At 44.0% G+C, this 140,315-nt stretch overlaps 7 protein-coding genes, 2 long non-coding RNA genes and 2 other non-coding genes across 27 annotated transcripts; 7 read left to right on the forward strand and 4 right to left on the reverse strand.

Moving 5' to 3' along the window:
* Positions 1-2,783: 2,783 nt before the first annotated feature.
* Positions 2,784-17,999, forward strand: abhd18 (abhydrolase domain containing 18). The gene is made up of 15 exons (XM_078953921.1): positions 2,784-3,439; positions 3,529-3,647; positions 5,997-6,105; positions 8,330-8,414; positions 8,495-8,595; positions 8,864-8,939; positions 9,416-9,500; positions 11,670-11,697; positions 12,048-12,186; positions 12,424-12,513; positions 12,784-12,948; positions 14,875-15,095; positions 15,532-15,650; positions 17,127-17,289; positions 17,832-17,999. The coding sequence occupies exons 2-15, from the start codon at positions 3,587-3,589 to the stop codon at positions 17,887-17,889; spliced, it is 1,500 nt and encodes a 499-aa protein (XP_078810047.1). The 5' UTR covers positions 2,784-3,439; positions 3,529-3,586; the 3' UTR covers positions 17,890-17,999.
* Positions 18,000-24,271: 6,272 nt separating this feature from the next.
* Positions 24,272-29,297, forward strand: LOC144994846 (uncharacterized). The gene is made up of 4 exons (XR_013658493.1): positions 24,272-24,425; positions 25,911-26,015; positions 27,851-27,900; positions 28,820-29,297. It is a non-coding gene; the product is annotated as an uncharacterized LOC144994846 (long non-coding RNA).
* On the reverse strand, positions 28,669-31,632 carry LOC111948083 (uncharacterized). 3 transcript variants are annotated; one of them, XR_013658495.1, is made up of 3 exons: positions 31,601-31,632; positions 29,631-30,443; positions 28,669-29,260 (listed from the first exon to the last, which is right to left on the reverse strand). It is a non-coding gene; the product is annotated as an uncharacterized LOC111948083 (long non-coding RNA). The 3 variants fall into 3 exon arrangements; XR_002874067.2 differs by lacking the exon at positions 31,601-31,632 and having other exon boundaries at positions 29,631-29,803; positions 30,257-31,202; XR_013658494.1 differs by lacking the exon at positions 31,601-31,632 and having other exon boundaries at positions 29,631-31,202.
* On the forward strand, positions 28,842-28,950 carry mir143 (microRNA mir-143). Its single transcript, NR_107225.1, has one exon. It is a non-coding gene; the product is annotated as a microRNA mir-143 (primary transcript).
* Positions 29,064-29,123, forward strand: mir145 (microRNA mir-145). Its single transcript, NR_107226.1, has one exon. It is a non-coding gene; the product is annotated as a microRNA mir-145 (primary transcript).
* Positions 31,633-32,994: 1,362 nt separating the features above from the next.
* enpp6 (ectonucleotide pyrophosphatase/phosphodiesterase 6) lies at positions 32,995-50,916 on the forward strand. Its single transcript, XM_004086505.5, has 8 exons — positions 32,995-33,277; positions 41,257-41,436; positions 41,569-41,680; positions 43,420-43,561; positions 43,644-43,823; positions 48,761-48,898; positions 49,093-49,213; positions 50,277-50,916. Exons 1-8 carry the CDS (start codon positions 33,040-33,042, stop codon positions 50,486-50,488), a joined length of 1,323 nt encoding a protein of 440 aa, XP_004086553.1. The 5' UTR covers positions 32,995-33,039; the 3' UTR covers positions 50,489-50,916.
* Positions 50,917-53,811: 2,895 nt separating this feature from the next.
* LOC101168773 (storkhead-box protein 2) lies at positions 53,812-70,196 on the reverse strand. 3 transcript variants are annotated; one of them, XM_078953923.1, is made up of 5 exons: positions 66,450-66,689; positions 65,880-65,985; positions 64,340-64,492; positions 59,397-61,602; positions 53,812-55,698 (listed from the first exon to the last, which is right to left on the reverse strand). In XM_078953923.1, the coding sequence occupies exons 1-5, from the start codon at positions 66,672-66,674 to the stop codon at positions 55,494-55,496; spliced, it is 2,895 nt and encodes a 964-aa protein (XP_078810049.1). In that variant the 5' UTR covers positions 66,675-66,689; the 3' UTR covers positions 53,812-55,493. The 3 variants fall into 3 exon arrangements, with proteins under 3 accessions (XP_078810049.1, XP_011471474.2, XP_023815323.1); XM_011473172.4 differs by lacking the exons at positions 65,880-65,985; positions 66,450-66,689 and adding an exon at positions 69,368-70,196; XM_023959555.2 differs by lacking the exon at positions 65,880-65,985 and having other exon boundaries at positions 66,450-66,580.
* A 3,260-nt stretch (positions 70,197-73,456) lies between these two features.
* LOC101155016 (serine protease inhibitor Kazal-type 1) lies at positions 73,457-82,101 on the reverse strand. The gene is made up of 4 exons (XM_004086506.5): positions 81,907-82,101; positions 76,317-76,411; positions 74,273-74,376; positions 73,457-73,570 (listed from the first exon to the last, which is right to left on the reverse strand). The coding sequence occupies exons 1-4, from the start codon at positions 81,953-81,955 to the stop codon at positions 73,519-73,521; spliced, it is 300 nt and encodes a 99-aa protein (XP_004086554.1). The 5' UTR covers positions 81,956-82,101; the 3' UTR covers positions 73,457-73,518.
* Positions 82,102-85,166: 3,065 nt separating this feature from the next.
* csnk1a1 (casein kinase 1, alpha 1) lies at positions 85,167-110,115 on the forward strand. 6 transcript variants are annotated; one of them, XR_013658496.1, is made up of 12 exons: positions 85,167-85,907; positions 86,034-86,140; positions 93,615-93,741; positions 93,822-93,920; positions 96,292-96,375; positions 104,717-104,856; positions 104,968-105,046; positions 105,264-105,338; positions 105,943-106,049; positions 106,473-106,585; positions 107,153-107,251; positions 109,551-110,115. XR_013658496.1 is itself a non-coding variant. In XM_011473174.4 (11 exons), exons 1-11 carry the CDS (start codon positions 85,785-85,787, stop codon positions 109,556-109,558), a joined length of 1,098 nt encoding a protein of 365 aa, XP_011471476.1. In that variant the 5' UTR covers positions 85,167-85,784; the 3' UTR covers positions 109,559-110,115. The 6 variants fall into 6 exon arrangements, 4 of the variants coding, with proteins under 4 accessions (XP_011471476.1, XP_004086555.1, XP_011471477.1 ...); XR_013658497.1 differs by lacking the exon at positions 96,292-96,375; XM_011473174.4 differs by lacking the exon at positions 107,153-107,251 and having other exon boundaries at positions 106,473-106,621.
* Positions 110,116-110,524: 409 nt separating this feature from the next.
* On the reverse strand, positions 110,525-131,685 carry ccdc142 (coiled-coil domain containing 142). 5 transcript variants are annotated; one of them, XM_078953924.1, is made up of 19 exons: positions 131,447-131,685; positions 129,067-129,132; positions 128,418-128,458; positions 127,101-127,179; positions 126,590-126,739; positions 125,987-126,231; positions 125,651-125,875; positions 121,672-122,759; positions 120,004-120,272; positions 119,827-119,913; positions 118,151-118,327; positions 117,686-117,852; positions 115,772-115,903; positions 115,312-115,426; positions 113,225-113,402; positions 112,741-112,851; positions 111,368-111,468; positions 111,134-111,299; positions 110,525-110,690 (listed from the first exon to the last, which is right to left on the reverse strand). In XM_078953924.1, the coding sequence occupies exons 6-19, from the start codon at positions 125,999-126,001 to the stop codon at positions 110,582-110,584; spliced, it is 2,940 nt and encodes a 979-aa protein (XP_078810050.1). In that variant the 5' UTR covers positions 126,002-126,231; positions 126,590-126,739; positions 127,101-127,179; positions 128,418-128,458; positions 129,067-129,132; positions 131,447-131,685; the 3' UTR covers positions 110,525-110,581. The 5 variants fall into 5 exon arrangements, with proteins under 5 accessions (XP_078810050.1, XP_078810053.1, XP_023815325.1 ...); XM_078953927.1 differs by lacking the exon at positions 126,590-126,739 and having other exon boundaries at positions 122,551-122,759; positions 131,447-131,684; XM_023959557.2 differs by lacking the exon at positions 126,590-126,739 and having other exon boundaries at positions 131,447-131,684.
* A 2,633-nt stretch (positions 131,686-134,318) lies between these two features.
* slbp (stem-loop histone mRNA binding protein) lies at positions 134,319-138,850 on the forward strand. 4 transcript variants are annotated; one of them, XM_011473179.4, is made up of 8 exons: positions 134,319-134,520; positions 136,111-136,224; positions 137,007-137,120; positions 137,191-137,256; positions 137,850-137,972; positions 138,057-138,206; positions 138,285-138,381; positions 138,456-138,850. In XM_011473179.4, exons 1-8 carry the CDS (start codon positions 134,456-134,458, stop codon positions 138,525-138,527), a joined length of 801 nt encoding a protein of 266 aa, XP_011471481.1. In that variant the 5' UTR covers positions 134,319-134,455; the 3' UTR covers positions 138,528-138,850. The 4 variants fall into 4 exon arrangements, with proteins under 4 accessions (XP_011471481.1, XP_004086556.1, XP_011471482.1 ...); XM_004086508.5 differs by having other exon boundaries at positions 134,320-134,520; positions 137,185-137,256; XM_011473180.4 differs by having other exon boundaries at positions 134,320-134,520; positions 136,114-136,224.
* Positions 138,851-140,315: the final 1,465 nt, after the last annotated feature.

Consider the following 140,315-nt stretch of genomic DNA (forward strand, 5'->3'; position numbering starts at 1 on the left):
CACAAACCTAAAGAATATCAACAAAAACAATAACACATTCAAAGGTCACAACTTAGTGCTTTAAATCATTATAGTCAGAGTGAGTCGTTTTTGGGTGGGGTGGTGTTTTCAGGGAGATGGTAAAGTTGTCATGGAAAGTTAGGGATCTTGGTTTGGGTTCAGAAAATTTGGATCCATCTTTTTTTTTTAATTCATAAGCATTTTATTGAACAGAAACTGTTGGTCTTATGTTTATGGAGAATTCCAATGTGTTTATGAGAAAAACTGCAGAAGATGAGAGACTTTAATGAGAAACAGTCACAGCATTCCAAGCAGAAACAGGATGTGACAGCACGATGGTTTTAACCTCAGAACAAAAGGTCAGAGCAGTTTAGAACTTCAGTGTCTTGTGGCCTTTGGCTGTATGTGGGACTGAGTGACCTCTTCATCCCAGCACTCCAAACAGGAAGTACAAGCTGGTTCCAAGAAGACCATTAATTATTTTTTCTATTTGTCAGATTAACCGTTCTTGCTCTACTACCTTTTTTAGCATGTTCTTCTTAATGTTATTTTTTTAACGTGTTTTCTGAAGTTCAAGCTATTCAAGTTATAAACTGACTATCAGCAGCCTCTGTAAAAGCATCTGGTGTCACGTCCAAACTTTGAAATGTCTGCTTGACAGATTCTCCTGAGCCCGCTGTCCTGTGGTCGGGGTGTGGAATTCCAACAAGCTCACTCCTGATTGGCGAGAGTGGTTGCCAGAGAAATGTTCACATGACCAATGCAGAACACAATTCTGACAAATGTTTAAGGGAAAATGGTGACTGAATTGGCTTCATTACGTTGGAGTCAGAGGTGAGTCGTTTTTCCTGGAGCACAGTCACACTCATTAAGTCCAGTTATCTTAAACTAAGTTAATTAACCTGAAACCAATATGCATTCAAGCGCTCATTTTTCAATGAAAAATCCATGCTCATAAATGTTTCAGGCTTTTCAGAACTCTCACATTCACTTGTAGCTACATCTATTTTTAGGACTGTTTTCAGGCTCTACGAGTAGCACATGAGACCTTTGAATGCCCATTAAAAGTTCAATCAGGTTGAACTTTGACTAGTCTGGGACTTGGATTTGGTAGTGATGTATAGATGAGGTCCACTTTTAATTTACAGAAGTACCAACAGTTTGGAAATTGGTCATAGAGGAAAAATTAATAATTGCGGTTTGCGCCCAGCGGGAATTCTATGAAAACCAAATCTTTCATATATCGGAATAGAGCTGTGAAAGAAAAAACCTGGAGCAGAATTCACCAGATTTGCTCCACTTAGATTTTTCACCATGGCTCTTCCAACTGTAGGTGGCAGACACGTGCTAAGAAAAAGAAGAATCTGCTCCCTGCTGTACAAGGGCTAAACGTGGGTTCAAGAACGTGCATCACATGCCCAGTTTAAATGCAGCATTACATTTATACGATTTTCTCAAATTAAGTAAATATTGTAACAACCCAGCTGGTACATCACTATAACTGAACTGCTAATAGAGCAGCTTCATTGGAGAGCTGAGCGTGCCCCATACACCGCACGACCCTGGACAGTCTCAGAGAGGAAGAAATAGGCAGAGAAGCAAAGTCTCCTTTTCAGCATCAACACCCATTTAATTGAACACACAAACAGCATGGACGTGATTTGTGTTCCCAGCCCACTCACTCATGGTTTTCACATCACAATTCCCCACTTCCCATGAGTCTTAGGGGCTGGAGGCAGGGCTAACCCCAGGTTGCTAAACTGCCCCCACGTGAGAGGGTTAAGCATCCCCCACAACCCTCACATAGCTGAGAACCAAACACAAACAGCAAAACACATGAACACCATGGCTGAAGACTCATGCTCACAATCCTGGGTTCCAACCACCACCTCCCAGCTAGCTGGGTTCGCACACCTGTTACTGACACCGTTTCATGCTAGTATGTGCCCAGCCAGCAGAGTCAAACACTGTCCCTGCAGCCGCGGCAACACCTCCATCAGGGTGCACGTCACCTTGGGGAAGTACACTCTCTCAAAACAAAGAGCTGCACATCAGCGGCGAAGGTCCCCAGGCGTTTGTCGTTTCTACTATAGACTGGAGAGACTCCAGCTGCTGTTGTCAGAGGGGTGGGGGTGAAGCCCCAGAGCAATCAAAACTTTTAGGGATCCGCTGGGGAGTTTGCCAGTCACTCCTGAGACAGCCAAAGCCTTGGTAGTTAAAAGGTTTTAATAAAATTGTCTAAAACCAGGAATGGTAAAAAAAAACAAAAAAAAAAAAAAAACGAAAAAAACAAGAATGACATAAAACACATGTAAAGCCGTCGCATCAGGAGTCTTCAGGAGAACGGTGGTGGTTATTGTCCAAATGACGGTATTGTCCAAGTGTCCACCTTGACGTTCGTCCCACACCCAAGTCCTTCACATGAGCAGGCCTGCACTCCAAGCCACCAGTACACATGCAATAAAAACAAGGCAAACCCACAAATAGTCTTAAAAGCACTAAAACAGTCATGCAAGAGAGATAAAAGTCAATCCATACAGACCCAATTAAAATCCACTGGTGACTGAGCTACAGGCTGTTCATAGAATCTCAGGGTGTAGCTGGCACACTTAACTTTAGGAAGGGTGAAGCCCGTTCACCCCTCTGCGTCTCCAAATGGCAGTGTGAGATCTTTCCGGGGCTGTGCTGCCTCCCTCCTCCTCCACGTGAGCGGTTTGCTGGTCCACGCCCTGATGAAGACCTGTGGTGGCTGTGGCCAGTGCTCTGCCGCCTCCCCGTCGTGAATTGCACACCTCCAGCTCCAAGCCCTCTCCTGCCTGCCCCTTGCAGGTTGCACCCAAGCGTCAAGGACCTCGCGTCTCTGGCTCCGACAGCAGGCCAAACTCAAACGCCACAGGCTCCAGGCGCTGGCTCCAACAGTCCTCTTGCTGCAGGCTGTGCCCAAGTGTCAGGAACCCCACACGCTGGCTCCAACAGTCCTCTTCCTGCCCTCACCGGCCACACACTGGTGCTCTATAAGAGAATAACAGCCTCCCTGCTCTGTGTGTGACCACGCCCTCCCACACAGGTGTCCTTCATCCACAATCAGCAAGTTGTGCAAGCCGACACAAACTACCTGCTGACACTGTCGCTCTAATGCTGCTGTCCGTGCAGACAGGTCTCGCAGCTCCGCAGAGGAGAGGCCCAGTAGTACCTGGAGTGTAGCGTCCTCCAACGCCAGGCCTGGGTGTGTAACAAGTCTCCTCGGGACTCCAGCCCTCATGGCCGGTCGCCAAGTTGACCTGAGCCAGGTGTGGTTCCAGTGGTGTTAAGGCAATGCGTCGCAAAAGTTCGACTGGGCTGCACACCGTCATCACAGACTGCTCTAGACTGCACTGGCGTGGAAACCCAACTCGCAGGGACAGGCTGCAGATGACGGAAGGTGCTCGTACCATCAGGGGTATGATTTCGCACTTGCTCCTCCCTTGTCCCGAGTCGGCTCCAGGCTGTGAATTTGTTCCTCCATCTCAGCCTTCTCTCGCTCCACAGCTTAGCTCTCCATGGCGCAGCAGTATTGGCTAAGGATCCCACTTCTGACACCAATCTAATGACCCAGCTGGTATATCACTATAGCCGAGTTGCTACTCAAGTGGCTTCATTGGGGAGCTGTAAGTGCCTCATACACCACACAATCCTGCACAGTCTCAGTGAGGAAGACATAGGCAGAGAAACAATGTCTCCTTATTAGCATCAATGCCTAGTTCTTTGGACTAACCACAAACAACCAAACAGCATGGTGGTCACTAATGTTCCCAGCCCTCTCACTCGTGGTTTTCACATCAAAATTCCCCACTTCCCATGAGTCTTAGGGGCTAACCTACAGGTCGCTAGTTTCAGTTTAGTTTTTTATTTCAAACACAAAACAAATGAAAAATCAACACAGTGGTTTAAAAGACATAAAACAATACAGTATGCTTGAAAAAGAGTGGGTTGAAGTGAAATCTTGTCTGCTCCCACCCCTTTTTACAAAACCTGATGATGTGCGTATTTCTAATTACCGATAGGTATAAAAAATTCACGGTACAATTCTGCATGGCAACTGTGCTAAAGTGACATTTTTTGTTTTAATTAATCATTTCTGGCCTTATACAGTTCTATTAGTGACTTCTTGTAGGTTTTTTTGAATACATGTAAAGTTTTGGTTTGTTTTAAACCCTCATCCAATCCATTCCATTAATCCACACCACAATTAGATAAATACATTTTCTTTTTTATTGTTCGAATGCACTGCTTTTTGAAATTCAGTTGTTTTCTTGGATTGTAACTCCCGTCTCTGTCTTTGAACATCTGCTGTAAGTTTATTGGAAGTAAGTTGTATCTGGCTTTGTACATGACGAGAGCTGTTTTCAGTATCACCAAATCCCATAGTTTCAATAAACGCGACAAGATATATAAACACTGTAGGTTTGTTTTATATGTAATTTCCCCAAACTTCTACACTGTACTGTACATATGGTAGTATTATGAATGAATATATTAGTAAACGTGCTTTGTTATTGAGAGTATGGCCCGTTTTTCCCAACACTGCTATGCTTTTAGCAATTTTAGCTCTGACCTGCTTTATTTGTGGTGTCCAGTTTATTTTGTCGTCCAGAATTACTCCAAGGAACTTGATTTCAGACACTCTTTCCAGAACATGGTTATCAATGGCAACTTTTATTTCTGAATCTGTAAGAATGTGGCGATTTCCGAAAATCATAAATTTAGTGTTGTTTACACTGAGTTTATTTTTGTCAAACCATTGTTGTAGTTTCCCTAATTCTGTATTTACTGTTTACAATTTCCCTGAGGCTCTCCCATTCAATATGTTTATTTCACTAAGAGAGCTGAAGTTTATTACTATGGACAGAGAATTTGCATTAGCTAATGGGCATATTCTACTATTGCAGAATCACAGAATTCTCTAAACGTTATTTCTTTTGTGGGTATGAAATTTGAACTTTGGTTTAGAAAGAAACTAGAATTTGTCCTGCTGGGACAGTTTCTCTTGTCTCCTTCCCGGGAAGAAGTCGGTCAAAGGGGACGCAGCCAGCGCGGTGACGTCACATAATGTTGACGCATGCGCAACTGACCTTTGTCAGCCACCGTGTGTTTCCTCAGGAGCGACTGTACCGTGGGGTCTGCGCGCGACAGAACCAGGACTAGGACCGCGGGAAGGTGGACAGAATCGGCTGTGGCTCTGAGGTAGCAAACCCGTTCTAGTTCTGGTTCTGTCCAACGGGCGTTTGAGCTGAAAGGCCGGTCAGGAGACCGCGTGTGGATAAAAAAAAAAGAAAAAAACTTATGTAATACTTTAGTGATTTCGGACAGGTAGAGAAGGAGGAGTCTGGGTCTATCATCGAAGACTTTGCTCCGATCAGAGGCAGAGTCAGGGTAATCATGTAAAGCAGAACCATCACGTTTCGCCGTAATGTCCCAAACTCACGACGATCCTCAGTGTGGTTTGTTCACGCTGACGCTCACAGTCACACAGCTTAGTGACATCACGATGTTTGATACACGTGCTCAAAGGGGAGGAGCCTAGAGTTCAGAGATCAGACCATGGAGGGTAGACTGATGGTCAGACTGTGAAGATCAGACGCCAAAGGTCAAATTTTTGAAACCCTCTTCAATGAAAAGTTTTTTTTTTTGTTTGATGTTCATGGTTCAGGCTTCCTCAGCGTGTGTTAATTTCTGATAATGCACACTTTGTTGGCCATTAACCCTTACCTACTAGACCGCTGGGACCCTTTGATCCAAAGACAGTTGGAGTGGAACTTTGAAGTTCAGATGGTGAAAAGTCAACTTAGACCCTGAAGGTTAGACTGTGAAGCTCAGGACCAGATGCTCAGACTCTGAACGTCAGGTCCTGAAGTTCAGGTCTTGCATGTGAGACTGGGAAGCTCAAATCCTAAAGCTCGTGTCCTGAAGGTCAGGATTGGTCCCGTTGGTGAAGCCCTTCGTCCCATTCTGTACAGATGCCAAGCTGTGGTCCATGGGGGTGAGCCGGCTAGATGTCTTTTACCGAAGACTGCTCCTCACAAAACTCTTCATCGGCGGATGGGGAAAACCAGAAGATCTGAAGAGGTGAGCAGAAACGAGCTCCTCATAGCACAGAGACATCGTCCTTCTATGAAAGGAATACAGCTGCTTCTGTTCTTTCTGTGCTTTGGTTCTGTTTGTTGGGTCGGTTAGGAGTTCGTGTCTGCTCTGCCTTTTTCTGCTCTATGTGAAATCAAATGCAGTTTAAGTGGCTCCTAACATCAAAGAACCAGTTTCAAAGCTCTGTGGTCTTCAGAACTTGTTCCTAAGTAACTGATTTTTTTCCCCTGTAGTCCATATTTTTGTCTAAAATATGATTATGACTTCATTTCTCTGGGTTTCAGGATCAAACCTCTACTTAACAAGTCTGTTTAGGATCAATACATTTTAGCCAATCACAGGCGTCTATTTAATCTCATCAACATAAAAACAAATTCTTTAAGAAAAAAAAAACGTATTTAAAAATAGAAGCATACTTAGGATCCATGTCGAGCTCAGCTGTGGCTTTTAAGCAGGTTTAGAACATGAAAGAGCTGCTGAAGACCATTCCATAAGTGGAATATGTGCTGCCACTGCAAATGCTCTGTCATCCCTAGATTTGAGTCTTCTTCTGGTGAAGTGGAAGATCTCAAACGTCCTGCTGGAGCAGATGGGTGCAGCAGATCAGATGTATACGCTGGAACCCGACCATTCAGAAATGTTTTAACAATGCAATCTGGAAGCCAGTGGAGAGCAGGGGCGACGTGGTCATGAGGTCTTCTGCCCGTTGGCATGTGACCAGCTGCATTCTGAGCGAGCTGTAGACGATGGAGAGGTGACCCAGACCATGATAAAGACCAGGCATGGCATAATAGATGAATGACTTTCAAATTCCTTTCCTGGGAGGTCAATCTTAACCTTTCTGAGCATTCTTAATTGAGTTAAAAAAAAAAAAAAAACTTCTGACCACAGAACTGATCTGCTGATCCAGTATAAGAGTTATCAATGATCATTTTGAGGTCTTTGGCATGGGGGAACTCTGTTCTTTATGAAAATACTTGGGTTGCAGTGAAAGCTAACTGCTCTGGGTTTGAGGACAGGCTAGCAGCTTGGGAAAGGTGGCTTTCCTTTAACAATAAAGATCCCACATAAAAGTGCTGTGTGCCTCCATCACAGGGTTCCCTATTAAACCTCCTCAAAATACTCTGGATAACATTTTGATCTTCAATCCCACCCGGAAGAAATCCATATCTAAATTGCTTAGCATGATCTCAGCCATAGAGTCTCCCTCGATGCTAACTGTAAAAACATATTGGGAGCAGGATCTTGATGAAACCATTAGTGAAACAGACTGGGAAAATATTGTAAGGAACATCAACTCATCCTCAATGTGTGCAAAACACTGTCTATTGCAGTTTAAGGTTGTGCATCGTGCTCACCTCTGTAAAGCCAGATTAGCCCAAATGTATCCACAAATTGATCCACTGTGTAACAGATGCAAATCAGCAGAGGCCACACTAATCCACACTTTTTGGTACTGCCCCAAAAATACAGTGCTTTTGGGGAAATATATGTGAGGCACTTAGCTGCATCTTGGGAGTCCAACTGACTTTGAACCCACTTGTATTTCTGTTTGGAATAAACAGTGGGGCTCCCACATTGCCTGCAGGTGGTCAGAGAATCATTACTTTTACAACTTTGCTTGCGAGACGCCTCATTCTGCTTAAGTGGAAAGATGCTGCCCCACCCACTTTATCACATTGGATTCGAGATGTGCTTTACCATCTTAAACTTGAAAAAATAAGATTTACTGGGAGACGGTCAGAGCTTAAATTTAAAAGGTATGGAGACCATTTCTCAACTTTTTTAGTCTACCATCTACGAGTGTGACAGAATGATGCCCCACTTTTTTTTCTCTCTCTCTTTTTATTTTCTTTTTTTCTACGTGTATTGATACATTTGCACGTTACTTGTTGTTTATTTTATATAAATATGCTATTTCATCTATACTGTGACTGATTTTATATATTCATGTTTCTCTCTACTTATAACATGTACCATTTCATTTTCTTATATTTTCTTTACTTAAATTGATATTGGTGTGTATGTCACTGACAGCATCAGGGGGTGGGGGACTGGGTTTTGAATTTGTTTGTATTGTGTTTTAAAACTGAAAACTTAATAAACATATAAAACACTAAATGTGCTGTGTGATCCGAACGTCTTCTCAGATACCCACATACATCCAGACGGCAGCCAAAGTCCATCTCATGTGTTTCTTGTTCTGCAGAATCTTTGAGTTCCGTAAGATCGTTGGAGACCGGGAGAAGTGCAAGGCTCTGGTTTCAGAAGATTATCCAGTTCACATCGACAAGGTCTCATTCATTTTCTCTACTTGTTGTTTTTTTTTGGCTCATTTGGGCTTTCCTCACGTTCTGATGTTCCTTGGTTCCAGACCGAAGAACAGGCTGACTGTCACATCCACGATGGCTTCTTCATCTCTCCTCTGGAGCACTTGGTGCCAGGAATCCTGCCCCCAGAGGCCATTAAAGCCAGGTACTGAATCTGATGGAGTCTCCGGTCTGTCTCCCCTGCAGATACTGGAGTTTTTCAAATGTTTTGAAGATTTTCTCAGATTAACTCTAGAGAAATATCAGGCAAATAAACGTTTCATTTTCAAACACAGAACATTAGCTGAAAGTTTTCATGGTGGAAACGTTCCTGAGCAACTTGAATCAGACAAGAAAATAAAACAGTCCTGTATCTCTGTGAACACCTTCAGGTTTTTAAACATATTCTATACACAGTATTTGTGTTCTTCCAGGTTCCAGTTTATCGTTCCTAAGGTGTGGAAAAAGAACCGACCTGTGTGCATCCAGCTAGCTGGAACTGGAGATCATGTGAGGCTTTTCTATAATTAGCTTTTTGTCCAACGAGACGAACATGAATGCTTCTTGACATAACCATGAGCCTGTTATGGGTTCACAAGACCCTAAGTGCAGAATTGTCCTAAAAAAGGTCCATGAATGCAGCATGACCTCTTAGGAAGATCATGAATGCAGCATGGTCCCACAAGGCGATTACAAAGTTGGGATCCAGATGCAGTGAATGTAGGTGCAGCGTTCTAGAAGGACGATGATACAGCATGGTCCAAAGGACTGACTGTGAGTTCAGCAGGCTTCCAGGCCGCAGTGTGGTCCCACTAGACAACTTTGAGTGTAATTTGGGTGGACAAGCGGACAGTAAGAGTTCATGTTTTGCTGGATGGTCCTACTTGACTACCACATGTTTAACAAAACAATAAAACATGGTGGTCATTGACAAGCTCATGTTTTCAGTAGACTAACCCTCATGTGTGTCTCTCCTGTGTGTTCAGTTCTTCTGGCGGAGGAGGACTCTGATGGCCCGGCCCATGATCAAAGAGGCGGGGATTGCTTCACTTCTTCTGGAGAATCCATATTATATCCTTTTGTGTCTTGCTGCTGTCTTTACTTCCTCATCTACTCTTGTCTCAGCTGGATGTGACTCATCTTTGTGTTGATTTCCTGTGTTGCTCAAATATTTGTGGTCCACCTTAGTGTGGCTCCTATATGTGTAACTTACCCATATGTGGCTCACCTATATGAGGTTCACCTGTATGTGGCTCTAGTGTATTTGTGAGTGATTTACTTCACTTGTGTGTCTATCATCTGTGTGTTATTTATGCGTGTCTGTCATCTGTGTGTGATTCACATGTGTCTATCATCGGTGTGTAATTTACCTGTATGTCAATCACTTATTTGTAACTCATCAGTGTGTGACTATGCTGTATGGGAACCTGAATGTACTGTAGTTCACTTATGTGCGCTAAAAAGAGCAGGAGGTCGCACGAGGCCTTTTTTGTCTGCAACTTTGTGTTAGACCAGATGCTGATCTGATCTTTCAGACCTGAATGAAGGTGTTGTTGGTTTTCTCTGATTACCGAGTCTGTCCTGTGATGGAGCCAGGGCGTTAAATACCCCACATCAGCGCTGACCTTGATGTAGCTGGGAAGATAAAGCATTGATGTCGGTGTTAAACTGTCGATAAAGTCAGTCTTTAGTCTTTGACTGCACCTCTAATGCTACATCCACACCAGGCTCGGAAACGCACGTTCAAACGACTGCTTCCAATGAAAAGCCTATTTAAGTGCGTGCACATGCGTGCTTCAGACTTCTGTGTTCGTGCGTCAACACAGACGTTTTTAAGTCCGTTTTCAGGTTCTAGGTACAAAATGCACCCCATTGACCAATCAGGGACTTTGATTTTGTTGTGACGTTTTCATTCATCTTCCGTTTTGTCCCTTTTGGGGTCACGGAGCTGCTGGAGCCTATCCCGGCCACTTGTGGGCGAAGGCAGGGGGCAGCCTGGACAGGGCGCCAGTCTGCCGCAGGTCCTTTGTTGTGACGTTTGGGTAGCATTCTTTTAAAAGCATGGAAGTTTTTGAAAAAAGTGATCATGAAGGATAAATTAATAATTGATTTTTGTGCCCGGCCGGAATTATAACACCAACTGTTTCGCATACCGGAATAGAGCTGTGAAAGTTAAAGCTTAGAGAAAGATTCACCAGATTTGCAGCGCTTTGACATTTCACACCAAACCTCTTCCAACTGTGAGTACATGTACTAGTATCGGGTAGCGACAGCCCAGTGTGAACACCATATGCTAAAAGCGTGTAGAAAAAAGACGTCCAGCATGTTTCTCGAACATGCCACACATGCTTAAGAGAGACACAGACCTTTAGGTGCTGGTGACCTCGCATAGGTGGTTCCCTCTAAGCCAGGGGTGGGCAATTCCAGGCCTCGAGGGCCGGTGTGTCTGCATGATTTCCAGATATTCTTGCCCTACTCATGGCTGATTACCTGGTTCAGGTGTGTCCAGCCAATAATCTTGCCCTACTCATGGCTGATTACCTGGTTCAGGTGTGTCCAGCCAATTAGAACATGCCAGAGCAGGGTATGCTGGAAAACATGCAGGAATGCGGCCCTCAGTGCCCACCTCTGCTCTAAGCCCTCCTAGTGACCTTGAATTCCTTAGTCACATCTTCTCCTTCCTGGTGTCTGTGTTCCAGAACACCTCAGAAAGCTGAGGGGTCAGGTATCCAGCGCTTCTCCTTGCAGGACATTTGGCCACCTCAGAGGTCAGTGCTGGTGTTGCTACATGTGAATGGACTTGTTCTTCTGTGCACGGTCTGAGGAAAGGTGCTAGTTTGAATCTTGGCTGAGTTTTTGCCTTCAGTTCAGTAAGCTGCATGTCAGGTGACTCTAGCTCACCCTTTGTTGAATTGTTCTTTTTGTTTGTGTGATGTTTAGCGGTACCTGTTCAGGTCACTCCTAAACGTGAACTACCTTCATCACAGAACTCGCAGTGGTCCAGAAAATGGTGAAGGAGGGCTGAAAGTGGCCTGGAACTGTTTTCAGACCTGGATCTGTCCTCAGACCAGGATGTTTTCTCAGACTTGGATGTATCCCCAGATCTGTCCTAAAATTGGATTTGTTTTCAGACTAGAATGTGTCTCAATAGCAGGGTATGCCCATAGACTCAGACCAGCATATTCCAGTAACATCTTTGTTTCGACTTTACTTGATAAGTGATCCTTGACCACACACCACATGGCTATCGAAAACCCAAGGACCAGCTGTAAGTAAATTCTTGTCTGACTTTTTGATCAATTTCAGATGAAGGAAAAAAAAACCTTCTGGTTTGTGCATGAACAAGAAGCATCTCAGCATGCTGCAGGTATAATGTGACATGTGGACCATGATCCACAATAATGACCCTCTCCCAGTAATTATAATCCAAGCAGAACTGCAGGGCTTCATCCTCTAACAGTCACTTAAAGTTAAGACTCACCCCCATGTGCGATGCTTGACTTTTTTCAGCCACCGTGCTTCATGATTTTGATGAAGCTGAGGGTCTATCCTTCAGGGGGTGGGGATTTTAGGTGCTCATCAAATCCACTTAGCAGCTGTTTTGTGTGGCCGTTTCAGACGATCCAGCCTGAAGAATGTGTCAGACCTGTTTGTGATGGGCGGGGCTCTCATCCTGGAGTCGACGGCACTCCTCCGCTGGCTGGAGAGAGAAGGATACTGGCCTCTGGGAATGACTGGCATCTCAATGGGGGGATATGTGAGTGTCAAGGGCAGATTCATTGGAAGTGGTTTCCCAGTGGTGGCCAATCAGACCTGTGGTCAGATCTCCAAACTCATCCTCATTGGGTTGGACTGGTCCTGACTCATTGCCATGTTTGACAAATATTCACAGCTGAAAGTCACACACCAACATCCTGTAGATCTACACAAAAATATATCAGAAGTCATAAGGGTTGTCCAGTATATCAAGTGGATGGAGTTCCTTTCCTTCTAGATGGCGTCTCTGGCGGTAACCAACTGGCCTAAACCAATCCCCCTGGTTCCATGTTTGTCCTGGTCCACTGCCTCCAGTGTGTTCACCACGGTAAATCTCTTTGTTCAGTGTGCATCACACGGTTCAGCTCATCTGCTCACCTCATCTTTGTGTCAGAATCAGCAACCTGCTTTAGAAAAACCACAATAAATTAAATATTTGGACACCACCTCTGACATTCGGTCATATTTATTTGAAACAAAGTAAATATTGCATGCCAAACTGAAAAGAAAAAAAGTTTGATACTTTCTTCACAACAAAGCCAAAGTTCTTTCTGTTTTTATCTTGGCAACATTTGCGACAGTGCATATCTGTGTGCAGGGAGTGCTGAGTAAAGCGGTGAACTGGTCTCAGCTGGAGAAGCAATACGCAGTCAACTCTGTGTACGAGAAGGAGATCATACAGCTGCTGGAGTACTGCGGGGTGCGTCTCATCCTGAAATGGATACACATGTTCTCATCCTCTGTTCGATGTGCCTTAAAAAAGGTGTATTTTCACATTTGTTCTTATGGGTTTTCAGGTATGGTTGTAGGTGTGTTCTTATGGTGTTGCAGGTGTTTTTTTTAATATGTTTTCAGGTGTGTTCTTATGGTGTTTCATGTGTTTTTTATGTTCTCAGGTGTGTTCTAATGGTGTTTCAGGTGTTTTTATGTTTTCAGGTGTGTTCTTATGGTGTTTCAGGTGTTTTTTTTATCTTTTCAGGTGTGTTCTTATGGTGTTTCAGGTGTAGTTTCTGGTGTGTTCTCATGGTGTTTCAGGTGTTGTTTCAGGTGGGTTCTTATGGTGTTTCAGGTGTAGTTTCAGGTGTGTTCTTATGGTGTTTCAGGTGTAGTTTCAGGTGTGTTCTTGTGGTTTTTCAGGTGTAGTTTCAGGTGTGTTCTTGTGGTGTTTCAAGTGTAGTTTCAGGTGTGTTCTTATGGTGTTTCAAGTGTAGTTCTTATGGTGTTTCAAGTGTAGTTCTTATGGTGTTTCAAGTGTAGTTTCAGGTGTGTTTTTATAGGTGTAGTTTCAGGTGTGTTTTTATAGGTGTAGTTTCCGGTGTGTTCTTATGGTGTTTTAGGTGCAATTTCAGGTGTGTTCTTATGGGTTTTCAGGTGTGTTCTTATGGTGTTTTAGGTGCAGTTTCAGGTGTGTTCTTATGGTGTTGCAGGTGCAGTTTCAGGTGTGTTCTTATGGTGTTTTAGGTGCAGTTTCAGGTGTGTTCTTATGGTGTTTTAGGTGCAGTTTCAGGTGTGTTCTTATGGTGTTTTCAGGTGTAGATTCAAGTTTGTTCTTATGGTATTTAAGGTGTAGTTTCAGGTGTGGTCTTATTGTGTTTTAGGTGTAGTTTCAGGTGTTTTTATGGTGTTTCAGGTGTGTTCTTATGGTGTTTAAGGTGTGTTCTTATGGTGTTTTTAGTTGTGTTATTATGGTGTTTCAAGTGTAGTTTCAGGTGTGTTTTTATAGGTGTAGTTTCAGGTGTTTTTATGGTGTTGCAGGTGCAGTTTCAGGTGTGTTCTTATGGGTTTTCAGGTGCAGTTTCAGGTGTGTTCTTATGGGTTTTCAGGTGTAGTTTCAGGTTTGTTCTTATGGTGTTTTCAGGTGTAGATTCAAGTTTGTTCTTATGGTATTTAAGGTGTAGTTTCAGGTGTGGTCTTATTGTGTTTCAGGTGTAGTTTCAGGTGTTTTTATGGTGTTTAAGGTGTGTTCTTATGGTGTTTAAGGTGTAGTTTCAGGTGTCTTCCTATGGTATTTCAGGTGTTTTTCAGGAGTAGTTTGAGGTGTGTTCTTATGGTATTTCAGGTGTTTTTTAGGGTTTCTTTGGTGTGTTCCAAGTGGTTTTCAGGTGAGGACTTTGGTGTATTTGGGTGTTTTCCAGCTATGTTTTTAGGTGTTTTTTTCAAGAATCTTCTCAAGTGGGATTGTTGATACAATGCGCATCTAAAGGTGTTCTCTAGTATCTTTTCAGTTAAATTCCTAGTATTGGCTCAATGTCTGTTCTCAAGTGAGTTTGCATGTGTTTTTATATGATGGCTTTTCAGTATTGTTTGCAGGTGGGTGTTTATTTTTCAGATGTGCTTTAGGTTGGTTATCGAGTGAGTTTTCGTGTGCTTTAGGTATGACTTATCTATATTGTAATGTATGTTTTAGTAATGTATTTTGGTATTAGTTGTGATCTCTTGTGCGTTTTTAGATGTTTTTAACAGTGTTATAATCTTAGCTATGTTGTCAGGTGTGTTTTTAGGGATATTTTCAGGCGTGTAATATGGTTTTGCTCTGATGTTTATCTTTTGTGTGTGCTTTGGGGATCATATTTAGCTATGTTTGGAGGTGTGATTTCAGATGTCTTCCCAGGTGTTTTTTGGGTGGCGATCATAGTTGTGTTCTTGGGTGAGTTGATATTACCTTTCTGTTTGTGTGTGTGACTTCCAGGCTGATTCCTTTAAAATGGGGCCCGAACCTTGGAGAAGATCAAGTTCTTTGGACCTTGACAACTTCCCTGAGGGCTTTAGTATGACTTCAGACCAGACCTTTATTGCTGGCAGGTCTCCTGGAGTTGATGGGGCCCATAATAGGCACCAGGCAGCAGACAGACGATACCATCTTGTGTCAGCTTTGGGCTACAGAGGAGCCAGCTCGGACCTGCCATCAAGGTAGGGCTTAAAGCTGATCCTTGGTGCCGTCCCACCTCTGCTTTGCACACCTAGAGCACATCTCAGCACTGTCTTCCATCTCTCATCCAATTCTTGAACAACTCCTGCATTCTTCTCTGCCACTCCACACTTCTTCATACAAATAGTACATTGGTGGTTCTCTTTCTGTGCATGAAATCATTTTGTTTGTAACTAATGTTCACTTCTGATCACAGTCTAGCTCGTGCTTTTTCTCATAACGTCATTTTGTGCTTCATCAGCTTTATTACTCTGTAGTTTCTTCAACAATGCACATCTGGACAAATTTGGGTCAGGATTCTGTCAATCACCTGGTTTGGGATTCAGCTTTCACACAGATGGACTACAGTTTTCAGCATAAACAGACTCAGATGTTTCATTTTCTGTGTGCATCTAAATGGATGTCAAATCTTTACAGTTCTCCCAGACGAGAAAAGACGGAGTCGACCCGGTTCTGTCGGCCGTCCCTACATGTGGAGTCCATCAGCTTTATGAAGGGCGTGATGGATGAGTGCACTCACATGGCCAACTTCTCTGGTAGGTGTGACTGATGCTACCTTCACAGTGGGCATGTAGGCGGTTTCATGAACATGCTTTTAACATACGGTGTTCACACTGGACAAGCATGGAGGGGCTTCTTTTTCTTTGTCTACTGGTGACTAGTACATGTACAGTTGGAAGAGGCTTGCTCCAAAATCTCATAGCTAGCAAATCTTGCCCCAGCCTTTTTCTTTCACAGCTCTATTCTGATACCTGAAAGCCTTGATGTCATAGAATTCCAGTCCAGATCCATGATCTAGAACAGGGGTCGGCAACCCATGGCTCCGGAGCCACATGTGGCTCTTTCATCCTTCTGTTGTGGTTCCCTGTGACTTTGGAAAATAATGAGTATTTTATAAAAATTAAAAATGTCCTTGAAGATCGACCGGTCAATCGCAATCGACGTAATGAGCACCCCTGATATAATATATACATGCATAATATATATAATGATGTCAAAAAGGGTTGTGGCTCCGGGTGCCTTTTTTCAATAGGGGCGGTCCCAAATGGCTCTTTGAGTAAAAAAGGTTGCCGACCCCTGGTCTAGAACAATGCGTCACAGGCAAAAGCCGAGTTCCTCATTGGTTGAGATGATGCAAATTCTTCATCAAAGTTCAGATATTTGAACTCTGTGTTAGAATTGATGCTGCACCGTTTTGCCACGCTGCTGCCAGACCGCTGACGCTCAGCAGATACGAGTCTTGTTCCAGGAGCTGATGCCTGTCGTTGACAGACACACACTGGAGCTCAGGCTGATCAGGCCTGACACGCCCCCTGTACCGGGGGTCACATCTAACTCCTGAACAAGTAGTGGTTGGATAATACCATACATATTTAAACATCACACAGGATTAAGTGAGAAATGAAGGATGGGGAGGGAGTTGACTCCGCCCACCTCAACAACATTTAACAAAATGGGCAATTAGGCAGGTCAAAGTTTGGAGTTTGGTTGGCTCCACCCACCTGTCAATCAAACAAAATGAACTCCTAAATGTATGCAAATTAAGCTCTACACACATTAAAATAGTTACACACACAAACACACACAGTTGTGATGAATAGAAAATAAATCGGCATATAAAAAGTTTTTGACATCCGGCTGTACTGAGGTTTCTGTTTTGTGTCAAATCTGTCCTGATTGGTCCAGTCTGCAATCACTCCTTAATGATCACTTGAGGAACTGCAACCGTTGCTACTTCCTGGTTGTCAAATTTAACAACAGAAAGTGGGGACTTGCAAATTCTTTGACCTTGGCGGCAGAACTCTCTGTCATGTTTCATCCATCATCTTCTCACTAACTGAGGCTCGCCTGGACCAGGTGCTTTGAAGTCCATTGCAGGACCAGGACTACCAACACTTTAGCTTTTGAAATAGAGAACTGAGCTGCAGAGTTGAACCAGAGTCTCAACAACTGCCTGGCTCGTGGTTTTGGTGGCAGCAGCTCTCCCTAAGCAGTCCTCTCTGTCATTGCAGTCCCTGTAGACACCAGCCTCATCATTGTGGTCCAGGCCAAAGAGGATGCCTACGTTCCTCGGGCCGGGGTCCTCAGTCTGCAGGAGATCTGGCCGGGCTGTGAAGTCAGATATCTGAGCGGAGGGCACATCAGTGCTTACCTGTTCAAGCAGAATGTCTTCAGGTAAACCTCACTAGCCAGCTCATGGAGCAGGTGACGATAATGACATCACCTTTTTCATACCACAAGCTTTGAGCTGCTTCTTTATTAATAAAGCTTGATTTGATTTGTTTAGATTCTCTGCGTTCCTCTGAAGTTAGAACTTTCCTATAAGCAGTTCTACCATAGAAGCCTTGATCAGGTTCTGATCTTTGGTGGACTGGTAGATCCTGCATAAAGCAGTCACCTTTCCAGATCAGTATTCTCAGAGACTGGCATAATCTTGGAGTTCCTCACCTATGTGGTCGCTCAGGTGACCCTTCACACGACGGGAACCAGTTCAGCCGCTAGAGGTCAGGTACTTATAAAGCACAGCACTGCACAAAATCCAAAGAACAGACAGCGATTCATGAGTTATTACAGTTATAATCCAGCTCAGTCCAGATCGTTGTCCGTACTGAGCCCGCACAGGCGATACCGTCAGGTCCAAACGTGCCCTGTGAGCCAACGTTCCTCATCGAGCTCCAGCCCATCTGACCTCACGGCTTCTCCTTCTGTTCTTCCAGGCAGGCCATCTACGACGCCTTCAACAGGTTCTGCCTGAAGTATCCGAGTCTGCAGTAGCCTTGAATCCAGGACTGGGGACTGGGGGGCACAATGAAAGGAATGGCTGACGATCCATGATCTGATGACGTTTTTAAACTATTTGTACTCTAATAAACCCACAAACGGACCACGTCGAGTCGTGTCTCTGTGTCTTGGGGGGCCGGGGGGCTTGAGGGCCAGATGAAAGTGAAACTCTGCTCTGAATATTGTTTTTACATTCTGTGGACTCTTTGCTCACAAACTGGGAGCAGCGCCCCCCAGTGGAGACGGTGGAATGACTCAGAAGCTTCAGCGATGCGGCTGAGGAGAAGCCTCTGTAGCTCCTGACGGCCTCAGCCGTCCGCTCAGGTGTGACGAACGGGGTCGTCAGAGCGGTCTGAGATCCTCTGGATCTGCAGCTCATCTCGGAGCGCCATGAGGCCGTCTACCTGACGGGAAGCAGGCGGAAGCAGGAGTCCTGCTTTCCATAAACAGAGTAACGTTCCTGTCGGCCTGCACTGTCTCCAAATCCTGACCCCCACACACACACACCTCTGCTTGTCCTCATGAGATCCTGACGGGAAGCAGGACGGCCAAACCAGCACTGTCTAGGTGGAAAAGAGAGGTGGAGGGCAGTGATGGAAGCCCCCCTCCCTACACACAAAATCGTCACTGGATCAATAACAGTACCAAGAACATGAAGCATAGCCTCTATGCTTCATGTTCTTGGTACTGTTATTGATCCAATGACAGGGTTAAGTCAGGAACTTTGTTGTTTTTGGGTGAAAAAGTGTTGGATCTTAAAACCAGTTTTACATCTTTAAAACGTCCCTTTTCTTCAGAATTATTTTAATTTGTTCAATTGTAACCATTTTTTCAGTTTATCCTTTTCTTCCCATTGAATTTTCATCATTATTCATGATCATTTTTGCAGAAATGTAGTGATTTTCTTAGGTCACAGCTGCTGGTTTTAAGAAGAAGAGATCCTGACTAAGTTCAGGCGTCTCCCACCTGAAAGCCTGCAGGATCCGTCAGATTCATCGTTTCATTTTTGTTGTCATGGAGGAAGGAAGTCAATTCAGGGCGTCTTAATGGAAGATGATATTTGACAAATTTCCTTTCAGTAGATCAGATGTTGATAGAGTAAAAATCTGATCTGTTTCACTTCTCATTTTGTGTTTCCATAATTAAGTCATATTTAAAGACGTTAAACGTAATTTGCTCCACATCTCTGATGTCATTTAGCACCTTATGGGCTGATCTTTAGTCAATTCTTTTCTTTTGTTGGTTTGAAAAAAATCTTCTGAAAGTCTTTTAAGAATTTTTTTTCTACAAAGGAAAGAAAAAGATCAATGCTATGAAATGTGAGAATGAAAAAATTCTCTTTTATAAAATACATACACATATACATTATTCCTTTTTTATCCATAACTTTATGAGTTTCATATTCTTGCTATCTGCATGAACGCCTTCACATCTTTACCACACCATCTGTTATGGAGGAAGAGAATGAAAACTCACCAGACCGATCAAATACTATGAGAAAGTGCAGATAATCCCAAAAGGATGTGATTCAGGGTTTAATAATCCTTCATCCGACATCTGTGATCTCTGAGAAATGTCGTATATAATAATTATAAAAATGTTTTATATTAAAATAGAACATGAACATGACTAATTCTAAGCAGAAACATTCAATTACAAAAAAAAAAAAAATAGGCCTATTTATTTCTACATTTTTTTTTTTTTTTTTTTTCAGATTAGTTCTAAATTTACAACCAAATACACAGGAGCTCCAGCATAGAGGAATGTGCAATAATGCTTTTTCCAGAATTGCACCCGTCTCATTTAAATATTTACATGTGAACAACTCCTAGATGAGCAGACTATTAGTACAGGTTTAAATGAATCTGTGGTGCACAGCGGTCCACGTTTGATAAGAATGCTGCAAGTTTGCTTCCCTCTTTGCTTGGCAACGTGTCAAAGTGTCCTTGGGCAAGGCACTGAACCCCACATTGCTCCCGGTCCGCTAGCACCTTGCATAACATTTCTGGCACCACCACTGGGTCAAAAGGACAGGAAAGGTATTTGTCTTTCATGCAGAGGAACAAGCAATCTAGCCACAGGGGTTGCAAGCCAGTTGCCTCTGTGCCGGTCCCAAGCCCGGATAAATAGAGAGGGTTGCGTCAGGAAGGGCATCCGGCGTAAAAATTGCCAAATAACCATGCGAATCATCCACAATAGTTTAGACATACCGGATCGGTCGAGGCCCGGGTTAACAACGACCGCCACCGATGCTGTTAACCTACAGGGTGTCGGTGGAAATTTGACTACTGTTGGTCGAAGAAAGAGCGAGGCAGAAGGGCACGTGGCCAGAGAGAGAAGGGAAAAGGCAGGAACATAGGTTTGAGAATAGGGACTCTTAACGTTGGCACAATGACAGGGAAAGGCAGAGAGCTGGCAGACATGATGGAGAGAAGGAAAGTAGATGTACTGTGTGTGCAGGAGACAAGGTGGAAGGGCAGCAAGGCACGTAGTATTGGAGGAGGATACAAACTTTTCTATCATGGTGTTGATAGGAAGAGAAACGGGGTAGGAGTGATTCTGAAGGGGGAGTTTGTAAACAGTGTTCTAGAGGTGAAAAGAGTCTCAGACAGGATGATGAGCCTAAAGTTAGAAATTGAAGGGGTGATGGTGAATGTAGTCAGTGGGTATGCGCCACAGGTTGGCTGTGAGTTAGAAGTGAAGGAGAGATTCTGGAGTGAGTTGGATGAGGTCATAGAGAGTTTTCCCAGAGGAGAGAGAGTTGTTATTGGAGCAGACTTTAATGGGCATGTTGGTGAGGGCAACAGAGGTGATGAGGAGGTGATGGGCAGGTTTGGTGTGAAGGAAAGGAATCTGGAGGGACAGATGGTGGTGGACTTTGCGAAGAGGATGGAAATGGCTGTAGTCAACACTTACTTCCAGAAGAGAGAGGAACATAGAGTGACATACAGAAGTGGAGGTAGGAGTACTCAGGTGGACTACATCCTATGTAGACGAGGTCATTTGAGAGAGGTTAATGACTGCAAAGTGGTGGTAGGAGAGAGTGTTGCCAGACAGCACCGCATGGTGGTGTGTAAGATGACTCTGGAGGTCAGGAAGAAGAAGAGAGGGAAAACAGAAAAGAAGACCAAGTGGTGGAAGCTACAGAATGAAGAAACTTGTGAGGAATTTAGGCAGAAGTTGAGGCAGGTCCTGGGTGGTCAGGATGAACTTCCAGATGACTGGGAAACTACAGCAGAGATTATCAGGGAAACAGGTAGGAAGGTGCTAGGTGTGTCATCTGGAAAGAGGAAAGACGGTAAAGAGACTTGGTGGTGGAATGAGGAAGTACAGGAATGCGTCCAGAGGAAGAGGTTGGCTAAAAGGAAGTGGGATGTAGAAAGGACTGAGGAAGGTAGACAGGAGTACAAGGAAGCGCAGCGTAGAGTGAAGAGAGAGGTGGCAAAGGCCAAACAGAAAGCTTACGATGAGCTTTATGACAGGTTAGACACAAAGGAAGGAGAGAAGGACTTGTACAGGCTAGCCAGACAGAGAGACAGAGATGGGAAGGACGTGCAACAGATAAGGGCGATTAAGGACAGAGATGGAAAGGTGCTAACAACCCAAGAGAGTGTACAGAAAAGATGGAAGGAGTATTTTGAGGAGCTGATGAACGAGGAAAATGACAGGGAAAGAAGGGAGGAAGATGTGGTTGTTGTGGAGCAGGAAGTAGCAGAGATTGGAAAGGATGAGGTTAGGAAGGCTCTGAAAAGGATGAAGAGCGGAAAGGCCGTTGGTCCTGATGACGTACCTGTGGAGGTATGGAAGTGCTTAGGAGAGACAGCAGTGGAATTTCTAACGAGTTTGTTCAATAGGATTTTAGAGAGTGAGAAGATGCCTGAGGAATGGAGGAGAAGCGTTCTGGTCCCGATCTTTAAGAACAAGGGTGACATGCAGAACTGCAGCAACTATAGAGGAATAAAGTTGATGAGCCACACAATGAAGCTGTGGGAAAGAGTAGTGGAAGCCAGGCTTAGGAAGAAGGTGGAGATTTGTGAGCAGCAGTATGGTTTCATGCCCCGTAAGAGCACCACTGATGCCATTTTTGCTTTGAGAATGTTGATGGAAAAGTACAGAGATGGTCAGAAGGAGCTGCATTGTGTGTTCGTAGATTTAGAGAAGGCGTATGACAGGGTGCCGAGGGAGGAGCTGTGGTACTGTATGAGGTCGTCTGGAGTGGCAGAGAAGTATGTCAGAGTAGTTCAGGACATGTATGAGAGAAGTATGACGGTGGTGAGATGTGCTGTAGGTCAGACAGAGGAGTTCAAGGTGGAGGTGGGACTACACCAAGGATCAGCTTTGAGTCCTTTTTTGTTTGCTATGCTGATGGACAGGCTGACAGACGAGGTAAGACAGGAATCTCCCTGGACAATGATGTTTGCGGATGACATTGTAATTTGCAGTGAGAGTAGAGAGCAGGTGGAGGAACAGCTAGAGAGGTGGAGGTTTGCTCTGGAAAGAAGAGGTATGAAGGTCAGTCGTAGTAAGACAGAATACATGTGTCTGAACGACAGGGATCAAGGTAGAAGCGTTAGGTTACAGGGGGCTGAGGTGAAGAAGGTGCAGGAGTTTAAGTACTTGGGGTCAACAGTTCAGTGTGATGGGGATTGTGGAAAAGAGGTGAAGAGGCGAGTGCAGGCAGGTTGGAGCGGTTGGAGGAAAGTGTCAGGAGTGTTGTGTGACAGAAGAGTGCCAGCAAGACTCAAAGGAAAGGTGTACAAGACAGTGGTGAGACCAGCTCTGCTCTATGGGTTAGAGACGGTAGCAGTGAGACAGAGACAAGAGGCTGAGATGGAGGTAGCGGAGATGAAGATGTTGAGGTTCTCCTTAGGAGTGACCAGGTTAGACAGGATAAGGAACGAGTACATCAGAGGGACGGCTCACGTTGCCTGTGTTAGCGACAAAGTCAGAGAAGCCAGACTGAGATGGTTTGGACATGTTCAGAGGAGGGATAGTGGATATATTGGTAGAAGGATGTTGGAGATGGAGCTGCCTGGCCGGAGGGCAAGAGGACGGCCAAAGAGGAGATATATGGATGTCTTAACAGAGGACATGAAGTTGGCTAACGTTAGGGTAGAAGATGTTCATGATAGAGTGAGGTGGAAAAGGATGATTCGCTGTGGCGACCCCTGATGGGAAAAGCCGAAAGAGAAAGAAGATGCAGAGGAACAAGCACTGATAGTTTGGGCGTAGCAGTTCATTTGAACAGCGATTCCATTTGTGGTTGATGATACAACTCATAGTGTTTCAAGGTTCTGTCTTAAGGATCCAATGTCCAAAGTGTTTCCCCACACTGTGCTGTAATTATGGATTGATCTTTTTTTGCTGACATCACATGTCTGTTGTCCGCTGTGATAGTTTTTAAAACGATCATCCTACCATGTCTCAATCCAAATGGTGTTTGACATTATCGACATATCTGATTTCCTTTCAATTCAATTCAATTTTATTTCTGTAGCCCAAAATCACAACAACAGTCGTGTCAATGGGCTTTGTACCGCTACTTGTAAAGTAAACATGACATCATAAGGATGAATACATTGAATTCAATGGGGAAATTCTAAACTGAACTAAACAGACTAAACTGAACGGGGCATCCCGGCCCAGACCCTCCTTTCTCAGTAAGGAAAAACTGCTAACACACCTCAGGGGTGTCCACATGAAGGAGGGACCCCCCCCCAGTAATGATTCTTTAATGGTATATGTCAATTCGATTAACAACTTGCCTCAGACATATTGATCTGGTAGGAAGATAAATCGATTGTCCATTTTTCATTTCATCTGGATTATTAGACCAAGTGTAGAAAATGTTCTGGCATTTGTGTTCTTTGAGACCGCTTTTGTTGTGAACCGGATCTAAACAGATAAAGTGGAATGGGGGGGGGGGGGGGGGTCATCTTTATTAACCTTCACAAGGTTGCTATCCTCCTTTGATTCAGGGCCACAGAAGCTGCAGCAGGAAGCTGTGGATTCTTCAGTGCAGAGCTGTCCCTGTCCTCGCTCAATCTACACCCCCCCCCCCCCCCACACACACACACACACAAAAAGAAAAGCCCAAATTTAGAAGAAAAATGAACAGTCAAACTTCGCTGAGACGCCATGGCCTCTTCATTTCTCACTCCGATCTTTCCACTCCCCCTTTGCCCCCCTTCATTCTACCCCCCCTCCACTAAAACTCTTCCGTTCCTGTTAAGTCCACTTCCCCTCTCCTCCTGTCTTTGCTCTGATTCTGTGTCTGCTGACATGCTTCCACGTCACTGTTTATCCTGCTCTTCTCCTTCATCTGTGGCCAATCAGTCAGGTCTGAAGGGGGGGGCTTCCTAGCAGCCAGGCCCACCCTGCAGCGACCATACAAGGTAAGAGTGGAGAGTCCAGCCGGTCTGCTTCATAAATCAGAGTCCTGCGTGGGGCGAAGCTTCACTGAGCATCTCCTCATCCTCCGCTGTAGATGGAGATCTTTCGGTGTGAAGCCGGCGCTGTTTCCGCAGAAGGTAGGTCTGCAGACTCCACACTCCTCAACACACAGGCTCTCCTCTTTTTGTCTGAGCACTTTCAGACAGCCTTCCCTCTTGTCTTGTTTGGTTTGCCCCTGTTTTCATGGACCTCCACTATTCCTGGTCCGACAATACATAGACGGGTTTTTTAATCAGTTTCTGACATAAAGAATAACTCTTAAAGCATCTGGATGACAGAATAATGGTGGTTCTGGATGGACTATGTAGACAAAAAGCTGTGGTCCTCTGGGCAGAATGGCAGATCCGTCCTGATGAAGCAGAAGTGACGAGCAGGATCCATTGAAGGGTGACGTTCATGGAGTCAGGGAGGTTCTGCTGCGTGAAGAGAGCCAGCTGATGGTTCTGTGAGAGCATGGAGGCAAAGGAAGTCTGTGTTTGTTGACAGAGCTGGATGTGCTGGAACTCTCTCAGCTGGACAGACTTTCACATAACCCTCGACAGCAGCAGTTCCCCCCAGAGACCCAGAGGGGCAGTTACCAGCCGGGTTCTCACGTTAAGGAGGGGTGGGGGGTGGGGGTGGGGGGAGTGAAGGGTTAAGGTCACAGGATGTGGAGGATGAAGAGGCAGAGGTTCTGTAAACCCAGAGTTCATAATGATGAAGGGCTCTGAGTGGTCAGAAGACTCCATGTGACACTGCTCTCCGTCTGTAATCAATCCAAAGCTCCTCCAGCAGGAAACTTCACGTGGAGCGGGAGAGCTTCTGCTGACGCTCTGCTGGTCTGTGTCTCCAGCTGTGGATCCACGGAAGCATTTAAGTCCAGATGAGAACTGTGCATGGAGCTTATTTCCTGTTAGATGTCGATCAGAAAACAGAAAATTTTGTTTTTTTAAACCCCAGTGAGTCAGTGGTCCTATGAGGGGTCTTTAGTGCTGGTCCTGCAGATCTAGGTCTGGCTAGTTTTCCAGACATTCACCTCTTATCTGCTGCTACCTGGATCAGGTGTTTGGACAATCAAAACCGTGAATCACCTGATCCAGCAGTGAGTGGGATGAAACAAGGGGTTTGGACCTTGAGGACCAGGGTTCACTGCCATTTTTCTATGACAGCATGGACTTTCTGAAGTGGAACTTGAGGAGTCTTTTTCAGGAGGTGAGAAATCTCTGTGCTCAGGAAGTGATCAGCTCCTCTGCGCGTTCAAAAATGTGAAAGAGCCTTCCACAGGGCTGGCTTTTAGAGCCATTCACGCTGATTCCAGATCTTCTTACAGAGGAACAGTGAAAGAGGAGCTTCACAGAAAATTGTCCTCATTTTCCTTTCCAGGTTTGAAGAGCATCTCTCTTCTGTGTCAGATGATGGCTGCAGGTGTGATTCTGCTCCTTGCCTCTTGTGTCTTCATTCACTGTTGGTTTTCTGGTTCAATCGCAGCGTTATGCTAAACCAAGAGCCAGCTGTCCTCACATGACTGTTGACTTCTTCATTTAACCGAAATGATTTTATTGTGTGTTTCCTCGTTTCTGCAGAGGGAGCTGTCCCGTGGAATGAAGATGATGGCCAGACGGAGAACGTTGCAGAGAGTTCCTGAGGACCTTTGGAGCCCAGAGGAAGCAGACTTCAGTCCATATTAGGTAATGTTTGTGTCCGACCGCTGTCACAGTCTGAACACAGACGATGGCCGAGAGCTCTGAGTTCATGCTCAGTGACGTGACGGCGTCCGCCTGGGCCATCGCTTCAGACTGCAGGATTTTGGAAACAGCAGTTCTCTAAACATCTGATTTGGTTTGCGGAAAATGTGTGAGGGCCAACCATTCAGTCTGCATTCTTTGAACTTTTACAATAACGTTAAATGCAAACGAATTATTTAATGGAAATTGCAATGGGATACTTCACATAAAACAGAAATACATCTAAATACATTTTCACTCAATGTAATGCGAATTTTGTATCTGAAGAATACAGTCAGTGTGGAGGAAAAAAACTTTTATCAATGTTAAATCTGTGTTCACATACATAGTATTCATTATTAAATGCTCACTGTAGACTTTTAGGAGCAAATGTGAACAGGTAAATAAAATTCTTGTGTTCAAATGAACACATACTTTTTTTAAATTTGTTCATTTTGTTTACAGTCGACATTTTAGAAATGAGCTAGAAAGTGTCACAGAGGGAACCTGTGACAGTGCTGCCACCGGTTTACAATAACCCTTGTGCTATCTTGTGGGGTCCAGATGACCCCACCCTTACTTTGACGTGTTCTCCCTACCATGACAAAGGTGGATAAAGGTGGAAAGATTTCATGTAATCCATGGACACCAGTGAAGATCACAAATCATTGAAGAAAAAAGGTTCAGAGCACTGTCTAGTGGGGTCATCTAATAGCACAAGATAGCAGAAGGGATAACCGAATTTGGCCAAACACAATCAAGAATTTGTAAAGACAGTTTTTAGAAAGCGCTGGGGGCGCGTATTGTGTATTTTATGATAGAAACCAGCGGGCTGGTAGAAATCTGAATGCAGCCCACATTTGGCCCTTTGGGGACCCAGTCCAGCTCAGCTTCAGACTCAGTCCATTTGGATTTTCCTGCTGAGTGATGCTGATGTCCGTGCTAGTATAAAGTCCTGTGGGTGCTAATCTGCAACTTTTGAAGTTTTGATGTTGTTTTGTTGATCAGCTGAGGCCAGCTTTGTCACAGCAGCAAACCAAAATCCCAAGTCTCATCGGCAACTTGTTCTCTGTTAAGTTTTTGTGCAGTTTTGGAACAAAGTGATCTATGGAACTAGTCTGAGGTTCTTCTCACGGTTTCACAATAAGCATATATACACACAGAGAGACCCACACACATTTGCACACACATACATTTGCATCAAATCTGCTTCTGCTTCCATGATCGCTCAGGTCTTGCTGCGTGTCACTGACAAACCCTCCATCTCTCTGAACTAAACCCAGACTTCGTCCTGACTATGATGGAGATGAAGGAGATGCGGCGCATTTATGGTATTGGAAGCGGTTTTGGGGGGGGGGGACATCCCTGAGCTGCAGCTTTTCATCCTAACCCTAACCAAAGAGCAGCTCCTGCTTCTTAATAAGGACTTGTTTGTGTGAAGCAGCAGGACAGGAGCTGAAGACCTCTTCTGCCCACCCCCACTCTCCCCTCTCCGCTGTGGCTTGAAAAGGGAATGAATGCAGAAAGCTGGAAGCAGCAAGGGCAGATGTGTGTGTGAGAGCGTATTAGGGGGGTGGGAGCCTATCAGTGGGAGCGATCGCAGACTGGAGGAGGGAATGTTTATCCAGCGCAGCCATCCTATTTTCCATGCTCTGAAAACACTAAAGTTGCCTTATAAGGATAAAACGGAACGCTGCAGCCCAGAAGACTCCTAGAATGAAAAAGTCAGAAAGTCTGCCCCCACCCGAGTCTTCTTTTTTATGTTCTCCCCTGACATGACTCCTCTGGTTTCTCCTCAGACACATTCTGTAACTCACAGGATGAATAAGTGCAACCCTCTACACTGCAGGTGAGACGTCGCCCCCTGCTGTTAGAACAAGGTCGCCTCTGCCCCTGCTTGACATAACTCATATCTCTACATTTTGTGCACATGTGCATGCCCAGGAGAAACTTACGACCGCACTGACACTCTGCTCATACATCCACCGCAGAAGGCGGGGCATGAGCATGACCGGAAGCTGATGCTATGAAGCTCAGCTGGGAGTTCAAAGCATATCCTGTTTATACTGATAATGTTTGTGCAGGCCTCCCTCCTCCCACACACAGTCACACATGCACAAAGGAGAACATGTGAATGTTGGGCCATATGAAAAGGCAATGTAGCATGAGGAGACGCTGTTCTAAACGTTCTCCCTGACAAAAGAACCCCTGCTGGAAAGAACACCTGCATGCGTGCTTAAATGAACACCTGCATACACACCTGCATGCATGCTTGAATGAACACCTGCATACATGCTTGAATGAACCCCTGCATGCATGCTTGAATCAACACCTGCATGCATGCTTGAATCAACACCTGCATGCATGCTTGAATCAACACCTGCATACACACCTGGCTGCACACCTGCATGCACGCTTAAATGAACACCTGCATGCACACCTGCACGCACACCTGAATCCACACCTGCATAAACACCTGGATGCACAAGCTCCTATCACCAGCATTATAACCTGCAAGCATACGTGTATGAACACCTGAAGGCACACCTTGTTAAAACCTGGATGCACACTTGCAGCATAAGCATATACATTAAACATCTGCATAAACACCTGCATCTGGTTGAATGCTTTAATAGACACATGCACACAAAATAAACATCTGCATGAACGGCTTTTATAGGTTCAGGAGCTCAAAACAGTCTGAACAAAGACTATTATGTAGCCTGCTTTGAGTGCAGATCCAGTCTGAAACTCTCTGATGTGTTCAGGTCCACCTACAAGGATGTCCTGTGGTTCTGGTCCATCTCTGCTGCCCATGGTGCAGTGCTGCATCTCTGGTCAGTTGATAGTCTGAGATGAAGCACTGTAGCTCGGGACGGAGGGCAGGAGTCTCAGTCTGAGCAAATCCAGAGCCCCTATCTGCCTTCAAGACCAGAGGGAGACTTCAGTCAAGATCTCTGTGAACCTGAACCTGGTGGCTGATCAAGGTCTTTTCTCCTCCTCTCTCCTGGGGTCCAGTTTTCCCAGGAATCCCTTGGGCTGTCAAAAAAGGGGATTCCTGGAAATACTGATCTTGGGGGTGGGGCTTATCCTAACCTCCATGTGGTTGTCAGGAAGCTGACAGCTGGAGAAGAAGATCCACACAGAAGTCAGGTGACCACCTCAAGAGGGAAGTTCCACTGGTTTGCTGCAGAGTAATTTCAAGATTTCTGAGAGGAAAATAAAAATAAAAGCTGATTTTAAAAACCGTGTCTGAAGTCTGAACTGAAAAAGTTAGAATGCAAGCTCTCAGGTGATTTATTTTCCCTGAAGTCTGATCAAGTTAGAACATTTCCTCATCAGTTCCTTTTTACCGATCATTAATCAGCCTTTAGGACTGCTGCTCATTCATCCTTTGACGCCTGAATTTATTTCCAGCTATGAAAACAAATTGCATATGCTTTTACTTTATGTAAATGCTACCTTAAGGTAAGGCTGGAGCGAAAGCGGTTTGATACATGTTTGCATCAGACATCGTTAAGGGGTTAACATTTATGGGTCTCTACATAGACCCTCCCAGCGGCTGAGGGCATGCTTCACCTCTCAGCTTCCCTGCCCTCTGGTCGGCCTCCTGCGGGTTTGCCTGTGCAGCTTCTGCTCTGCACAGCAGGGCATCTGTGGCTTTTGCTCCTACCCCCAAAGCATTCTTTCTTCAATGACTCTTTACAACCATTCAGTGGCAGTTCGCAAGGTGGGATCGAACACCTTGCAACCTTCGCAAAAACAAAACAAAAAAATACAAAAAAATTAAGAAAAACAGTCTGTGGATACATTTCAGCATTCCAAATATAATTATTACATAGTTTAGCAGTCTTAATGTCACACAACACTATAATTTATTTTCCTATATTTCTGTATTTTGCCCCATATCCTTTGTTTGTAAGCATATTTGAACATTTTGATATTATTTCATTGTCTTTGTTTTGGATCCAAGCTGTTCCTGATTTTTGGTCCGCACATGGTGAAAGGAAATCTTCTTCATGCTACTGGTAGCTTAAAGTTTCAGATTCCTTTTACTTCAGGGGTATTTTCTTTGATTATATATAACTTCTGAATATTGTCTGTCAGTAAAAAATTAAATGCCTTATACGTTGTTAGCATTTTCTGATATTGTATCAAATCCTGTAATTTTATTCATTTGAATAGTATAAAAAGTTGTTAAATACCCTGCTGTGTGTATGATCCTGGGGTTTTCTCTGGGGACTTCGGCTTCCTCCCACCAAAACATGCTTCATAGGTTCATTGTTTCCTCTAAATTGTCCATAGGTGTTAATATGAATGTTCATGATCAGTGTGTGATTTGTGGCCCTGCGACCCACGGGTGGCCGGGATAGGCTCCAGCAGCACTGTGACCTCGAAATTAAACAAACGGATTAGAAGATGAAAAATGAATGAGAATAACCTTAAACTGTAATATTTATGCCAGAAAACCTAATAAAAATAACATTTGATTAAAATATAGTAACTGAATGAAGAACTTTAGATCGCCCTGCCTCCCCCCTGGAAATGCTGACTGGCATTGAATTATCCCACAATTTTTGCGAGGGGGATTTGAAAACGAAAATGCAATTCCCTCTTTGCATTTTCGCTTTAATTATGTCACAGAATGTACGATGTAGAAGTAGAAAAAGAAAAAGCATGTAGGAGGGTTGATTTTTTATTTTACTTTTGAGTCATTTGATGCAGTTACATTGTTAGAATGAAAAAGCATTTCTGTTAATCCATTTTAATGTTCAAATTAGACATTTCTAAATGAAGTTTGCTACACATTTACCAGAAGACTTTTTGAAAATGAGATGTCAAAAACCATTTTCTTTAACATTTTAATTACCAGTAAGTGACAAAATGAGCGGTGTTGAAGTAGAGCGGCTGGGTAGCTCGGTTGGTAAGGTGGAATCCAGAGTTCAATTCCCGGAGGGGAATGAGCAATGGCACTGGGGGCAATTACCATATCAATGGCGAGCAATTAACATCACTCAGTGAGGGTTCTTAGGCAAGACCCTTAATGCTACTGCCTCCCGAGCGCGGTTTGGCTGCAGCTCACAGCTCCCACAGGGGATGGGTCAAATGCGGAGAAGAATTTCCCCATTGTGGGATGAATAAAGTATCAATTATTATTATTATTAGTATTAGAAAAGGGAAAAAGTCGTTGGCAGATTGCTTTTTCTTTTTAGTTTTGAGTCAACAAATGCAGCTTCATTTTGAAAATGAAAAATCGTTTCTGGTTTTGACTTTTATTTTTTAATTATGCTACAGAAATGCTTCCACAGAACTGTGGTTTGTCTCAAAGGATAAAAAGTGTAATTTTTGGTCCAAATCATTGGGTATTAGCACCATCTACTGGCCATAACTTTCAACTACACTACAGGATCAGCAAAGGAATTTGGTCACGACTTTTAAAGAGGGTCTGACTCCTAAAGTGTTGTGTTCTGATAACAGATCGAATGACGAAATGTTAATAATATTAAAAGAGAAATTCATCAGAAATAACATCAATTCCTGATTTATACCTGCTTGAGTTCTATGGGATAACAGCCGCTTTTAAAAAACATTAACTACCCACCATCATTGTGAGTTCTGTTAATGTGGAAATAAAACTGGGAACCTGACAGCTCCTGCAGACTGAACCACGATTAGCTTGAAATGGTCATCTTAGTCAGGAGCGTCTTCCCTCTGCAGCAGGCACTCTCACGTTTTGAGAAATCTGGTGGAGACTAAGCTTCTCTGCACAGAGTTTACTTTATGCAGCTGAGATTATCACCATTCGTTCAGTTTGTATCTGGTTTCATGTTTGGGATGTAAAACCAGCTGCAGCAGCTGCAGCATTTGGTAATACATTGTTGCATAAAACAGCAGTTTTTGATGCCAAATTCTTGCCTCACTTCACAGTTTTCACAGAAACCTGACTAAAGATTGTCTATTTTTTGGAGTGTGTCTTTAAGGGGGTGTGCACAAGCCTGTCTCACAGGAAAATTTTCTTCCTAAGAAACCCAGCCTGACCTCAGAACCAGGGACGGCCCAGAAAACTGACAGAAATCCAGCACATTTACAGAAAATCTTAACGTAATCCGTTATAAAAACACAAAAGTTTCAAAACAACTGAATTATTTTGGGTTCTCACAAGAACTGTAGCAGAAGAAATCTAACTGGAAATTAATTTCCAGCTGTGAAACACAAAGTCCATTGATATTCCGTTCCTCCTTGATGCATGCAGGGTCATGGGATTTGCTGATGACTATCGCAGCTGCTTTAGAGTGAAGGCGGGGTACACCCTGGACGGTCCTTTAATCCATCACAGGGGACACACCCACACATAAGCACACACACTCGTGGAAAACAAAGCCACAAATCAACCAATGAAGCAAACTGTTGGAAGGGCCTGGAGAAAATCAAACTACAGAAAGCACCCAGCTGGGATTCAGACCGCAAGTAACAGTGCTGACCACTACACCACCATGCTGCCTAATCAAAACGTCACACATAGAGCTGTTGACCTCTGATTGGATGTGTGGAAGTGTCCTTGGGCATGAGACTGAAGCCCACATTGCTCCTGATGGTCACAGGTTGGCACCAGTGTTTGTCAGTGAGCCGCCATCAGTCTATGCGTGTGTGTGAATGGAAATGTGACTGCAAAGCGCTTTGGGCCTTCTAAGATAGTAAAGCGCTGTAAAAGTACACGCCAATTACTATTTACTTGTTAGAAATGATCACAATTCAATCATGACTGGTTAGTAAGATGGATAAACGTATTTTAACAAAATAATCATTGATAATGTAATGTTAATAATGTAATTAGATTACTTTACTGTTGAAGTTTGTGTCCTAGGGTGTGTGGGTTTAAAACCCCCTTTTCTCTGGGCGTTCCCAACACATGGTACATCCCCGCACGCCCCGCCCCCAGACCTTATTTAGCAGCCCGCTGCATGGTGCAGCCTGAGAGGCAGACAGCATGTTGCGCACGCGCCCCTTGCAGCTCGTGCCCCTCGCGCTGCTCGTCGCCTTGCAGCGGTGTCTGGCTGCCCGTCCGCTGCTCGTGTTCTTGATCGACGGTTTTCGGTACGATTACCTGGATGACCTGCAGGCTCTGCCTGGCTTCCGCGCGCTCGTGGAGCGCGGGGTAAAGGTGGACTACATGACTCCAGACTTCCCGAGTCTGTCCTACCCGAACTACTACACCTTAATGACTGGTAAGCATCTTTATGTCTATTTATTTATTTGAAACAAACAAACATGACAGATAACATCTGGACACTTTTCAGTAAAATAAACCAATGCACACTTCTTCCATGTTCTAAACCGTTATTTAGGTTTTACTGTCTATTTCTTGTTACACAGGATCTGTCTGGATGGACATGATGTTTTTTTGGTTTGGTGAAGTGCTTCTCAATTATTTTTTGCAAGGCCCCCAAATGTTTCGCGCCCCTCCAGAACAGTATGGAAGTGATTCTGTTGCATAATTAAAAATAAGTCAAAACCAGAAACGCTTTTTCATTTCCAAAATGTAAAAGCATTTTTGACTCAAAATTAAAATGAAAAAGCAATCCTTCAAAATGCTTTTTCATTTTCTACTTCAACACTGCTTATTCTGTCACTTAATTAAAATGATAATGAAAATGGTATTTGACATTTCATTTTAAAAAAGTTCTCTGGTAAATGTATAGCAAAATTCATTTAGAAATGTTTAATTTGACAATTAAAATGGATTAATAGAAATGCTTTTTCATTTTCAAAATGTAACTGCAACAAATGACTCAAAATTAAAATGAAAAAATTAATAATTTTTGAAATCTGTGCAGCTATTGTTTTATCCTTGGCCAAACGGACCCGGAAGAAGCAAGGTTAGGATTGAGCTAATACGTTCCAACAATAATGTTAAGCTTTGAATGAATTTAAAACCCATCTGGTCAATGCTGCAATGTGAATATTGGCTACATGTAAATACCGGTATGTGGGAATAACATCAGCCTTTATTTTGTCTGGACACAACTGGAAACACAAATCCACATGATTGTTTACACGGTTTCTCAGGACTGTGTGGAACGGCATTCTGCATTCAAAAGCCGCCTCCGTTAGCTCACGGGCCGTCTGGAGACACAGTTCTCTCGGAAGACACGGTTCTCCTGAGTCGCTCACGCAGAGCAGGCGGACGGACTGCGGTCCAAAACTTCCTCTGGAATGCAAATTGTAGCAAAGCACCTTCGCCTGCCCACAAACACAAAGATACGAGTCCTGCTGCTCTGCTCAGAGACATGCTTCCCTCGAGTGGAGCGGCCGGACGGTCCTGTTCCTGCTCCAAAGCCGTCTATGCATGACGTAAAACCAGAGCAGTAATGACCCACAATCGGCATAAATTGTTTACGTGCACCACGATCGAAATCAACAATCGGCATAACCCACCTATCTCAATCCGGAAGGAAATTCTGATCCGAATGATTCTGATGGGGGCAGAGTATTCCAAACGGCGTGTTTACATGACACATTTTTATTCTGATTAGGGGTTTATTTCCATTACTTTTGGACATCTTCTTTTGTTTGTGTCACATACAAAAATATAAAAAGGCAGACATTGGATAACACAACAGGAAGAGAAACTGATAAAATTTGTCAGAAACCAAACATTTACCGTACTTCCTGCGTTGATTGTGTAGAGAACTGGATGAAATGACTTAGCTGCTGTCGAGTTCCAACTAAGAAGTACTGTTGACCATAAAGCCAAAATCCCTTAGACTTCTATAGAGAAATAAACAGCTGTTACCCAGTCATTCTATTTCTTAGAATAACCATTCTGTTACATTTTTAACACCTTCCGGTTAATCCTGTTTTTTTTCTTTATTGCTTGTTATTCAAGTGATAAACTGACCAATCAGATGCCTCAATATAAGGCTACTTTCACACTGCTGGCTGAGACGACCCAATTCTGATTTTTTTGCCCCTATGCGACCTGTATCTGATCTTTCATGACAGTCTGAACGACACAGATCCGATCTTTTCAAATGCAACCCAGGCCACTTGGGTATGTGGTCCTGAATCCGAAAAAGTATCTAATCTTTTAAAATGTGACCGCCGTCTGAACGGCCAGGCGACTTGATTCCGAACCGTACGTCATTGATACGCAACAAACTTCATAATTCTGCGTTGAAGTAGGTGGGAACGAAAACATAAACAGCAACCATGGTGGATGATGCTGCTGAGACCAGTTAGTGGAAGGAGGCGAGGTCCCTGATTGGATTAATATTTGGGATGACAGCTCTATTCAGGCAAAACTCCAGGGCTCTTATCGCAACCGGGCGATTTTTGAAAATATCTCCAGCTAACTGGCCGACCGTGGTGTTGAACATTTCCCGAGATTACTTTGATACTTTTTGACCAACACAATCCTGTGTGCATCTGTGGTTTTCAACTGGTACTGCGGTTACTGTTAGTACTGCATCAATTATGAAAGACATGTTCTGATCTTTTGGAGATGTTTTGCTTTGTTTTGACATGTTCTGATATGATAAACTTGTTCTGCTGGATGGACATTGCCTTCTTTGACAGACATGTTCTGCTTTAATGAAGATTTCCTGCTTTAATGGACAAGTTCTGCTTTGATGGGTACTTTATTCTTTGATTGAGATGTTTGGATCTATGGACATGTATGTTCATCTTAAAGGAAGATTTTCTTCATTGATTGTCACATTGTGCTTTAATAGACATGGTCTTTCAAAAACCTTATACTTTGGAACGTTTTAATTTGTTGGACATATTCCCCTTAGATAAGCATGTTTAGCTTTCATGAACATGTTCTGCTTTGATGGACTTATTCTGCTTAGATGTAATGTTTTTACCTTAGTCTGTCATCTGTGGTGTGTTTCATATCTGGTGTTTGGTGATGAATCTGTTGTACTCTAAACATTTAGCTGGTTTAGTAGAGAAAACAAAATCTGGCCCAGAGACATGATGTGTTTGTGTAAATCCATCCATCCGTGAACAGGACGTCCCGGCCTTGAACACGTGCTCCTGGCAGTGCGCTCTTGACAAAAGCATAACTTCACACTTGAAATGTGCAAGAGACTGTCAACTTTGCATGGTTCTGATGTCTCCAGAGCTCCCAGCTGCAACTTGAAGTTGAAATGCCTTTGAGTTGGAGGCTGACCAGACAGTCACTTGTGCATACTGATAGAAAAACAGTGTGACTGATGCCACTTTGCCGCTCAGCTGCCTCCAATGATCTTGTATGTTTCCCACAAACACAGACTGCTTATGAAGCTCAGAGAACAGAAACAATCTTTGAGGAGAAAGATATATCCAAATATGATTTCAATGAGGAGAGATCTTAGCAATGTTAACAGTGATTTATATGTTATAGAAAAACGTGCATGAAATAGTCTGTAGTATGTAGTCTTTAGTCTTTTGGCGGTTCGGCTTACCAGCTTACCAGGAAGTGAGGTAGGTCTTCCTCATTAAAATTGCACCAAAGTTTACTCATTTGTAGTTTTTGTGGTTAATATCAGTGGTCCCCTTACCCAGGGCCGAGGACTGGTACCAGTTCATGGAATAGTTGGTACCGGGGCTGCATAAAAAAAAAAAAAACAACCTACATCTTTTTTTGTTTTGATTTATATTCTCCTTCTGAAGGAAGTTTTATTTTGAAAATCTAGTTGCTACTTTCGTAACCCTTGTATTATCCTAGGCAATTTAACATTGGGAGTTGGGTCATCTAGACCCACTAGACAGTGCTCTGAACCTTTTTTCTTCAATGATTTGTGATCTTCACTGGTGTCCATGGATTACATGAAATCTTTCCACCTTTATCCACCTTTGTCATGGTAGGGAGAACACGTCAAAGTAAGGGTGGGTTCATCTAAGATAGCACAAGGGGTAAAGTGGCTGCACCGACCAATAAAATGAAAACCCCAGGCTAGCAAAGTTAACCAAAAACAAATGTATTTTGAACGTTTCTTTACACAGAAAACAGTTAGCGAGGAAACAGAAGAAGAGCCTTTGACCTCATAAAGTAAAAGAAATCTGCATTTACCAGCCAAAAACTAGGACTCTTTACTCCAAATATGGATCAATTGTGACAGAAGTTCCAACAGACCATAAAGATGCAGAAGGTTTAAGAACCGGCTGTCTAATGTTACAAGGATGCTGCTAATAAAGATGTTTAAACGGTGGATACAAGTCAGTGATTAAATCTATAAAAGACTTTTTTTAATCCATTGGACCTTAAAAAGTCAGATGAGGTTGTAGTTGGTGATTTTTTAGCTTCCGTCTGGTAACGCTTTCTTTTACAGTACAGTACTTACAGTGTACTTAAGTGGTACTTACATGGTACTTATTGTGTAACTACTGGGTACTTTCAGGGTACTTACATGGTACTTTTTAATAGAATTTACTGGATACTTACATGGTACTTTTTCTGGAAATTACTGGGAACTTACATGGTACTTTTTAGTGTCTACTCTGTACTTACATGGTACTTTCTGTGTATTTATGTGGTACTATTTGGTTCATACCTATGTGGTACATACTGGGTATTTATAATATTCTTAGTGGGTATTTACATGTTGTGCAAATGTGTCTTTTATGGTACTTAACACATTTATGAACAAGGTAAGTACAAATAAAGTACCTTGAATTTAAGTCTGCACTTGCATGTTTCATGGTATTTACCATAAATTTACCACAGAAACTACTCCTTAAGTATACTGAAACTGGACTGTAAAAGAAAGTCAGCCCTATTTCCACTCAACTACATGGTACTTTCATTACTAAATACTTGGTATGTTCACTTGAATATTACTTGGTACTTACCCCTTAAGTACAATGAAACTGGACTGTAAAAGAAAGTCAGCCCTATTTCCACTCAATTACATGGTACTTTTAGTAGTAAATGCTGGATATGTTCACGTATTACCTTCCTGTGCAGTGTACATACACACTTGGTCTTCTGACCTCACCAAATGAGACAATTGTAACTTGTTGGTAAGGGTAAAATAACTGCAATGTAAAAATATATTGTGGCCTGATTACTTCTTGTAACATGAGGCAAATATAAGGAGAAAAAAGACAGCAGTGAAAACAACAATCTTTAATATGAAACACTTCTGCAGCATACAAAGTGTCATCACAATGAAATTTGTTTTAAGTTCTCAACAAAACAGTAAAAAGGAGCTTTCCAAAAAACACATTATTGGCCTGAGGGTCGTGCTTTTTGTCCGTCAAAATTCTTTCAGCAGAGTTTGGTAACGGTGCAGGACTTCTTCAGGGTTTGTAACTGCAAGAAAAATCACAATATGAGCTCAAATGAACATAAAAAGCATAAAGATTTTTATTAAATACAAAGTATATTTGACTTATTTAATCATTTCTGCAATGAGTTTGATAAATCTCTGTGAATTCTTTATTGCTTTGACTGTAATGCTTGAAATTAATCAATTATTCTCATTTATAAACATGATGGATTATTCACAACTTTATATTTTAGCTACATAAACAAAAGCAACAAAAAAGAAAAAAAAAGAAAAAAATCAGTATTGCCATAAAAAATCTAATTTGTTTAGACAAAGAATGACAAAAGTAATGTTTTAATTGGCAATAGCTGTGTGTATTTCTTCTTTATAAATATTATTTGCACCTACAATTTGCATTAGCATGAAAAAAAACAAATTTCATTGTGATGACTCTTTGTATGCAGAAGTGTTTCATATTAAAGATTGTTGTTTGCACGGGAAGGTAATACGTGAACATACCCAGCATTTACTACTGAAAGTACCATGTAATAGAGTGGAAATAGGGCTGACTTTCTTTTACAGTCCAGTTTCATTGTACTTAAGTTGTCAGTACCAAGTAATATTCAAGTGAACATACCCAGTATTTAGTACTGAAATTACCATGTAGTTGAGTGGAAATAGGCCTGACTTTCTTTTACAGTCCAGTTTCAGTATACGTAAGGAGTAGTTTCTGTGGTAAATTTATGGTAAATACCATGAAACATACGAGTGCAGACTTAAATTCAAGGTACTTTATTTGTACTTACCTTGTTCATAAATGTGTTAAGTACCATAAAAGACACATTTGCACAACATGTAAATACCAAGTAAGAATATTATAAATACCCAGTATGTACCACATAGGAATGAACCAAATAGTACCACATAAATACACGGTCAGTACCATGTAAGTACCCAGTAAAGTCCCATAGAAAGTACCATGTAAACACACTGTAAGTACCCAGTAAATTCCATAAAAAGTACCATAAGTACCCTGAAAGTACCCAGTTATTACACAATAAGTACCATGTAAATACCACTTAAGTACACTGTAAGTACTGTACTGTAAAAGAAAGCGTTACCGCTTCCACTTTGACAGTTATGAGTTCTACGAAAATCACATTTGAATGGTTCCTTCATGAAATCTGGTTTACAAATAAACTTTAAACAGCTGCAGATATTTTATAGAGGACGAAGAGTAACTTTACCCTCAAAAGTTATGCGAAACTGCAAGCTAAAAATCGGACACTAACTTCAGCCTCGCCCCGGTTCGGTGACCAAAAACATCGTCTGACATAAAACTGGTTTGTGAGGTATGAAATCACTGCCCTTCATAATGTAGCTCAGCTTAGCACAGATTCCATTTATATAAGTTACATGAGAACTCAGGTTATCTGCCATTTTACGTTTTATTTCATTGTGTAACCTGAAAGACAATGACTAACTACACAGTGTTGCCTTGAGGAAACGAAAGAAAACAAACAGAGTATAAATATTTTTAAATGTAGAAAAAACTATCAAAATTACTTCTTCACATCTTAATGCACATTCAGACATTTTTTAAAATTACACTTACATCAATATAAACATGTAAAAACGTGATCTTTGTCTTAGTTTATTATGATGACGTCTCCCTGTTGCCCAGCTTACAGAAAAGGATAATTAAAAGGATAATTTAAGTCACACCACATTCAACTCATCATTTTATTGGACAGTAATATGACTTGTTGCATTTTTTTGAAAAAATAAATAAATAAAAGACGGCCAATGGTGAGACATGAAAATATGGTTTGTTGCATTGAGGCAACGCTATGCAGCAGAGGGTTGAGAAATATTTGGTGTTGTTTTTATGGCACCACTTTCTGTCTTTATCCACATGCTCTTATAATTCTCTTGCAAATGCTCTCCTTTTTAAGTTAGTTGATGATTAACAGAAGCTGCACCTTCACCCTTTTACATTTGAAAGTCTGAGGTGATCATGTGACTGGAAACAAATTACACCGGATAGGGCTGGCCTAGAAATGGTATCTTTGATATTTTTCACACCAAATTCAGTTTCCAATTTTAATCTGTTTTTTACTGTCCTAAACAAAAATGACAAATTATGGAATATATTTAACAGAACCTCTGTTGATTTAACCTCTCTTTTGGGAGTTGACCTGAATTCAAAGCTGTAAAAAACCTTGTAAAACAACGTGGCAGACTCTGCTGCAGTGTTATGAACAATAGGATTATAACTCAAAATGCTTGCAGCTAGAGGCAGAACATAAAATTATAAGTTTACATTAAAAAAAAGGTCTAAAACTAACCCTCTTTACAAGTTTTTGGCAAGGAAGACAAGCCGGTCTACTGCATCATGCCCTGTGGCAGGCAGCAATTCCCCCTCCCACACTAAAAACCCTCTCTGATAGAGCACTTGTAGCTGGGATGGAGAGATATTTCTTAGCAAGTTTAAAGAACCTTGGAAAGTTTGGTTCCTGGTGCTTCCACCATTGACGTGTGTAGGGGTCTGGGTCTGCCTCAATTGTCAATAGGTAGGCTGCTAGTTCAGTCTTTTCTGCCTCTGATTGGTGAGGAGGTGGTACTGGCCCCATTTTTTTGAAGAATGAACTCAAAGTCATTTTCTCATTTGGTGGAGCTTATTGGGTGGCGCAATCGTTTTACCGTGGAATTCTGAAACCCAGATTTTCGTGCATTACATAGACTGTGCTCCACACTTGCTGTTTGAAGAGTTTCCAGGTCTGAGCCTGCGAGTTTCATCCGGTCTGTGAGGCTCAGAAACAAAAGAATCCTCACCCATCGTGTGCTGATGCTGTGTTTTGATAGAGCACATTGTACTGTAGAAAGAGCCGCAGACATAGACACTTCTGCAATGTTGTGCTCCTGCGGCTTCTGTATCCTCTCTGCTTTAGGCCGTCACTGCAACAGCCACCAGATGACAGGGAACTACATGTGGGACCAAAGCTCTCAGAAGGAATTTCTGATTGGGACAAATGATGACAGCAGATTGCCTCTGTGGTGGGACGGGTCAGAACCGCTGTGGGTCACTCTGCAGAAGCTGGGGAAGAAGGTCTTCATGTACTACTGGCCGGGTGAGTGTTCACCGGGGAACAGGGTGGGGTGGTGGGTGATCCAGAGTAACTCCTGTGTGATATCAGTAAAAAGGGAAGGAGGTTGGCTTTGATGTCCTGCTGAAGATGCTAGTATCACTGTTCATGTTTTAGGCTGTGAGGTGGAGATTCTGGGCGTTCGTCCAGCCTTCTGTAAAGAGTACATCTATAACCCAACAGAGGAGAATTTGTCTGAGTCCATAACTCAGGCTCTGGATGTTCTTAGGTGAGTCCAGCTCTTTTCTGATCTCGGGACTAAGCAGGACGTGTGTTCAGTACATGAAAGCCTGTAATCTTCATCCTCTGGTTCACATCAACCCAGTGAGCTCTTTTCCACAGTCCACGACAGCTGCTCATCAGCACTTAGGTTGACCTATAATAGAGGTAAGATCGGGCCTAAAAAATCCAGCCCGACCCGACACAGGCCCGAGGGCATTAAAGCCGAACCCGGTCCGAACCCGACCGATTAACTTGATTTGCAGGCCCGAGCCCGAAGCAAACCCTAAAGTTCAATTTATCCCATAGTATTTTTGGCAGAAAAAAACGCAAGATTTCTTAAAGGTAAAATAATCTACATATTTTTATGATCATGAAAGTTATTTTCTTTCGAACAGAGAGTGGTCGCTGCACCCGCGCGTAGTCAAGCTCGCTGTTGTGGCATAGAGTTCCGCCGGAAGCGCTGTGCATAGGTTCCTCCCTACATGATAAATGTATTTGCACAACGAAATAACGCTGGAACACAGAATAAGGCCAGACAAAGAGAGTGAAAGAGAGACCTTGATGCGCACTCGCTTCATTACGCGGAGAAATTCTGCAGCCGCGGTGCGTGTTTGCCTTTTCAGTTCCCCTGTCTTAAGTTTATCTTGCTGCTCCATATCGGGGATACCTAAACAAAATAGATGCGGACTTGCGGAGGGAAGATTACATTCACGACACGTGCGCAAAGCTGCGGGTGGCCAGCGTCCCCCTCTTTCTGCCAGTTGCTGGACCACAGTGTATGTCAATCAACGGTGGGCTGGTGACTGGTGGGAGGGGGCGGGGTCTACCGGTGTGTGTGTGTGTGTGTGTGTGCATTCGGTGAATGTTCTCCCTCTGAGTAAGAAGAAGCTAACTGTGCCTTTCGGTTCATGCGGTAACCGTTCTGACATACAGGATTAATAAAGAGCTGTCTGAAAACCGCGCACCTAAGGAACTTCTTTGCAGCCATTAAAATATATTTATTAAAAAAGTCAGCGAGAGAGAAGCCCGGCCCGAACCGACCTGAACGTAATGATTGTCATTTAGTGCCCGACCCGACCCGAAATTCGGGCTCGGGCTTAAGATCTTACCTGTAACGTATAAGGACAGAGAACTGGTAGACAAATGGAACCAGATCCAGACTGTTCAGGATCAACAACAAGAGAAGCAGAACATCTACTTCTTTAGGTTTGCAGATGGACTCAAGTGGTCATGCTCCTTTGTGCACATCTAACAGTTAAACCCACTTTAGCTTCTCATGAAATGCTGATAGTGCAGTTGGAAACCTGCATCCAACCAGGTTCGTCGAACCTAGTTGTCAGGTTTTCCTGCTAAACTCATTGAAAAGTGAATCATTGTAATCTGATGTTGGACTTGATGAGGGCCTCCTACAAATGGAGATGATGACATCATTCAAGTACGTCTTGTCAGCAGCCGCTCGTGTGTTTTGAGCAGCAGGCAGAACCAACATCTCATGGAAAACACACAGACCATCAGAAAGTCTTACATCTTTCACAACATTGTTTAAAACTGTTAATGAACAAGCATAACCTACAACCATGTGGTGAGAACTTTTACCTGCTTCTGCAGCAGGTACACTGCTTCTGTCAGATAGGAGAGCTTTAAAAATTTCAGACGTCCAGATCCAGGAAGTCATCAAAGGAACTCTGATGATGGTAGCACTGGATGGGCGCTCAGCATCTCCAAGCTGTAAGCATCTCTGTGCAGGTCGGGGAGAGCTGACATGGCAGCAGTGTACTATGAGAAGGTGGATGTGGAAGGACACCACTTTGGTCCAGACTCCCAGCAGATCCGGTCAACGGTGCAGCAGCTGGATGTCGTCATGCAGATGTTCAACAGAAAAATGAAGGTGATGATGCTGTGCATGCACACTCGTGGGTCTGCTGTGTTCCGGCTCTTCACTGCCGTCTGTTGTTGTGATGCTCCTGCAGGAACTGAACATGGAGGAGCAGCTGAATGTTCTGCTGTTTTCAGACCACGGCATGACAAAGATCCAGTGGATGGAGAAGGTCATCGAGCTGGACAAGTTCATCGCAATGGAGGACATCCTGAAGATGATGGACCGAGGAGCGGTGGTCAGTTTGTGGCCCAAAAACTCCAAGTACCAGGAGGTGAAACAGCAGCACTGTTTTTCATTTGAGGTTTTTTATCCTTAGTGGACGGTTTTCAAGGGTTGCACAATGGTGCAGTGGTCCGTGCTCTCACTTACAGCAAGAAGGCCCTGTTTCAAATCTAAGAGGAGGCCTTTCTGTGTGGAGTTTGCATGTTATCCTGGTGCATGTGTGGGTTTACTCCAAGTACTCTGGTTTCCTCCCACAGTCCATAAACATGCTTTGTAGGTTAACTGACAGACTGGCGACCTGTTCAGGGTGTAGCATGCCTTTGCCTAACAGTAGTTGGAAAGGGTTATGTGGGTTTAGAAGATGGATGGATGGATGGATGGTTCAAGAGCTCCATTTTCAGGTGGGGTTTCGTCTTCACAGTTGGTGAACAGGAGCCAGGACAGCATGAAATTCCATCTAGTCTGTAGAGGGTTTGTTCTGGTTGGGATCAACAACTGTACCTTCTTACTAAACAGAAGTGTAAAGTGCAGCATAAGAAGAGAATCCTCAATCCCCAGATCCTTAGTAAATGTGGGCTCAGAAGGGTCTTTGTTACATCCCATCCCAGGGGGAGGGAGAAAATAGCTAACATAAATAACAAAGTTAAAGCCGACAGGGTTTAGACAGCCAGGGTAGCCGTTAGTTTAAATGACAGATGCAGTGGGGTTAGAGAAGATAAATAACAATAACTTAAATTCTCAGGCACTATAATAATAACTAACAAAACCTAAAGAGGAACTTAAACCAGAGGGACATTACCAAAACAGAACAATAAATGAAACAAAAGACCACTCGCAAGAAGGAAAACCAGGCCTTTTTCACTGGCTCCTAAAGCCAAGTCCAACAGCAGGGGCAAGCTGACAAACGGATCCCTCTATGGGGATTTAACTGCTACTGGAACAGAGGCTGCTGAGGCTTTTATGCTTCCCGCCCAGCCTGGTGATTGGAGGAGGGAAGGAGGCCGCAATCATCTCCTGCAGGGGGTGAAGTCAGACGGTGTGGTGTAGTCGACTTCTGTAAAGCATAGACACACACACCCATACACACACAAAAATACACACAAAAGACTTGAGGCTGTAACAGTCCTGTAGTCGGCGTTCATTCACTCTGACAATAAGATCTACAAAAATATCGGTGTGGGTCAGAACTGAAAGAGCAGGCAGAGATCTGCAGTGAGGGAGGTGTAGGAACCCCCCAGTTCACACAAGAATGGCTTCCATGTGTCTGAGCCCGACTTGACGGAGGATGTTTAGAGTCTGGTCATGCAGCGACACAGAAGAACTTCAGGACTCCGATTAGAAATAGTCACAGGTCCCACAATCAACACCTCGAAAACATGTAGTGAAACAGAAAACAGGACCGTAACATTAAGTTCAGGGGACACTAGACAATAATTGACCAAAAGCCCCAGAAAGGATTGGGAGTTTAGCAAAAACAGTTCAGCATCTCGTGCCTTACTGCCACACAGAAACAAAAACCAAAGATCACTAGACTTTAACTGCTCAGTACTATATTAACTCAGTAATCTTGGACTAATGGAGAAAACTAAACCGAGACAAACGTACTATAATTATGACATCAGCGATGCGTGTCTTTCCCTCTTCTGCTGACCGACATTCAGGAGCTGCCAGCTGTGCTGCCGCGCTAATATTCCATTTTTGTTTTATTTTTCTATTTCTACTGCAGCCTACAAGTGTCAGTTTACTCATCCTCACCCTGACAAACAGAAATTGGAACTTTATTTTCCTTAAATTCCTCTTTCAGTCTCCTGCAGACTCGTGGTGTTATTGACTTTGCTCCTTCTCTGTCCAGAGGCTCCAGAGGTGTGAAAATCCTGCACATTTTCACCGTTTCAGGTGTGCTACACCAGTGATCCCCAACCACCGGGCTGCGGACCGGTACCGGGCCGCAGGACACTTGGCACCGGGCGGGAAATTTGGCACCGGGACGCACAGACAGAAAAAATAATTTCCATTTAATTGTTTTTTTCGAAAAAACGTTTTATTTTGAAAATTGACCGGATTCTCTCTGTTACATCCATCACACTTAACGCACGTCAAAGTCGCGACACAAACATCACGTGATACACCCCGCCAAAATTAAACCCAAACAACCAAAAAGAGCAAAAAACAAACTTCTTTAGAAAGTTGCTTTGACAAGGGGAAACGGTCCAATGAAGGGACAGAAGAGGAACCTGCACCTGCAAAAAAAGGGAAATCTGCCTTTAACAGGCAGCGGTAAACGTACCTTGCGTTGCACCTCAACCCCCCCCCCCACCCCCCACCCCCACCGGTCCGCGGTAAATGTGTCTTTCGTTGTACCGGTCCGCGGTGATAAAAAGGTTGGGGACCACTGTGCTACACCACTGAGTAACCAAGGGAGCGTTAAAAGACACATTTTTTAAGGATACACTTTTAGATGCTCGATAGCAGGTGTAAAGGTTTGCAGGGATATTATGTTAAGGCTTTACCATTGTGTTTCCTGCAATATTGCGCAACAGAACCAGCTAGGGTGTCTGAGCATGAGGAGAAACCCAGTGACGCTACATTTACAGACTTCCAGTGTGTCTTGGTTGTCAAGCCCAGATGAATATGTCAAAACCTTTATCAGAAATAAAAATTCTCATAAAGTACTCAAACTTTCAGAATGTTCTGGTCAGGAATATAAAGCAGCGGCTGTTTTGTTTTTTTCTTTTCGTCTGAGGAGTTCATTTAAACCAAATCCAATATCTCTTAGGGCCTTAACGTTCCCAACAATAGGACAGTCTCCAGCAAGATTGTCTTTGATGTTAGGGGTTAATGAGGTGACAAACATAAATAATTAGTTGTCCACATCATGACTGCTGTTAACTGACCGCAGAGGTCAAACGATTATTTCACCTGCAGATAATGGTGTTAAGAGGATCCACTTGCTTGCTAAACATGTGTGGAATGCCATGTTCTGGAATGTAAAACCAGATTAATGAAACTTTCTCGGGGAAAACTTTGCATGTGAACAAAACTAAGTCCAGATGTAGAGATGAAATATGATGAGACATCTCCCCAATGAAAACAAAGTCTTGAGTAATCTCCAGTCGTCTGTCTTTTATCTTTTTGACACATAAACCAAAACAAAAAGAAGGTGCTGTCCAGACAGACGGGACATTTTACTACTAAATGAAGACTGTGTGGACACCAAACTTCATTTAGTCAGTCAAATTTGTAGATAGGAAAGCATTACAAGCGATACGGTATTTATGTTTGTTGGACTTAATTTAAGGTTAATGTTTTGGGCTTTTCAGAATATAAGCAGTGTCTGCATATATGCAAAATAAGCGCAATTTCTCTTTTTGCAGTAAATTGAGGGTATGACGAGGAAAGATGCCAGTCCTCTTTACAGCTAAATGAAGTGGAAAGCAGAGTCATCAGTCTTTGTGCTTATGTGGATGTAGCGAGAGCAGGTACTGTAGAAGTCAATGCAGCTCTGATCATAGGTGGAACCCCCCCACGCTCCAAAAAGGCTAGGCTTTTTCTGCAGCTCCCCCAGGCACACAAAAGCCACTTTAGCCCTAACAGTGAAAGTTCTTGTCCAACACCAAATACTATTTACTGCTCTAATTACTGCCCACCTTTCTGAGGAGCAACCGAAAAGTAAAGCTTGGAATCAATGCAGTATACTGTAGTAATAAAAGCATGATCATAGGGTGAACCAAAACCTTTTGGAGTGCTTTAAGCTGAGACAGAAAGACCACCACAAAGAAGTTGCTTGTATCAGTGGTTGAATTGAGATTTGTCCTGCAGACACACAGTTGTTGCACCATCGGCTTCATTCCAAAAAAGCTCTCCTGTGGTTGTGCGCTCCGCATGAAATCTCCTGTTAAAATCTGTCAGTAATATTGAAACTTTTTCCATAAGAACATGGTCACAGCGTGGTCTGTCTCTGGTTTCTCCAGAGGAAATCAAAGAGGAGTAATGAACCTGACCTTTCATGGAACACAGAGGGTATGAAAAAAATACACGGACATGGACATTGATGCATTCCTATGACTAAAGGGGTTTTCCTTTGTAGATAACTGAGCTTGCACAAATGATTATGTTCTATCTGGACATTAAGCCTCACTCCCTCTCCTCTTCGGGGTGTGACTCCAGATTCTGTGCTCCTGCACTTGGCTTTGGATTCTGCCTCTGGTTCGTCTTGCGCCCCCAGCTCTCCCCCAACTCTCCATCTGCTGGACTATTTAAATATGTAGTTTTAGAGTTGGATAAGCTTGTCAGTCCTGGGGAGGATCCCTCCTTCATGTGGACACCCCTGAGGTTTCTTCTTTTTTTTTCTGGAATCTGTTTTTTTAGGAGTTTTTCTTGTCAAGGCCAGGGATGTCCAGTTTAGTTAAGTTTGTTTAGTTTAGCAATCAGCTATTGAATTCTATGACTTTATGTTCTTTATGATTCATGTTTATTACACAGTTACCAGTTTCTAGCCAATTATTTTATTTTATTATTATATTATTGTGCGAGTTTACTTCTCTCTTGCATGTTTGCACTGAATGGTGAGCGGCTTTAATTTCACTGCATGTGTGTGTGATGCGAATTGTACATGTGTACAGTGACAATAAAGGCATTCTATTCTATTCTATTTAAATGACTATTGTTGTAAATATGTGGCTATGTAAATAAAATTGAATTGATTAAGCCATTGTGGGTAAACACAGGTGGGGCCACTACAAAAACTGCAGACAAACCCATTCGGGGCCCACATTTTCTGCCCATATAAACCATATGGGGCCCACTTGGCCTTGCTGGCTGGGATTAGGGGGCAACCCTCCAGCTGAACAAAAGAGACAGACAAACAAGGATAACACTAGGTTTTGCTGAATCATGTTTCTCCTTAGGACTTTGGGGACGTCAAGGCTAAAGAAAGCCTGATCTTTGTCTCATGATGTCTTTCTGAAGGTGTTTGTGTCGCTGCAGGTGCATGCTGCTCTGTCCCGGGTGCCCAACATGCGTGTTTATGGCCAGCAGGAGGTTCCTGAACGCTTCCATTACAGAGGGGGGAGGTTTGTGTCCCCCCTCACCCTGGTGGCGGACCCCGGCTGGTTCATCAGTGAGGTGAGCAGTAGCTGCATGAAAGCTCAGACAGGCTGATGCAGCACTTCCAGCTATCAGTTATTCCAAGACCTTTTTAGCACATCCCTCCTGTTCTCCTGGAGCTGTTTGCCAAACAGGGGGAGCAGCTCAGAAGATGCTGAAGCTCTGAGCTGCTGCTCAAATTAAAAGTGTGCCTGTGTGTCTTTCTTTTTCAGAACAAGGCCAAGCTCCCGTTCTGGAAAAATGGCTCCGAGTCCTCAGGCTGGCAGAACGGTTGGCACGGTTATGACAACGAATTAGTTGACATGCGGGGATTTTTCCTGGCTGCTGGACCTGGTAAGAACCCACACCCACTCCGAGAACCTTCTAACACGTTAGAAAGGGCCTGTGAGCACAGCAGTAACTATGGAAACCAGGCAACAGGAATAAGATGGAACAAGTAAAGCCGTGGTCAAAACTGCCCTAAAGTAGTCAGACCTGTACGCAGAACATTTTAGGATCAAAGACAATGTTCATGCACATTTTTCTCTATGGGTATGCTGTGGGCAATGGGTCTTAGTGAACACTTATACAACACGTAAGGTGGAAGTAGGTGAAATGCAGGCATGTTGTACAGTTTTTACATTTTGTCAACCCCTCCAAATCCTGCACACGGTGCAAGGTGTCTGTCAGTGCTGTTCAAGTGAGAGGTGCAGGCTCCTTGCACACATCTTGGCTGTTAGAAAAGAGATAATTAGACAATCAGAGTGTAGTTTGTGTGGGCGTTCTACGGGCACTAACGTATCTCCTGCGCACCCCGTGCGTGCAGGTGTGCAGTCAGTAAGGAGTCAGTACTGGCACCTTACTAAAGACTGGAGTACTGTGTAAAAGCCACCGTACAACAGCATCACCTGTACGTCATAGGTGCGTGTAACTTCCACTAGCCTTACAAATACTTCACAAAATGCTTACTACATGCACAACAATGGTACAGTATGTTCCATTTTCATGACATCCCTTGAGGGGGGGCGTACGAGCCACAAGTGAGCTTTAAGACACGCTTACGCCCCTCCTGTTTATGACCCTATACGGGCTCGGAAAACCCAAATAACCCACAGCATCCATACAGATCAACCCCGCAGGTGCGCATGAGACTAAAGCAACTTTATTAGCCTGTTAGCAAGTGAGCGTCTGATTTCAGAGACCCTGAAGATCCTTCAGGAAGGTTTTTCACTTTTTCAGTTTAGGGTAGTTTGTACAGAAAGTCTTCACCTGTTTGTATGTTGGGTCGCCTTCCAAGTTCCGGTGCTGCTTCTGCTGCGACAGCTCCTGATCTGCTCTATTGTGAGCTGCATCTGAAGCTCTATTCATTTCTGGTTTTGGAACAACACTGAACTTGAATTGTTGTTTTTGTATGCAGACTTTAAGCAGCATGTGCAAGCGGCACCCATCCGAGCAGTGGACGTCTACAACCTCATGTGCTGGACGCTGGGCGTGAAGCCTTTGCCCAATAACGGGTCCTGGTCCCGGGTGGAGGACCTACTCAGGAGTTCTGGTGGTCCGGTTGAGCGCGGGAGCTGCTGGACTTGCTGTATAGGTTTGTTAGGATCACTGTTTATGTTCTGGGAGTAAATTGTCTGAGAGTTGAGTTCAGCAGCATTTGAGAAGTCCGACAGGACGCCGAAGCTTTGGAGAAACTGTGAAATGTTCTGAAGGCGCTTCTGTCACAGAGGGCGTGACTCAAACCCAACTCGGCTGAACTTTGACAGACATTTGAGCCTCCATCTCCTCTTTCTGGAACTAGCAGCTTCTCTTTCTTCTGTTTCTGTCCAGCTCCCTGTTTTTCCAGAGAAAACTCTGGAAGAGTCGTTTTGGAAGAACTTCCTGATTAGAAATGCGTCAGGGAGTGATCACATTGGTAAAACGGTTACTTCTTTTCCTTCTAAAACCAATGAAGTCTATTTTCAACAATGGATTCTGTATTCTTGCAGTTGTGGTTCTTTGTGCTAAAACATGTTTTGCAAAACGGATGTTTGAATAAAACTATCTCTCCTTGGAAACATGTAGGTGCCCTTAGAGTCACACTGAGGTCTTGGGTTGGTATTTGTGTTGGGGGGCAGCTTGGTCTCTGCGGTATGCCAATGTCTTGGTCACAACTGCCCATATAGGTGGATACGGACTGTCTGCCGGCAAAAATGAGCAAACTCTGTAAGGATTCAGTACTTGTACTTTCCTAATGACCAGACTGTGGTGCATGGAGACCGTATGCCGTCATCACCCATATGTCATGAGTGGGTGTAACTTACATTAACACAACAAATTCTTGATGATACATGTTTCACATACATAATGGTACGTTCCATTTTCATGACATCCCTTAAGGCGGCCCCACAAGCTTTAACGAAACTGCAAGACACACCTGTGGTCCTCTGAAGATGCAACCCCTCCGCTCTACAACCCTCCATTGGCCCCAGACAACCCAAAAACCTGCAGTACCCTTTTGGGTCAACCCTCGTCTGGGTGCATGTGGGCTAATGAACCACAACTGGACATGTCCCAGCATCTGAGGGCCTGATGGGAATTGACAGTGAGGGCTGGAAAGGGGGAGTCCAACGGGAATCAGCCGGGTCTGTTACTCCTGTGGGAATTCATGGTGCTGAGAGGAAGAAAACTTGGAAAAGTTCACTAACGCATGCAGCAAAAAAGGGATTTGAACTTAAAACTTGCTCATCATCAAATTGCTTCCGTCCTGAGATCAACAAAAGCATCATGCTTGTCTGAACAAAGAGGGTCCGGATGACAAAACTCAAGTCTTTATGGAGCTGAATATTCTACTATTGGTTTTAAAAAGTAATCACTATCAGAAAACACATCCAGGAATGATTTAATTTAGTCTCCCGTGCCTGGTTGCTGGAACTGCATAGTGGTGTGGAGGTGGAGGAGAGGAGCAGCAGCACAGAACAGGCAGGAGAGGGCACCAGAGAGACAAAACGGACACCTCATGACTGCTGCTACCAACCAGAATGCATTTCATTTTAAAAACAAATAGACGACATAACTTCACATGTTTATGGTAAAAGTTTCAAGCGGATGTGCTTTGCGAATAGTAGGTGTATTGAAGGCATTAACATGGTCAATTTATAGAGCCACTTAGATACAAATGGTGTTTTTAACATGTTCTTGTAGTATTTTTCTGATGGAGGACTTGTATACCTTTATTCGTCACTTAGTTGTATTTTGGAAAGTAAGAAACTATGACTGGCACTGAAGTCTAACACCACATTCTGATATTTGAACCTTTCTTATGTAAACCACTTCATCAGGACGTGTGCCATGCATCACTCAACCAAGGGAACATCTCTCTGCCAGAATAGCCCCTGGGACTTCTCAATCACTCAACCTCCATCACCATGGTAACCCTTGTGCTATCCTAGGCACTTTAACAATGGGAGTTGGGTCATCTAGACCCACTAGACAGTGCTCTGAACCTTTTTTTCTTCACTGATTTGTGATCTTCACTGGTGTCCATGGATTACATGAAATCTTTCCACCTTTATCCACCTTTGTCATTGTAGGGATAACACACCAATGTAAGGGTGGGGTCATAGGATAGCACAAGGGTTAAGGTGGTGTTTCTTGTAAGAGAGAACTATAGATTTATATGCAAATATATTTAGATGTAAGTGTGTCTACTGGGAATCTATGTTCTTTGTCTGTATCCAGGGTTAAAGCCATAGCTTCTCCATTCAAACTATAGTTAATCGTGTGAATGAGGTTTTAAATGTCAGTTGGCTGGGTGAAGGACTGTCAAGCAGGAAACCTGACTTTGTTTATTTAGTTGTGGAGTTGACCACCTGACAGAGATAGCACTGTCCAGCCAATGGCAGTGAAGAACAAAGCCACACCTCCTGATGAAGAGGACCAATCGTATTAAGGCATGAGTCCAGGATTTTACATGTTTTTGAACTTTGTGAACTACTGTTTTGGAGCTTGTACCAGCAAGAGCTGAAGCCAGATGTAATTCATCCAGACGTAAAGAGCTGAATCACATCCATGGATTCATGTGGGTTTTTCGAACTGCAGTCATTAAATTTGAACTTAGTGATGACACTACAGACTCCTCAGAAACTGAAACGACTGTTGAATTTTTCTTTTAGGTTCCCGATCGTGATTTGCATTTTGGCTTGTTTGCTGTTTTTAAGCGGCTTTAAAGGTTCGACCACACCCGGCATGTTACTCGTGTGGTAACATGGAGGGACTTTTCTTTTTTTTCTTTGTGAATGTTTACTAGCAATTGTCCACCACCTGCAGTTGGTGTCAGCTTGGTGCGAAATGTCAAAGTGGTGCACATGTGGTGAATCTTGCTCCAGTTTTTTTCTTTCACAGCTCTGTTCCCATATATAAAAGACTTGGTGTCATAGAATTCCACCCGGACACCAACAGCAATTATTCATTGCTCTTCCATGATCAATTTTCAAACGGTTGGCACTTCCAATCATGTAACCCCTGTGCTATCTTAGATGACCCCACCCTTCCATTGGCGTGTTCTCTCTACCATGACAAAGGTGGATAAAGGTGGAAAGATTTAATGTAATCCATGGACACCAGTGAAGATCACAAATCATTGAAGAAAAAAGGTTCAGAGCACTGTCTAGTGGGTCTAGATGACCCAACTCCCAATGTCAAAGTGCCTAGGATAGCACAAGGGTTAACCTGCAATGTGTAGAGCCCAAAAACTGTCACAAAGACTTGCGTAGTTACGCACAAACGTGGTAGTTTTAAACGAAAAGGGCGTTTATACAGGTTACTTTTCACTAGAACGCGTGTTGATAAGGGCGGTGTGAATGCAGCTTCAGACAGAAACTGGAGGCAGGCTGGAAGTAGCATCAAACCACTAACATCTGGACGCTTGTCCTGTCTCATTTGTTGGACAGAAGAAAAAAGGGTCATGGAGGTCTTCGTCTCCCAAGTTTATTCAAATATGTGCCACAGTATGTACAATAAAACCAAGAACTGAACACAAAGCAAGATCCAAAATCATGTTTGGTTCTGTTAGCACAGAATTCACAGGTTATTACAGAAAATAAAAACACAGTCGACACCAGTGAGGCCACTCCGGACACTTTCACACAGAATGTTCCAGAAGAAAGCAGGAACCGTGTAAAACATTCATATCGGAGTCCCTTCTCAGAGGAACAGTCTTCAGACTACAGCAGGAACCTGCAACGTCACAACGCCGGGCCAAAACATTCAGAACTTTACAGAGTCTGCACCTGTCTCCAGGTAAACCACGTTTAGAGGGTAGATCAAAGCAGAGGGCTAGGATCTTCTGCTGGATCAGAGAAGACGTGTGGTGCAGTGAGGAACTTCTCTCCCTCAGAAGTCCTGAACTCATCTTGTGGCTGTAAGGACGACGTTCAGATGACTGGTCTGCACAGACTAAAGAAGACTGGGGCTGCAGAACTGAAGCCTGGAAGATGGTGGAAAACCAACCTCTTCATGGATGGAGAACATCTGAAATCACAGGGTTTCAGAGAAGCTGGACTTTAAAGATTTGTCTAGAGAATGTCACTCTGCTCATTTGATGCATCAAGCTGCAGACCATGTTACCATCCAGAGCAGTCAGGAGTCAGTCAGCACAGATACTTTGAAGGAGAAATCAAGGACGTCTATGTCCAAATAGAGAAACGCTACCTCTTCTGTTCCAAATGAACCTTAGAAGTCCAGCTACGAAGTGAAACCCTGCGAGAACGTGGCCTGATGGAGGAGAATATTGACAGATTTAAGGGGATGAAAGATCAGCGAAGGAGCAAAGCTCCCAGTCTGAGTAGAAGGAAGAGCTTCAAGATGTTCCCTGCTCAGTGAGATGATGGACAGAAGAGCTCCCTTAGCAGATGAGTGGACGGGTTCTGACTGATGGAGGATCAGAGGATGAAGTCATCTGCAAAATCTGGATCTGGGTTCTCTGTGGTCGGTCGGGTTGAGCTTCAGCAACATTTCAAAGCAGCTTCCTCATCAGCTGATGTTCCAGGATGGAGATGTTCACAGCATTGGAGTTCGAGTCCAGATCAAAACCTGTCAGCATCTATGGAAGGTTTTGGAGAAGGCCTCATACGTTCGTCTGGCTCCAACATTAGCAGATCTGTGAGGAAGACTGACGAGTCTGGTTAGAAGCAGCAGCCGGACGCACAGGTTCTGTGAAACCTTTAGAACCAAGGTTCCCCTGAAAACGCAGGTGAACGTGCTGACATGATGAGAACCACCAAGGTTGTGTCTAATAGCAACACTGGGGCTGTATGGGCTGAACCGGGTCAGCACCAAACACAGAAATCCTCCTCTTCAACAAACCACGGAAACCATTTCACATCAAAATGAGCTCTTCTTGTCGGTTCAGTTAGGAGAGGAAATGGCCTGGACCTGGACTCTGTATGGACGTCTGTCTGCATCTTTGTCTGCTCTGAAGGTGGCAGATGTTGGGGCAGAGGTCCTGGTCCATGTGAAAGGTCATGAAATCATGGAGAATCTTGAAGTGGAGTGGAGTGTGGGGGGGGGGCATGTTGAAGTGTAACAACAGAACCTGAGATCACAGAAAAATCAAAACACTGAAGCCCTAACAGTCCTACTCTGAGCTGCAGCCTCACACGCTGGTGATGGAGGCCAGGCAGCCGCTGGGCTTCTGCAGCTTCTCTGTTTGGCTGCTAGGAGGTTCTGAGATGGTATGGAAGGAGAAAGGAGGTCCAGTGCTGGAGGCCATGCCCAAGTGTCCAGGACTCAGAGCAAGGTTCTGTCGTCTGTTGCTCTCCACGACCGAGGACGTGTTGGAGGCCAGGCTCTCCCTGGTTCTGAAACAAAGACAAAACAGACATGAAAGATGGCAGGAGATTCACCAAGAACACTGGAAACATTTTCAAACACAACACTTTGTTCTCAGTCAGCAGGTGTACAGAATCAAGCCCTCAGGCATGCAGACTGTTTTTACAAACGTTTGTGAAAGAATAGGCCGCTCTCAGAAGCTCAGTGAACTCCAGCGTGGAACTATCAAAAGGACGCCACCTGTGTGTAAAATGTCCTCTCTCCTAAATATTCCACGGTCAGCTGTCAGATCTGTCAGAGCAAAATGGAAGAGTTTGGGAACAACGGCAACTCAGCCATATAGAGGTATACCAACCATGTGAGATGTAAGCCATATATCCGACCATGTAAACTGATGGAGAGGGGTCAGCCACCACTGGACTCTAGAGCAGTGGAGACGCCTTCTCTGGACTAATGGATAAGGCTTTTCCATCTGACAATCTGATGGACCAGTCTGGGTTTGGAGGTTGCAGGAGAACGGTAAATCTGGGACTGCATGGTGCCGAGTGTGGAATTTGATGGAGGATTTATGGCGTGGGTTTTTTTTTTTTTTCAGGACTTGGGCTTGGCTCCTTAGTTCCAATGAAAGGAACTCTGAATGTTTCAGGATACCTAAACATTTTGGACAATTCCATGCTCCCAACAGTTTGGAGCGGGCCCTTCCTCTTCCAACATGACCGTGTACCAGTGCACAAAGACAGGTCCATGAAGACATGGATGACAGAGTCTGGTGTGGATGAACTTGACTGACCTGACCTGACCTGACTTGAGTCCTGACCTTAACCAGATAGAACATCTATGGGATGAATTAGAGCAGAGACTGAGAGCCAGGCCTTCTCCACCACCATCAGTGCGTGACCTCATCAATGACCTTTCGGAAGATTGGTCAACACTTTCTACAAACACTCCTCAACCTTGTGGACAGCCTTCCCAGAAGGCTGCAAAAGGTGGACCCACATCGTATTGAACTCTATGGGTTAGGAATGGGATGACACTTCAGGTCAAATGCAGGTGAGCCAATACAGTGAATATTTCATTATCTATTAAATTTTGGAAAATTTCAACATATTAAACGAGGGCTGGGTTTATATAAACCTGTTAGTCAAATCAAATCTATCTACACTTAGAAAATACAGTTTTAATTGAATCTATGAATCTTTATGCAATTGCTTGTTTGGTTTTCCTTCAGTGCTCCTTAGTTTTTAAATGATTTTATTCATAACTTCATGCAAGTTCTACATTTTAAGTTTAAAATCACCAGATATACCAATTTGTTTTAGAATGGTGATGAAAATAAAATGGAAAGTACATTTTCAGTGATTCTCTCCTGAAAGTCAATAATCTTCATCACCTGCTTGTCTGTTAAAGTGTCCCAATCACCACTCCCTCCCCTCCCTTTATGGATCTCCTCATCCATCTCCATCCAGAGTTCCTTCTTCTCCTGTGCTTCACCCCCAACCTGACAACATTCAGCATCCCACCTTCAACCTCCAGCTGCAGATTCATCGCCCCGTCAGAACATTCTTATCCAACTCCTCCTTTAGGATTTCTCCTCCCCCCTTCCTCTTTCCATCCACACCACCTTGCTCTTTTTCCATCTGGTTTCTTTGACACACAGAATCCCCCCCCCCCAAAAAATCACGTCAGGCTGTTGTTATTCCAGTCAAAGTCCCTACATTCAAAGTCTCCTCTCCAAATTGTTTATGTGTTTTTGTTTTGAGATAAACAAACTGAACTGTGTTAAAGTGTGAAAGGGAAACGCGTCCACAGTGCCGACATAAATGAATCAATTAGTTAGACGTGCAGTTCTGACTACAACATAATAAAACGTGTCTAGGCTTGAATATCCAGCACACATAAGACACCAATTGTCATTTATGAGGCCCTAGTCAAAGCAACATTTCCCTGGAGGGCGTTTTCCAGGACTTAAGCGTTCATCCAGATAATGGAGGTGCAGGGTATGAGCCAACCGGCATGCATGCAGCACAGCTTTTCAAACTAAAAGTCATCTGTGCCATCAGACTTCATTCAGGCTTCAGACGAGAGTCTGAGCACCCAATGCTGTCAAACTGACTGTGGGAACATTTCCAAACACACTACCAGTAGAAACATGCTCCTCTGTACTTCTGTTTCAGAAACAAAGTGCTGGATTGACAACATGGACGGTCTCTGACAGTCGTCCCGTAGTTCTTGCTGTTGCAGCAAAACCTTGGCACATATCAGCAACACGTCGGCAGATGGCATAGACAGAACCAACAGATTCAGATATCCAATCCAGCAGTTGTGGTCAGTCCTGGCTCTCTAGAGATATTCAAACCTTGGTCCAAAATGTCCTGGAAGACTACAGCCCTCTCAAAAGCTGCAGGGATTCGGCACAGAACACAGGTGTGAAAATACTCTGATTTTTGCAACGCATGCCATCACCCAGGCTCTATTTCCATCCATCCCCCTTTTGTAATTGGTCAATTGATGAGCTGAAAACCTCAAAACCCTGGGAAGGCTGTGATGCACGCATTTAGAGTGTAACAGCAAGAGAAGCGTTTTTGCAGCAGATGAAAAAGCTATAAATGTTTGAATTCACTGCTGCTTTCCTTGTCTTCTGTCCCTCCATCACATTTATACTTCAGAGCAAATGCCACTAAAATATATCTGTAATATATTATTTACCAATTGAAAATGTCTTTTCTCTGATCTGATTAATAAGAACTTGCTGAGTGGTGACAGAAATGAAAACAGCAGAGCACCACAGTGAGCTGAATCTGTGAAGTCTAGTCCGTCTGATTCTACTGGGGAAAACCTACTCAAGAGAGAGAGAAAAAAGGCCAACTCCCACAATGCATTGTGGATGGGGTCATTACAATTTACAGCGATCCTTTGGTTATCCTGGCAGACATGATTCCGAACAAACACCCCCCAATACACAGCGACCATGATATGTCTCATTTCATCCACAAAAGCCTGTCCACACACTGGGATGAAGCTCTCCCATCTAGCTCTGGCTCCTCTGGAGGACTGTTTATTTGGCATTGTGTCATGCAGCCACAGAGTGACTCCATCCGCACTGAAATAGTCTGATAGGGATCTTTTATTTATTTGGTAACCTTTATTTATTCATTAAATAAAGCCTGTTTTAAAAGCCACCAAATCTAAAATGGTTTTGTCATCAACAGTTTTAAATGGCATTTATTAATGATGTCTACAGTCTTTCCTCACTTTATTGCTGTTCACCTTTTGCAGTCTCCACATTTCACACATTTTTTTCAGCACAATTTCACTTTTTTTACAGCGTCCTAATTGGCTTTAGACCTTGTCAATCAATCTCTTCTGTGCCACGTCTCTTGTACGAAATTAGTTTTGTTTGCCACGTAAACATGGATCGTTGATCTTTGATCCTGGAGCAACGTGGGGTTCAGCATCCTGCCAGTGGATGGCATGCAAGCAGGAACCGAGCCTGCCATCCTCCGATCAGAGGTCGACCGCTCTACCCCTGCACTTTGGCGGTGTAGAGGTAGATGTTCATATCTGTAACATCGGCTCTTATGCTGGCGTCTCCTGAACCATTATTGCACAGGTTTGAGTTTTATTTTTTAGCTGTTTTCATTTTTCTATACTTTTTATCAAAACGTTATTACATCTGGAACCACTCCATGGCACGAAAGCAGAAACCAACTCTACAGCGTATTCTCACCTGGGGGAGTTGAATCCACTGTCCACCGTGACGGAGCTGGAGTCCATACTGTCCAGCCTGGCGGAGTGCGACGCCTGCTGGTTCTGACCCGGTTCAGGAAGGTGGTCTTTAGCACCAGAAAGACTAAGAGTTCTTTCAAACCTCCTCTGAAGGTCCCTGGTCTTCTCCCGCTCAAGCAGCCACTGCATGGTTCCTGCTCCCCCCCGGCCCGTCCCAGCGACTCCCCCAGACTTTTCCCCTAAAGCCCCCTCTTTACTCCTAGCTCCCCCCTCCTCAGCTTCTTCGTCATCTGAAACGTTGTAGTAGTCCAAGGAGGCATCTGCAGCCCCAGAGGTAGCTTCAGGTACCAGTGGAGGGGCAGATGACGTTGCCACCAGCGGTTTGGGGGTGTCGCTGTGAGCATCCAGAGCATCACAGGACGAGGACAGAGGCAGGGTCTTTTTCAAAGAGCTGTAGCTCGACAGGGGGAGGCTGGATGGAGGATCAAACAAACCGTCTTTGTTGAAGACCTCCTTATTTTTCTCCTGACCACAGGAGGCGCTGTTGGGAGGCCGCATGTTAGGAAGGGAGGAGTCGGGGACAGGTAGAGGTATTGAGGGGAAGCTGCCACCATTGGTGCCCCCCTCTGGAGGGTCCTCTTTGCTTTCAGGAGGATGAGGGGGCTGCTGGTCGGAGCTGCTCCTGCACAGAGTTCCCAGCGTGTTGGTGGGCTTCCCGGAACACTGGAAGTACTCGTCAGGGGGAGCGCTGTGGGGCGGTAGTGTTTTGTATGCCACCAGACTGTCTCGACTCTTACTCCTATCAAAGCTCCTGCCCCCCTCCAGTCCCGTTGTGAGCGGCGCTCTGGAGAACGGCGTGGAGTTTTGATTGGCTCTCAGGCTGCCATCTTCTGTGTAGTAGCGGCTTCGGTTGTCGTAATAATTGGACGGCGCCACCGGGCCGACTCCAAGCACTGCTTTGGAGTTGTCCATAGAGCGGGAGCGCTCCTTGGCTTTGCTGCTGCGCTCACTGCGGGACTTCCTCTCCTGGGTGTGTGAGTGAGAGCGATGGACTTTGGAGTGATGGGCTAAAGGGACATGGCTCGGCTCAGGGAAAGGTACCTCCATGCGCCGCTTTGCCAGCCCTCCGGAAACGTCCCACTCAGGCGTAACAGGCAGGTGTGTGGATTCCAGGATGTTAGGAATGCTGTGAGCGAGGTGAAGGCGTGCCCGGTGCCTCTCCACGGCGAGGGCCTGTTCTCGAGGCGAGCGAGCCAGAGACGATGAGTGGCCCCGATAGTCTCTGTTGGCTGGATCAGCGCGTGAACTGTCAGTCTGGTCAAAGCGGGTCGAACGGGTTTTGCTGTGGGAGCGCCCATGTTTGGTCTGAGACTGCTTCCTGTGTCGGCCACCACTCCTCCTGCTCCTGGAACTCTGATTGGCTGACGACGCCATGCTCCTTTGAACACGCTCCTCTTCCAGACGCTTCATGACAGCGGTGTGGCGGGCCAGGTTCTCTACGGTGAGGTCAGGGTTGATTCTGCGAATGATCTCCATCTCCACAAAGCGAGGCATCTGATTAGGGGTATCCTCATCAGGGAGTGGCCACTCTTCTGGGGGGAACTGGGCGGAGAAGGTCACCAGCTGCTTTGTCTTGTCCTTTTTGAAACTCAACCGGAACAACTTCAAACCAAACTTTCGGCTCCCAGAACCACTTCCTGCAGACTTGTCTGCGTCTGCCAGTGCGGCGGGCACGGCCGCCCCACCTTTGTGCTTGGTGAGCGTGTCCATTTTGAAAGCAAATCCAAGGCTGCCCCTGCCCTTCTCCAAGTTTCCTCCCACTTGCTGGGAAGGCGTTTGTGGTGAGGAGTGCACCTCTCTGTGGTCTTTGGGAGAGCACCGCTGCAGAGTGGCGTGGTGGCTCTGAGAGCCCTCTGCTTTATACGTCCGATCCCGCAATCCTCCAGAGGTAGACGGGGTTATGGTGCCAGAGAGAGGCGAGGTGCACTGAGTCAGCTGATGCAGTTCCGGTTTCTGGTACTGATGTCGGTCAGCCGGGTGCTCATCTAAATGGTACCACTTAGAACCAGTCCGGACCAGGCTGGGAGTGATGAAATAGGTTTGAGGGGTGACGATAAAGTATCCATTAGGGGTTGGGTAAATCTTGCGCTCGTGGACCAGCATGCTCAGCGTATGGTGGAGCGCCTCCTCTGTCGGCGTGGGAACACCTGAGCAGAACCAGAACAGGAGTCAGTCAGAAACAAACCACTTCAAACTGTCTGTTCCCCAACCTGAAGCTACCAAAGGGTGCAATTCCTTTAAGGGCCACTGGACACAGGTGTTCAAAGGAAGCAACTGCCTGTTGACTTGGGCTAAAAATTCCCATTTTGCAGTTAAATTAAACATGTAGAGCCTAGAGTCAAAAATATTTTGGATGTCTATTATTTGGGGGGGGGGGGGGGGGGGGGGGGGTAATTTTAAAAGGTCACTTGTTTTCATTTTTTTAGAATATTTAAACAAAATAAAATATCAAACACTTTTTTAAATGTATGATCAATTTGTTGCATTACTGTGCATTTCTCCAATTAGCTTTTTTGATATTGTTGGATAAAACAAAAATTTAATTGCACTTTATACCCAACCGTCCATTTTTGAAACATTGCTGGGGTGGGCGGAGTTAATTCCAGTTCACCCCACTAAGGGCTTCTTTTTTTTTTTACCATTATCCTCTTTTTTTACTATGTTTAATCCCTTCTTCTTACAGGAAAACACTTGATGATGCTGTTGTACAGAAGGAGCTGCATTCAGAGCTTGCAGTCATTTTAAGCCTTTTTCTAAACAGCCTTTTAAATTTTAACTTCTAGAGAAGTTTGTTTACAGCCAATGAACTTTTTAGAGAAGCAAGTTCTTGATGTTTTTGAGCCCAGGTTTAAAGCTTTGCATGACACACAATCCGCTTTTATTTATCTTTTCAATATAGAAAAAATGTTTGCAATTGCCTCTGTGTCCTTCTTGTGTATTAAGCTTTGTCCTTCTGTATCTGGAAGACTGGAGAAAAATAACTAGCTTTCTCCTTAAATGTCAAGAAAATTAACCGGTCTCCTGAGCATTTATTAGCAGTATTGCTTCATACTTTTACCTGTTATTTTGACAAAAAAACAGGTCTTTTATATTGAGCACACATATTTACATCCCTTTCCACATCTGATAAAAAACCAGATGGAAACTTTTGTTCAAAGAAGCCTTAAAATGGTCCAAAACAGTCTTACGTTTATCTTGTGCAAAACCAGATTTTCTTACACCTGTTTTCAATCTGTTCTCCTGGTTTTCGCCTGCTTTGCTTATATGTGTTTGTCACAACTGCTCGTAACAGTGGATACGGGCTGTCTGCAGACAAAAAAGGGGCAATTCTATCCGGGGCCCACAGGAAATACCAAAATCCAAGACCGCTCAGTGAGCCTGTAGAGAAAATGTTCATTCAGTTTTTTTTTTCTACGGACAGGTTGTAGTGAACACTAGGATTGGGCAATGTCCCTTAAATTGGCAGTTGACGATGTTTGCAGTAAACCATCGGGATGGACGATGATATCCGCGATGATCCAGTAAACCGAGGGAAGTGACTTTAACAAACAAAAACAAAAAAATAACACACAAAATAGAAAAGAAGTAGTCCGCTCCTGCACCTGATTAGTCAAGTGGACCGGTGGGCTGAACGAACATGTCTCTAAGTAGAGCGGCCGGACTTTGTGTTTGAGGGGAAGGGAGGATGCTTTGTTACGTGTGCGCTATGTGTGGGAGACTTTGGACTGCGATCCGTCCCGCAGCTCTAGCTGAACGAGCTACCGAACTCTGGAGAACCGGGTCTTCCAGTAAAAGTGTGTGTCCGGGCAGAGCTTGGACCGTCGGCTCACACAGTGGCTTTGGGGCAGTGTGTGAGCTTAAAGCAGAAATGTGGCTCAGTCCTTAGAAACCGTTCAAACAATCACATGGATTTGTGTTTCCAGTTGTGTCCAGACAAAATAAAGGCTGATGTTATTCCCACATATTTAAGTTCAGCCAAGTTGCAGATTGCAGCATTTACCGCACGGATTTTATGTTCATCAAAGGCTAAATGTTGTTGGCGCGTGTGTTAGCCTCTCCTAACCCTGGCTTATTCCAGCTCCGTTCTTCAACAGTAAAAGCACTGACCACACGGATTAAAATTAAAATGAGGAGTGAACAGGCATTTCATAATAACTGTAACATTATTAAAAGCCTGTTTAGAAGATCGTCTAGGATACTACAGAGCTGCCAGATAGCTATGTATGTAGCCTCTCAGCGGAACTCATTTCCTCTTCCGGTATTACAAACACTACACTACACTGTACTGCCATGTACACGGTTGAATTCTAATCCGACCATCGATCCAATCAAGATATTTTGCACATGTAACCGCGGCTTATGGTGTTGACTCGCAGCGTGGCGGGGGCGTGGCATCACGATGGTGTCTCTCCATCGTGAGGTCAGTCACCCATCACGATGGACGATGGTATCGTCCATCGGCACAACCCTAGTGAACATCTAAACAACATGTAAAAGGGTGAAGCAGGTGAGATGCAGGTTTTTTTTTCTTTATCTACCTGACCAAACCCTGTGAAAGGAGCCCGTTAGTGTGGTCCACCTGATAAGTGCGTGCTCCTTGTGCACAGCCTGACTGTTAAAAAGGAGAACATTTGACATGACGTCCCCTTGGGTGGACGTACGAGCCTTAGGGGAACTTCAAGACACACCTCCACGCTTCTTGGGATGCGGCCGCTCTACGGGCCCCGGACAACCCAAAAACCCGCAGCACCCACATGGGCCACCTCCCTGGGGAGTGCATACATCATCTTTATGCTCCTCTAACCTTCACAGCAGTCCAAGCACATGTGAGGTTTAGGTGAGGAGGAGCAGCCTTCTAGAGCATCTAGTCACTTCTGCACTTACCTTGGAAACATGTCTGCAGGTGCTCGGTCAGAGCCTCCTCAGTGACAGGCTTGTGGGCGGAGTTTAGGGCAGAAATAGCCAAAAGCAAAACCTCTCCTAGGGGGATGAACTGTGGTTGGCTGATTGGGGACATGCTGATGGGCGAGACATCCCCTGAAAAACAAAACAGGTGCTTTGAGACCCCAACATGAACACGCCTGACACAACCAGGGAAACCAACTAAAGTACAAGGACCACTCGAACCTGTAACACGGTAGTTTAAGGCTTTGAAAGTTGAAAACTAAAACTTTGAAACTGAACTTTGAACTGAAATGAACCAAGTGAACTTTACATTTCCAAAACCTTTAAAAACAGAACCTCTAAAGGTGGATTTTTAGAACAAACGTAACAGAAACACTGTTGCCTTTGCTGTTCGCTCCAATGTTCAATGGCTCTCTCAACCAGAGAATCCACGATGGGACTCAACAGTGTTTGGATCCCAGTTTTGTTGGGCAGATATTGTTTTCTGAATGAAAGTAAATCCATGTTAATGGGCTAAAGACCAACAGACACAGCTGTATACAGGTGACTAGTTTGAGGCCTCTTTATCGTAAAGGAATAGCACCTTCATGCAGGTTACTCGCCTGGTAACCTCGTCTGCAAGATCCCAATAAACAACGATCAAAACCTTCACCCAATGGATCTCCAACCACCGGGTCATGGACTGGTCACCGGCACACTTGGTACTGGACCGCAGAGAAAGAAAAGCACGGCCTACATTTTGTCGCTCGGTCTCGTTTTGAAAATCCATCCGCCTCTTTCTTAAGGTGGCTAAATTAAACCACCGAGCTAGCAAAATTGACAAAAACCAAACGTACTGGGAAAGTTTCTTTACACAGAAAACAGTCAGTGAGGAAACAGAAGAGCCTTTGACTTCACAATAGAACAAAGCTGCATTTATCAGGCAAAAACCAGGAGTCCTTACTCTAAATATGGATTTATTGTGACAGTTGTTTCCACAGACCATAATAATAATAATGCAGAATATTCAAAAACCGGCTGTCTAATGTTGTTAGGATGCTGCTAATAAAAATGCTCCAACAGTGGATTCCCATTTCTGATTATTTCATTTAGAAGACCCCAGATTTGGTGAGTGTTTTTTTTTTTTGTCGCACCTCAAAGTCAGACGAGGCTGACGACGGCGTCAGATTTTTTCTAGCTTCTTTTTGACAGTTTTGGGTAAAGGTAAAATCATTTTAATGGTTCCTACATTAAATCTGGCATTCAATAAAGTTTAAAGCAGCACCAGATATTTTATAGAGGCCAAAGATAAACTTTACCCTCAAAGGTTAAGGGATACTGGAGGCTAAAAAGAAGACTTCAGCCTCGTACAGAAAAGTCTGGGAAAATATTGTTTGACAGTAAACTGGTCTTTGGCCTGGACCACTGCCTTAACCCATTAGAACCCATGGTTAGATCAATGTAACAGAGAAATCTGTTTTATTGTCCACTTGGTCTGTGGGACATAGAAGATCACTGAGAATCATGGAGGTGAGCTTACAGAAGTTTTGGATCCACTTCATGAGCTCTGCGTCAAACTCTTCAGGAGTGAACCCCTGCCCTGAAGCTCGTCCCTGAAGGTAAGTGAACTTCAGATGGGCTGATGTCTGGAAGAAGCCAGAATCGAAAGTACCACCTTACACAGGACACGGTCGATGCCCCCCACAAATTCCACCTGGGCGGATTTGAGGCTGGATGGCAGCAGATCTGCGGCTTATGGGCACTGCGCACTAAAAAACCAGGGGGGTTGACTTCCTGTTACACCCATCCTAAAGCTCAGTTGACCCGGTCCAGAGCCCAACCGGCCACTCGCCCCAGAAAGGAGGCAGACAGCAGAGAGCAGTGCATGCGTGAGTGCACGCCCCTCTCTGCAGGGGTAGGCAATAATAGACCGGCCTCCTTTGTCCACAGCTCTAAGCCCCGCCCCCTCCTCTACTACTCCCCCCTTCCTCATCCCATCCTTCCCACTCTGTCCCGCATCTCTTCTGCCATCCAGACATGCTGCAAATGCTAGCTAGCAGCAGCTCTAGATCAGGCACACAAGCAGCCCCCCCCCGCCAAAGAACCCCACCTCCAATTCAGCGATCCGGTCCTCCTGTGAGCGAAGCTTCAGCTGAGCAGAGCGTACACGCTGCAGCTCCTTCTTCACACAACCTGCTCCTCTGGCTCCTCCCCCTCCCTCACAGCCTACCCACAATTCTCTGCACAGCACAAAGACAGGGGGGTGTGACCAATCACACAGTCCCTTACTGCAGCCTGCAGACATTAGGCTGGGAGGGGGGGCTGAGGTCGCCATGACAGCAACACAATCACAGCTTTGTTCCTGCTGCTACGAACACAAACACTCAATCACACAAACACAAAGACACTTAGACACACACTTTCAGACACACAGACAGAATGTGTAATGTGTGCTGCTCAGCTTATCTGTGTCTGAGCTGCAGAACCGTGTCTTAGTTCTGCACTGACCCACTTACAGACCCATGTAGGACACACATGCTGCTCCTCTGAGTATTCTGCCACACTTCCTGAATGGGAGCCTGAGCATTTGGTTCCCAAGCGGTTCAATGTTTTAGAGTGGTGACCCTGCAGCTGCAAGTGACCCGCAGCCACAGGTGACCCCAAAACCACAAGTGACAAGCAGCCACAGGTGACCCCAAAACCACAAGTGACACGCAGCCACAGGTGACCACAAAACCACAATTGACCAGCGGCCACAGGTGACCCCAAAACCAGAGTGACACGCAGCCACAGGTGACCCCAAAACCACAAGTGACACGCAGCCACAGGTGACCCCAAAACCACAAGTGACAAGCAGCCACAGTTGACCCCAAAACCACAAGTGACACGCAGCCACAGGTGACCTCAAAACCACAAGTGACACGCAGCCACGGATGACCACAAAACCACAATTGACCAGCGGCCACAGGTGACCCCAAAACCACAAGTGACATGCAGCCACAGGTGACCCCAAAACCACAAGTGACACGCAGCCACAGGTGACCCCAAAACCACAAGTGACACGCAGCCACAGTTGACCCCAAAACCACAAGTGACACGCAGCCACGGATGACCACAAAACCACAATTGACCAGCGGCCACAGGTGACCCCAAAACCACAAGTGACACGCAGCCACAGGTGACCCCAAAACCACAAGTGACACGCAGCCACAGGTGACCCCAAAACCACAAGTGACACGCAGCCACAGGTGACCACAAAAGCACAATTGACCAGCCGCCACAGGTGACCCCAAAACCACAAGTTCCATGTAGCCACAGGTGACCAAAAAACCACAATTGACCAGCGGCCACAGGTGACCCCAAAACCACAAGTTCCATGTAGCCACAGGTGACCCCAAAACCACAATTGACACGCAGCCACAGGTGACCCCAAAACCACAATTGACACGCAGGCACAGGTGACCCCAAAACTACAGTTGACCTTGCAGCCATAGATGACCCATCGACCACAGGTGACGACAAAACCACAAGTGACACGCGGCCACAGGTGACCACAAAAGCACAATTAACCAGCGGGCACAGATGACCCCAAAACCACAATTGACCAGCGGCCACAGGTGACCACAAAACCACAATTGACTAGCGGCCACAGGTGACCCCAAAACCACAATTGACACGCAGCCACAGGTGACCCCAAAACTACATGTGACCTTGCAGCCATAGATGACCAGCGACCACAGGTGACCACAAAACCACAAGTGACACGCGGCCACAGGTGAACCCAAAACCCCAAGTGACCCTGAAGCCAACCACAGTGAAATAAAGCTATGGGTGACCCGCAACCACAGGTGACCCCTGGCCACAGGTGACCCTAAAACCACAAGTTACCCGCAGTCACAGGTGACCCCAAAACCACCATTGACACACAGCAACAGGTGACCCCAAAACTACAGGTGACTTTGCAGCCACAGCTGACAGGCAGCAACAGGAGACCCTGCAACATCTACAGGTAAACCCCCTAACTACAGTAAACCCCCAAAAAAACAACAACAAAAAAACACAGGTGATCCACACCAACAGGTGACTTAACACCTAAGTGACCCAAAACTACAGGTGACCCCAAAAGCTCATATGACCCTAAAACCACAGTTAAAGGCAGCAGCAGGAGACTCTGCGACCACAAGTCATCCGCAACTCTAGGTGACACTGAAACCACAGGTGACCTCAAAACCACAAGCGACCCCCAAACCCCACGTGACCACACATTTACAGGTGAGCCACAGAGAACCCTGAAACCACAGGAGACATGAAGCCACAGGTGAGCGACAAGAGACCCTGCAGCCACAAGTGGCATGCAGCAATATGTGACACTAAAGCCGAAAGTAACCCAGAAACAAAAGGTAACCCTGAAATTACAGGTGACCCTAAAATCACATACAGCAACAGGTGACCTTGAAACCACAGGTAACCATGCAGCCTCAGGTGGCAGGCAACAAAAGGTGACCCAAAACTACATGTGACCTGCAACTCCACATGACCACACATCCAGAGGTGAGCCACAATGGACCCTGAAACCCTTGGTGACATGCAGCCACAGGTGAGCAACAAGAGACCCTGCAGCTTCAAGTGACTCAAAGCCACAGATGAACATAGAAGAAAGACGTTTTTGTTGTGGCAGTGTCCTTTCAGACGGAGGGCAGCATTTAGTTCCTTTAAGTGTGTACTGTTGGCCAGGTGTGAGAAAATACAACATTTCAAGAATGGAAGACCGCTAAATAGATCAGCTGGAGGTAATGGTTTGAATGGGTTCTATTAGACCCAGCATGTAGGAGAACAAAGGACCATTTTTACACTCATGTCAAAACAGAGATGCTGAGGTCCAAACAAGGTTCTGGATGGATGCTGCAGAGCCAGCTGTCAGGGTACATGCTGTTCCTGAGAGCTCACATGTGCACCCCCTCACACAAGCACATACACCTGACAGACAGCACACTGACAGCAGGTGAGCTGCTGCAGGCTGGGCCTTACCGAGGTACTTGATGGTGAATCCCCGAGGTGGATTCAGGCATCTCCGCATCCAACCCTCCCTCAGCGCCTCCAGGTGGTCTTCCTTCCCCTGGATCAGCAGCACATGCTCGTCGATCCATCCCAGGAAGAACGTCTCGGACACGGCCTCGCTGACCCGCTGGTTCCACACGTGCAGTTGGGAGTTCTCCGCCTTAAAATTCGCGAAGATCTCGTACCCAGTGTGGTGCCGGGGCAGCTCATCGCTCTCGGACACTCCGGCCACCTCCCCTGCGCCAGTCCTGCTCAGCACGATGGCCAGGGAATGAGGCGCGATCTGCAAAAAGGGCTCCATCAGACTGTGCGGGGCCCCAGGACCAGTCTCAAGCAACCGGGCTCCGGTGAGGAGGGAACTCCCAGATCATCATGCTAGCTGGTGCCGCTGCGGTGTGTCGCCGCTCTGTCACCAACTCAGCCCAGGAGAACTATCATCCCGCCAGGCAACCCCCGACGGAACCACGACACGACCTGCCCCGCAGCCACCCGCAGGTGCGGGTTCATGGGGCTCTGAGCGGGTCAGATCGGGATCGCAAAAAGCTAGCTGCAAGCTAGCGAGGCGAAGAGCGCTGCGGCCGCGCGAGCCGCCTCCTCCGTCACCGGCGGCCACGCGCTCTGCACGCGCCTCCCGTTCTACAGAGGCGCGAGACCGCGAGCCGCAGCACAGGTTCGGGTTTCACGCTGGGTCGATTCCGAGCCGTGGAGTAGCAGAACCACCCGGACATCGGCGTGGCGGCGCCGCTGCGTCACGCCACGTGACGGGCACCAACGTCCGACGAGCTCCGTAGGACCAGAACCGGTCCGGGGCCGGCAAAACCACACCAACATTATTTTAAAAACTGTAAAATAAAAATATGGCATTGAAAGACGCCCTCCGATGAAAATGGTGTTCTTTACATGTTCTTGATGCATTTTTCTCAGAATGGAGGACATATATTAAAATATAAATATAATCTCTGAGAGTTGCCTTTATTCAAATCGCTGTGAATCAGGAGCAGATGAAAAATGCCTTTTCATAAAAACTGTTGCAGTGACGTAGGTGATAGATTAGGGAGGCCACAAGCTTTCTGTTCTGCTCCATTCTGATGCATTCACTTGTAGACAAATGGATCCTTGTACTTGTTTGTTTCTGGATAGCTCTGATAATGCTCGAAATTTTTGTTTCACCAGTCATGTTAGGTTAGGGTTTTGAGGGGCTATAGGCTGGCAGGAAAGAGAGAATAAAGGGATGATGGGAAATGAGAGGAGGTTTACTCCTTGCCAACAGTCCCACTCACAATTCAGAGGTGAATTTTTAATGAACTGCTGTGGCTCTGCAGAAACAACACAGATTTTTAAATTTTGCCTGAAAATAGCAGAATCATAGTTAAAAGACCACTGGGAACGCTTTTACAATAGATCAAAAGATGATTGGCATAACTAAGGTGTCCATAGTGATTACGAGGAAGACAACGTCTTACATGTGAATCTGATTCTCATGAACGAAAAGTCTCCCACTAAGACCAGATGCTGGTGCAAATAAACAGAGATTTCTGACTTGATAACTTTTTCCAGAATTATCCCAAGTCTCTGTATGTGACACCTAAATGACACTCAAATTCAGGTCTATAGTCCCCATCTTTGCAACAGACAGGGTGTGTCTGTGTGTGTGTTTGGGTGCTTGTTTCTGCATGAAACTGTCTTGTGTGTGTGTGTGTGTGTCTGTGTCGTCACCCCAGTCTTGCTTAGGGTTGGGGTCATCTGGCTTTCTGCTGTGGGACTCTTTTGTCCTGAGGTTAAATGCTGTTCCATTGCTGATGATATTGGCGTGGGCCTGGTTCTGCAGGGTTCTTCAAGTCTTTAGTTTCTTCTTATCAACATTTTTTTTGGGGGGGGGGGGGGGGGGGGTTCTAATTAAATTGGGGGTGAGCAGTTGTTGAATAAAGGAGGAGGGGCCTGGGGTGTCGGCGCCTCCGGGGGGTGGGGCCCCTGGGCTGGGTGGGCCTGGCCCCCTTGCTGGGGGGGGGGGGGGGGGGGGACAGCTGTTTGACCACCGGGGGACAGTCTACCAGCTGTCCCCAACTTACCCCCTTCCTCATATAACCTCATAATAGGGTGAGGGGGTGGGGGGCTTAGCCTGCGATGAGCCTTGGGGGGGGGGTTTACTAGGCAGTGGCCCCCCTCCTATGGTTGCCGTATGGAGTGGGCCCCCCCTCTTTCGGTTTTATTTGCACCTTAGACATGTAGGGCCCTTGGTAGGGGGGGTGCTTGGACATCACTGCCAGCAAGCAGCGGATGTCCTCCTAGCACCCTACCCGCCAATTTTAACCGCACCTTAGACATTTAGGGTCCCTTGGTGGGGAGGGTGAGGGGACGTCACTGTGAGTAATCAGGAGATGTCCCCTCAGTGCCCTACCCGCCAATTTTAACTGCACCCCCCTTAGCACACACACCCCTCCCCCCTCAATATATACATTCCAACATAAACACACACACATACACACACACACCCTCTCAAACACACATACACGCACACACATTTTGCAAGGAAGGTGGGACCTAGGACCATCTGTCCCCTGCCTCTTCCCTGGTGGGGGGTACGGGCCCCTTTGCAACGGCGGCCGTGTCCCCGGGTGCCGGCTTCCTGGGCCCGGCGGTGCTCTCTCCGCACGGCGGGGGGGTTCACATTACATCTGAGCCGGGAGTTTTCGTGTCCCTGGGGGGTGGGTTCTGGTCCTTGCTCCTGAGCGCTGGGCCCCGCCAAATTTCCAACTGTGGCCGAGCCTGGTCGGGCCATATTTACAACACCCCTTGTGGGCCCTCTTTTTTCCCCGGGGTTCCCCCCTCTTGGGCGGGGGCGGCGGGCCCCTGCCTCGCTCCTCCCTGGACCAACCGTGGGCCGGGCGGATGGCTGCCTGGAGTGCGGAGCGGGTCTCCCTTGGGGGGTCCTGGCTCGTACCTGGGGTTGGGGCGGGGGGATGCCCGGAACTCCTGGGTGGTGGTGGGGTGCTCGTCTGGGGCTGTGGGCGTCCTTCTCCGGTGGGGCCCTGCGTTGGGTTCTCCCGGCGCGGCGGGGGGGCTGCTCTCCTGGTTGGGCTGGGGCGGCGCTCTCTCTCCCTCCGTGCCTCCCTGCTCTCTGGCTCTGGGGGCCTGGCGGCGGTCCTGCTGGCCCTGGCCTGGGCGGCGGGCTTGGTCGCCCGGGCGGCGGTTGTTCCCTGCCGGTTCCCGTGTGGCGTTGGGGGGATTCCGGCTGCCGCTGCTGCTGCGGTGGGGGTCTTGGGGTGGGGATGGCTGGGCACTCTCCCTCCTTCTTTCCACGTTCCACCATCCATTTTAGAAGAACATAAACACTCACCTGAGCACAGGTGTTAGCTCACCTTTGCACTAACAGTTTGCATGACTGAATGACTGAAATATTTCACACTAGTTGGTTTTAAGGCATAAGTATGCGTGTGAACACTATCTGTTTTGTATACATGTCGACAGGTGGACATTTTTTGCAGCTAGCTGATGTGTTTATAACATTTGAGTGTGGACAGGCTCCGCCCTTATTGTACTACATTTGAACCTTACCATAATGATAAACAACCAGTAAACTTGTTGCTTTATGCTGCTTCATGGTCTTATCCCCCTTCCCCTCCTATTAACACCCCCTACCCCCCCTCTCTCTATCGTCCCTCTCTCTTCTTCCCCTCTTTCCTTTTCCGTCCGGTCCAACACAAAAGATTTTCAGACATGATTGAAATTAATAAAGTTTGGCCTCAATTACAAAAGGGGTTTATCCAGACATACCTTTGGTTTGTCTGAAGATTAATAACCCCTCTTGTTAAAGTAAAATCTGTCCAACACAAGAGGCCCTCAGCTCTCATCTGTCTGCCCAGCTGTTGGACAGGACAAGTTAAAAAAAAAAAAAAAAAAAGGGAGGAGGGGAGTATTTCTCTTGAGGAAAGGCTTGTGATATGGCTATTTAAGAAAAGACTAAACATCTTAAGCCTGGCTCTGTTTGCTATCCCTCCGACTGGTGTGGAGCGTTCACTGACCATCTGAACCATGAGATGTAAGCACAAAATACAAGAGTTGCAGAATGTATTGCTTTATTGGTTAGACAGGTGTCAGCAACATGCTTAAACTCAGGTGAGTTAGGAGGAGCAGGGTCCATTCTTCACCACCTTCACCTCAGCCCTCTCCTTCCTGCAGGAAAAGAGCATCAAATAGAAAAGAATTAGGTCCATGAGAGTGATGACAACAATACCACAGTCTGTGTTTGTCTGTGTTTCTGTAAAAATGCATATCTTTATGTGAACATGTTCTGTTTTTTTGGGTGTCTAAGTGTGAGTGTATATATTTTTGTGTTTGAAAGTGTGTATGTGTATTTGTAATTATCTGTGGTTGTGTTTCTGTATGTTTGTATGAGTTTGTGTTAGTTCCTGTAGTACTGTGAGTGTATATTTGTGTTTGTGTCTAAGTATGTGTTTCCTTGTGTATGTACTTGTGTTTCTGTCCACGTTTATGTGTGTTTAAATCTGTTTGCTTGAGTATGTTTATGTGTGTGTATGTTTTTATTTTTGATTGTCAGTTTAAATTGTCGCATGTGCTTATGTGAGCATTTGTATGCATATGTTTTTTGTTTGTGTATCTTTGTGTGCATCTATGTCTGTCTGTGTTTGTTTGACTGTTTCTTGTGAGTCTGTGGGTGTCAGTTCATGCTTCCCTGTGTGTGTGTGTCAGTGTTTTTTGTGTTTGTTTGTGTATTTATAACTCTTTCTGTGTTTATGTGTTTCACATACAGAAAAATGTGTGTGTGTGTGTGTGTGTGTGTGTGTGTGTGTGTGTGTGTGTGTGTGTGTGTGTGTGTGTGTGTGTGTGTGTGTGTGTCGTGTCTGTGTTACGTACCTGTTGTGCTGGCAGAGGACACACTCTGTGCTGTATGTGATTCCATCACTTCCACAGACAGGCTTGTATTCTTTGGTACAGATGTCAGTCTCACCGCATTGAGGCTGAAAAATCAGGAAATACCTTGAGTACCTCATGGATACATATTTTTAAAAACTTCTATGCATAAAAAGTTGCATAAAGCAGGTGGAAAAGCACATAAGAAAAGGTAATGTACACATTGGTTTTTATGAAATCGATTCTGCTAAAACGGCTAGGCTTCAATGAGTGAGGCTGCAAGGTTTTCAGAGTACAACATGGTGGAAAACCAAAGAAACTTGGTAAATGCTTTATATTTGCTCAGTCTTAACGTGTATAAATGCACATCCGATGTTCTTATTTAGCGGTCAAAGGACCAGGTACACGAAAAATGTATATGCAAACATATCTATAAGTAGCTTTGATCAGCCGATACAGAATCAAATCATGGAAAGGTATTGTATATACTGGTTAGTGTACTGAGAGGTTGAAGCTCTGATGAGAAGAGAAAGACCAGAGAAAGGTTTAGCAGGGCAGTCTCAGCTCAGACATTTGAAATAACATCTAAAGAAGTAGCAGCTAACAACAGAAGTTTTACAAGATCAGCTACAGGTCTTGTAGAAGAGGTCAGATAAAAAAAAAAACTGGACAAAAAACTGAATCTCCTCACGAGTGTGTGAGTTCCTGTGAGTTTGTGTGTCGCAATTATTGCCACAATTTTAGGAAGCAATTTTATCTGAAATCCCACAGAGTCCAACTGAGGTATTATCTTTGACTGTATATGAGAACTGGAGTGAGGCATCATCGACTGAAAATGACTTACTTCTGACTCCAACCAAATTAACTCGGTTCAGTCGCCATTTTTCGAAATTTGGACCCGGCCATGTTGGAACCCAAAATCTAAGTCTGAGTCAACGTTTCTATGGCAACCACTCTTACCAATCAGAAGTGAGCTTGTTGGAAGTCCACACACCTATCGAAATAATTTTTTTTTTTTAAATTTAAAAATCAGGCTTGGAAGAATCTAACATTCAAAAGGTTCGGACGTTCATTGTGAGACTACATACTAATTATTGAGGCATCTGATTGTTTAGTTTATAACTTGAATAACTTCCACCACAAAAAAAGAGGATTATTAAGAACATGTTAAAAAAGGTAAGAGATCAAGTATGGTTATTCTGACCAATAGAATGACTGAGTAACAGCTGTTTATTTCTCTATAGAAGTCTATGGAGCCAGCATGTACTTCCTGTTTGGAATGCCAGGGGGGAGGGCTCACTCAGTCCAGCTCTCACATACAGTCAATAGTTACTATGAGAAGAGAAGCTTCAAACGTTTGATTTCATTCTGTGCTTTATTAGCTCATAATTCGTGGACAAATTATGTTCAAACGTTGTATGTTGCTGTAAGTTTTTGCTGTGTGGTTTATTAAAGAAACAAGGTTCAAACATGTTTACATTCTCTGCTCTTTCCTGCATGGCACACTGCCACTCTTTAAGATTAAAGCTCTAAGCCTTTGAGGTAATTAACTTTAGTCTAATCCAGCATATCATAATACATTAAGAAAATACCCGAAGTCATTCCTGTTTTATCAAATGAATAAACTCACTAAGTGGTGACGAAAATAAACCCTGTGTGAGTCATGTTTTTGAGGTTTTGTACATTTTTATTTCTTCAATAAATGTCTAAAACCTTTCAATGTCTCACACTTTTCCCAAATGAAAATGTGAGCAATTGAGAAAAACTTTTTCCAGATTTTGTCTGTACAAATACGAATGTTTGCATTGATTTTTGCATTTGCACATGTCCACCTGGTTTATGCAACCTTTTTGTCTGTAGAAGCCTCTAGACATGAGGATTCTGATCCTCACAGAGAGCAAAACTTGAAATATTGACCATCAACAACAGGAGCAGCAGAATATGGATAAGGTCTGCTGTGTGAAAGCAAATCCAGTGTCAGATCTGATATCAGATCAGGAGAAATCAGAATTAGAATCCAACGTTTATGGAGGGCCTGTAGGATTACCTCTGAGAGTCCAGCTGGGCCATCTGCAGGAGTGGCTGGAGGATCCGTCATCTTTGGAGCCTGAGGCAGACCTGCATGCTCCTCCTGACACAGGACTGCACACACATGCAAATATTACACATACATGCATGTACACATACACTCAATACTATGCAAGCCTGGTTGTGCATCCAGTTTACTAAGATTCTGAAAATGCAAAAAAACGCCCTCTTCATTTAACATTTTTTGCAGCTGAGTTTCTTTTAGATTTTAATCCAGATGTGGGATTTTGACTCATTTTTTTATTGCCATGCACCTCATTCAGTGGTGGCCTGGGGGAAAAAAAGCATCTGTTTGAGATATAAAAGTGTGTGTGCTAGAGGAAGGGTTTGTGTTTACAGAGTCACTCCAACACAAACATCAGAGAGTGGAAGTAGGTTTGGGAGGACTATCTGTTCAGCTGGATGAACACCTGAACACCGGTCTATATTTTTGCTTGTTGATTAAATATCTTTTTAGGTAAACATTTGAAAGACTTCAACGACCTTGAGGAAGGTTTCTCGTAACAAGTGGGGCACTCCATTTGTGTGTCTGTGTGTGGTGTTAAGAGTTTGGCCTGTGGGATCATGGGATGCATAAAAGAGTGTGTCTAAAGACTGTGTTTTCAATGGAAATTAGAATACTTTCTGGAATAAAAAGAATAATGAAACACCAAAGGAAGCCAATGTTTGGGAGCCAGAGTTCAGTTTAAGAGGAAGTCTTTGATTTACTAGCACTTTATAAGTATGTCAGCCAGGGATTGAACCAAAACTCAAATTTGAGGGGGTTTGTGAATAGACAGAGTTTCTGTGCCTTCATAATATTGCTCTGAAGTTCCACTTTTTAAATTGGTCCTGAGTAAAGGCCATCTGCCATTATGAGGCTGCTCACCAGTTTCAGTCTATTAAAGATCCACTCTGATGAAAATTGTGTTTTGGTGTTTTTGTAGCATTTTGCCCACAATGGAAGACAAATAGGCTTAAAATTGCATTTTTTAGCATTTCTCAATTCAAATTGTTGTGAATCAGAGGCAGAAAACAAGCCATAAAAAAAAGCTTGTGACGGAAAATACAAAATATGCTGAGCAGGCCACAAACTCCCTGCTCTGCTTCGCTCCACAACAGGAAGGGGAAAGGGGGCGGGGTTGCTCCATGTCAACACTCTACAACTCAGAGGCGAAGTTCTAATGAACTGCTGCCGCTCTAAGGAAACTATGTTTTAGAAAAGGACACAGTTTTTTTTAATTTTGGCTAAAAACGGCACAATCATAATTAAAAGACCACTGGGAAAGCTTTGAAAATAGATCAAAAGATGAGATGGGTCTTTAAGGATTATAGAGAAGTTGACTCAGGGAGTGTCATGCAGGTATAAATCGTGAAACATTTGCCTCCAAATCTAATGCGTTGATCGCATATTTAAAAAGCTAGCTTCATTCTCAAGCTGCAACAGGAAATACAACAAATCCATCATCTTTCCATATCCATCAACTGTTCTGAAATGTCTGCTACAATAATCTTTATTGGCATAATATAGTCAAAGTCTAATTACTTCTCAGAACATGTGGTTTCTGCTGTCTTCAGCATGCAACTTTTCATAGGAAAACTTGGATGCTGATGCTGTTTTTGCTAGTATTTAAGTAGCTATCATCACTTGCGTCTTGGCCTCTGTCAAAAGCAGACTCCAGCTTCCTCAGACTCATCAATACATGCGGAAGATGTTAGAGAGCACACAACAGAGGAGGATGTTGTGAAGCAGGAAATAGCAAAGATCAGTGAGGATGAAGTGAGGAAGAAATTGAAGAGGAGGAAGAGTGGAAAGTCAGTTGGTCATGACAAAGTTCCTGTGGAGGTATGGAAGAATTTAGCAGAGGTGGCAGCAGAGTTTCGGACTAGACTGTTGAACAAGATCAAGGAGAGTGAAAGAATGTCCAAAGAGTGACACAGAAGAACGTTGGAGATGTTCAGGTCATGCATGAGAGAAGGAAGACAGTGCTGAGATAATCTGTAGGTGTGACAGAGTTTAACCCTTGTGCTATCTTAGATGACCCCACCCTTACATTGACGTGTTCTCCCTACCATGACAAAGGTGGATAAAGGTGGAGAGATTTCATATAATCCTTGGACACCAGTGAGGTTCACAAATCACTGAAGAAACAAAGGTTCAGAGCACTGTCTAGTGGGTCTAGATGACCCAACTCCCAATGTTTAAGTGCCTAGGAAAGCACAAGGGTTACGGTGAAGCTGGGACAGCACCAAAGATCAGCTTTGAGCCTCTTGTTTGTTGTGGTGATGACAGACTAACAGATGAGGTGAGACAGGAATCTGAAAGGAGACTGCCCTTCCCCATGTCTGCTTTGTTTTTCCCAGAAATCACCCTCAGCACTTGTTCACCTGCCTGTTTATTGCTCTGCTCACTGGGGTTTTTCTGCCAGAAATGTTTTATTTCTCTGCAGTTCTCTAGCCTGTAGTTTCAAATCCAGTTCTGCTTGCCTAGTCCTGATGTGCAGTGATGGAGAAATCAAAGCTTTCTACACCACTGAACCAATATGAATCAGTTGTGTTGGTTCAGGATTGTGAACATTGACTGTATAAGAGAACTGGACTGAGCGAGTGTGACGTCACTCATAAAAATTGCTTTACCTCCTGGTCCAAAATGAGGCCAATTCAGTCGCCATTTTTCTATGATGTTCCGCAAGTCACCATGTTGGAGCTAGACGACAGGGATTGGTCTGAGTCAGTCTAACTCAACGTTTCTGGAGCAACTACTGTCACCAGTCAGGAGTGAGCGTGTACAAACTCCACTCCCCTTCCACTGAAAGTGGGCTTGGAAAGCATTTGACACATTGAAATCAGTGGCATCTATTGGCCAGACTTCAACATTGCATCAGCATGGAAGAAAAAGCCCAGAGTATCATGAAAGAGTACTTTTGTGCAAAGTCACATGTAGAAATAAAGCTTTAATGTGAATTCCAAAATCTGTTTCTTTCATTAATGTACTTGTTGTTAGGAATACATCATCCTTTTTTAGTTCCTCCATGGGCAGATTGCACTGTTGACAGTAGTGGGAAGAAAATTTACAATGCGAATAAATATATAGTTATATAGTTGGGTTATAGAATGGCTGTTCATGCATAAAATATTGTATAGTAAATACCATTTGCTTTTTCAAAATTGGTTTAAAAGAGGAATGAGATCTTTAAAATACCACACTTTGAGAAAAAAAAATAGAACTTTCAAATGCTTGTACTACTGAGAAAATAACAATGACCAAAATCTCTCTCCCTGTTTATAAAGCAATGTGACCATAGCAACACTACACCGAAGACTGAAGTGTGTGAATTGTCTACGGAGGAGGGCTTGGACTTCATGACCGGTTTTCTGAGTCAACCTCAGTCTCCCTCTGGGCTTTGTGAAGACCCCTGCTCCTACTTGGAACAGCTCCTCCCGAAAGACTTTGTTGCCTCAGCCAGTTGCCCCAGCTGGACCCTGTCTGTTAAGAGCTGCTAAGAATCCCTTCAGTAATGCCCCCTTTCTTTGAGGAAGTCCCATTCTTTTCAGGCTAGTTTTCTGTCTGTGTGCCATTCTGAAAAAAACTGAATACACTTTTGTTCTCCCTTCCCATCTGTGTTTGCATATTTTGCACATCTGACAGAATCTCTGTGGACCTTGATGTCTGCAGATGACATTGCGATCTGTACTTAGACCAGGTGGAGGAACACCTAGAGAGGTGGAGGTATCCACTAGAAGGGAGAGAAATTAAGGTCAGCTGCACCAATGCACAGCCTCTGTGTGTAAATGAGAGGAACTCAAGGAAGGTTACCTGGAGCAGGTTTCAGGTGTGATGTGCGACGAGAGTGTCATCAAGAAAGAAGGGAAAGGTGCAGAAGACAGCGGTGAGAGTAGCCACGTTGTTGGTTCAGAGACTAATGCAGAGACAGGAGTCAGAGCTGGAGGTAGCAGAGATGAAGATGTTGAGGTTGTCTTGGGGAGTGACCAGGATGGATGGAATCAGGAATGAATCCATCAGAGGAACAGATCATGATAGAGGTTTTGGAGATGAACACAGGGAAGCAGTCTGCTATGGTTTAGACACGTTTAAACAAAGGACAGTAATTATATTGGTGTGCTGCGTGCATGCTGGATAGCATGACGCATTGGTGCCCTCTACCTGACTACCAGTATTAATATGTTTCAAGCAATAAATGCTGAACTCTTTCCTGACTCTTCACATTTGGGGTTCACCAACTACAAACACCATCCTCATAGCCATACTTCCACAGTATTTGCCACTTCTCGTTCTTCAAACTCATGTCAGGGTGTGTGGTGATGTGGAGGTATGGGTAATTATGATCCAGTGCTTGCACAAGTAAGCGTGAATCTCAGGTAACTAACTAATTGCTTATTTGTGATCACTATGAATCTGCAGGTACATTTATGTTACATTATGTACGGTACATGCAGAACTTAAAACACCACACTATGATTTTCATGTTCTCTGTATCTGTATCTGGTATTCAGCAGTGAAAAGCTTAGTTTCACATGACGTTTAATATTTGGGGTCAAAGTCAACCCAAGAACATTTTTCGGAATCCTCTTTCCAGATAATTTCAGTATCTCAGTCTGACTTCGTGAAGTCAACAATTACAGCACAAGAGGGGGAGAAATTTCAGCAAGACACCAGTAGACATAATGCTCCTGTGGCAGATGCACACTGCCTCTGCTGTTACACAAATGGTGTAGATTATCAGCCCGTGTCCTGCGCTAGTATCAAATATCTATGTGGATCATATTTGTTCCAGTGCCATCTAGAGGATGCATGGCTCATTTGATGTGATGTCTCAACAAACAACACAATAAACGTCACTCATCATCACAAGAAAGAGCTTAAGGAAGAAGACTCTTTGTTGTAGTTCTGGGAACCATGAGTCAGATATTATCAAATGCAAACTAAATTTAGAAAAATAGCTTTCGTGCTATGCAATGGAAACAGGAAGTGACACGTTTGTCAGTCATACATTGTTGATAGTAAATTCCTCAACTAAATAAATGTTCAGAGCTGATAGTAATGTCAGAGACCTTCGTTCTCTCTCATTGTGAAGACAGAATAATACCCAAAACAAAAACAACTTCAGTAGGTCTACTCTGCGACAACCCCTAACAAAAAGTAGTTAATTTAAGTGTACCACAAGTATACTTAGTCTACACCAAAAGCACGGCAGTATACTTGAAGTTTACTTATCAACCACTATCATATTATGAAACTTTAAATTTTCCAATTTAGTCTGAAAAAGAATTCAGTTGGCATACTTCCACACTACACATACATGGTCTTTAGTATACATGCTATACTTATCCTCAAGTATACTTAATGAAATAAAGATCAGGTGTACTCCTTTGCTAAGGGAACTCATCCTTTAGTTGTCTTTATATTTACACATTTTACCTCCAGCTCAGTTTTATCAGAGGAAAAGAAGGAACTGGAAACCCTGCTCCTGTATCACACCTTTGTGTCACTAAGAAAAAGTAACAACTTTATTATGACCGTTAGTTCGTTAAACAATGAACAAACTCACCAGAGAAGGCAAGCAGCAGAAGAGAGAGGAGCAGCACGACCGACTTCATCGTTCCTGATTCCAATTTACAACAGCTGTTTGTTTCACACTATATCTTATCATCGCAACTAAAACCTGCTGAACTGGGTCAGGCTCTCTTCTGATTGGCTGCCCTGCAAAGGCTAGGCTTGAGACAATTCGTCATCTGGGTTGCAGGTCTCCAGTTCAAGATCACATAATAGCAAAAGCAGGTTCTGGATCGCTTGTGGTCAGTACACACTGGGTTTGGTGAAGGTGTGTCCCAGCATCAGGGCAGGCCTTAAAAAAAGACATTGTCCTTTCCTGTTTGAACTCTACACCACAGACATAAATATTTATTTCTATTAGGTTTCTTAATGTGATGTTGTTTTACTTTTCTGGGTCTGAGTATCCTTCTACTCTTTAGAGATTCTTAAAGACTTACATCCACAAATGAGAATTACCGTCTTTAGTCAGACATGTAGCACTTTGCCCTTCAACATTGTAGAGCTCCATCCTGAGCTAAAGCACTCACTTGGATCATGGTCTCCCATTCTTGAACTTTTGGCATTCTCATGGTTTTTTTTGGGTTCTCTTGGGATTAAGGCTTGTATAGTTCTCTTGGACATATCAGGCTTGTTTACAATTGCAAAGTGTTTAGATTTATTACACTTTAAGATAAGACAAGATGTACCTTTATTGTCAATGTCCACTTGAACAATGAAATTGAAGCAGTCACCATTTCTATATCTAACAAAGTATGATATAGAAATATAAATATATACAATAAGTAAAAAGTGTACGGGGAAAGTGTGCAAATATACAAAATATGACGTGAACAAATATGCAAAATATGGAAATATGAAAATAAGAAAGGGTAAAAATTTCCGTGAATATGTGCAAAGTGGTATGTGCAGATATAAACATGTCAGATGTGCAAAAACAGCATGGAGGTAGGGAAGTGTTGACAAGTTTCAATGTTCTACAGGCTTTACAGGGTCAACAGGGCCATCAAGATTCTCAGGTTGTTTGATTTCTCTGTGCCATGCCTCGTTGGATTCTTGTGGTTTTTGAAGTATTAGAGTAAAGTTTTTTGAGAATTTACACTGAATAAAGCCAACGCACCATCCCATTGATTTGATCTGGTTTAAGCTTATGTTGGTCTAGGTCTGCATTCCAGGTGTCTGATGACTGTTGAGGACTCTCGGTGCATTCTCGCCTGTCGAGCTGAGGCCGTTGCCGTGGTTACATTGGGTGGACATGTAGGTTGTGGTAAACTGATGTGTGTGAAGTCCTAATAAAAATGTTTAGGCGCTTCTTTATTCTTCCCCACCAAAGACACCAAGGACTCAACAGGTTATGGGCAAATAACTGGAGAAAAGTAAATGCACAATTTAGTTCTACCTTCTTTTTTTTTAAAAAAACATTTTGAGGTTTATATGGTTCACTGGCTTTTTTGTTTATCTGATTTTTCAGCAGAACGTTATTTTCTACAGTTGACTTAAAGTCTTCCATAAAGACTCACTGATGTAAATTGAAATTAAAAGTTTAAACTCTGGACTTTTCAGCAGGAAAAAGACTGTATAACCCTTGTGCTATCCTATGGGGTCCAGATGACCCAGTCCTTACATTGACATGTTCTCCCTACCACGACAAAGGTGGATAAAGGTGGAAAGATTTCATGTAATCCATGGACACCGGTAAAGATCACAAACCATTGAAGAAAAAAGGTTCAGAGCACTGTCTTGTGGGTCCAGATGACCCCACTCCCAATGTTGAAGTGCCTAGGATAGCACAAGGGATAAGCAAGAAACACAGCTTTTTAATCCAGCAACATTCACCTTCTGTGAATGTAAAGTCAGCCTTGCGTTGGTTTAGTTGACTGCTTGTCCACAGTCATCTTGGAAAAGCTGGAACACACGGCTCTGTTTCGACAAACCAGACTGAGTTCCCTGGATCCATTTGATGGAACCACGGAGGACGTTAAGGAGTTCTTCAGTTTTTGTGATTGCGGCAGAAGTTGAACACATCTTGTGCAGATGATGACATCTACAAGAGGCAGTGACTACAAAGTCATGCCTGGGGAGAGTGTAGTCAGACACGACAGTAGTGTGAGGATGACTCTGGTGGTGAGGAAGCTAAAGTGGACAAGGGACAGAGCAAAAAACAAACAGTTGAAGATGAAAAAATAACAATTTTTGTCGGGTTTGTAGTGATGAGTTGAAACAGGGAAGAAGGCATTTGGTAAATTATTGAATGAAGAAAGAAGTGGGAGACTTGATGAAGAGTTTATTAAAAGGTAATGCTTGACTGTGAGAGAGATTCGGGCAGAAGAGCAATAATCATTGCTATCAAAACAATATATTATTGATATCACGTGAGTACACAGCATAATGGCTAAAAAAATGTGAAAATAAAAACTTATAGAAGTGCAAACAAACATGATTTACAGGTATCCAAAGATGCATCAGTGACTTGCTGATTATAAGCCAACAAAAGAAAATAAAAAAGTCAATAAAGCTCTCAAGCTATAATATTTTCAGGTAAAAAAAAGTATATTCCAGTTACAATAAAGTCCATTGTGTCATCAAACGGCAAATTTTCTGAAATAAAATAATTATTTACCACAATCCTTGCTGTAGATCTGCTCATCTAACAACAGAAAATGGATAAAATAAATATTCATCTATTATTGGGTGGAGGCGAAATTTACCCTCAATGGTTAGTCAGTCCATTGTCAGGCACAAAAACAGATAGAAAACTTTTAAAATGTAAAGAAATTGAAATGTAAAGAAACAAAAGGCTGAATTGAGTATTTTTCATTTATGTGATAACTAGTAAAATATTAAAAAAGGCATTTAGTTTCAGCCTACTATCTGGAAAAGTCAAAAGATAATAAACTCTGGCACAGTTAGAATAACTTTTCCTACTAAAACTAAAAACTGATGTAAATAAATGTCGAGCTTCACTTTTTCTTACCATCAACCTTTGCCAAGTAACTTTCAAATTGAGCTTCAATTATTCCTTGAAGAATTAGGCTCTAATAACACAGAATAATATTTTTTCTACCAGAATTTCAGAATGTTGTTATATCCAACTGTACAAAATCTTACACTCCTTCAGACATTTTTGCAATGACCAAATTTTATTTGTATTTTTGACAAAGATTTTGGATAAATAGCCTAATGGTTTATCAAACCCTAATATTTGCCTTTTTGCCACCTGCCACCACCAGAGGGGCATCATTGTCTACGAGGTTAATTCCTTCTTCCTGCAGGAAGGCGTGGCCGGTCGGTCCTCTGATCAGTACTCAGATTTCCGAGGGCCCCTGAAGGCTCCGGAGCCTCCAGCGGAAACCAGCTGAGGCAGGTCGAGAAGACAAGATGGCGCAGTGAGCGGGCGGCGCTTTGTGCGGACGGTCCAGACCTCGAAAAAAAGACTAAACAAGTCCAGAAGGACGGTCCGAATACCACCACCGCCTTAGCAGCGGCCCGGTTATCGCGCTTGCCCCCGGGGAGGGAGGAGGTTGGAGCCTGTGTGAGCCCTGGTCCGTGTGAAGCCGTTAGCTCGATGCTAGCGGCGGATCGACGGCAGTTGTTGTTGTCGAAGGCCCGCGGTTCGGTCGGCTTTGGTTCGGATTAACGTCGAGTTGTACCGTCACAGGGCCCGTGTTTTGGTCTGGATCTAAACCAAGCATAAAGAACCCGAGGTCAACAGCGCATGATTGAGCGGAACCTTCCCAGAAGATCAGGTTTTGTCTTTTTTGTTTAAGTCGGAGCCCGACCAGCAGAACTCCGACAATATCCGGACCAACACGTCTCTGTGTCCAACTGGCACGCCTCATTTTCGGGCTAATTTGGTGTTGTTAAGTGTTGGATATCATGGCGAGCAGCAGCGGCTCCAAGGCCGAGTTCATCGTCGGGGGAAAGTACAAGCTGGTCCGGAAGATCGGTTCCGGCTCTTTCGGGGACATCTACTTGGCTATCAACATAACCAATGGGGAGGTGAGTCACTCAAGGTGGTTCTGTTTGGTGCTGGGAGTTCTCTGCTGCGGTTTTAGTTCCTGATGGAACACCGGGCCTCATCGGGCTGCGTGTGCGCGTGTTAATGTTGTGTTTTTGTGCTCTCAGGAGGTGGCCGTAAAGCTGGAGTCCCAGAAGGCCCGACATCCGCAGCTCCTGTACGAAAGCAAACTCTACAAGATCCTGCAGGGCGGCGTGGGCATCCCGCACATCAGGTAGGACTGATCCGGGGCCTGCCCGCGGCTCCCAGGCCGCGTAATCAGCCTAAAGTCGCCGTAATCTGCTGTCAGGAGCGGAGCGGGCACGAGCAGGCCCGCTACGGGAGCGTGCATGCTCCTGTCTGCAAATGGCCGCCCTCTTTGTTGTGCTCGCTCCCTGAGAGAAAATGGCGGCGAAGCTTCGATCGAACTCACGGTAGCAGCGCGTGACGCCAGCTCCCTCGCAGTTAAGCGTCGTCGTGCTGCGCTACAGAAAACAGGGACCGGTTCAACTTCAGGTTCTAAGCCGGTTTCAAAGAAATGTGGTCGAGCTCCGTTTCTTTGGGAGATGTACGACCGGGAAGAGTGAAGCAGTGTGAGGATGACTATGTGGATAGTAGTTAGGTCTAACTATGGACATGATTAATACTCTAGAATTATAACTTCTGATGACGTCACTCATTCTCACCTACATGGTTTAGTGAGAGTTCTGTTTATTGTTCCCAGTTGTTAATGGAAGACTTTCCAATAATAATGTCTCATTTTGAGCATCTAAAATCAAAATGACCAATAGTCCAGACTGTAAACAATCAGTTTTTTCTGTTATGTGGGAGTCAACAGATCTTAATTTTGACAGCAGTGGTCATTTTGGGAAGTGCAGCATTTGGTATTTGCAGGTTTATATCAAATCTGGGTGGAACATATCTCCATGGTCTCAAGGAAGTAGCAAAAAGGAGTGGCTGAAAGGAGCGGTCTGATTCCTGTTGGTGGATGAGGATGATGAAGGGCTCTGGGGCTTCTGTAAAATACGTGGGTTTACACCGGGGCCCGCCTGCATTAACGTGGCACATGACCTGTTTCTGATAGTGAGCACGTGCACGTACAGAAATGCACGTGGGACGTTCTTGTTTATCCACTGGAGGTCCATAATAAAAACCAAACATCAAAAACGTTTATATACAACTTTGGTCTGAATATCCCAGAAATGGAGAGGGGGAAGCTCTGCTAAACCGGGAAAAGAGTTTAGCTAATGTAGGCCTGCACAATTGATTGCAAATTTATCGTTATCGCGATTTCAAGCTGTGCAATATCCATATCGCAAAAGTTGGCGAAAATCACAATAAATGGTCAACCTTAAATGTGCTAAAACATTCTTATGGCAACTAGAACTATTTAATGAATTCAATAAATCCCTTTATGCATCCGACCAATCAGATGGAGCCCTTAGCAATCCTTCACGTTGTTGACCAATTGGATGGAATTTTTGCATTAAGGTTAATTATATTTCTGAGACTAAACAATGAGGAACACTCGGGATGTGCAATGCTAGTGATCAGTGCTAGTGATCAATGCTGCGATGACAATGCGACTCGTCCCGTAAACAGATAGCAAAACATAAAAACAACCAACACATTTTCATTTCACTGTCAACATAACTGAAATTATACTCCAAACGACCCTCGTCTGCATAGAAGGCAGGCATCTAACACGTAAAGGGGTCCATTACATTAGACAGATGTGTAGAGGCCTCTACTTGATTAGTTACTTAAAGCTGCCATGAGGTTGTTTTATCTTTTGCAATACAAGTATCACACAGGCTGATATCCAACCTATGATAAATTAGTGATTTATTGTGCAAGCCTAGCATGATCCACCTGAGCTACAAACACTCCGTGTGTAAAGGCCTTTAGGATGGAGGTCCCTGATGATTGAAAACACTCAGATGAGTTTTGTTTGACGCAAACAGAGACTTGCCGTGGAAGACACCCTTTCCTGATGCGTGAATTGATACGTTTTGAAGTTCTTGGAACTGGGTGATTTTTAATGCTAATTTTTTAATGCCTTTATTTATTTTATTTCTTTTTTTTTTTTTTTTTTTTTTTTTGGGTGAGTTGGATCATACCAGATAAAAAGATCCAGGTATTCACATTGGGGTGTTTTTGGACATGTCGAGTTTCTCTTAAGGTAGAAACCTTTTCTCGGTTTCTGTTTTTTTCCCTTGATGTGGGAGGATTGTAAGCTGCTCAGTTCCTGGAACCTGTTGCAGCATTAGGGTGGTGCAGTCAGCTCTCAGCCAGGTTACAGCCTGTTGAACCTGTCTGTCTTGCTGCCACGCCCTGATCAGTCTGCGGCTGCTGTGAGAGCCTCTGAACACCTGAGTGTGAATCACCGGTCCGTCAGCCCTTCTTTATTACTCACTCCTCTGGTTCAAAGTTTGCCCACCCTCCCTATCAAATTTATCTTTATTTCCATATAGACTTGGTAATTTGTTGTTTAAGACTTTGCATTTTGATTTCATGTCAGAGACACAAAAAAGGCTTTACATGTTTAATGCTGAATGTAGGGATGTAACAACTTATTTTAACGATTTTATTCAAATCCTAATTTGTGGTTGGCGCTACATTTCATAGTCATTATCGATTCATTTTTAACAATTCGATTCAATCCAATTCACTGACCTAATAGCTTTAGTTGGTCTGATTTTTCTTTAGCCAAAACTTCCACCAGTGTGACTTGGAGAGAAATAGCTGCTACTGAACAGTGAAGTTTTCCAGATTCTTGAATTTCTTCCAGATCATCCAGTGTAAATGAAATGTGTCCAAACAAACAAGTAAACTAGAATGAATGTCAAATCCATTCATGTTAGTTTCCTAAAGTTCAGTCCACTGATGTTTTTCCACATCCACAGAATCCAAAGGGAACATTCTTAGAACATTCTAGACACTGGATGGTCACATGACTTTGCTAAATTCAAAGTGTTTCCACACATTGAACTGTGATGATGACTTGACAGGGCTCTAGAGTGCGCCTAAAAAAATAATCTATTGTTGTACTGGTGGCCAGGACTTTCTGTGGGGAAAAAGAAAGGAAAAGACTGTACAAAAGACTCAGTTATAATATCATTAGTAATATTCATATCCTAAGTTTCCTTTAAGTTTAGGAGTCAGAAACATGCCCATTGAGGGAGTGATGACATCATAGTGCTGCTTAATGGCAAAGTGCCCGCCCTGCTTCATGCGCTGCGTGCTCAACTTATGAGAAGGAGAACGTTTTTTGTAGTTTTGGGTCTTTGAACCATGTTTTTGATTTTAAGGGCCTATATCATGTTTTTCTTAAGCCTTTCAAAGTTAACCATATCCATATATATAATAACCTTTATAGTTATATATATATTAGCTGTACTAATCAGAAAACTTTTATATTTAACAGTAGGTTAATCGTTTTGAAGTCCTCAAAGCCGATAATAACGGGGATTAAAAAGCAAATCGATTGTGTAAAACTGCTGAATTAAATGCAATGTGGTCAAAGAGGTAGGTGCATCAAACCTTAACTAGAGCCCTGCTTCTACTAATCTACTGTGCCTCAATCCAAATGGTATTTTGCAATATTGATATCATTGTTTTGTTTTTTCATTTTGAAACTACTATGTAATGATATCTGTTAATTCCCTCAGACGCATTGATCTGGTTGGATCGCAGGAATATCAATGAAGTTGATTAATCGTTACACACCTAGCTTTGTTGGCTCTGATATCTGAATGGGTACAACAAACTTTTAATTCAGTCTCATTCTAGACTGCAGAGGTTGTCCAAAAACTTCTAATGGCTGCTACACTTTTTCAATCCAAAATTTTGATCCATAACATTTATGCAGTTCTTTGTAATCGTTGTAAAGTTGAAACCTAACTTTGTATCTTTTGTTTTAAACTACTTGTTTCAAAATGAATTTTAACAATGTTCTGGTTTCTTAGCATTTTTTTTTCTGACTGCTTATATTTTTTTTCATGGCATACAAAAATGAAAGTCTGAGGAATTTTGGGACATAGTTTGTCACAAAAGAAATTTTTTTCAAATATAAATTTATAATTGTAGCTATACTGTAATTTTAAAGAGTACATTAACATTTAATGACAGTAGTTGAATATCTAGCTGTGTGAATGAACCTTTAGCAATTCATCATCTCAAATAGGACCCCCTTTGCAAAACCCCCACCCTTAAAGAAGTAGCTTTTCTCTTTGATTCATTTCTGGATGTTGGATCATAATATTTGTCCTCCTTTACAATTCTGCACTTTCATTTCTTGTTGTGGACGCTGCTCTTTTTTCAGGTTTTTGTTCCTCTTTGAACACTTGTACTTGTGTAGTTTTGTTCTTAATTTCCCACCTTTAGTGATGCACAACAATGGCAACACAGGATTGGCTTAAAAGTGAGAGCAGGGAGTGGACATTTCTGAGACCCAAAATCCCAGAAGAGTTGAAAAGAAGACATGGTGTAGCGCTAGAACAAAACAGAGAAAAAGATGGGAAGAAGCAGCTTTCAGAACAGGGAATGTGAGATGCCTTGCTAATGAGATGGACGGAGTTTAATGCAGCTTTGTGTTTTACTGAAGATTGTCTTCATGAGGATATCCAGCTCTGCTTTTTAGACCATACCGGGAGCTAAATTCATTTTTCCCATCTGTGCCTCTGTGTGGCTACAACACATGACTTTTATAATGCTCTGTACTTCTGTTGGTGGCGAGTATTATCTACATCACTTAGACGCATTTAACCTATATTTCAATGCATTTGATCTAACAAGAGCACATAATGCTACAGATTTCTAAGGAGTTTAGTGGTCAGTTAACTGCAGATGGATGCCTACACCATCAGCTGGTGACAAACCGAGCAGTTTATGTGTCTGATAGAGCTGCTGTCAGGTTAAATACTTTTTCAGCAACAACCCAATTGCACTTGGTACTATTGAGTATCGAGAGAATAGTTTGCATTCTACACAAAGTTTTGATTCCTTAAGAAATCCTTTAGTTAGTGGGCTGGTAGATGGCTAGCTTGACATGGGGCAAGTTCAGTAGTAGTATAATTAACTGAATAATTTAGTATTGTGGAACTTTGTTAAAAAATGTGCAGTGATATGATGAGTTGATGCCACATTTTGTTTCCGTTAATGGTTTAGAAAATAATTCTGGAGAAAGAAATAACTTGAAAAATGTAATTAAAGTTTCTCAGATAATGTGATCTACTAGGGCTGCACGATATGAGAAAAACTCGCGATATTAGTGATCAGTTTTGCGATGACGATATAACTCGCAATAAATGAACAAATAGCAAACACAACAAAAACATTTCCATCTCGCTGCAAAATTTTAATTTAAATAAGAGTCAAAATCCCTTAAATTATTCTCCAAACGACCCTTGTCAAATTAGGAGGGCAACATCTAACATAAAAGCTCCAATTGGTCAACAACTTGAAGGGCTCCATCTGATTGGTTCAATGGATAAAGGGATTTATTCAATTCATTAAATAGTTCAAGTTGCCAAAAGATTGTTTTAGCACATTTAAGGCTTATCGACTTTTGCGATATGGGGTTTGCACAGCTTGAAATCGCGATAACGATACATTTGCGATTAATTGTGCAGGCCTATAATCTACTATTTCTCTATATGTGTCACATGGATGATGAATAATATTGTCAAAGATTATTAAGATCATCAATGTGTCGTTCAGGAAGTTTTGGAAAGTCAACTGTACTGTCTGACCAGGCGATACTCAGCTCAGTTATACCACATGGTAGTGTTCTCTCACTCCTCAACATCTATAGCTTAGGTTTCCAAACCAGTCAGTCTTGGAATCTGCACAAATACTCGGATTACTTTAAACTAGCTGGGTATTTCAGGGCAGAGAACTGGTGAATGTCTTAAGTACATGGTGCGTAATCAATCTTTTCCTACTGGGTGTGAACTTTTGAGGATTGTGGTTTTGTTTTAGGAGGTGCAGCAGCATGTTAAAACCCGTTTCCATCGTGGAGAGAAGGTAGAGGAGGAAGATGAACACCAAGGTTAACCTACAGCAGACTGTACTGCACAGTGATGCTCTCTTTAAGGTGGCACAAAGGAGCTTAAGTCCGTCAATGTTTTTAGCAAGAGGTCAGCAATCATCTGTTGGGGCTGCACCATTACACTAAAAGCGTGTGAACAAAGTGATGAAGGGTGGAGCTTTTCTGGGTTCTTCTTTAGCCGTTAGGGGCAAATTGTCCAAAGAATGATGGTTGGTGAGATAATATTCAGGAAAATCTCAGTTATTCTTTTATAGAAATTCACAGAAACCCATCAAGAAATTCTGTAGTCAGGATCTTCTGAAGATCATTCTTACTTTCAAGTATAGCCTACTATAGCTTTTTCTACTGAATACAGAATTGTGCAAATTGGATTTTTAATAATACATGTGGCTTTATCACTTTACTATTTTGTGTAAAAAAAAAAAAAAAATCTCCCTCTTTTTTGAAAAGAGTTTGTGCTTGGAGGAGGTGGTTTTTGAGATGTATCGAAATTGACTTATTTCACGAAAAACTGCAGTCATTAAATGAGCCATGTGACCAACAACTCTGCACAAGTAGCCAGTTTGTAGATGGCGATTGCAGTGCTCTTGTTGGTAGGAACTGGCTGCCTTGGCATCACACAGCTCATCAAAGGTTGAGCGTATCATGCAGAATTGTTGGATCCACAGCTCCTCTGTTAAATCACCAACCATGATTTCTCTAAATGGCCTCCTCCATAGCCACTCCCCTTGTTTAAGGAGCTTATTGATCCATGGCCACAATAAGACGCTAATGTCTCCTCTGATAGAAGGTAACAAGTGCTGGTGCTGTGGCAGAAAAGTCAGCCACCATGTTGACTTATCGACTTGTGACTTATTGCTGGAGTTGGTATTTATTTGCATAATTAAAATTGAATAAAAACGGAGTGATTGCAATTTTTTTTAAAGAAATTTCTTGGATTTTGGTAAAGTTTTGCGCATATGTTTAATGGAAACACAGCTTTTTAGACTTTATAGGATCTGAGACTTGTGTGTGGTTACCTTTCTGATTTTAATAAATGAGTTTATATTTGAAATGAACGGTTTTGTGCAAATGATTAAAACATGAATGATATTGTGCTTCCAGCAAGCAGCTGGAAGCGGAGCCTCTACCTTGCAGGTCTAGTTTTGGTCTGCACTAAGACCTGCAGCTTCTTGTAAACATGCAGATCTCTCCATCTGTCTGCTTGAAAGGGCAGTTTTGACCTAAAACCTCTGTGACATTATTCTGATATGACATAAATGGGACAGTGTCCGCAGTCATCTCTCCATCCCAACGTCTGCTGGGATGGCAGCTGCAATGCTATAGTCGGGGTTCAGTTCAGGTAGATGTTGGACAGATGTGCACCAGATCAAAGACACCTGATTGAAACTCAAGTCATGCTGTTTAAAATCCTTGTTTTAATCCAACTTTCTGATCTGCAAGTTTGGTCTGAGTCCTTTTGGAGTTTATCTAATTATAATTCTTTTAACTCTTAATTATTATGCTTGCACATCACATGTAAAAACAGATTCCTCTTATTTGCGTTTACTGATGGGGAACTCTGGTTTGAGTCCAGGAGTTTGCCCTTGAGTTTATGTGTGGGGGACAGTTGAGATTTGTTCCAAATGTGGTGTTGATGGTGGTTTGTTGTCTCCAGGTGGTACGGTCAGGAGAAGGACTACAATGTTCTAGTCATGGATCTGCTGGGACCCAGTCTGGAGGACCTTTTCAACTTCTGCTCTCGCCGCTTCACCATGAAGACAGTTCTCATGCTGGCAGACCAGGTGTGCCCCCACCCCCACCCCTGTGAACGTTTTGGTGTGTTGTGCCGTGTGTAACCACGCCTGTTCATCCTCCTCCTCAGATGATCAGCAGAATTGAATATGTGCACACAAAGAACTTCATCCACAGAGACATCAAACCAGACAACTTCCTCATGGGCATCGGGCGTCACTGTAACAAGGTGAGTTCCTCTGAACGCCCCCACCATCCCGGAGCTGTAGGTGTTGAGCTGCCCCCCCACAGGAGGGTGTGAGTGACAGACGTCAGTGACTTGTTTCATAAAGAAAGACCTGTAACAGCAGCGCTGCTGGCATCTGTAAGGACAGCAGCTGGTCATTAGGACCCCTCAGTGTGTCCCCTATCTTAGAAGACAGAGGGAGGTCCAATCCCAGGCTATACTGGTTCTCTGATGGAGCCTTTGTTATAACCAAAAGTTGCATTGATATCAGTCTGAACCAGGCCTGGCCCACCACAGCTGCTGTATTGTAACAGGCGCTCATGATCTTGCTGATTCATCAGACCTGATCCCAGTAACTAGCAGGGATGGCTGGGACTGATCGGTTCTGTTTCTGTGAGGACCGGACCCAGGCCGCCACGCTTTAGACAGTAGAGGACTGAGCCTGGAATCAGAACCTTCTGGTCATCTAAATGTCCGATAAGTTGCCCGAATGTATCTGCTGAGGATCCCACAAAGCAGCTTTAAGGTGGCACCTCTCAAGAGTCATGCTCCTGCACATGAAGACGTTTCTGTGAGGACCTTAGAGTCCGAGCCTTTGCTGGGCCTCTGTCTATAAACTAACAGAGGATTACCTGGACAGGTGTCTTGTCTGACACCTTCATGTGTTAGCATTGTGTTTTCAGCTGCAGCTCCCCTGACTTAAAAAACGTCCCAGATGTTTCACTTTTCTTTGAGCAGCAGAGTCTACCTTGATTCAGATCAAGCTAACTTGAGGTGTGTTAGCCTGATTGCATCGGCATGTACCACAGCTCCACTCGCCTCTACTGCATCCTAATGAGTCTGATGGAACCCAACTGCATTAAACTTGAACAGCCCTGCTTCTTCCTGTTCAGCTGCATGTGGGAACCTATGGACACACCCAGTCATGAGTCGCAGAAAAGGTTATATCCAGAACATAATTCAAAATAAATGCAAACATTCGTATTTATAGAGAGAACCTGGATAAAGGTGCATCTGTTAAAGTCTGCACAGTAGAATCAGATATTTGATGGTCAAGAACAAAACATTATATAACGTCTCAGACATGACTTCCAGACAGATACGTTCATTTTTGTCTCCTCTTTATGCGTTATTGCTGATCTGATGGTTATAGAACTTGCTGTCTGTTATAATCTGTTATAGTTATACCTCCATCAATGAGCTCAAAGCTGTAAATGTGATGGACGTTGTTCCAGAGGACGCGCTGTAAAGAGCAGCTGTGAAGACATTCTTTTATGTCCCACATGTGTAAAAAACAATTCAGTCTGACTCTTTGGTTCCTACAGATGTTCCTGCTGTAGATCCGAGGTTGTTAGATGCTGCTGCTGCATCTCAGCTGGTTTTCCTGTGAAATATGAGCTGAGAATCTCTTAACCTTTTTTCCGTTCTTCCTTCTCTATCAGCAGCGCCTCAACCTCACACTCAAACCTGCTGTTTCCCTTGCTGACATCTCCATGATCTGTTTTCTGATTGGCTGACCAAAGCTGTTGTTTGCATATTCATTTCACATTAACATGGACCTTTGATGGATAAATGGGGCATACATCATATGTGGCAAAATATACGTCGTCTTAGAAATCAGGTCCTGTGACCTGAGCGACTGCCTGTGTCCACATAGACTTCATGTAGTCCTTAAAAAACCGGACTTTGCACCATCAGACTGATGTTCTGATTATCTTGAAGGATGATCATCAGCACCAGAAACAGTTGTGGGTGTAAGTGTGGACAGCTGCCTGATTGGGCTGCTCCTGTGGCTCATGTGGTTCAACATTACTTGGCTGACAGCTTTTATGGTTCTGATCCAACCATCAAGTCGTTCACACCGTCGGTGGTTCTGCTCGTTTGAGGGCCGAGATACAGCCAAAGCCCCTCCTCATTTAGAAGGATCTAGTTGTCATGGCTCCTAGTGTGGATTGGCCTTTAGTAGTGTCATGGGACTTCTGGTCAACCCTAGAAGGCCTTTTAAACTAAAGACCTGGAGGAGAACCCAGCCTGAACAGGTTTTTGTGGAAGACCAGCCTTTGTACCTGTGATGCCTCCAGCTCTCCTGACAACTGCTTTTTGTCTCTGTCAGGCATGATTCTCTGTCAGCTCCTCTTACAGGTCATACAGGGATGATCTTTTGGTTCTGTCCTGATGAAACCGGGGCCCTGGCAGCCCCTGCAGCCCCGTTTTCTTCTGGAAAAATGAGCACAAGGATCATATCTGTATAACACAGCCCAGCTGAGCCAGAACCGTGCAGGAAGCAGAAACCCTGTTGTGCTCATATCAATGTTGACTCCAGGTGGACAGAGGCTATGTAATGTTGACCCTGCCCCTCTACTGTGTGCCCCAGTGTTCAGACTCGGCAGTGGGGAAGAGGAAAAGAGGCGTGGCTGTTAGCTCTTCTCAGGACCCACCTTTCTCAGGATTAAACCAGGTGTGACCTTAACCACAACACCAGCAGCATCCTCGCTTTGCAGTCATACCCAATCACACTGGTCTGAACTCAGTCTGTCCTTTGGCACCATCACACACAGTCAGTCCGTCAGTGTGGCACCAACATGCAGGGAGCCTTGACTAATATTAGCCCAGCGTTGAGGCTAAAGCTGTTCCATCCCAGTTAGCCTCCTCGCAGCAGTATCACCCCATGAGCAGAGCGAGCAGCCTGTCAGCGAGTGGTCACATGATTCCCATGGGGGCGAGGGCTAATGCGGGGGGGCACATGGGTCAATGCAGCTTTCGTCAAAAGAAGTTCTGAAGTCCTTAAAGATCTACTATGACTAGTCTGACACCTCAAAGCCACGACACTGGGTCTGTCTATGTTTGGGGGGGTGGGAGGTGTTTGGCTGTTATTCACATTTACACAGACACTGCATCAGACCAGACCTCCAGAATCCTAATCAGAGTTACTGGTAATTCGGTTAGGATCCTGGTTGATCCTGAGTCCGATTTTTGACACAAGCTGCAGCTGTTTCCTGACAGGTCTCTGAGCAGATGTCTGTTTCATGTCTATTTTATCTGTTTTACTGCTTCTTGGTTGTCTGTTTCCCTCTATCCCTGCTTCTATTCCAGTCTGTTTGTTTTTCGCTGTCTGCCCCACAGTATTGGTAAACCAGGGTTTTCTTTTCCCCCTGCAGGTGTCTGGTATAGTCTGTTGATTGGTTGTTCTGTAATGGTTAGTCTTGGTTTCTGTTGCATCACACGTGTGCATGAAGAAGTTCTGGTCTGGATTTTAGCAGAACAGAAAGTGTACATTGCATATTTCTGCAGAGGCTGAGGATGCTGGATCAAAGGTTGGGATTATGCAAAGGGTAGTGATCCTGTGGTCACTGGTTTTTCAAGCTAACTATAGGTTCAGAGTGTTGGTGTGGAACAAGAGCCATATGCCTAAATGCTTTAATAAACTGTCCTTGCATTCTCTGATTAGCTGGACATGCCCATTCAAAGTATTCAGCAGTGGGCAGGGCATGAATGTCTAGATAACTTATAGAGACATTGGCACTTGTGGCCTGAAAATGCCCACTCCTGTTCTGGAGTTCAAAGTAAGACCTAGATCTTTTTTTGTTGTTTTAACCCCCTTCATTGTTTTGGTTTTGCCTTTTCTTGCATAATCATTTGGATATCTACATTAATTGGACACAAGTAAAGTATAGGATCTCCATTTAAGTCACAACAATAGAAAAGTAATCTCCCTAAATATGAACATTTAATACACATGTCAGCATTCGCGGTGAAGGTGTATACGAGCCTACTGGCTAAAAGTTCCCAGGAGTCAGCCAACCTGCAGTCCATTCCATTTGATAGGAAGCTTTGGTTGAAGCTGCCCTGCTCCTTAAAAACATGCCAGCCACAAGTATGGTGTGAACAGAAGCAACTATACAGGCATAGTCATTAACAGGATGGCTTTAACAACAGTTGAGATAAAATAAGAATACATCCCACATTGGAGATATTTGTTTTTTATAGTAAGGGAAAAAAAAGTAGATTTTTTTTTTCAATGTGCAGGATCTGTAGGATCAAGATTAATGTATTGAGAAGACTTTGAACTATCAGACAGAGTACGTCTTTATTTGTTATTTTCATTTCGGCATTTCAAAATAGCATTAATAAGAGTGTCAAATGTGGAGCACATTGTGTACTACACAATACACATCACTGTAGTGTTGTTCTGTGCAGTCTGGTAAGCTGTCAGGAGAACTGAATGACTGTAGCAACAGAAATAATGAAGGTACTGCTGAAAGCCCCCACAGCACAGTGAGGGGGGTTGGAGGGACCTGAAGCCCACAGAACAACGGACCCCTTATTTTGTGAGGAGGAACTCTCCAAAATTCCTCCTGTTGTTCAGGGCTGATTTGCAATTACAGGAAATATTTAGTGGTGTTTATGGGTTATTGTAGATATTAAATTGTCAGTTCTGTCCGGTACGTTTTGGGCTTTCCTTGTGATTTGTGGCAGCTTTTCTCAAACGTGATGTTTTTAATTTTCAGATAAAGGTTTAAGGACGTTCAACTTGATATTTCCTCAGTTTTTCGAAGTGCAATTTACGGAACTCCAGAAAAATGCAAAAAATTGATGGAATTCCTTATAAACTGTGATTTATTTTAAAACCAAAGCTAACTTTTTCATGTCTGCGTAAAAGCAACATTAGACATTCAAAAGTTAACAGCATTAATGTCATATTAAAGGTAAAACTGAGTCTAAATGTGGAAAAAAGTAGGCACTCTGAATTTTGTTTTTGTGTTTAAATAAAAATATATTTGATCTAGGCCTGCACAATATACCGCAAATTTATCGTTATCGCAATATCCAGCTCTGCTAATCAGTCTAATAAAATCATTTGAATACACTGTATTAATTGTATTAATTGTACATTTACTCCTTGTTTACATATATTTGTCAAAAAGTCCTCAATTAAGATGACACAGTTCGTCATTAAAAAGAAACATGTCCGTTATATTTGATAACATATGCGATATTATATGTAGGTGATATTAATTTCACGTAAATAACATGAATTCTCTCTGTCTTTTTTGTCTTTTTTCAAACCAACTAGTGGTAAACCCATACACATACCCGTAGACCAGGGGTCGGGAACCTTTTTGGCCAAGAGAGCCATAAACGCCACATATTTTTAAATGTAATTTCGAAAGAGCCATACAATAATGTAGCGTCCCTGTCCCACACTGAGGCACGGAGACTTAACCTCTTTTAAGGTTCTTTATTCTGGTTACTGTAGACCACAACAAACGCCGTAAAATTAATTCAGCAACTCCTGAATCTCTTCTGTCGACACGAGACGAGAGAGAGCGCTTCTACCAACTTTATATTCACCTGCTCCCGCTCCAGCCCTCCCATTTCCCTTATTCGGCCCATAGCTGAACCCCATTGGTCCAAACTACCTAACAACAGGCTGAGCGACAGAACTGAGAGCCAATCAGATCTCTGCTTGATGCGGTCAATGAACTCCAGAACTTTTAACGCGGCCCAACAGCCAATTTAAACTCAGTCCGCGACAATATGTTTAAAACTAAATATACAAGTGAATGTGAGCATTTGATGTAATTTCAACATTATTAAAGTACAATAAGTCTGTGGATTATTTTTAATAACATTGTTATGCTATTGCTAATAAATGATGAGTATTTCTCGTGGTAGTTTTGCTGATGGTCTAGTCTGGTTGATCCGTGGTGAGTTTCTGCTTCATGCAGGCGTTGAGACTTTAAACGTGATCGTAGGTCTGAATGTTCTGTAGATGTGACAAAGACTGCTCACATGCAGACGGGGAGCCAAACACACACTCACACGCCGCAGTGAGTGACGGGCAGCGGGTTTTACGTTTTTACAATCCCTGCGCGATTCACCTGCTGCCTGTCCCCACAACACCTCAGCCCCACCCCCCTGCTTTCTCCCTCACACATCCCGTCCCCGCAACTGCGCGCTCTTTCTCAGAGACGGGAGCGCGCAGTTTTAGGCACGTCAATTCACAGGTTTCCAGTTGGTACAAACTCTGTGAAATTATAGATAATTGTAAACTTATAGCGCTGGCGCAGATTTTTCTCTCCAAGCACCGCTACTACTGCGCGCCTCTGGCATCGCATCGCGCCCGAGAAGGACTGGACTAATGATAAACAAAAGTATAATTAAAGATTTGTCTGCGAGCCACATGTGACCATCAAAAGAGCCATATATGGCTCGCGAGCCATAGGTTCCCGACCCCTGCCGTAGACACTTATTAAAAACGTTAGATTAAATTAAAAAATGCAGTGGCTGGTTGGCAACAAAAATGTATTTTTTACTTAGTTTGTCTCTTAATAGTTGAAATGACTTCGGATGTGACGGCCCCCTCTATTTTTTTGTTGTTTTGCCCGTGTTTGGCTTTTAAAATGGTCTCATCAATCCTCAACTTGTCTGTGCTCCAACACAATGTGTAGAAGAACAGAACTGTTCAACCCCTTCATGAAGAATATTGGCCAACAGTTTTTTGAAGGCACTAACTTTATCGCACATGTCTGCATGGCATCACAAGAAGGTGGGGATGCAACAAGTACAATGTAGAAAGGGCGCAATTGATTGGTTAGACCAGGGATGGACCAAACATGGGGGTGGGCTGGATCCGGCCCGTCCCCATGTTTGGTCCGGCCCACTGAACAATATCAGAGACTTGTGTTTTTGTATTTTTTATTTATTTTAATCTGACCACTCGATCAAAATGTGACCTGAAACCCTCAAAATCTCTGTCAAACATAACAGGACAGTCTTCCCTTTCTACGTTGCAGTTCATCTTTCCCGGTTTAGCTAATTCTTTTAGAGTGTTTATGCTGCTTTTTTTAAACAGTGCACCCTGTTCTGTGTCCTGATTGGCTGGAGACCTTGTCAGTCAATCTCCTCTGAGCCGTGTCTCCTGTACAGAAACGCGGAGTTCTCAGATCTACAGAAATCTGTGATCGATCAGATCTTTGTTTTCATTTTAAGATCATGGAACTAATTTCCATAAAGGTTTAAGAATTTAAACGAGACTTTTCTCAGTCTGTCTGAGAAAAGTTTATTTGGGCAGTGAGGAGTTTTACTGCCATAAACGTCTGTAATCATTCTCCGTGGATTTCACAGATCACGGTTATTTTTAGAATGTAACTCCTGAAATAAACGAGGGATCTCTGTTCTGGTGGAAAGGAAACTCAGAAATATGCGTAGCTGCAGCAGAAGGCAGAGAAATGAGCTTTTTCATTATTACTGGATGAGAAAAAGACACGCAGGACACAGTGCAGCTGCGCAAACTGTGAGACGCGTGACGCTGCCCTCAAAGTCTTTATTAGGATTATGATGGGAGAGGATCCACTATTTGTTTTCTGTTTTTTTTTTTTTTTTAAATGTATCAGTATATTTTTCCTGAATTTTTGTCTTTGAAAATCTTAGTGTTATTTGGTCATTGTTTAATTTCATAAATAATGTTATTCATTTTATTAAAAGGATCATGAATGAATTAAACTTTATTCATACTGCACTATAAATCTCCTTGAAGGTACCAAAGGGCTTCACAATAAAAGAGAGATCTAAAATGGGAACAAAAGTTTTAAACTAAAAACTCTAGAATATTCTGTTTTAGAATATAGTTTTCGATATAAATTTTTTCATCTACATTCCATGTTATATCATTCTCACTCCAAGCATCTGCTCCTGGTCCGGCCCTTCTATCGAATTTTAGAACCCAACGTGGCCCATGAGTTGAAATAGTTGCCCACCCCTGGGTTAGACCATTGTGGTGAATGTTTGAGCTTGACTGTTTGGTCAAACATATTTAAAATCAGAACGATTGGCCAAAATTAGAAGCACAATGGTTGATTTTGAGAGAATTTGTGCGATCCCAACATAAAATCAGTGAGGTACTGAAATGTTCTGTTAAATAAAAACATGACTGCATGTTTGTGTAGCGTTTTAGAGATTGTTCTTTGTCACTTGTGGAGGTTGTAATACATTCTGTTTATGGTTACTGCAATTGTTACTGCAAAATTGTGAATCCTAAAGGATTCCCATATTGTACCTTGCAACTTTATTTGTACAGCGGTACCATAAAGATCAGTCTTCCTAACAGCTGCGTTTATTATATATAATTAACAAGCACATTTTAGATTTGCCTCCTCAGCTTTTATTTCAGTCTTCCTGGTATGTTACAAGTCTGTTTTTGGATTACAAGATGCCCTTTCTCTGAGGCCGCTACTAGTCCAAGTCCCAGTTTAATGCATTCCCAAGGAAACTGTTCCACCTGTTCCTCTTGCAAGACAATATTGCATCATGTAAACAAGCTGTCGACTTATTAGAAAAATGGCCTTTTCTGTTGAAATGCAACCAGTTGTCTTGAATGGTTTCCATCAACAGACTGATGGTTGAAAGCCGCTGGTCTAACCCAACTCCTAGTTAGGGCTGCACAACGAAACTTTCTAAACATTGTCATGCCCCCTCAGTAAAATCAAATAAATCCCCAGCTTCTGATTGTGTTCATTTAACTGTAAAGATAATATTGTATGTAAAAGTTAGGACCATAAATGTTAAGACTGATACATTTTAAGAAAAGTAAAAACTATTAAACTAAACCCATGATAAACAGAAGTGCAAATGCTTGCAGCTGTTAAACCTGCAGAAATGCAAAATTAGCTACAAAAATGAAAATGCAAACTTTAGAAATAAGTTAAACCAGCCTGAATAAAGCTCCAAAGAGCTATATATAATTTGTACTTGATCATTCTAAAAAAGCATTGCATATTATTGGCATACACCAGGATTTGAACACTTTTAAATGACACAATATAAAATTGCTTTAGTTAACACTATGATTTATGCATTAGGAAACTTAAATGAGCTGATCTGTGTGTGCTTGTGTGCACCTCTAAGGGTGTTTAAAGACACATTTGGTTCTCTTAAAGTGAACCAGAGTGTTTCCCCTGAATGGCCGGAGCAAATTTTCGGTCTGAATACACCCAAGCACCTCCTGGTCTGGGACCAGGAACTGCTCTGACCCATTTTTGAGGTGGTCTTGGTTCGTTTCCAATTGGACTGAGCTTCAGTCTGCTCTGAGGTTCCTCAGTCTGAATACAATCTGTTCCCAGAGCGGAGAAACTGAACCAAAACGGCCACTGAAGCCGACGTAAACCAAAGAGGAATGCAGCAACAGATGAGCCACGGACAAATGTAAAGAAACGATTGTTGTGTTATCAAACAAAAAAAAGGGTCCAACTGTTCATTAGTTAAAACGTTTATATTAACACCTCAAAAAACGCTCTGTATGTTTCTGTGTCTTGTTACACGTCATGTGCCCGACAGACACTGCTGTGATGTCATCCTAAAAGCTACCTTGTGGTTCCTTAACAAAATTCTCTTAAAAACTATGCCATAACACCACAACAATGACTGAAAATGTTGTCAGCACGGATAAATGTTGTTCTTCCGTCCGGGTCCGTTCTGCCAGTAATGAAGCACTGGGCGGACGGATTAAAAAAAACTACAAGCGAACATGCGTTCAATAATAATCGCAACAATAATAAAGGCACGTTTAGAAGAAAATCTCGCTCTGTCGGAGCTCTGTTTGTTGACAACAGAGCTGCACCATGGGCGGCCATGGTGCAGCGGTAGGGCGGTCGACCCATGATCGTAAGATTGCAGGTTCGATTCCCGCCTTGCACGCCCATGTGTTGAAGTGTCCTTGGGCAAGACACTGAACCCCATTTTGCCTCTGGTGGGAGGTTGGCGCCAGTGTTCGGCAGCAGAGCCGCCATCAGTGTGTGAATGTGTGTGTGCATGGGTGAATGGGCCTGTGACTGTAAAGCGCTTTGGGCCTTCGTAAGAAAGTAGAAAGCGCTATATAAGTATACGCCATTTACCATTTACCATTTCATAATATTTTCGTCAATGGTAGTATCGTAATTTGTCCAGAGCAATCACTATCTGACACGTCATCCGACCAACACACAGCCAATCACATAATGTGACGTCAGCGTTAGTCCCAGGACCCCGAACAGAAGTTCCAGACCGTACGGTTATGGTACCTACACTGGACCAAAAATGTGTTGAGCCTGGCGTTGATACACAAGTTCAAAACTTGTCATCAAAATACAGTTTAAAGTTTGAATGAACTAAAAATGCAGGACTTCATAATTTCTCTGTAGTTGCTTTAATCCGCCTTCATAATTCCTGACCAATGAGTGAAGAGATCTTTAGTCACGTGGTTTTGTTTACGAGCTTTAATCTGGAACAGGAAAGTCCCCTTGACAGCAGTTTGAATACAGACCAAATGGACGGTTCAGGACTCGATCTGGACCACATTAAGTGGACTAGGTCTGGTCCAAATGGTTTTCTCAATCTGAATACACCATAAGTCACTGATCCAAAGTTGAAAAATGTCTTATCCTTGTAGCTCAATTAACTTTGGTTGTTATTCTGGTGAGTGTAGATGTGGTTAGTAAGTGCAGGTGTGACTTTAGAGAGTGCAGGTGTTTCTCTAGTTGGAGGACACTAGTACGAGGATGTCGCATTAGTAAATGCAGGTGTAAGTCTGGTCCCTTATGGTTAGAGCAGGTGTCTCATGCAGGATGTTGGATCTTGGTGGGGTTCTGTGTCATTGTGTTCAGGTGTTCTGCTGCTGTCAGTCCCCCCACTAATAACACAGCCATAAAACTGCTTTTTATTGTGAACAGGAAAGGAACAGCAAATTAAATCACTGGATTTGTTGGTATTATCTGCCCTGGTTCAACCTCCTTCCCCCTCTTGTGTTTTTTTTTCGTTGTCAGCTCTTCCTTATCGACTTTGGTTTGGCAAAGAAGTACAGAGACAACAGGACCCGACAACACATCCCCTACAGAGAAGACAAGAACCTGACGGGCACTGCTCGCTACGCCTCCATCAACGCACATCTGGGCATCGAACAGAGGTTTGTTCCTAAACAAAAGCACTCCCTTTGAAAAGATCTAGACCAGCGTGAGGTTTCAGGTCTCTGTCCTGCTCTGCTCCTCAACGATTATCATTTGTGCTTGTCCTCCAGTCGCCGTGACGACATGGAGTCGCTCGGCTACGTGCTGATGTACTTCAACAGAACCAGCCTGCCATGGCAAGGGCTTAAGGTATGTATCTGACTCCTCTGTCTGGTTTAAAAGAAGGGTTTTTGTAGACACATGTAGCCACTCGTATCCCTGAAGACCAAAACGTTGTCAGTGAGCCCCCATGGAAGTGAGATGCTGTGGACCCGATGGCGGCAGAAACCTATCCTTGGGTTGGTATGAACCTGAAAACATTGCAGCATGCTTTTAGTCATGATGTTCTTCTGCTTCTGTCTGTCAGGCTGCCACAAAGAAACAGAAGTATGAGAAGATTTCGGAAAAGAAAATGTCCACCCCTGTAGAGGTCCTTTGTAAGGTAATGGCTTTTGTTGTCCGATGGTTCCACCTGGACTTTGGCTGTGGTCCACCTTAACATAGCAGCTTTTGCCACAGTCAACATATACTTTTGTAACAGTGTACAGTGAGCATGTGTTCAACACATCCATGTCACAGTGTAGTCGGAGACAAATGATTCCTATCGAATAAAGCAGAGGTTTTTTTCAAATGACAGATTTAGTCCTTTTCCAGCAAAGGAAAGTCACATTTATTTCTTAGCATGTGATGACAGAAATGTAGACACTGTTTTGTTGAGAATGGTGTAAACCTTTACTTAGCTTTTGCAGAGTTTTGAATCCAGCTGGGTTTCCAGTGATGAGTCAGCAGTCAGTTGATTCTACGTAGGACTGCCTCTAGTTTGGACTTTTTCATGGTAGTGTCACTGCAAGCTGTGTGGTAAACAGGAAATCGTGTAAAAAGAGACTTTGACAGTCTCTTCTCAGCATAGCTTGTGGTTTCTAAGCTTCTGCTGATCATCTTTGCTGAGGCTGTTGTTAAACTTGAAAGTGGAACCATGTATTTTGTGACTTGAGTCCAGAGAAACGCAGGACTTCTGACTCACAGTCAGCCGTGAATGTGTGCAGGGCTTCCCAGCAGAGTTTGCCATGTACCTGAACTACTGCCGTGGCCTGCGCTTTGAAGAGGCTCCAGACTACATGTACCTGCGTCAGCTGTTCCGCATTCTGTTCAGGTAATTCCTGTCTGCAGAAACCAGGATGGGCTCTGCACTCACGCACGGGGATGATCCCGGAGGGAGCCCCTAGAGCTCCAAACAGAGAAACAGCAGAGTCAGAGTCCAGCCAGCCAGTCAGCTGCTGTTGACCTGCTCTGCTTCCTGACCGCACCTCATGCTGCATGTCTCTCTTTATCCCCCCGATTCTTTCCCCTTACCTCTTTCAGGAGCTCATTTCCTTTCCTGACTTCATGGAGTTTCCATCTAACAGATTCTGTCCTTAAAGACGCTCTTGAAGTGCTGGCTCTTCCGATTTGCTGAACTTCTTGCTTGAGGGTTTTAATGAACGAGCAGTATGGCTTCTGTTTGGGGGTGGAAGGCTCTGTGTGTGTGTTTGTGTCGACCCTGCCGATGATGACGATGGCGGTATCTGTGTTACAGGACCCTAAACCACCAGTATGACTACACGTTCGATTGGACCATGCTGAAGCAGAAAGCCGCCCAGCAGGGTGCCTCCTCGGGGGGCCAGGGGCAGCAGGCACAAACCCCCACAGGCAAGCAAACTGACAAATCCAAGCCTAACATGAAAGGTTAGTAGCAAACAGCCAAGTGACGTTTACAGACACCAATTGCATCCCGTCTTCGTCTGGATCAGACTGCCCCGATCCCGGTCCTCAGGACACCCCCCTCCGTGGTTTCCCTCCTTCAGAACACCTGATCTGCAGTAGTCCTGCAGAGCCAGGCGTGCCAGAGCCCAGAGAGCCACGGGGAGGGGGGGGGCTGTGCAGCACTGATCCAGACGAGACCGCGTTCATCCTGGAACCCATATACCAGTGCCCATAAAAGGCTGATCCAACCCAAATTCTGAGAATTGGTCCTGCTGGAGCGATGAGACGCCCTGAAAACAGGGACACCAGCGTCCAAACAAGCTACAATTGGTCTGTCCTGCAGAAGCAAAGACGTCCTTGGGGAATTTGACTACTAACTTTGCTGACTGTGTTCCTGTGTTGGAGCTGGACTATGGGCTTTCTGACTGCTTGTGTTAACCAGCTGCTGCTCTGTCATGAACTCCTGCTATGTGAGCTGGAGAGCTGCTGCTCTGCTTTCTCTGTGACGCCCAGGTGTCAGGCCGGAGAACAGCGGGTGAACAGCGCCTGCTCTGCTCCGACATGGTGGCTCTGGGAATGCTGACAGCCAACACTTGACTTCGCTTCATGCACGTGCGTTTGTGTGTGCACGTGAAAGGAAGGTCTAGCTTAGGCGTGGAGTGGTTTCCACTGAGAAGCGGGGTACTATATATATTCATAATATACTATGAAATTAGGATTATTAAATATTGACAGAGGTAAAAATACACACAGTTATATATTGTAGAGTTGCCACACTTGTTGGTTTCAAACTGAACCCTTAAACTGAGTCCTGGGAAAAGTAGATGTTTGCATTGCTGCTGCATACGTTGGCATGTTTATTAAGCAAAAAATAAAGAAAACATTTTTTTTTTTAAATTTAATTTGCTATTAAGAAAAACCTTTCAGGTGGCGTATGCCACCTGAAAGGTTTTTCTTAATAGCAAATTAAATTAAAAAAAATGATTTTTTTCTGAAGTTTTTCTTTTGAAACACACAAACGGAAACAAAACTGGGATTAAAGACTTGAACTGAATCCCTACCATCTCTGAAAGCTAGGGATGTTCCAATCGTGTCATCAGAAATCTGGCCCTCTTCTGTAGTTTTAGACTCTCTGAACCGGATCAGTGATGGGGTAGACATTTTTTTAATTAATTAGATCAACGCTGTACATTTCAAGCTTATATCATATACCCATATTTTCACGACCATAGGGCGCACCAGGTTTAGGGCGCACCAGGTTTAGGGCGCGGTCCCAGTTACGGGGGATTTTTCAGTCTTTGACACATACAAAAGGCGCAGCGGATGTTAAGGCGCGGGCACGTTAACGCCCCGTTCAGACCCTCAGAGCCCCCAGAGTGGGTTAATAAAAGAACCAGTCACTGTTATTTTAGAGGAAACCTTTTTTTTTTTTTTTTTTTACTGTTCTCCCTAACTGAGCAACACAAACTGAATGCGCTCACAGTGTCACTTGTGCTCAGCGCCTGACCCCCCCCTCCATCTTCCCAGTGGAAGTCTGCATTTGACTTGACTGCCCTAAAGTACAGCAGAACACAACTGTAGTCTGAGCAATGTGTGATGTCGTGTTTTTGTACTTCCAAAATTAAACGTCTGTCGTCCACGGTGAAAATGGCCGCTGGTGTTACCTGCGTGGTCACGTTCCCCTAGATGTAGATTTATTTTTAATTTGGAAGTACAATGGCAAATGGCGTATACTTCTATAGCGCTTTGCTACCTTACCTTTCTGCCCAACACGCTTTACCGTCACACACACATTCACACACTGGTGGCGGCTCCGCTGCTGAACACTGGCGCGAAACCTTCCACCAGCGGCGAGGTGGGGTTCAGTGTCTTGCCCAAGGACATTTTGACACATGGGCGTGCAAGGCGGGAATCAAACCTGCAATGTTCCAATCAGAAGTGAAACGCCCTACCATTGCACCATGGCCGCCCAATGGCACTTTTTGACCTTCAAAAATGGATACGTTGAGGGACTGGAGATGTAACTCCTGCGTAAAGCGTAAAGAAGGACATGAGACGCAGACGGACAGAGGCAATGGAAATATTCCGCTTGATAAACATAATTTTCTGTGCCAACACAGACTCACTGCAGACGGACCAGTGGACTCTGAGTAGCCCAGCGCTACTCGACCCAAACACACAGATCTGTTCAGTCCAGATGAAGAGGGACCGGGCAGAACCCCGTGTGTTCCGTGGTCACGGAGAGTGGCCGACGAGATACACAAAGATGTTAACACTTAGGATTCGGGAGTGTTTGTGAGGGACAGGAAGCTGTTTAGGGAATCCTCGGATTTCCAAAATAAAGTGTCAGAAAGCTCCAGGTGGCTCTGTTAACCCTTGTGTTATCTTAGATGACCCCACCCTTCCATTGACGTGTTCTCCCTACCATGACAAAGGTGGATAAAGGTGGAAAGATTTCATGTAATCCATGGACACCAGTGAAGATCACAAATCATTGAAGAAAAAAGGTTCAGAGCACTGTCTAGTGGGTCTAGATGACCCAACTCCCAATGTTAAAGTGCCTAGGATAGCACAAGGGTTACAGTAAATATTTAACCAAACCATCCACCATCAGATCTGAGCTCCTAAAGTACCATCATAAAAAGAAACGCCATCAAAGGTTCAGCAGCTTCTCAAACAAGATGGTCTTCCTCCCTCCTCTTCTGGACTTAGATGACCCACTGATCCAGATCCTCTAAAGGTGGACCAGGACTGCTCTCAGGCTCACACCTAGCCGTCCACGTGTGTGCATGTGAAGGCTGATGTGGTTATGTCACTGTCCTCTATTTGTGTGGGTGTGAAGGAAGCCCCGCCCCCAGGCTAGTATTTGCAGTTTTTTAAGGGCTGCTCTCTCTCTTCTGTGTGTGTGCAGGGTTCTAAAAGGCAAGCCTGATCCAAACTGCTGTGGTGAGCAGGACCAGTGGGCTCCGAGCGCCCCCTGGTGGTTGAGCGTCTCTCCTTCCATCATCCCTGTCTGTCATGGAAACGTGTAGATCTGCACACGCTCAGTTTTGTCATCGATATTTTCAGACCTGTATGAATCACAAATCCTTTGGAAAAATGTTTTTTTAGGATCTGGAGGCTGTAGCCCCCCACCTTCCCCCCTCCCTCTGCGGTTAGTTCAGGCGCAGGCGGTCAGCTGACTGGTGTTGGTCGCCGTGGAAACGCCTCAACTCCTCCCCTTTTAGCAGGCGGATGGAAAAGCTGTAACTTTGGCCTCTTCCTCTGTTTCTGAATGATTGATGAGCCCTGGATGTTTCTTTAAAAACTGTCGGGTTTTCTTTTGTTTCTATGGTGATTAAGAGTTTGCTGCCCCCTACTGGCAGCAGTTGGAGCTGAATGACACTTTTGCTTTTCCCTCTAGAACTGAATTATTAAGTCTGTTGTAAAACTTCTGGTCTTCTCCAAAAATGCCAATAAAAACCTTACTTAACTCACTTCAGCTGCCTGCTCTCTGGTTCTGGTTTTGGCCCGCCGGTTTTCTGCTGGATCTTCCCCTCCTGATGGTCCAGGTTGAAGGAGCCGCACTGATGGTGGCGTGCGTCACCTTGAGGTGATTGGACCCCGAGGTTCATCTTCACAAGACTGACAAGAACGCTGTAACATGATCAGAACCACCACAGGAACATGGCCTGATCTTTGTGGACTTGTAGCAGGACGGGTTCTGAAGCCCAACAGCAGTACCTCTCATCTTTAAGAGGCCAGACAGTTTCCTGCTGGTTTCTACGCAAAGGGCATGGATAAATGAGTGTGAAAACCATTTCCTGCTCCCTGACAGAACCGGATGCTGGTTCTGAGGTCTCTGTGTCCGGAAATGCCACCTCCCCATAACTTCATGAGTCATGCTGTGTCATCACTTAGATTTATTTACAAAAACGACAACAGTTGGATCGATGCGCCGGGTCACAGCTCGGCTTTGGACAGACACTGCAGTCCTGGCAGCCTCCAGCGGCGGGCGCCACTCTGGATCCTCAGGTCCAACCAGTCCTGCTGAGCTGGACCCAGCACCGTGCTGAGAGCAGAGAGAACAGAGTGAGCTCTTTGGGTCGCCTGAAGACATCACCATAGTTATCCACCGACAACTAAACTAGTTGTAGAACCACAGAACCATGTTTCTAACAAGGACTGGGAGCTGAGAACAGTTCTGATTCTGCTGTATGAAACAGAACCGGTTGAAAAGTCAATCCTTGAGGTCAAGTTCTAGTGTATTAGGAAAATCTGTGGGTCAGAACATTTGCTAAATATGTTCTCCTTACTATAACCTAACCCAGAACCAGGTCCAACGGGACCTTTGTGGTTGATTCTGATTGGTCCAGCAGTGAGCTGCTGGTCAGACGGTGGAGGCAGACAATGACCCAGAGTTCTGCATCAAGTTCTGCATCTCTCCAGGTTCCTCTTTGGTCCTTGCGTTTGTGCTGTGATGCGTTTGCACCGGTTCTGTCTGCTGAGCCGTACCTTGGTGCTAGGTAAGGTTCTGCTGGGGTGGGTGGATCCACTGCAAGCAGGTCAGAGTTCAGAACCGGGGCATCGGACTGGTTAGGCTCCTCGCCGTCCAGGAAGCCGAGGTTGGTGATGTGTCCGGCCGCCGCCGCGTCCATGCTGTCCCTGCTGCTGGTTGGACCTGAGGAGATGTCGCCGTCATTTCACCGCCTGACTGGTCTGCAGTGGACTGACGGGTGTGACACTCACAGCAGCGGATGAGAGGCTCCCAAGTGCTGCTCTTCAGGGAAGACCTGTCCTGCGGCTGCTGCAGCAGACACAGAACCACCGAGTCCACCTGCTGGAAAACCCTACACAGCAGCATGATGAGGGAGGGGCTAGCAGCCAGCCTTTAGCCTCACAGGGAGGTGCAGGAACAGCCAGCATTCAGGGCTGATGCTGCTCCACGTTTAGCTGATTTTGTTTTTTGTGCCGAAATTGACCCGCTTTCTGATTCTGATGTTAGGAATCTTCTCCTAAACCTGGCACTCTGGATAGAGATTCAGCTTTTGTTCTGCACGTTTCAAACCAATGTACAGGATGGTTGTGGTTGGACTCTGACGTGTCAACAGTCAGGTTTGGTCTTTGGACCATCAAAAAGCAGGAGAAGAGATCATCCCACTAGAACCAGAGTCTGAAACATTTAACCCTTGTGCTATCTTAGATGACCCCACCCTTACATTGACGTGTTCTCCCTACCATGACAAAAGTGGATAAAGGTGGAAAGATTTCATGTAATCCATGGACACCAGTGAAGATCACAAATCATTGAAGAAAAAAGGTTCAGAGCACTGTCTAGTGGGTCTAGATGACCCAACTCCCAATGTTAAAGTGCATAGGAAAGCACAAGGGTTTAACCATAAGGCGCCCTTAAAGTCCTTGAACTTGTCAACAATAGGACGTTGCCTGATATTTACGCCTAGAGTAGGAATTCTGGTTGTCCTGACGGATCAACTGTGGTAAACGGCGCTCTAAAACGCTGAAGTACAATTTTGGAAAACCCTGAAGCTGATCACTTGATGGATTGTTGGAGCATTATGGGTACTGTAGTCAGGAACCTGGCGGGGTGACGCTGTGCTTCAGCTGTTTGTGAATACGTTCGATAAAGTTAGACTTATCTGTCTTAATGAGCCTCATAGTCCAAAAATAGTTGTTTGGTTTTTTTTAATCAAAAACTTTTCCTCTTACCAGAGATGGGTATGGTGGAGGGGTAAAAGAGCCACATGTGGCTCTGGGGCCTTTGGTTGCAGACCCCTGGACTAGAAGATCCAGGTGCTGAATTGAAATCTGCTAAGGGAACCACATCTCTGTACAACAGAGCATTTGTGCTGCAGACCGTCTGGGATCCTCTGCTCATTAGACCACAACATATGTGGGCGGGGTCAGTTGGAAGCTGTTGTGGTCAGCCAGCATCCAACTGACCACGCCCCCAGGAAACAGCTGACGGTCAAAAACATGCAACCTTCAGACCTCCAGGTTCATCTAATGAGGCGGGGCCGAAAGGTGCCGGGATGCATGCGGGTGTGTTCATGGTCTGACAGAACCTGCTGGATCTAACCCTCTGCTTGGACACGTGGACTCACCGGAGGCTGAGCAGCTTCTGGAGGAGCTCGGCGGACAGACCGTAGCATTCTGACTGGACCATGAGGCGAACCGAGTCAAAGTCCCGCTTCAGCTGCAGAGCCCCCTGCACACTGAGGACAGAGCACAAGTCGGGAAGCATGTTCACGGGTCAGCAGAAGGCCAAAGGTCGTCCATTTACTGGAAGCTGGGGTGTCTGTGGTCCAAAACATGTTCACATGTGGACCGCATAAAAGCTAAAAACATTCATCCAGTCTGCAGGAATAGCCCAATTTAGCCAAAATGGTTCTTCTAGTCTGATTTGGATCAAAACAGCAGTAGTCATAGTGGTTCTACTGTTCTGACAAATGTTCTGACCCAAATAGGATGGAAAAGTTCTGAAAGAATTCAAATGAAAACCTCCTTTATGGTCTAGAGCATGTATCCCATAATTCCTAGTGGATCGTATATTCTGGTTCATGGGGGGGGGGTTAGCACCAACCATACCTAAACTTGATCCGCTCTTTGAGGATGTGCTCCATCCACGCCTCCATGAAAGCCGTCATAGTGACACTGAGCGCCCTGACCCGGGCCTCATCAGGTAGCTGAGCCACGCCCTCTAGGACCTGACCAATCACAGTCTGAGCTGCCAGAGCGGCATACGTGCTGGGGTTGCTGGGAAATCCTGTGGAGCACATAGAACTTTCACTGTGGATCCTTAAAAAGTCTTTAAAGATCTTAGATGTACATAATGAACATAAGACCTTAAAAGCATGAAAGTGTCATCAGTTCTGGTGAATGGGTCTGACTTTTTTCTCATGAACACAATGTGACTTCCTGTTGCGATGAGAATTTCCAGGCTATGCCGTCATAAGGTCTTAAACTCAATGGTTCAATCTCAGCTAGCTCATTAGCTGATCAGTGCAGGTAAATGGGAAAATTCAAATTCATGGAGAAATGCTTTGAAAATGAACCGGTTAGTGGAAATCTTTGAAGTAAACTGGACGGTCTGAAATAGATTTCCAATGAAGCTTTTGTAAATCTGTAGACACCCTGTTATGAACAGGAACCATGACCTGGGAGCCCCGCCTCTGTATTCTGGGATGTAAACAGACTGAACTCATCCACAGCTTCACATCAACTCAAACATGTAAAGATCACCTTAAATTGGACTCTGAAGTCATGCTAGCTGGTGATGTGGCTCATTTTTAAGTACAGTACAGAACAAAAGTTTGGACACAGCTTCTCATTCAAATGAATGGGAAGGTGGTCTTTTGGTCTGTACTGCAACTCTGAATAAAGACATCTGAAAACGACTGAATGTAAAAGTGAAAGGAACACCAGGAACAAATTCATTACAGACAGCTATGGTCCTCGTAAGTCGATACACAGAAATGAACAGTTTGAACCTGATTCAGTCCAGATCATGCCAATAAATCCACATGATCTCAGACGGATCACGACAGTTCATTTAGGTAAGGAAGAAATTACATGGAAGAGTTTTTTGTGTAACCCCTGAGCAAATACAGGCTGGCAATGGAGAGGAAAACTCCAGCAGAACCAGACTCAGTGAGGGAACATCTGAATCATGCAGACTGTGGACTTCTTATGTTCTTCTTCTTTCAGACCTCAATAGATCACAACATGTCACTGTCTTCACCACCAGTTTACAGACCCACTCCAATGAAAATGTTGTTTTTTACTTGTTCTTGTAGCATTTTACTGATGATGGAGGACAAATATAAAGAAAATTAATAATAAAACTAAATTTCTGAGAATTTCTGGAGCAGACGGAAAAATGCAGGTTCCAAAAAGAGCTTATTTGTGACGTAGAAAATATGTTTGGTGGGTCACAAGCTCCCTGCTCTGCTCCATTCTGATGCACCCACCTGCAGACAAATAGATCCATGAACGGCTTTGTTTTCCTAGTCTGAACCGGTATCTGGTTCTAAACTGAACAACTGGATGGCTCCAATATTGTTCGTCATTTTGCACTGCTAATGTTAGCTCGGGGATGTGAGTGGGATAGAGTGTAAACAGCACTCTCAGTAACTGGGAGGGGAAGAGGGGACGGGGTTGCACTGAGCCAACAGTACCGCCCACAGAGGGGTATTTGTCAGATTACGTTCAAACTGCCCACAGCAAACATCATTCCACTGAAAAGTTCACGGCTTTCATCCTATGGGGTCCAGATGACCCGATCCTTACATTGACGTCTTCTCCCTACCATGACAAAGATGGATAAAGGTGGAAAGAGTTCATGTAATCCATGGACACCAGTGAAGATCACAAATCATTGAAGAAAAAAGGTTCAGAGCACTGTCTAGTGGGTCTAGATGACCCAACTCCCAATGTTAACCCTTGTGCTATCCTAGGCACTTTAACATTGGGAGTTGGGTCATCTAGACCCACTAGACAGTGCTCTGAACCTTTTTTCTTCAATGATTTGTGATCTTCACTGGTGTCCATGGATTACATGAAATCTTTCCACCTTTGTCATGGTAGGGAGAACACGTCAAAGTAAGGGTGGGGTCATCTAGGATAGCACAAGGGTTACGCTGAACATCATTGGTCCAGGTGGATGCAGGTGTTACCTGTGAGCTTGCTGGATCTCCAGTGTCCAGCAGAGGGCATATTCTGCTCGAAGATCTCCTCTGACATTTGCTTACAGGCCACAGAGAAGGTCTTGAGCACCAGAGACGAGAAGACCTTTTGAATGAGACACAAAGATCAGAGCCAGAAAAGAGACCCAGATTACCTGGCTGTCTGAAGAGACATGCTGAAAACATTCTTGGAGACAAGTTTCCTGCTTGTTTTCTAGTAGAGTACGCAGAAGTGAGACTGCTTCTTTGCTGAATTTGTCACAAATCCCAAGAGATCCAGTCTTAATAGATCAATTCTATAACCTTGGGTGAGAAAAGGGTCATTATCGCCCTTTTGTTAAGCCTTGATGACCTTAAATTCTGGTACTGCTTCATGCTCTTCTTGACTTTGTCACAGGGCGGGGCTTGAACGTCCTGACAAAAACAGAATGACCTTCAACGCGACACTCACCTGCAGCTCAGACGCCGCCTCCTTCAGAGCTACCAGCTGCTGCCCCAGCTGAAGACTGCAGATGGAGGGCTGACGGTTCACATCCAGACGCAGCAGCTGTCGCATCATCTCCTCAACCGACTCCATCAGCATCTACAAAACAAAAAAAAAAAAACACCACTTCAACCCTCAGAAGGTGACTCCACTTTAACAGGAAGGCGTTTGATGAGCCAGCATGGCGCTGGAGAATGGAGTGCAGACGTTTGCTTAATTCCTAATCTATGAATAGATTTGTATTTGAATTGTCTACTTAATTTATTTTTTTGTGAGCAAAGTTTTACATTATCAGTTGGTTTGATGTTAACATTAAAACAAAACAACAAAGTATAAATTATTTAGAAATAGAACGAAACATTTAGGATTTATTACTAAAAAATTGAAATCTCCTTCAGAGTGTTACAGTTTGAGGTTGTGGACAGGTGTCTTTTCTACAGTTCATACAGGTGCCATTAATACAGGTAAATAATGGAGGACAGATGATCCTCTTACAGAAGAAGTTACAGGTCTGAGAGAACCAGAAATCCTGTTTGTTTGTTTGTTTGTTTGTAGGTGACCAAATACTTAGTTTCCACCATAATTCACAAATAAATTATTTAAAAATCAGAAAATGGGATTTTTCTGGATTCTTTTTTTCTCATTTTGCCTCTCATAGTTCAGGATACCTATGATGAAATTTACAGGCCTCTCTAATCTTTTTGACCCACTGTATGTTATTCCAGTTTATCACTACAGCAAGACAGTAGAAAACACATGAAAACGTGAGCTAAGTTACAGTTTACTTTAACCTGTTTGGTGAATATGATCTGGGATGCAGCAGAAGAGAATCTAAGACGGAGCAGATGAGACAGGACGAGGTGAAACCAGAGGAATTGAACGATTAGTTTCTCTGAAACAAAGCTTCATCATCTGGACAAAAAGAAGCAGTGAGAGGAGAACTCTGAAGTGATGCTTTAGATCAGAACAAGATGCTCAGATAGATCAGAACAAGACTTTTTAGCTTGTATTCCACTTTCCTCTGCTGCAGCAGAGTGAGGTCGGTGTAGGCTCTGTAGCTGTTACATAACATCACATTAGCCTGCACAATAAATCCCAAATTTATCCTTATCGCTCGTTATATTTCAAGATGTGCAATATCCATATCGTGAAAGTCTGCGAAAATCGCAATTAAATGCGCTAAAACAATCTTATGGCAACTTGAACTATTTAATGAATTGAATAAATCCCTTTATCCATTGAACCAATCAGATGGAGCCCTTCACGTTGTTGACCCATCGGATGGAGCTTTTACGTTGGATGTTGCCCTCCAAATTTTACGAGGGTTGTTTGGAGAATAATTTAAGGTATTTTGACTCTTATTTAAATTAAACTTTTGCAGTAAATGGAAATGTTTTTGTTGTTTTTGCCATTTGTTCATTTATCGCAAGTTATATCGTCATCGCAATATTGATCATTAATATCGCGGGTTTTCCTCATATCGTGCAGCCCTAAATCACATAGTCTTTTGTTTGTGAAAAAATGAGTTTAATTTAAAAAAGAACATCATTGAATTACTAATAATTGACTTGATATTTATTTTTTATCCAAGTGACTATAGTAAAAGCAGAATCCTGCCTTTTGAGGAGTCCATTATCAGAAATGAATGAAAAGGACGGTTCAGACCTCCACACCGTCCAATCATTTGACCGCGTCGGGCATTATCCCTTACATACCATTGACAAAGGGCTCTGGAAACACACAGTGCTGGAACCAGTGCAATCCCAAATGCAATGCTGGTTCTATTTGTTTTAAAGCAGCAGGAGGATGACCGTGACCACATGTGAACAGAGCGACGATCCACACGTTCAAGCTGGAACCATCAACATTGATCCGACCTACCTCCAAGTCTCCTTGTGTGATGAGCAGAAACTTGTGGAGGCTCCAGGAGGACAGGAACTGGAAGGCCTTGGACACAACCCAGACGGTGGACAGCTGCACTGAAGCCAGGACCATACTGACCGTCCTGCTCTGCAGGTCGGACATGTGGGGGTTGAGGTTAGCTGCACCTATGGAGAGGAGGAGTTGAAGATCCACACTGACTGGGTCCAACTGAGTAAAGCAGATGGTCCTTCTCCGTTTCTAATCTCAAGAGTTTCCAGAACTCCAAGGGAAACATCTTCTGTTGGTATCTCTGCCAACACTCAGGAGAAACAGGAGAAGAACCGAAGTTTCTCCTGAGTGCTGGCAGACTACACTATTCCTCCTAAAGTCACATCTTTCACCAAGCTTAGTTGAGTTTTGGTTCTGGTCCCCACAAGCTGTACATGCACTACTTCTCCGACATGGCAGACAACGTGGGTTTACCTGACACCTGAAGGCCGGACTGGGGGCTGTGTAAAGACCACAGCAGGGACGGGGGCAGCTGCAGGAAGCTCTCCATGGTCTGCGACAGGTTCCGTCGATCCACAGATGGCGGCACTCCACTCTCATGTGGAACAACACACTTGTCTCTGAGAGAAGAACATAACGTTCTGCACACGCCTGCAAACACACAAAGCACTGTTAGATGGTCCTAAAACTGGACCAAGAACCTTCCAGAGGGTTCTAATGAACTCCCTGTAAACTAATCATATGGACAGATAGATCTGCTGGGGGGTTCTGTTGCTCTGGGCCTCGTTTTTATGGAACTTTTATGAGAGGCGAGTTAAGTTAGTAAATTGACTGTATATGAAAACTGGAATGGGTAACCCCCCCCAGCGTTCCAAACAGGAAGTACCCGCTGGTTACAAGAAGCCATAATCCCATAGATTTATATTGTGAAACAAACAGCTATTACTCAGTCATTCTATTTGTTATGATAATGCTTCTGTAAAGCAAGTTATTTAAGTTATAAATTGACCAATCAGAAGCCTCAATGAAAGTATGTGGTCTCAGGTAAAACGTCCAAAACATCTGTTTAACAGATTTCGTATAGCCCGCTTTCAAGTGGTAGAGGTGTTTCAACAAGATCACTCCTGATTGGTTGGAGTGGTTTCCATAGAGACGTTGACTCAGATTGACTTGGATCAATCACTGCTTATTGACGATGTCTGGTAGGGATGGGCCATATATAGGTGCCAGTATCGGCCAATGTTATGAAATCTACCGATATTCTTCTGACTGTTTTCAGAAACACTTTATTGTTTTAATGTTAACTTGTTCCTAATATGTTGGAAAGCTTATGTTTACAGTCATACTCAGTTAATTGTTGTTTTCAGGTAAGTGTTATTTTTGATAGGGATACATGTTATTCCTAATAAATCCCAGGCAATGTGGAGCTTATGGTTCACAGTTATGTCTAATATTCAATTAATAGTCTGAATGATTACAGATATATATTTATATGTAGATTTTAAAGTGATACTTGTTCCTATGAGATCCTTTGCTGTATGTTAAAAAGGTCAAGTACAGTGTGATTGTCCAGTAAATGAAAAGTTGTGCATTTCTAATAAAGATAGAAAAATCTAAACTTTGTGTTCCTGTAGACACTTAAAGTCCCATTAACTATCGCACACCTAGGTGTGTGAAGTATTTTTCTCCCCATTTGACCCATCCCCTGGGGGAGCGGTGAGCTGCAGACACAGCCGCGCTCGGGAACCATTTGGTGGCTAACCCCCCAATGCAACCCCTTAATGCTTAGTGTCAAGCATGGAAGCATTAGGTCCCATTTTTTAAAGTCTTTGGTATGACTCGGCCAGGGTTTGAACCCACGACCTTCCAGTTACAGGGCGGACACAAGGCCACTGAGCTGGTATCGGTCTCAAGCATCTGCCTCTGCAAATATTGGCTATCGGCCACAGTTGCAGGGGAAATATTGGTTTTCGGTATCGGCCGGGAAAACAATATCTGCCCATTACTAATGTTTAGTTCCATATCACAAAAAATGGTGACTAGATTGGCTTTATTTCACTAAAGTATGTCAGGAAAGTATGTCATCATCAAAAGCTGGAGCCATCAAAGATGTTTGATTAGATGATGAGATGTGAATATGTCACTCTGACCCTGGTCCCAGTGAGCGTGAGAACAAAGGACTTTCACGTGCAGACCCAGCTCCTCCAGCATGGCCTGGTACTCATCTGGGAGCAGACCTTCAAGACACAGAACCAGACTGTAGTGTTAGACCCAACAAAGTTATTGACCAGAACCATCTTGCAAACTCGCTGGAAGGATGCAAAGACCTGTGTCGACGGCCTTGGAGATCCTTTCCAAGACCATGAAGGTGGTGAGGTCATCATATAGGTTAAGACTGCCCTCAGGGGCATCTCCTGGGACATGAAGCTTCAGCCAGAGGACTCTTCTGCAGAAGAACCACAGCAGGGAACGATAACGACCCAGCAGGTCAGTGAGTAGCAGAGGCCCACTGAGGTCCAACCACTGAACCGAGTGAGGCCAGCGAGAACCACACCGCCTTGCTCGTCTGCTCTCCACATTCTCGCCACGTTCATCTCTGTGAAGATCAGAGCGGACAGAAAGAGACGTTCTCAGCTTTAGCAAACGGAATGTTCTTCTGCAGATTAGTGAAGCTCAAGCTTCATGCACTAACTCAGACCAGAGTGCCAAGACCTTTTGCTGGATTATGTTTGTCACCAAACATAAACATGTGACACAGAGCAAAATTTTGAACTCCATCATCCAACTCGTCTTCTCACAACTGAACTCCTGGTAGAATGAGCAGCGCTCACGCAGAGAATGTGATCGTGACGGAGTTCACTGAGTCACCACAAGTTCTAGCTTTACCTCAAACTGGTTTTGATGATATACGATGTAGACAAGACTTGATCAAAGTCTCAGAGGATAACCACAAAAACAGAAACATAGACTTTGTCTAGTTCCTTTCTTCAGATAGAACCCTTGTGCTGTCTTGTGGGGTCCAGATGACCCCACCCTTACATTGACGTGTTCTCCCTACCATGCCAAAGGTGGATAAAGGTGGAAAGATTTCATGTAATCCATGGACACCAGTGAAGATCACAAATCATTGAAGAAAAAAGGTTCAGAGCACTGTCTAGTGGGTCTAGATGACCCAACTCCCAATGTTAACGGGCCTTGGAGATAGCACAGCGCTAATTACAATTCTGATCCTCTTTTTTTTTTTTTTAATCCAACTCCGCCCACATCTACTGGTGTGACCAAAATCAAGTGGTTCTTCAGTCTGGTCCGTCACACCTTTGGTGCTTGTTAAACACTCACTCCAATGAAAATTGTGTTTTTAGTGTGATGAACATGTTCTTGTAGCATTTTTCTGATGATGACACATAAAGATCAAAATTCCATCTTAAGTAATTTTTTTATTCAAAATTCAGTTTGAAAAAGAGCTCATCAGCTCCTTGCTCTGCTCTATTATGACGACTAGATCAGTGCACTGCACGGCTGTACGGCTGGATAGCTCCAATATTGTCTGCCATTTTTGTTGCAGCGGTAATGGTTGCTTGGGGATGTGAGGGGCTGTGAGTTAGTGGGAGAAAGTGTAAACTCAGAGTTGATGGGAAATGGGGGCAGGCTTACTCCACGCCAACAGTCCCGCCCACAACTCAGAGGTGAATCTCTAATGAACTCCTGCTCCTCTGCAGAAACTATGTCCTAGAAAACGACACAGGTTTTTGATTTGGGCTAAAAACGGCACAATCATAATTAAAAGACCACTGGGAACTCTTTGACAATAGATCAGAAGATGATTGGTGTGGGGCTTTAAGAACCACTATGGAGAACCCGAAGCTGTTGCCTTGATGGTGGATCCCAAAGAACTGGAGCTGAGGCAGGTTCTGGCTTCCAGCTAGAACTGGAACCATTTGGGCAGAATACTGGCTTAGGTAGTGGGCTCATTTGAACCTAACCCGGAACCTCACCTGTTTGTTGGGTCTTGCTCTGTTCGATCCGATCCAATTTCGTCCACAACATGGTTTTGCCCTCGTCTCCTCTGCAGATCTTCACTGCTTTTATCTTTGGGTGCAGCGGCGGTTTCCCCCTCGGACCTGCAGTTGGACTCACTCAGCGCCGCTAGAACGCGCTCCATTGGTTCTCCTACTGGGGATCCACATGGTACTGGTGGAGGAAGCAGGTCAGAGGAGGACAGCAGAACCTGGCACAGAAGCTGAGCAGATGGATGCTCTAAATGTATGTCTGAATCCATGCGGGTCAGGCCAGAACCACTCTGGAATGTGCTCTCTCCTCCACGCTGGAAAGAAGTGCCTTTGGGCCAAACAGAGCCAGGGTTTTCCACAACAGAACGTTCTACGTAGCCATCATGGAGGCTTTCGGAGCGGGGTTTCCTGATTGGAGTTGAGGGATTGATGACGAAGAGGTTCTGGAGCTGTTTCCAGGTCCACCTGTATGTCTGAACATCGAAACCACGGCAGATCTCAGGTCCCAGATTGGTGCATCTTTTTGACAGAACTTCCTGAACCGGACAGTTCTTCTGAGAGATCCACTGGTGTAACTGCTCAGCTGCTCTGTCTGCGTGATGCGCAGCCATGATAGTCAGCAATTGCTCGACTGGAACCGGGCTGGGCCAGGACCTCTTCTTTTGTGGAGGACTAGAAAACGAGGACGAATAATGGGCCTGCTGCAGTACCACTGTCCACTGGAGGAGGGCGCTGTGATGCATACTGTGCTCCTCCACTGCCAGGTTGTACAGCTCCATCCCTCTCAAAACATCCTCCAGAACCTCTACCGATAAGGAGTCCGACCCAGTCCGGGCAACAGTACAAAGAAGTGCATGGATATACCGTTCTATTACAAGCAGAGCCTGTAGACCCAGCAGATCCAGGCTCTCCTTCACAGCCTGCAGCATCCTGCTGTGCCGAGCCATGGCCCGTCTCAGACAGTCACTTGACTGGATTCTGGAGGACAGACAGGCCCAGTGGCTGAGATGGATCCGCAGCTCCTGACTCAGAGAACAAAGTCCGACCCAGGAGGGAGCAGAGTCAGGGGAGTTCTGAAAGAAAAAAAAAGAGTTTGAGAGGCTTGATAAAGACATTTACTGTCAGAAAGTCCTTTCCAGGAAGAAAGAATATGGGGAGGCAAAGAAGACATGAACAACAAACGGGGAAAGTTCCAGACTCCCTTTAAGAAAACAGGTGAAGAAGTCATTGTGAGTGTCCGAACATTAGACTTTCACAACAAATAAAAATGCATTTTAACAGAGAAACTCTTTTTTTCAACTCTAGAAGTTCTTATTATTTGCAACAAAAAACAATTGTCTTTTAGGACATAACAGCTTCAAACACTCAAACCTGCATTTTGGGTCTTTTAGGCTGGTTAATTTGTGGTTAAATAAAAGCGAATCATCTTATTCAGATTTTGTCTGAAGTGCTGTAAAAAAGGGTTTTGGTGTGTTCAGTGAACACAACACACATCCCTCACTGTGGTTCACCTTCAGCCAATTGGAGTTGATCTGACTTGGAAGACGCGAGCTTGTGACTGGACGTCTTTCTGTTTGTGTTCATGAACAGGCAGATAAACTGATTATTTACTCCCTCATTGATTATACACCTTTTGACCAACATAGTCCGGCTATTACGGTCAGTACGAGATCGATTTTTCGATTTGTATCTGTATCCTTTACATCCCCACTAATTATATCTTCTCACACATTCAGTGTTTGACCTTTGCCCTGTTGTGAGAATTTTGTTTATCAAATTGTTTTTTCAGTTATGTGTGTAGCAGTATGGGGTGGTTGGATGAGAGTTGCTAGTCCATTCTACTCAGTTCATCCAGCTCAAAACCTTTGCTCCAACCACTCCCCCATCACTTCGGGTGTGCCCCAGGGTTCTGTCCTAGGGCTTCCCTTCATTACCTTCATAGCCAGAAGGAAGGCAGGTGTAATCAGGTTCTTCTGGGAGGATGTTTGGTGAAGTGGTGAATAAGATGACAGTCTGTCCTGAGCTGAGCTTTGACACGTTTAGTAAATTGTACGATACCATAGTGGGATCTGTGTTATTTTATGCTGCAGGTGTGATAAGTTTTAAAACAGAGCCGTGAGATACTTCCTGGGTGTACACAGGTTCACCACTAAAGCTGCCATAAAGGGGGACATGGGGGGCGAGGCTTGTGTGATCAAACAAAGAGCAGAAGCTCTCAGATTATGGAACCGACTGGTGACCTTACCTAAAGAGAGACTTACACGTACAATGTTTGATTGGAATAGAGCTCATATGTATTCCTGGTGTAAGGAGGTGTTTAATATTTTGTCCTCTGTCCTCAATCTTACGGTCATTATTTTATAATAGTTTAAAATGTAAGATAGTTCATGTTAAAGAAACTTTAGTTGTTTGTAATGAAAAAGAATGGAAAATTAAAGTGCTTTAAAAAAACATAATTACAAACTTATTTGCTAATTAAGGATGATTTCTTTACTGAGCCATATGTTGGTTATAATTTAGAAAGAGGAGAAAAGATCCTTCTGTACTCCACTCAGAGCAGGAGTGCTCCCCCTACAGGTGGAAATAGGGCGCTTTAAAGGCGTTCCAGAGGAGGAAAGACTGTGAGGTCTGTGAGCTGAAAGTGGTGGAGGATGAATTTCATTTTCTGTTTTATTTTCCTTTGTATGAAAAAAAAAACAGACTTTGTTTTTATGAGGTAATGGAAAAGAAATGTCCTGACTTGTTTCAGTTATCAGAAGAACAAATTTTATGTTGGCTTTTTGAAAATTACATTTTCAATTTGGCGAGTATTTTGGCAACAGCATGGACAATAAGAATGGGCGCTTTGTATTCTGTTAGACTCTGATTGGATGGATTATTGTATGTTGTTGTTTTAGTTCTGAGATGGCCGTTTTCTGTATTTTGTCTTCCAATGTCATATAAGCCCAGGCGGGCTGGGCACATCACTCCATGACAATTAAATCAAATCAAAGTCAAACTCATCCTAAATCCGTCCTCTTGGTATCATTTTCCACAACTTACACATTCCTGTACATTGCTTTGCTGATGACATCCAAATCAAATCGTACACCCCCCCCCCCTCTCCCGTGACCCAGTTGTTTTTCTGCCAAGCAGCTAAAAACCTATATTTTTTAAATAGCTTTTTCTTAATTTTTTCTGTATTCTGTGTTTTACCGTGTTTTATTGTGTTTTACTGTGAAGCACTTTGTGATTTTTATCTTGAAAGGTGCTATACAAATAAAGTTTATTAATATTTTTAAATCCAGGTTTATCTCTAATCTCGACGATAAAACTGAGCTCCTGCTTTCTGTCAGTAAATCTTCTCTTTCAAAGACGAACATTCAGTTTCTGAACATGGACGGTCCCACCCTCCCCTCATGTAGAGGGTCATCCTTTCACTCTTACATCAATAATGGGACTCGGTGAACACATTTTCACCTTGGTAATATCAGCCGTGTCTGCCCTTCGTCCTGTAACTCCCTCCTCTTTGGTCTCCCACAAAAACCCATCCATAGACGTCTGCAGGTCCAGAGCTCAGCAGCGTGCATCACAACTATAACTCCTTCTTTTCACCAAATCACCATGAAAACAACTTTATTACTTTATTACCCCTTCCATCAGACCCTCCTCCTCCATCCACCTTACGCCGCTCTGCTCATCTCAACACCATGGACAGCAGAAATGTCAGTTGTTCTGTCACCTATTTAACAGCCTTCTCTTTATGATTTCATTAGCAGTTTGCTTTTGTTTGGTCTGTCTTAGACTGTATTTTTTTAATGTTTTTATACTTGTTTAATTCTCTACAGTGACTTTGAATGTACTGAAAAGCGCTTGAATCATTACTCCGCTGATTACAGCCCACTGGAACCTGAAAGAGCCTGGAGTTCAAAGAAAACCCGACGTTGTGACTCCTCGTGCCACAGACTCATTAAAGGGTTAGCACCTGGTTTGGTGTGAGGTTTAGTTCCTGGGTCTGAGGTTCCAGCAGACGCTGCACTCTGGAAGTGTAAGCGGTCATCAGACGAAGCCTCCTGGTGTATTCGTGGACGAACAGCAGCAGTTCCCGCTGCTCCAGAAGCTTCCACAGTGCACTGTACCGGTCTGAAAGGTGGCAGAAGGGCAGCAGGTGGAACACGACTCCTTCACTTGACGGTCTCCTTCCACAGGCCTGAGGGGGGGGACAACATGATCAGCACAGAAAAGGATTTTTCCCATCAGCTCAGTGACCTCATCTATTCAACTGAGGTGACACACCCTCTTGATGACAAAGTAGCCTCACCTGAGGAGGTCCCATCTGTGCTCCGCCCACCAGCTGCCACTGTGGAGCTAAAGTCAGAAGAGCGACCTGCAGTCGTTGGAGGCGCACAGACGAGCGCGACACCAGATTATGCGCCAGCACAAAGTTCTCCTCCTCGTCCTGGCTGGGGTCGTGGAGCAGCCACTTCAGGCTGGGACTGAAGGTGTTTCTGAGCAGGAGCTCTGCTTTCTGGAGAGAGCGACAGAGCGAGCTCTGGGGCCTCCTGCCTGCACAGGTGAATACCAAAGGAGGATCAGGAGGAGTGACAGCGCATTCACAATAATAATGTTGTGGAAAGATGGCAGCAGATCAGAACTTTGATCCTCCAAACACAGTGAAGCTGAAGATGCAGCGGTCATCACACCGGAAAAGACAGATTGTAATGTTGACCATGATCTCAGTGTTAGACCAGAGCATTTAGTGTTTGAAGCAGCCGTTATTCTAACTTCTGTCTGCAGGACACTTTGCTGGAGCAGCTTGAGGAACTCAGACAGATGGACTCCAGCAGCAAAACTTGTCAATCAGCAACAGGAAGCTAAAAAACAAACAAAACTGTGGCCCAACTTCTGATGGCTCCAGACTCACCAGAACTGGGGCCACAAAATTAACCATGGAGATGCTTCGTTTGAACCATAGGAGCTTGTCCCTGTGACTCCATGAAGGAAAGTTCTGATCCATGGAGACGTCTGTGTCGACCATCGAGAGCAACAACTTCACATTTGACTTTAACCTGCACTGCAAAAACAGGCTCCTTAGAAATGAATACTAAGTCAAAATGCTTTACGCCATTGGCAGATTTTCTTTAAATAGACAAAAGAAATCTGCTGATGGGGTCAGAAAAATGGTCACATTGAGAATTATTATTTAAAGAAAGAAATTCTAGTCAGTCATGCATGTTAACTATTTTGCTATTGTTAAGATTAATTTTCTTGCAAGACAGAAAAGAAGACTTTTTCTTGAAACAAGTGTCTTTTTCCTTTCTTAAGATTCGGTTTTTGCTGTACCTAAAGAGCTCTTCCATCCTGCTGCTCGTTGGACCTGATAAGAGCCACACAAACATCTGTGGAGAACCGGACCGCTCTAGCTTTGCTCCTACCTGCTGTGCTTGGATCCTCTGTCAGCTGGCAGAAGCTGCAGGTCCTCAGCACACACAGTTCTGTGTCACAGGTCCGGTTCTGAAATTCAGAGCAGACATGAGCCAGTTCTTTGGCACAGAAACAGAACCAGGATTTTCCATTCTGAGCTTCAGTCAGAGGAAATCTCCTGGGACATTTTTCTGTCTGCTGTGTTGGGAGTCATTCATTACAGAAGTAAATTATACAAAAAAAACACATTACTTTTAGCTGAAACAAAGTAGTGTAAATAGTTACTGGTGAATTCTGAGTCACATTTTAGGCTTTCCATGTCAAGTAACTTTAGTAACAGACGGAACTGTTTAAAGAGGAATTGTAGATGGAAAAAACATACCATGTGCAAAATCTTTTGTCTGCTTGTGGTCCTTCACTTTAAATTCAAATTCAAATGGACTTCAGTTGCTTTGCCTTCAGAGACCTAAAAAGTTTAATTTTATGTTCCTGATAAAAGTGCTTAGCTTTGTTTTTTATCACACAGTCGTCCATCTTGTTGTTGTGAGCTAGCTGCAGTCTCTTGAAAGAATCATGTCCATGAAAACGGTGTTTTTGTTGCTTCTAACATGTTCTTGTAGCATTTATCTGATAATGGAGGACGTGAATAAAGAAAATTAGGCTTCAAATTGCATTGCTGAGTATTTCTTTATTGTATTGTTGTACCGTTAATGTTAGGTTGGGGGTGTGAAGGGCTTTAAGTTAGCAGAAGAGAGTGTAAACCAAGGGATAATGGGAAGTGTGGGTGGGCTTACTCTGTGCTAATGATCCTGCCCACAACTCAGAGGTGAAGTTCTACTGAAATACTGTTGTTCTGCAGAAACTATCTCCTGGAAAACGACAGCGGCCAAAAACCAGCATAAAGGCCACTGGGAACGCTCAGAGTGGGGCTTTAAGTTGCTTTTATTGGGTTGATTTTATTTGTCTCAGTTGTTCCGAGTCACACAGGCTTCAGCTCTCTGGTTGGAGGTTGATCTTCCAAACTGCTTCCTGGGATTTTACTTCACCACATGTAAATAATAGTATGTTTATTAAACCATATTACCTCAAATCTCAATGAAAAGCACTTTGTGGTACATTTGTCCCTTCAGATGTTATATCCTACTGCTTCATATGTTTTACAAAGAAGGAACCTAAAGGTAATAAAAGAGTAATGTGTAATGGATTACAGTAATATATTATGGTAAGGGATTACTTTGGCACAATTACAAGTAATCTCCAATGTGTTACAGCTAACAATAGTGAAGAACAATCAAAGAGCCACAGAAATGCTCATGGTAGGTACTGACCTGCTCCTGTGGTGGACCCGCTCCTTCAGAGTTCTGCCCATCTAAAGGAGAGAACAGCCCTTAGACTCGCTCAAGTCACAGAACCATGAAAGCTGGTTCTGATTCAGTCTCAACCCCTGAAGATCCACACAAAAACGCAGCACGAATCCAAGAGTGAAAGGAGAACTAAGGTGATGCTAAAAGCTGCAGTGGGACCAGGTCCAAAAGAGACCTTTCCCTCAGCTGGAGCAGAACACAAGCTCAGGTTCTTCCCACAGTGTACCAGATTCCTGTGAGCGGCTCACCCATCCAGATCAGTCACTGTGGAGGCCCACATACTGAGAAAGTCCCAGTGGTTCTGACTGGAAACTGGACATGAGGATTTGTGCTGCAGCCTTAAACATGTGACCCAATGTGGGCATTTTGGAGAAACCAGTTCATCATCATGTTTCCTCACACGCTGAAACAGTCGGACTTTAAGACAGAACTGCTCCTCTGTTCAACTGTGGACTGACAGCTCTTCTCTGAAACAAGCTGAAGGTTCACCAGTTGGGTTCTGTTTGGTCAGACTAACCCAGATGGGACCAGTCATTTGGTTTGTCCTGGTAGAGAACTGCTCCCAGGAGCTTCTACAGGTGGATCAGCACCGGGGGGGTGTCATGTCACTCACCTGCTATGGGCCCGGGCTTCTTCTGGATGTCCGGGTTGCTGCGGTTCATCCCAGGCTGGATCCAAACTGTGAATGGACAAAAGGATTCAGATGGGACTCAGAACCTCACAAACATTTCAGGTGAGGGTGATGAAACAGATTCATTCTGCTTTGTTTAGGTCTGATTACAGGTTGTGTTCTCTGCCTATTTGAGCGGTTTAAGTCCACCTCACTGGACTTAAACAGGACTTCTTCCAGGCGATAGTATCTAGTTCAAAATGTTAAGTCCTCATCTCTAAAAGAGCTCTTTCCCTCCACAGATCCAGCTGTTCCTGCAATCATCAACAGCTGTTTGGGATCAGGTCCTGTACAGCCAGCATGTGGCCTTTTTGAAGAACACTATCCTTCAGGTCTTCCAGTCTGAGGTTAACCCCTCGATGCCTGAATTTATTTCCAGCTATAAAAAAATGTCTGTTATGTTTTTGCTTTCGTGTGTCTGTAGAAGCTAAATTGAGGCAACTTTGGAGCTGAAGTGGTTTGATGCACATTTGCATCAATAAGTGTGAAGGGGTTACAGGGTTTCATGGCGCAGAATCAGCTCTCTTAAAGATTTTTAAAGACCCATTCTAATGAAAATGGTGTTTTTAACATGTTCTTGCAGCATTTTTCCCCTCAAGATGGAGGACATGTATAAACAGAATTAAGATTACAACTGTGTGTCTGAATATTTCTTTATTCAAGTCGTTGTGAATCGGGAGCAGACAAAAAAATAATGTTGGAAAAAGCTTGAAGTTGTTGCATATAAACTACAATTGGGGGGTCAGTGGCTCCCTGCTCCTCCACATGCCGAAGCATCCACCTGTAGACGACTAGATCCATGTACGTACCTAACGTTACCGACCAGTAATGTTAGGTTGGGGGGCTTGTGTAAGCTAGTGGGACAGAGTGTAAATACACGGATGATGGGAAATGAGTGGAAGCTTACTCTGCACCAACAGTCCCTCCCACAACTCAGGGGTGAATTCCGGATGAACTAATGCCGTTCTGCAGTAACTAGAAAACGACACCGATTTTGGCTAAAAACAGCATAATCATAACTAAAAGACCACTAGGAACCTTTGAAATTGGATCAAAAGATGATTAGAGTGGAACTTTAATGATACTTCTTTAGTTAGATTTGGGTGGCTGTGTTGTTCTTATGCTGTTAGACTTATCAGCTGCATTTACAGAGGAGCAGGATGTTTAAATATCCCATCTAGAGAAATGGTTGGAGTTTAAAGACACACTGGAGGGGTCCCTCAGGGCAGCAAAGGCCCCCTTTCATTCTCCCTATTTGTTCCATCACTTTTCCATAATCAGTGTCTGTTTTCGCTGTTATTCAGACTGAAGTCCTGGGTAAAGCTAATATAAACCTTTTAAGTCTAAATGACAGCTCTGGGTCTGCCAAACTGGATCCGCTGGTCCGAGTCCTCCAGCTGCAACCCTGGTCCTCGAGATCTAGCACCGTCTATGTTTTTACAGGCTTTCTCCTCCTGGGACCCTGGTCATCTGTAGCTCCATTGTCTGAATGTGGCGTTAGAGACACCAGCGACCAGTCAAATGCAGTTCTGATTCCAGAAGCTGCTATTTAACGATGAAGGTGAAGACCATCATTCTGTCAAACTGTACTCGTGATGACGTGTTGGTCTGCACGCAGCCCTTCCACTGCTGGCTGTCCAGGTGGTGTCCAGAAGATGGCGTGGACTCCATATATTTAAGCATTGCTGTTGTCACTTGTAGAAATATGGGCCATTTTTATTATTTACCTTATTCATATGTGACTAACCAGGGTTGAGGTAGAGGTGGGATCTTCCTCATTTCTGCAGCCTCCTGCCCCCAAATTAATCAAACTTTATGGACACGAGGTAAACAAATGGGAAATAACAAAAACCTCATTCAATTATAGGCCATTAACTTGATTAATTGAACATATACTCAAAGTTTTACAAACACAGCAGAACTGAACCTCCTGAAGGAGAATTTAACCTTTTTAATGCAAAGACGCAGATTATTGTTGTCCAGGATTTTATGTTGACATGTTTGAGTTTTCTCTCGCCCGTCTGCCCAGCTACACCGTGACGTCATGACCATAGTTTAGGTAGCAGTTTTAAGTTGCGTTTAAAAAGAAACTGATAAATGCATAGATCTCCTTTTTGATTTCATGTTTTTGACCCATCACGTCCGATACCGAAGCCGGGGTCCTCCCCTTCTAGGGATGCGACACACTCCACCATCTGACCACGGTTTATCAATGACGGTCCGGCTACTTCCGGGTCATCCCGTTTAGATTAAATACTTCTTTTTCGAGCAAAAGGGCTGTTTGAACAAACAGGGTCCAAAAGCGCATGCGTGAGCTCCTTACTCAGAGTGCGAAAGCGCCGGGTCCGTCGGTACCGTCTGGAGCCATGTTGGACCGAAACACCGCGAGTTCTGACCCGCTTCGCCCCCGCGCCGCTGCTTTCTCCTTCGTGAATTCCTCCTGTCGATCGCACGGCTCGGGTCAGCACTCCTTAGTCCGCCATTAGCCCAGAATTACTGAAGGGCTTCCATCCAATTAGGAAAGCGTTACCCTGGCAACGTCATCACCGGGACGAAAACCCGGAAGTACTAATGTTCATAAACACAAAAATAAATCAGGAATTTTTGGACAAACTAAAGAAACGGTGGGAATATGTACGCAAATAAATACAATAGATTTAGATTTTTTTGTATAGATATCTTTAGATAAACACACTCATGGAAATATTTAAAAAAATCATTTAAAACCTTCTTCCATAAAATTCAACATCTACCATAATAAAGGATTTTAAATATTAAAACTCTAAACTCTTCCCACTTTTAACGAGTCTGTCATTAAAAATAAATGAATGAATAAATAATTGTTTAACAATTATTGGTCATTTTAAGTAAAACATTGTAAATATTTAGAAAAGCATCACCATAAAAGAGCGTTACTAAAATCCAATAAACCCTAACATAACCTCTATTAACTCTTTATAAACCCCAAAAAGCTTTTAAGATTTTAAAAACGTTGCAATAATTAATTAATTATGTTTGGTAAAATTAGACGTTTATTCCAATTTCACTGCATTAATCGACACAATTTCTTCATTAGATGCTTTTGTTACTGAACAGGAACAGAGTCCGTTCATGGTTCCTGCAGGTAGATGTTCCATATGTTTTAGTCCTGTTACAAGGGTAGCCAACCTGGATGGCCATGATTGGAAGGAATGACCTTCATGACGCCACAGTGCTTTGTTAACGGACTTCTGTTCCTTGTACAGTTTGTCCATAATATAGACTGTTACAGCACAAGTGCTTGATGCACACCTTAGGTACCAGATAAATGATCGACTTTGTAGTTGGGTCAAATGGAAAAGCTCAAATGTATTGTGAGTATGTATCTGTTAAGAACGTCTGGGTGAAGCTGCTGTCAGAAGAATTTTAAACTCCCAGGTACCAAGGGAGGCTGGAGACATTGAGTCCAGTTGGCCATGTTCTCCATCTCACTGTCAATGCAGCCTTTGCAATCTAAAGCCATAAGACCTGCAGCCCGTCAAATGGCAAATCTGGTGGGGGTCGCCAGAAGTAGTGTATGCCTTCAAGCTGAAAATTGAGTCATGTTGAGTTTGGCTGGTTTGTTGGACCCCATGGGACAGATGACGGGTATCAGCAGTCCAATCAGCATGCAGTAGCAGAGGCAAAAAGTCTTCCCGGGAGAAGTTCAGGAGTGTCATGGAGACCCACTGTCAGTTTGAAGGAGATTCAGGAGCGCTTCCCTGCTAATACTGTCTACAGTATAGGTGGAGAACTGTTTACATGGGTTGTTGTGATCTAACAATATGTATGAAAAGTGCTGAATAAATAATTAAAAAAATGGTTACAAGAGGTCCATGAACCCTGCTCCTGCACAGCTGCAGGTCCTACAGCTGGTTTGAGAGCAACAGAGATCAAGGAAGACAGAAAAACAAGCAGAATAAGCTACCGGTACATCAACCACAGAAGCAAATTTTTAGGACAGGTACTTTTAGGACATATTGTGTTTCAAAATGTACTTTGTATTAAATTCCATTACAATACTGAATCTATGAAATATCTTTTTAACAATTAGAATACTTCCTTTAATTATGGAAAAAACACTTTCAACAGAATAATATGAAAGTGGTACAATGAATTCCAAAAAACATATGGTTGTGATATTATAATCCCAAATAGATGCAAAGAGCTTTTGAAATGGTCAATTTGTCTTGAGCCAAAACATTATATTTCAATTTTAAAAATAGATGTAACCCTGCAACGCTGAAATCAAAGGTTAGTTTTACGTTGAAGCCTGGAGTTTTAATGCTGTTCAGGGTCATTTAGTTGCTGGAGCCAACCCAGGTACTCTTGGGCAAAGGTGGGGTAGACAGTTTGACAGTCCATTACAGGGCCACACAGAAACACACACACTCACATTCCCACCGAATAGATAATTTACCAATTAACCTGTGTTGCATGTTTATGGACTGTGGTCGGAAGCAAGAATCCCTTGAGAAAAACCACAGATGTTTGGGATAAACATGCAAACTCTAAACAAAAAGAACCCATCAAGGATTCCAACACATAAAAAGGACATTGCTAACCACTACACCACTGTGCAGCTTTGCTCGGCTTAATTCAATTGCAATACATTTTGAACAGATTGATGGTTTTTCTCACCATTTTGACAACCCCTAATTTTAATTCATTACTGTTTAAAATAAACGTAGGCAAACAATGTTAGAAGATGTCACTTATAGATTAAATGTTCCCTCGATAAAAGCTCCTCTTTTATAGAGTCGACCCTATTAACTGTAGACATTAGACTGAACAACACAGACACATTTAATGAAAGAGTTACATGTTTGATTTTTCCTTTAAAGTTAGTAAAAGAATAAGCATCGCAGTTGTTTTTATTTGTCTCTCAATTTCTGATTGTGCTCAATTACATATTTTAAATGTGTGAAAATAAAAAAACAGCTCAAAGCTGTCAGATCCATGTCATATGAGTTTTGATTTAAAAAATCTTGTTAATTAGAAGACCCTTTATGACGTAATAGCTTTTGCCGTTATTGTGGGTGGAGTCAAGGTTTTTTATTTTTATGATTAAATGTATTTACTTGTATTTCAAACTATATTCTTTTTCATACAAAAATAAAAAAAACAAGTCTGAACATTTTTAAATTGAAGGGTTCGATGGTCACGTGGTTCCCAGCGGAGTGTTTGGCGCGGTGCCTACGGAAGTGACGTAGCACTCGTCTTTGTGTTTGGCGCGCCGCGGGTTTTTGTTTTCTGTGCTTGGCGCAACTCGGGTTTTGGTGTCAAACGAGCAGTTTTCCCGCAGAACCGGATCATGTCTACCAGAACCCCTGACCGGCGGACCGACGCCACCAGCAGCCGCCGCGAACACACCCGGAGGTGAGGAGTTCCGATCCAGCTTGGTGAATTCGGAGAAGGCTGTTCCGTTCGGACTGAACGCCGGGACCGGCGGACAGCAGACCGAACTACCGAGAGAGGGAACTCCAGTCCTGCTCCTGACTCTAAACACATAGGTTTTTAGTCGGTTCTTGGCGGGTTTCCAGAACCTCAGAGGTCTTGAGAGTCCTCGACCACAAAAAACTGTTTTGACCGAACGAGCAGGTTTAGCTGTTTATTAACAGAACCGGGACGGATCATTATATACGTCGGTGTTCATTCTTTAAACCGGGTTTAGTGGAGACGGAAATGTAAATATCCGAGCTTTAACGTGTCGTGTGTGGTTCTGTGGATCCTCTTCTGTTGGATCGTGTTCTGTTTGGGAACAGTCCTCCGGAAAACCTCGCACTGTTTCTTGGTTCCGCTGCGCGGGGCAAATGCGCGCCAAAGCCGCACCTTTAGTGCAGATCCTACTTCATATAATGCAGTAAAGGCATTTCCACCTGCTGCTGTGAGGCGTTTAGACAGGAACATTGTGTTTTTAACATGTTCGTCTGACTGATGATGGAGGACACACCGAGAGAAAATTAGCTTTAAAAAACTTTTTGGAGTTTTTCTTTATTAAAGTTTTAGTTAATCAAGAGTAAAAAGATCATTTTTGTGACGTTGAAAAGACGTCACAAAAAATACAAGATCCCTGCTCCTCTCCATTCTTATTCATCATCTGTCAGACAAACAGATCCATGTTTGTCTTTGTTTTCTCGTCTGAGCTGGAATCTGGATCCAAACTGGACGTCTGGATAGATCCGATATCGCTGGCTATTTTTGTTGCATTGATAATGTTAAGTTGGAGCTGTAAGCAAGCAAACAAAGGCATGATGGGTAAAAAGGGCATGTCCTCTCACCGCCAACAGCCACAACTCAGAGGAGAATTCCTGCCGCTCTGCAGAAACTATGTCCTAGGTCAGGGGTGTCCAACTCATTTTTTACTGAGGTCCACATCAGCATAGCTGCAGTCCTCAAAGGGCCAGATAAACCTGAAAAATAAATGTAACTACTACTTAATGTTAAATTACTCATTTATTTATTCTAACTTTTTAAAGTGACAATTCCAGTTGCATAGAAAACATATATTTGTTGTTATTCTAGCATAAATCCTTTTACATTTGATTCTGTCAGGTTAAGTTATATGGACAGTGTTTAAGTCCTACTGTTTAGTTGCCCAATCCCATATTTCAAGTCTGATTCTCCCTAGATATGAATAAATACACACCAATTTTTATTTTTTATTTGAGAAATTAAAAACTTTTATGCTCTTGCGGGCCACAGAAAATGACATGGGGGGCCACGTTTGACCCGCGGGCCTTGAGTTTGACACGTGTCTTAGAAAGTGACATAGGTTGTTAGATTATGACTAAAAACGCCTTGATCCTAATTCAAAGACCACTGGGAACACTTTTACAATAGATCAGAAGAGACAACAAGCTCTGTTAGAAACCCAAACCCTCTGGTTTACGGCAACAGTTTTAAAGCCATGCACACGGCATGTCTGCACTCATAATGAAGACCCCCCCCCTCTTCTTTACTGTCCAGCAGCGGTCCGTCCCGGTGGTCCCACTGCAGGAAGAGAGGCGTAGACGGGAGCATGCGCACAGACGAGCATGAGCGCACAGACGAGCATGAGCGCACAGAAGGGAGACATTCCAGGTAACGTTCCAGGTATATTATTATGATGATGATGTGGTCCATTTACATTACTGAGGCCAAGTGCTCCATCTACAGCCAGACAGCCACAACCACTGTCCTGTGTTTCAACCAGTTACTGTAAATGAGAACGGAACCGACAGACTCCTCCCCCTGGCATTCCAAACAGGAAGTACCCGCTGGTTCCAAAAAGCTAAAATGCCATAAACTTCCATAGAGAAATAAACAGCTGTTACTCAGTCATTTTATTTGTCCAAATAACTTTTTTTGCTCTGACACCTTTCATTAACATGCCCTCGATAACTCGTTTTTTTATATTTTATCTTTAGTGCAATTTATCCAAAATATAAACTGACCAATCAGAGCATTTGATTGACAGATTTTGTGCAGCCGGTGGTTCTGCTGGTGGAAAAACTGAGAACTTAAAGCAACAGTATTTAGGTAACAGTAAAAAAGCTTTTTCAATCCATTTATCTTCACTTTTGAACCAATCACATTCAAGCTCACTCCTGATTGGCGAGAGCGGTTGCCGTAGAAACATTGACTCAGACAGACTCGATTCCAAAATGGTGGCGTCCGTGTTGCAAAGAAATGGCGACTGAATTGCCTTCATATGGTTGGAGCCAGACGTGAACCATCTTCTACGGTTGACGTCACACTCACTCAGTCACTCAGTCCAGTTGTCATTACAGTCAGTGGTTTCAGCGGTAATAGACGGCGGTTTGGACCCCTGCAAATATACTCCCAGATGTGGGGCTGAACCCGTTTGTCTTTGTCCCCCCCAGTTTTACCACCCCAGAGAGTTCAGGTCCCGTGTCCCGCTGCGCCGCGTCATCTGACTGGGGAAGTCAGGTGGAGGACAACGAGATGAGGAGAGACCTTCACAGAGACCTGCAGCGGTAAATGTCCTGTGAGCTGATTGGCCGTGAGGGTGCATGAGACCTGAGCGTGGGCTTTGTCTAGGTACAGGAGGAGGATCTTGGCTGCAGACGGCCCCCACAGGGAGAGGAAGGCGTCCTCTGGATCATCTGGGAGGTTTGTGTTTGAGCATAATCTTCTCTACACACAGGACATGTGACGAGTGTTGAAGAACACGCTAAACACAGGTCGCACACACATGTGGCCCATGGTGTTCACACTGGGCAAGCTGGGAGGGACTTCTTCTTTTTCTGCTGCTTACTAGCTAATGTACGCCACCTGCAGGTGGAAGAGGCTTGGTTCAAAGTGGCGCAAATTTTCCTCCAGGCTTTTCCTTTCACAGCTCCATTCCGATATCTGACAGACCTGGTGTCATGGAATTCCAGCCGGACACAAACCACAATTGTTCATTTCTCCTCAATCAACTTTGACAGTTGGCACTTCCATAAATAATGAGATGCCATCCATTCGTCACTACTAAATCTGAGCCCCTGGTAGGTCAAAGTTCAACCAAGTAGAGTTACATGACGGTCTTAGAAGCTTTGAGCTTTTAGCGTTTTATTGGAAATGGTGGCTTGATCGTGCGTTGCCAAGGGCGATGTGAACGTAGCCTCAGACATGCGGGTGTGCGCAGTCACGAGTTACATGACTTTAGGGGCGGGCGTGTTCACGTAAGTGGGCGGGGCTAAAGTGATTCCTCTCTGTTGCAGCTGCGACTCCAAAGAAGAAGAAAGCTTGGAGACGGATGAAGGGGTGTTGCTGCGGCGACAGAAGCAGATCAGCTACGGCAAGAACACACTGGCCTACGACCGCTACATAAGGGAGGTCCCAAAGTAAGGACCCCCCTCCCCTAATAAACAAACCACACACACACACACACAGGGAAGTATCAGCTTTTGTACCTTATCACCTTTCAGACACCTCCGTCAGCCGGGCATTCACCCAAAGACCCCAAACAAGTTCAGGAAGTACAGCCGTCGCTCCTGGGACCAGCAGATCAAGCTGTGGAGGGTCAAGCTGCACGCCTGGGACCCCCCCACAGACAACGGCACCCAGGAGGACAATGAGTAAGGAACTCTGTGGCCTGGAAGCTGAACCAGCGCAGGACTGTGTTCACCTGCATGTCTCTGCCTGTTGTTCCTCAGAGAGCAGCTGGACCTGGGGGACATCATGGACATTGAGCTGGACTTTCCCACCCTCGCAGAGCCCGGCCCCCAAGCTGCCCACGCCGGGGTTATGGAGGTGGGTTGGAGGACGCGTTCAAACCTCTCCTGTAGCTTTGTCTGCTGCTGGTCTGACGCGTCTATGTTCTACAGGACCCAGAAGGAACAGGAACCCCGGTTAAAGTCCAGCGGATGGACGCTGCAGCGGCGTCCGACGTCGTATAGCTTACTGGTTCAGAAAGGCCGCGAGCCTCCGGTGCTGGTTTTTAAGGCGGGGAGACGATCTGTGGCCTTCACTTGTTCTTTCCACTCCCCCAGAGATGTTCAGGAGTTCTGCAGCCCCACCCTTTATGCAGCTTTGTTCCACTTGAACGGTTCTGAATCCGGTGACCTTTCAGAACCAGAGGAGACGGCCAAAGTTGCAGCTTCCTTTGCTGGGCCGGGCCCTGACCTGTCTCAGGTGTCTGGAGCCCTTAGGGTTCCACTTTGTTTACTTGCAGCTTTTAAGTTCTGTTCTGAAGATTTCAATAAAACAACGTTTCTGTTGACCCTCTGCTGTTCCCGCTCCTGTGTCTGACCCCGGTCTGGACTGGATCAGCGGGCTTTCTGCTTTGGTTCTGCAGTCAGGCAGCTTTTCTGTAGTTAAAGTTCTAAGCTTTAGTTCGCTTCCAGATCCATTGACAGTAAGCTGTGATTGCTCTAGGTGGGTTTCTATGGCAACCACACTTGCCAATCAGGGAAAGGGCTCAGGAGAATCTGTGCCCGTGTCCGAATTTCCACCCTACACACTGTATGGGGTTTGAGTAGCTGGGGATCAGGGTGGGAATTCGGACACACCCTCACACTTTGCCACCCAATGGCCGCCAATTCAGAGGTCATGTGGCCATCCCATTAGAATTTCAAAACGTTATTTGGAAATTCCCCACAAGTGTGTATTGGTTTCATTAGCAGATTCCAAAGTTATTTTTTCTGATTTTTTTTTTTCTAGTTGAGTCAGCAGATTTTTTTGTTTATCCCGCCCACAATTTTAACATCGTAGTATCGTATGTTACAATGTTCTGTTCGGCTGGAGCCAGGGAATCGCTTATTGAATTTTTATGACATTCCGAAAAAATGTGCGAGCTAGCTAAGATCGCAACAGTGGCGAACTCGCCATGCTCACACTGTAAAAAATCTACAATTTATGAGTCAAACCGTTTTTACACAGAAAGTCCCCAATGATGCTCGAAAAGTTACTTAGTTTGTTACTAAAGGTGCTTTTTCATATGGCCATCCCATAATGATTTCAAAATTTACTTACTTATTTTTGCACAAGTGCGCAGAAATGTTTCGAACTGGGAGAACAATCTGGTCTGAGAAAAGCTGAAGTTATGGAAACCCACAAGTATTTCAATAAGGAGATATTTTAGGAATGCAGGTTTACGTCTGTTTGTGTTACAGAAAAAACATGCATGAATAAGTCGATAATCGTTGGCAGTTAAGCTCCTGGTTGAACACGTCTTGTGTGGTTGAGATCACATCAAACCATAGACGTATCAATCCCAGGGTAGACGCTGCTGCTGGTCAAAGACCAGACCATGCCGAACTGGTTCAGGTGGGGGAGGGCTGGAGAGATGTCTAGAATCTAGAGACGCTATTCATGCATTTAAAGGTAAAAATGGGATTGTGATGGGCTGAGGAAAAAAAGACAGCTATTTAGGGTGTAAAGGCCTGATTAATAATGGGTGTAGAGTGACATCACAACCCAGTGTACCTGTAAGTAAAGATCTCATTTGTTCTCATGCTTCACTTGTAAAAAAACACATTTTTCTAAAAACATTGCTTTGTAATATTTTAAAGAGAATTTCAACCATTTGTCTTTCAGAACCACAATCCAAACAGCTCATTTTATCCTACAGAGCCTTTAGTTGCTCCTATTTAAAGCAGTCCATTTTACCTTCCCTCTGTGAGGAAAGGTAAGGTCCAGAGACGATCAGAACAAAAGTCGCTCAGCCAGCTTGAACATTTAGTCTT

The sequence above is a fragment of the Oryzias latipes genome, chromosome 10, assembly GCF_053564925.1.
Source record: "Oryzias latipes strain Hd-rR chromosome 10, Olatipes_Hd-rR_3.1".
NCBI lineage: Eukaryota > Metazoa > Chordata > Actinopteri > Beloniformes > Adrianichthyidae > Oryzias > Oryzias latipes.

Bases quoted from the DNA above. Each gene is read 5' to 3' on its own strand.
- abhd18 (XM_078953921.1), top strand. From the start codon at position 3,587: ATGACCCAGCTGGTATATCACTATAGCCGAGTTGCTACTCAAGTGGCT. The intron at 12,187-12,423 runs GTGAGTGTCAAG...CTTTCCTTCTAG, and splicing joins GCATCTCAATGGGGGGATAT to ATGGCGTCTCTGGCGGTAAC. The intron at 12,949-14,874 runs GTGTATTTTCAC...TGTGACTTCCAG, and splicing joins TTCGATGTGCCTTAAAAAAG to GCTGATTCCTTTAAAATGGG.
- enpp6 (XM_004086505.5), top strand. From the start codon at position 33,040: ATGTTGCGCACGCGCCCCTTGCAGCTCGTGCCCCTCGCGCTGCTCGTC. The intron at 41,681-43,419 runs GTGAGTCCAGCT...ATCTCTGTGCAG, and splicing joins CAGGCTCTGGATGTTCTTAG to GTCGGGGAGAGCTGACATGG. The intron at 49,214-50,276 runs GTAAGAACCCAC...TTTTGTATGCAG, and splicing joins TTTCCTGGCTGCTGGACCTG to ACTTTAAGCAGCATGTGCAA.
- ccdc142 (XM_023959557.2), bottom strand. From the start codon at position 129,115: ATGAACCGCAGCAACCCGGACATCCAGAAGAAGCCCGGGCCCATAGCA. The intron at 127,180-128,417 runs GTCAGTACCTAC...TCTGAATTTCAG, and splicing joins CGGGTCCACCACAGGAGCAG to AACCGGACCTGTGACACAGA. The intron at 117,853-118,150 runs GTAAACCCACGT...TCCTCTCCATAG, and splicing joins GTCCGGCCTTCAGGTGTCAG to GTGCAGCTAACCTCAACCCC.
- slbp (XM_004086508.5), top strand. From the start codon at position 134,456: ATGTCTACCAGAACCCCTGACCGGCGGACCGACGCCACCAGCAGCCGC. The intron at 134,521-136,110 runs GTGAGGAGTTCC...TTTACTGTCCAG, and splicing joins CGCCGCGAACACACCCGGAG to CAGCGGTCCGTCCCGGTGGT. The intron at 138,382-138,455 runs GTGGGTTGGAGG...TATGTTCTACAG, and splicing joins CCCACGCCGGGGTTATGGAG to GACCCAGAAGGAACAGGAAC.
- csnk1a1 (XM_011473174.4), top strand. From the start codon at position 85,785: ATGGCGAGCAGCAGCGGCTCCAAGGCCGAGTTCATCGTCGGGGGAAAG. The intron at 85,908-86,033 runs GTGAGTCACTCA...TTGTGCTCTCAG, and splicing joins TCAACATAACCAATGGGGAG to GAGGTGGCCGTAAAGCTGGA. The intron at 104,857-104,967 runs GTTTGTTCCTAA...CTTGTCCTCCAG, and splicing joins CATCTGGGCATCGAACAGAG to TCGCCGTGACGACATGGAGT.
- LOC101155016 (XM_004086506.5), bottom strand. From the start codon at position 81,955: ATGAAGTCGGTCGTGCTGCTCCTCTCTCTTCTGCTGCTTGCCTTCTCT. The intron at 74,377-76,316 runs GTAATCCTACAG...CTGATTTTTCAG, and splicing joins GCCCAGCTGGACTCTCAGAG to CCTCAATGCGGTGAGACTGA. The intron at 73,571-74,272 runs GTACGTAACACA...CTTTTCCTGCAG, and splicing joins GTCCTCTGCCAGCACAACAG to GAAGGAGAGGGCTGAGGTGA.
- LOC101168773 (XM_011473172.4), bottom strand. From the start codon at position 69,698: ATGGAGCCCTTTTTGCAGATCGCGCCTCATTCCCTGGCCATCGTGCTG. The intron at 64,493-69,367 runs GTAAGGCCCAGC...TTTGTTTTTCAG, and splicing joins ATTCACCATCAAGTACCTCG to GGGATGTCTCGCCCATCAGC. The intron at 61,603-64,339 runs GTAAGTGCAGAA...GGTTCTGCTCAG, and splicing joins CCTGCAGACATGTTTCCAAG to GTGTTCCCACGCCGACAGAG.